We start from the raw sequence: 139,779 nt of genomic DNA, 5'->3' as shown, positions 1-139,779 counted from the left end.
TTGGACCATCTGTTTTTTCCATTACTTATTTGGATCCTGTGTTTTGACAAATTAACTTTTGGACCCTATGTTTTGTAAAATAGTTAAAATAGAACCATAAACCCAATTTTGGTCAATGTTTTCTCAACTAAAATCACAATTAATTTATCAAACTAACAATCCAGAACAAAAATAAAATCATTATGCTTATAAAATGTGTTGTTATATTCAATTTTTTTTTCATCAAAATTGAGTATAGGGTTTTATTTTAACCATTTTACTAAACATAGAGTCCAAAAAGTAATTTGTCAAAACATAGGGTCCAAACAAGTAATGAGACAAAACACAGGGTCCAAAAAATTATAAACCCTAAGAAAAATAATATACCCAAATAGACTATAATATTATTAAATATAACAAATTTTATATTCACGACAAATATCTCTTATAATTAATTCATATTCTAAATTATTCATTATTAATAACACATTCCTAAAATATTTAACACACATCAAAATAATTATTAAATATAATAAAATATTCCTTATTAATCATTTTAAAGTGGAAATACGTTATCACATTATAAAATATATAATCTAATTATATCTTATAGTATGATATTATGTAGTTTTTGATTGCATATTATACACAATAACAAGTTATTTAAGAGATTCCAATTAGTTCTGAATTGCATATGACACCAATAGATATTATATTGTATGTCAACTCATAAAAAAATATTTTGGATACCAATTAGTACCGAATTGCATAAGATACCAACAAATATCATATTGTATACTAGTTGATCATAACAAGTTATTTTGGATACCAACTAGTATATATACCAAAGTGCATAACAATTAATATACAATTACATATGATACCAATAAGTATATTGCATATTAGCTCATAACAAGTTATTTTGGATACCAATTAGTACCAAATTACATATGATATCAACAAATATCCGGTTGTATATACTAGCTTGTATAGGATATCTCCAATAAGTAGTTAAATATGATAGCATATATTATTAGATAAGATACTAAATAGTAAATGTTTTATAAGATACAAACAATAAGATTCTATAGGATACTAAATAGTATTGTTTTATTAATTATGTAGTAGTATACTACAACACAAGGTGGATGGAGAAATAGAATAATAATGATTATAAAGTAACTATTATTTTGATAATATTTGGTGGTTTATGTGAATTTTTTAGGAGCTAAACTAATAAATGATAACAAAATAAAATATATTGAAGTAAACATAGAACATTGTTAATTTAATATAAAAATTTACTACTTATAAATTGTTTAAAAAAACATAGAACTCGAAAATGAAGGATTAAAAACTCAGTTGTAAAAAGCAAAGAAAGTAAGGAAAAAAATGATTTAGTCATAATTAGCAAAACAATTAATTAAGGAAATGCAATAAATTTATATTTCCAATTGGGTATATTATTATACACATAATTGAATTAATAAAATAGTTTATATTAAAAAAGTAGTGGGTATACTAAATAAGTAAATAAAACTTGAATGTTTGTTATTTAAGTTAATAAATAATATAATATAGGTATATTAAAATATCAATACCAAATTAGTAATTATTTACAATATATGTGTGAGTGTAAATCTTCACGATAAAATAGGCTTATTTGTACCGGAGCCTTCATGGACTAATTTCAAAGTGGACCCAAATGATCTAAAATGAGGGGAAAAATCATTGGGCTAAGGCCCGTTTGTTGGCCCATTGCTGAAATCCAAGTCAATATGATAAATGTACATATTTTCAGTATTTTTCTTTATAGAATTTAGATAAATGTACATCATTTACATCCTTTACACTATTGAACTGTTTCTTTTTCTCATGCTTATCTCTTCAAGCAAGTCCAATGGCACTTCAAAATACCAAAATAGTACTAATATCACATCATATTATAATAAAACCGAAATGCATTTGTCCTACTATTATGTTGTCAAGCTACAGTACTCCACTAAAATATCACATCATATTATAATACGACCGAACTGCATTTGTCATACTATTATGTTGTCAAACATCAATACTCCATTATATTTAGTGGAGTACTGTAGCAACGGCAAAAATAATTTCTTTACTTTTTTGCTTTTTATATTAATACTTAATAATAAATACATATGTATATTATTTTATATATAAGATAAAATAATATAGAATATATTTTTTAGTGTAAATTTTAATGTTGTGATTGTAATGAAAAAAATTATGGTGCTAAACTTGTACCATTTAGATGTTGGTTCAATACCAAAATACATTTTATGGTTGGAGTTGGCCTAATCACTTTAGAAAGGTGTGACTGTTTATTTTTATTTTTTATAATTAGTTAATTTATTTAAATGTGTTGAATTTGTTTGTTGAACATGTTAGGCAGGAATTTATATTGTCTAATCAATAAATATTTAAAGAAACTACTTTTTGTAAAAATAAATAAATATTATAATTTTGTATGGAAATCACTTTTATTTTTAGTAACATAAAAAATCATTACTTTAGGCTGAAATCTTTAATATAAATTATTTTACGTATAAACTAAAAATATATTTGCTTAAAATATATAGAACTTTCACCTTTTTATTAAAAAAACTTATCTCATATTTTGTGCTTTTTTTTTCATCCTTAGTCATCAAAATTTAACACCTAATCTATTGATGTTCATGAGCACATCAAAATCAAAATTTGATGTCATGCATGCCTAAAAAGAAATTTATATTTTCAAGGGATAATAAATGAAGGTCTATCTGATAAATACCATATTGGTGGATTACATGATGCCCTAACCGATGTGTTGAAAGTTAAAACTCTTGTAAATGAAATAAATTCATATTTTTTAGGGGATGATAAATGAATGTTTCTCTGATAAATACCATATTCGTGGATTAAATGCTTTACCCAATGTGTTAAAAGTTAAAACTCGTTTAAATAAAAAGAAATTCCTATTTCTAGGGGATGATAAATGGATGTCTCTCTGAGAAATACTAAATTCATGGATTAGATGATGCCCTACCCGATGTGTTGAAAGTTAAAACTCCTATAAATAAAAAAAATTCCTATTTTTAGGAAATGATAAATGGAGATCTCTCTGATAAATACCATATTCGTAGATTAGATGATTTTTTGCTCGAACTACATTAAAAAAATTTGTGTAGGAACTCATAATTACCCTCCATCAATAATATCAAACATTTCAATTTCCATATTGAGCAGAATTCATTTTTCATTGGAAAAGAAAAATGAATATCAACATTGCTATATTCTCTCCACTCCAAGATGCATGGCTTAAATTTGATAAGAGGAATTAGCTAGCATGGTCAAGCATACAATAATGAATGAACACTTTAATCAAAATCATATCATCCACTTATCAATTCCCCTTTGGACTTCTTAGTTTCATTATCATGAAAGCACATGTGTAGTGTAACATCTAGACCAACCATTCATTGTCCAAATTATTATCATTGTTACAAGGGTTTATACATTTTTGGACCCTGTATTTTTTCTCATTATCTGTTTGGACCATGTGTTTTGACAAATTATTTTTTGGACCCTATGTTTTATAAAATGGTTAAAATAGAACCCTAAACCCGATTTTGATCAATGTTTTCTCAACTAAAATCACAAATAATTTACCAAACTACCAATTCAGAATAAAAATAAAATCATTCTACTTAAAAACTGTGTTGTTATATTCAATTTTTTCTTCATTAAAATTGAGTTTAGGGTTATATTTTAACAATTTTACAAAACATAGGGTCAAAAAAGTAATTTATCAAAACACAGGGTCCAAACAGATAATGGAAAAAAACACAGAGTCAAAAAATGTATAAACTCTTGTTATAATTATTATCAGAGTGTGACTATTTGATACCTTAAGGTGTCCAACACTACATGAGGTGGCACACCCCATGATTGGTTAGTGATACCATATATTACTTATTAAATTTAAATAAGTCGAACCTGATATTAGATTGCATCAATAACGATATTTCACCTACTTGTGGTGGTGGACGCCAATACTGTCCATTACCAATTATCTTATTATTAATCTTACTCTTGTTTTGTTTCTATCATAATATAATGAGATGATAAAGTTGACAATAGAGTAGTCACTTTGGCTATACATCATCCACTATATATTATATTATTTTAATATACACAACCTACATTTATGTAACAAGTATATTGATAGTGAAATGTATTTTTAAAAAATAGAAATAAAAACAAAAAAGAAAAAGCCAGAGAAGCATGTGAAGTCATCTACATTGGATAAGTAGGGATCATATACTAGTGGTCAACAAAATATTAAACCAACAAAAAACTAGTCTTTCTTTGTGTTTTTAATTAAATACACCTTTGATAAAACTCAACCATTGGATATAAGCTATTGTTATTTTAATATAGTTGAGTTCAATAATAGCCTCAACTGCCACCAATCTTTAAATTAAAAAATAAATAAAAAAAATGGCACATAAGAAGCCAAAATTTGGTGCATATCATAAAATTATTATTTGTGTTGGTAACTATTAGCTTGTTTAGGCACAAAACAAAATTGAAGTTTCGAAAGAAATGTTATACTCACATTGGGAAATATTGTACACCAATTTATTATATTAACACTTGAATTTGCGTACACAACACTTCATTCACTATTAAATTATAAGAACTCATAAAAAAGCATATATATATTTAGGGGTATTTTCGGCGTAAATACTTAATGTTTTACTCTTGTTATAGTTAGATACATAATATTTTTATGGTAAAAATACTCAATATTCAATGTATGTTAAAGATAAATTCATAATTTTTTTATTTATAGCAAAAATAACTAAAGTTGCTGAAACATTACTTTTGTCAGTACACCATGTGTTAGAACTGTTAAGCATATTGACTAAGCAAATATTTTTTACTATGTAATTGGTCAATTTCATATATATATTTTTTTTTAAAAATTTAAATTAGAAAAATGAATTGGAAAGATATTTTAAATTAATACAAATTTAAAACATACATATTTTGATAACAAAAATACATAAATTATAGAGTGATACATATCTAGTGAGTCAACACTTCACAGCTCCAACAGATGAGTTATTGAAAAAAGTAATGTTTTAAAAACTAATTAACTACAAACAAATTAACTGAGTCATAAATCGCTTTCTGCTAAGCCATAAATTGCATCTTGTTGCACACTCTGTAACTCATTTTCTAACTGAAATAATCTATATGATACACATTTGATAAGTTTGAAGTAGGGCTGAGCATAAAATCCGAAAAACCGAAAAATCCGTGTACACCGACCTACCGAACACCGAAAAAACCAAAACCGTTTAAACCGAAAACCGAAAAAATCGCTGACGATGCAAACCGCCACTGTTCGGTCGGTTTTGAAATTTTGGGTGAACCGACCAATAAAACCGAAACCGACCGAACATAATAAAATAATAATATAATATTATATAATTATTAATTATTAAAATTTTTAAATTTTGTACTTTTAATTATGGACTTTTAATTATGTTTCAAACTTTAAAATTTGTAAATGTAATTATGTTCTATATATTTATGTTTTAAAAATGCACAAAAATGAATTCTAACAATCCAAAATTTTTAATTTTTTAACTAAAACTTAAAAAAATAAATAATAATCAATTCGGTTTGGTCGGTTTAACCGACCAAATCGCGGTCCAAAACGGTCGGTTTTTTTTAAACTGGTTTGGTTCGGTCGGTTTAACCGACCAAATCGCGGTCCAAAACGGTCGGTTTTTTTTAAACTGGTTTGGTTCGGTCGGTTTTTGGATTGCACCAATCCAGACCGAAAACTGAATTCTGGATTTTTTGTTGTGAAAAAACCGCTCAAACCGAACGATACTCACCCCTAGTTTGAAGACCTAAGTGATATAAAACAAAATTTAAAGAATCACGAGATACATTTCAAAAAAAATTAGTGACATCTAGTGATATAAACCCCTAAAAATTCAAAGGCGAGAAACTAAAAAGAATAATAAAGTAAATTTACAATTCCAAAAATTCTATGAACCCGAAGACAAAGGGAACCAAAAACTCAAAGGGGACCCTTAATTTGTTTTCCCACAAGACTCGTTCTTCCACTCACTACTCAAACCCATCTTCATTTCTCTCTCACATTCCGAACCCCAAAAAACACCAAAGAAAGTCTCTTCACACACAAACAAAAAAATACATACAAACAAACAAAAAGAGAGATCGAAACAAACAAACAAAGAAAAGAAAAATATATATACATATACATATATATATATAAGAAGAAGAAGAAGAAGAAGAAGAAGAAGACCCACCTTTATCCACCTCCACCACCCATTATTGGACTTGGATTAGCTCTGACCTTTTGGTGAACACCTGGGCTTCATTGTCTTCTTCTATTTTCTCTTCTTTTTTTTTTTCTAATTTAATTTAAAATATATGTAAAAAAAAAAAAAAAAGAAATTGTTCCGACAAGAGAATGATTAGTTTTGTTTTGTTTTTTTTAATTTTTTTTTTCTATTTTTGTTCATCTCTGAAATTAAATTAGGAAGAAGACTGAGTAATAATTGAGGTCCCAAAGCTCAGTAACTGCCCCAGCAGGTAAGGTATCCGATGCCTTTTTTATTTCTTAAAAAGAAAAATTAATTAAAATAAATAAATAATAATAATAATATGGATTCGCTTTTGAATGTGTACTTTTCTTTTTTCCATTTGTCTTTGCATTTTGGCAGATCTGAATTTTTTTTTATAAATAATTACGTTTTATTTTTTTATTTTTTAATTACAAAAATTGTGTGTATATATATAGAGAGAGTGAGAGCTCGTAATATTTTTGGTTTGGTGAGCCCCAAGTCTTAGTGGGGTCGAGAGAGAACTAAGCTACGGCTCTCATTTTCCCGAGAAATCTGAATCGCGGAAACCAAGCATAGATGTTTCCGTTCTCTTGAATTTTTACTGACTGACTCAAATCTTTCGATGTTTCTTTCTTCTCCGTTCTCCATTTCCATGGATTCTTAGTTATAATTTTCTCGGGATTCGTTTTCTGTTGAATTTTTTTATATATTGAGTTTTATTAACTGAGAGATTTTAATGGAAGGTGGTGGAGGAGGCGGTGGTTTCAGGGCCGGGTGTGGTGGTCGCCCAAGAATTACTCTGTTTGATCAGATGTCAGCCGTAGCGGACGGCCGAGATTTGACGGGATTGACTCTGGACGATATCTTAGCCGTTGAAAAGAGAGCCGTACACAACTCATCATCATCACCGCGGCAGCCTCACGCGCCACCCATTCCCGCTGTTCGGACTCTTTTGGATATTATCCGAGACGAAGATCCTAAGTCCAGTTCTTGTAAGGGATTCGCTGCTAGTAGAGATAAGAAGTCCTGGAAATCCTTCAAGGACCGCCTCCGACTCAAGCGTTCCGGCTCCGGCGCCGCCTGGACCTCCTCCGTCCACACTCCAACCTCTGATATTCTCATCCCTAATTCCCGATCACAGGTTTTCCGTCACAACTCGGCCAGAGAACGAAGCCTTGCCGACTCAGCTCACGACATGAATCAACTCGACGGGGTGTCAGCCGATACCGGCGGCCACTTCAACAGGCCGCAGATTTCGCGCCGGAGCTCGACTCGTTTCGGAGCTGCAAACATCGCGTCGTTTAGGTACGACGGAGCTCCGAACGACGAAGAGAGCGAAGAACCGCGCGTTCCGAGTCTCCGGCACACAATGTCCCGACGGCACTCCACGCGCTACTCTTCGGCAATGGTGGAGGACAGCAGTCCAATCGCCGATCCGACAGAGCCGTCTCCGCGCGAGGGCTCACGTCGGCTCTCGGTGATTTTGGCAGAGGAGCGATCGCTTTCGGCGCGGGAAGCTGTGGCAGCGCAAGAGGCAGCGGAGGCCGAAGCTGCCGCCGCAGCAGCCGCAGCCGGCGATGAGGCGGAAACAACAGGCACCGTTGAAGAAGACACGGCACCGGAAGCGGATTCCGACCAGCCGGTGAGAATGTCATTGATGGACCTATTGGAAGAGACGGACCGTCAGATGGGGTTTGTGGGATCGAGGTACATGATCGGAGATGAGGACGAGGAAGGATTGGAAGAAGAAGAAGACGACGACGACGAAGAGGTGGAGGAAGTGAAAAACGGCGGCGTTGTTGCCGGAGGAGTAGAGAAGAACTGCTGCGTGTGCATGGTAAGGCATAAAGGCGCGGCTTTTATCCCCTGCGGCCATACTTTCTGTAGGCTCTGTTCTAGGGAGCTTTGGGTTAGTAGAGGGAATTGTCCACTATGCAATGGTTTCATTTTGGAGATTCTTGACATCTTCTGAAAATTAATCAAAATATTATGATGATGTTTTTTTTTCAATTTTAATTTTTTTACTAAACATTTTTGTAATTTCATTTTGGGGTTGGAATTTAATCTGTTCAGTAAAGTATATATTTTATAAGATTGTAATAGGTTGAATTTCAACTTGAAATGTATTTTACAGGTATTATCAATGCCAAAGTTTTTTTTTCTTTTTTGTATGGGTTTATAATTTTTTTGAAATTGTGTTTTCTCTAATTATTTGTTTGTACTATGTATTTTGATAAATTATTTTTTGGACCCTATGTTTTATAAAATAGTTAAAATAAAATCTTAAACTCAATTTTGATGAAGAAAAATTGAATATAACAACACAGTTTTTAAGCAGAATGATATTATTTTTGTTCTGAATTGTTAGTTTGGTAAATTATTTATAATTTTAGTTGAGAAAACATTGACAAAAATCGAGTTTAGGTTTCTATTTTAATAATTTTACAAAACATATGATCCAAAAAAATAATTTGTCAAAATATAAGATCCAAACTGAAAAAAAATATAAGATCCAAAAATGTATAAACCATTTTTATATTAATATTTGGATTTGAATCACATATATTTTTTTTCATGACATGAATAAGTTAGTTATGGTTTTTCTCGATAAAATAAATAAATACATAAATATTGGTATGGTATTTAAAGGGTTGGCATTTTTTTTTTTGGTACTTTAAAGTTGGTTGGCATGGGTTTGGAAGTACTTCTAAATGTTACTTGAAAAAGTTACCATAGAAAATATTTGGGTAGTTTTTTTCAAAAGTGTTTTTGAGTGTGGAAGTACTTCTTCTTCACGTATTTCTTTTGAAGAAATATGGAAAAATGTTCTTTCATAAGATAAGATGTGTGATATTGGATTATATAAAATGCATTTTGAGTTTGTGGACAAAAATCATTTTACAAAATCATGTTAAAATAATATTTTACCCTTAGTAAACCCTTAGTAATTTGTAATCGGGTTGTGTGTATTTTTTAATAGACCCTTAAAAAAATCTCTCGTTCTTCATTGTTTATGTTACTAGTATCATAAATATATTCTAATTTCATATAAAATTTACTATAAAGTTATCAACTAAATATAATTTTAGACATTGAATTATATATATATATATTTTTAAGTCACATCAACCATATTATTCCAACATGTTCACATAACTGGAAATACCAAATTAAAAGCATGATATAAAAGATTCTAATAATACTCATATTTTGACACTTGACCAAAAATTAGTTCCCACAATGAAGATCTTAGGACTAAAGAATTTTCCTAAAAAATTTAAAAATTTCCCATTTTTAAAAATTTTCTATATAATAAATCTTATTATTATAATAATAAAAAAATTACATTAAAATATATTTTTGTCATTAGAAAAACTTTTCTATTGACTACCCATAAGAACACTCATAATGAATTAAGTAAAATAAATATATCTCAAACTATATTAAAAAAAAGTTCAATAGAAGTTCTAATTTCTCATCTTCTTCTTTTTTCCAATGTAATATAAAAGTTACATATAGATAATAATAAAAAAAAAGCAATGATATAATGAGTGAGTGATTAGACGACCAACAAATTTTTATAATAACAATTATACTAATATATACATACGAAATAATATAGACGTATAATTTGTTTTCTCTCTAATTTTGAGCTAATCTCAATTTATACATTTAATTACAATAATTTTCATTTAAAAATATATATATCATACAAAAATATAGAAATAAATTGGAAAGGCCACGATTATCCTCACTCTCTCGAATTCTATTGGATATAATTTAAAGTTTTTTCTTTGATAATGAGTAAATTAAAGAATTAAAATTCAAAATTATTGTAAAAAATATACCAAATTAGTCAATCCAAATTTGACCTCATTCAAAATGATTGGGTCCATATAATTACCACACCATGTTCATGCTATGCTAGAAAGTCAGCTATTTCAAAGACTTTATAATCATTTTTGCTATTCTTATGGGACCAACTTGCAATTAATTAAATTGTCTAGTATTTATGTTAATTGATTAAACAGACCAACCAAAAAGATGATGCCCCATACCATGTTTTATCCTCAAAAAGAAAATTTTACATTTTCTTTATATTATTATTATTTAAAAATAAAAGACAAAAAAATAGATGATAAACACCTAACCAAATAGGATTTATATGGGGATTATATTTTTTTGGACCCTGTATTTTGACAAATTACTTTTTGGACCTTATATTTTGTAAAATAGTTAAAATAGAACCCTAAACTCAATTTTGATGAAGAAAAAATTGAATATAACAACACAGTTTTTAAGCAGAATGATTTTATTTTTGTTCTGAATTGTTAGTTTGGTAAATTATTTGTGATTTTAGTTGAGAAAACATTGACCAAAATCAGGTTTAGAGTTCTATTTTAACCATTTTACAAAACATAGGGTCCAAAAAGTAATTTATCAAAACACAGGGTCCAAACAAGTATTGAGAAAAAACACAGGGTCCAAAAAGATATAAACCCGATCCATATGTGATATTTCTATACAACCACATTCTAGTTAATAGCAACTACATTTTTTTTTTGGATATAAAGATTATTTTTTTGTCAAACTTGTCATTATTTCACTTTTATTGGAAATTAAAACTAAAACTATTTCAAAACTAAAACTATTTCAAAAAAAATCCTGCTATTTTTTAGTTTTTATTCCGAAATAATTTTTTGTGTGATTTATTCTATGATTGTGTATATTGTTGTTATTTAGATCATCATGTAAATTTTTAAAAAATTCTAACTAATTTATAGTGTCGAAAATTAGTTTAAAAACAAGTTGTTGCACTTGTGACCAATTTTTTTATGCGCGTGGAAAACAATATGTTTGAACATAGTTTTCTGCACTGTAAATTATTCGAAATTTTCTGAAAATTTACAGAATGTTCTAAATAACTACAATATACACGGTCATAAAAAAAATCGCGCAAAAAACTATTCACATATAAAAAATACAAAAAAAGCTCACCGGTGGGTTCCTTTTAAATCCCCTACCATATAATCCTCCAAAACTATTAATAGGGACATGAATGGTTAATTCATCTTATGAGGTTGTGCATTTTTGTTAATATTTTAATCACTAAAATATACTAAAATTAACAAAAAAATTCTGAAATTAAATAGTTTTACAAGTATTTAGAGCTACTACTTATTACAATTTGGTCTTCAAAATTTAATGTGAGAAATTAAAGTTCTTAAACTTTTAATTGTCTAGCAATTAAGTCATTTTTAATAAAAAAAAATAAAGAAAAAACACGTGCACCTCATTTGTTATATATGAACTAAATGAGTTCTACAATTTTTTTCTTTTTAATATGCTTAATTTTTTCTAATTTATTCGGATAAAAAATTAAATTCTATCAATAAAAATGATTTAATTACTAAGAAATTAAATATTTAGGATCAAATCTACCAAAAAAATTGAAGCCAAATTAATCGAGGTTGTATAATTCTTACAACGTTAGAAATTAAATGGGTGCTCTTTATTTTTGTATGCAAAAGAGTGATATAAATTTGGTATTTCAAATTTAAAGTTATACTTTTAGCATTTAAATCCTACAAAATCACAGGACAATTCTCCTATAGGAGCTCCACTTTAAACTCTACTGGTAGAACTCTCAGTGTTCTCAACCTTTGAACAGTTTTCAGTGCGATTTTTTTTATAACCGTGTATATTGTAGCTATTTAGAGCATCAGCGCGATTTTTAGAAAATTCTAAATAGTTTACAGTACCGAAAACTAGGTTCAAACATTTTGTTGCACGCGTGACTAATTTTTTTTATGCGCGTGGAAAACAACATGTTTGAACCTAGTTTTCGGTATTGTAAACTATTCGGAATTTTCTGAAAATTTGCAGGATGTTTTAAACAATTACAATATACACGGTCATAAAAAAAATCGTACCGAAAACTATTCACAAGTCGAAAACCTTGAAGAGCCCTACCGATAGGGCTTAAAGTGAAGCTCCTATAAAAGAATTCTCCCAAAATCATATTAGTTAATGAAAATTTTCTTAAGTCAGATATAAATTACAAATTCTAATTAATTAACATTAATAGTGCATCAATAAGAATTGCTTCGAAAATTTCATGAAACTTTAATTTTTATGATAAAATAAAATGGAATAATGAGCTGTAGATTTTTGTGTTTCTTAATTTACTAAATTTTTTAATGATATTTTTTAACAAAGTTTAAACTGTACAAAGGGTTACTTCAGATAATATTGCTACAATTATTTGAATTAGAGAATTTGGACTAATAAATATGTTTAAGAAGTTTCTTTGAAAATAATTTTATTATCATGGTTCTAAAATACTACATTTGCTCCTATTTCAAACATAAAAATAATTGTTAATGTGACTTTAATTATTTGAGTTGAAGTGATTTTACCCAAATTATTTGATTTTCCAAGTTTTTTCGATCATTAATCTAATATTATCTTTATACACTAAAAAGACCTAAGCAAAAGACAAAAACATATTTGATACTTTTATAAAAAAAAATATGTAATCATATTTACACACAATATATTATAGACAATCTTGTCTTTAAAAAAGTTGTCATATAATATTTAGTACACTTACTTTTACTAAAACAAAATCAACAAAAAACACAAGTGTCCTTCTATTTTTGTTTTGTTTTTTCAAATAGGCATAACATAAGTGTTTTAATTTACTTTAGGATTAAAATACAATATATATATATATATATGGGACACTCTTAATGATTAGTACCATGAATACTTACTTTAATATTAACCATTATATTAAGATCAATACTTCATATTTATAGTTGTTAATTAATATTTCTAACAATAAATTTTGATTTTTTTTAAATTTTTTGAAAAGACTATCTCATTACATGGAGGTCACATATTTATTAAATTAAAGAATTAAAAAAAATCTTACTTAAGCATTTTTATATGAAAATTCGAAATTAATGTAGATTGGTGACTTGCTATACCAAGTCACTATGTTGCTACATCATCATAATTGTTAGTACTCATCTGTGAGTAGTAAGTAGTAACCATTAAGAAGTATTCCATATATATATATTGAGGGAAGAATCATTATCCAAAGAATGAACGAGCAATAACAACAACAGAAACCTATTTGATCGAGTATCAAGTACCAACATAATGTAAATAATTTATGTTAAACATTGTCGTAATTTTCGATAAGAAATCCAAATTGGCACTGCCAACATGAACTAAAAAAAAACAGAAAAAACTAACTTAAATTATAACCAATATTATTTTGGTGATCCAATTGAGACAGTCGTCTAAAAGCAGCTAAATGGGTTGGACTAACACATTGTCTAGTACTCTAATTGGACTAACCATCATTTTACTTATCAAAATTTGTATGTGTAATTGTTCGAATATGAGAACGAGTGGGTGTGACAAAAACCCTTTTTGGTAATGAAAGATGGCCAAAAGAGTCGATAAATGGTTCATACCAATTCCTTTGTGAAATCAGAAAAATATAATTTTCCAATTTGTTCAACAACTTGATTTTAAAATCGTTGTACTAGTATCCCATCTAAATTTCCATTACTGAAACTAAGGACACATAATTATTAGGCCTAAGTAATAGTCTTAGTACACACACATATATATATATATATATATATATATGCATAAAGATTTCTAGAGAGACCACTTAGGCACACTAACCATGTCATGTAAAACCTAATATAAAACCTAATCTATATTGGGAAATTCACATATTTACCTAAGATTAAAAAAAAATACTAAAATTATGGAATCGGTCAAAAATTACAAAAATACAGAGTGACATAATCGTAAATACTAAATTTTTTTTGTAACCATATGTTACAATAAATTGTTACAAATTGTTATCCGTATTTTTTGTAAAATTTCATATTTTTCAATTTTAAATAAGATCAAGGATCGTTCAAACTTCTAATCTGAAGAGTTGATACTTTTATATGGTAGATTCAATTATTATAATGTTTTTAATAAAGTCAAATATATTGATTGTTTAGTCATTACTATAGCTTAAAATGATTTGAATCAACATTACAAAATTGTACCATAAATTTATCCTAATATCAACCCTTTGTACATTAGCTGATGCTTGTTCCAATCAATACAATACAAAATCACTCGACCCTCCAATAATCTGTAATATGACTACTCTTACAACAACAACATACAATACAAATCAGTATACATTAATCACAGTGTTCAAGTTTAACCATGTATCAATCTATAACCATTTTGAACTTCCTTGCACTCCATCCCCGAAAAGTTGAACACAATTCATAAAAGGGTTCTTCAAGAGAGGTCTCAAGAAGTCAATTGTAATATTTTGATTGAAGAAGTCAGAGTCGTTTAGTCGGTTTAGTCGGCTTTCACGTGTCTGCATACCCTCGGTTGCGTCCCTCCTGTTGGCCAAGGCAAATATGAGGTTGCCTCACTATGTAAATTTGATCTCCCTCTTCTTTTTGAGTGTCCTGATTGCGGTACCATGTCCACAGAGCCCAACTCTCATTCTTCACCTGCAAGTAAAAATTTTAGTTATAGCTGCTAGCAGTGTGGTTGTGAGTTTTGAGCTGTGCTTGGTGTATAGCATTGCTATTAGACCAACAAACTAGTTCATCTAAACTATTTCATCGCCAACAGTGGGGTGGTGAGTTTTGAGCTGTGCTTGGTGTATAGCAGTGGGGTGGTGAGTTTTGAGCTGCGCTTGGTATATTTCATCTAAACTATCATATACTTGGTACATCAAACTAGTTCTTCAATCAACTTATCCAAAACAACATTGTAAATGCATGTGGAGCATAAATTTCATATCAAAGCTGCAGAAGAATTGAAATTATACCTCAAGGATTCCATGGCCAAAGCTGCTTTCTCTAAAAGCACTGTAATCAGGTTGTCTGTCCCAACAGAATTTTCCTGCTGCTGGGCCAGAAGTAAAGTTTGTTGCACAAAAGCCACCCATGAATGGATCAGGAGTAGTTGATGGCTCGGGGCAGTTACCCGGTTCATCAACATACTCAGTCGCCATTTTTTCTCGGTTACCTCCATCGCCAACAGTTATGTACACAGGACCACATGGATCTAATGTATAGTTATAAACACGATTTGACCGTTCATAGGCATGAACCTGTTAAATTTAAATTTTTGGGTAATATAGCAGAACTCAGTATGCTCAAAAGCAATAAAGTAAAGAAAAAAGGAAAAAGGAAACTGCAAACATTAAAGATGAATGCATGCATGTCATAAAAAGAGAATGAGACTTTTTTTTCCTTGAAGCAGTGTGCTTGCATTTATTTTAAGTAGGTCATATATATAAATGCCACCCAATTATTCTGTTTATCAAATTTATTAGACTTTGAATTCATATGTTTCATTTCTTTTTAACCATGATTGATATCTACTAAGTCCTACCCTCCTTTGTGTGTAGTACAGGCTTTTTTATGATGACAAGAAAACATTTCAAGGATGTCATTCTGTTGTCTAGATTATCATGACTTACATGTCCATTGAACACTATGTCAACACCGTAGGAGTAAAGTAGTTCTTCCATTTCCACTCTCATGCACTCTGCTTCTCTGTAATGGGCTTTATAGCTAGAGTACCAAGGAGGATGCCAAGTAGCTACCAACCATGGAGTTGTAGATCGGTCCACATTAGCCAGATCTTGCTCCAGCCACTTGTACTGGTTCGCTGGAACATAAAGGAAACAAGAAAAGGATAAATATGACCATTAGCTATCTGCTCAATTGGAGAAGAAATATGTATTCTTACTTCACACTTGTAAGTTCTAACAGAAATGTAGACTTTCATTAAGAGTTGATAGTTAACTTCTCTATATTGAGAAGCACATGCGTGTGAAAATCAGGTCAGACTCAGAGTCGCATGTGAATAGTGTGCAAGGAAAAAAGGATAAACAAAAACTGGGCTTATGTATTACCAGCGCTATCATAGGCAATGTAAGCCCCAAGCATGATAAAATGGATTCCCCCTGCATTAAAGGAGTAGTAGAACGTAGATGAAGATCCACTTTCTTCAGATGGGAATGCAAACCGAGAACTGTAAGCCACAAAACTCTGGTTTCCGGCTTGTTCTTCTATTTCATGGTTACCTTCTATAACCATTAGGGGAATTTTAGAAACTAATTTCTGCATAAACCTGAAAAGAAATATCATAGCCAGAAACCAAAACTATTTCTAATAAGCATGTGTTATGAAAACGAAAGCCATAGCAAGTAATAGAAATGGAATGGAAACTCGTTTTCACCTTCCCCAGTAATCCCAGCGAGGTTGATAGGTCTCATGAATTGGAGTATCTGAGAAAGAGCAAGAATAGCAGTCCGAGCCAGTTCCATTTGTAAGGTACAAATTTGCATAAGTTACATCCCCGATCAAAAGAACAAGATCGGGATTACTACTAATCAGGTGACTGATAGTGGTAGATGTATTGTAAGTAAGACCAAGATCTCCCACGATAGCTATCCTGCTCGGATAGCTCCGGGGACCAGACACTGGCATAGTCTTGAAATGGTATTTTTGACTCATGGCTGGTATAGAGGGATCTCCACATCGGTAATAATACTTTGTACTTGGTTTCAATCCTATATGTGCAGAGTCAGAGTAATAAGTAATTTTTCAATAAAGGGTTATTTTTTTCTTTCAAAAACAAGATTCATATTCTAAGAAAAAACTAAAACCTGTTAGGCGAACATGATGAATAATCCCAGAAGTGTAATTTTGCAGGCCTTGAAAAGGATAGAGCTGACTATAAACGAGAGAATATCCTTCTGCTTCATGGGACAATGGATATCTTAGCTTCCCATAATGAACAATACTGGATACCCTTTTAGGGTCTAATGGGTTTATGTCGAAACCAATTTGGTATTCCCCTAAAAAGAGAAAAGAAAAAAACTCTAAAAATCAATAAACCAAGAACAGAGCAACACAGTTTAATAAGCCAAATTTGCCTAAACTAATAAATAATGACTATTATCAGAAAAACTAAAGCATATAAAACAATCCCACGAAGTAACAGAAAAACGAGCCTATGACAAGTTAGCACTAAGATGTATGATTCCGCTACTCCAATCCTTTTACAACCAATGATCAAACAGTATGACTACACAACCAAATCAACAAACCTAGAAAAGTACAAAACAAAATGAAATATTTATATATATATATATGCATATATGTATATAAGTAAAAACAAAAGCAGTGACGACAAAGATCGATAAACGAAATGAAAACCTGTGATCCATGAAATCCAAACGGAATCGTAATCAGAAGAAAGGGAGACTGAAATCTGCTCAGGCTCGAAACCCTTTACCCGGCGACGAAGGCTGGGGTGAGAGTCAGGCAAATCGACGGCGTTGCCGCGTAGATTGGCGTCGAAAGGAGCGGTGACGGGGTCGAAGGGACCGTCCAAGGTGGTGGGGATGGCAGCCCGAACGGCGAGCAGACCAAACCCAAACCCAAAACAGAGGAGGCCAGAGAGTAGAGAACAGCACCGCCTGAGAGCCATGGCTAGGGTTTGTCCATCGGATTGGATGGAACAGTTAGCTTTAAGATATGGCAGAAATTGAGGAATGTCGAGATGGAACAAAGGAATATTCCGAACGTAAGCTTTGCCAAAATATGCAAAGATAAGACAGAGTTTCAAACTTTTTAAATATAAATATATGATTGTGTACTGTCTGACACGTGGCGAGTTTTTACAGCATTGGGTAGTTAGAAGCCGTTGCGCGCTTTTTTTTAAATATATTTATTAAAGACAACGGTTTATCTTATGTGATTGATTGCAAGTTTTTATTTCAACCGTTTTTTAATGTTTTTTTTTTTAGAAAACCGTTGTCTAATAATATATATATATATATTAAGGTATCCCATTGATTAGAAAAATTAATTTTTAAAATCATTTGTAATACTATTTCTCAATAATTTTTTTGACATCTTTTAATTTTTTTTAATTTCAATAATTTATTTATCTTGTTTTTTGGAAATAATGTATAATTTATTAGAAAATAATTCTTACTTTAATAAGTTTTTTTTTAATTTGACCAAATTCGGATTTAGGTCCAAATTAATCTATTTTGTAAAATATAGGGTTCAAAATATTATTTAATAAAACAGAGGGACTGATCGAGTATGAGACAAAATACAAGGACGAAACTGGTGTTTTCGCTTTGTCAAATTAAGCAAATTATCTAGCTATTTTTTAGTTTTCTTCATATAGTCTGAAATGTCATTTAATAAAACAAAGGGACTGATCAAGTATAAGGCAAAATACAAGGGTCAAATTGGTGTTTTTACTTTGTCAAATTAAGCAAATTATCTAACTACTTTTGAGTTCTCTTCATATACTTCTTCTCCTTCCACTCTCGACAAAAAAAAAAAAAAAATCACGACAGTGACCTTGTTAAAAATCCAGTGGATAACCAAAAGAAGTGAATGTAAGCTATTTTTTTTCAAGGTTTGGTGGCTTGTCGAACATTTTGACAAACTCACACCATCCATTTCAAATAAGATTTGTCCGGTAGACACACAAACAATCCAATTCATTAGATTTTCTTTTCTTTTTTTCATTCTTACTTATGTAGGTTTCCCGAAAATAGAGTTAGAGATTCAAATGGTAGGTTTTATGACATGAAACAACTCAATAATCATTGTTGTTGATTTGTGTTACTGAGATTAATGAATATAACATCAAGTACATTTTTTTGTGTCATAATTTTGTTACTGAAAATGATAAATAAAATAGAATAGTAACTCTTCTGATTTAAATTGCTAAAGTTGATACAAATATCAACCATGCTAAAACTGATATACATAACAAAACAAACTTGTACTCTTTGCTTTTTGGTTAGGTAGTTGAAAATAATAAATATATATATAATATAACAATAGATAATCTTTGTTTATGGTTTTGTTGCTGAAATTAATATATAAAATCAACTTGTAATATCTGGTTTTGGTTGTTGTAGTTGATGTAAATAACACATATTTTCTTTAAGAAAATAGTTTAGGTTGTAATATAAATAAATAATAATAAGAGCAACATTTTTACATAATTTTCATGTTATAATTAGTAAATAAAATGAATCAATAACCTTTGTTGATGGTTTGAATTGTAAAAATACAGTTGAACATTGCTTTTTTTTTTTAAGAATATAATTGGTAACTACTCTGTAACCTAAAGAACCAAAGTGTAATCCAAAAATTATAAAGAGTTTATACTTTTTTGGACCATGTGTTTTTTTATTACTTGTTTGGACCTTGTGTTTTAAAAAATTCATTTTTAGACCCTATATTTTGTAAAATAGTTCAAATAGACCCTTGAACTCAATTTTAATAAAGACAAAATTGAATATAACAACACAGTTTTTAAGCAGAATGATTTTATTTTTGTTCTGAAGTGTTAATTTGATGAATTATTTGTGATTTCAGTTGAGAAAACTTTGACTAAAATCGGGTTTAGGGTTTTATTTGAACCATTTTACAAAACATAGAGTCCAAAAAGTAATTTTTTAAAATACAGGGTCCAAACAGGTAATGGAACAAAATATAGGGTCCAAAAAAATATAAACTCAATTATAAATAAAATAAAATTAGTAACTAATTAAGTTTGGGTAGAAGTTAACGTATTTGGTTATTCCATTTTGTGACCTGAAAAACTAAAATGTAGCCCAAAAATTGTAAAAACAAAATCATGACCAATTCATTTTGAGAAGAAACTTGGCAACGTAGATGCCTTTAAATCTCTAAAAACCACCATGTAACTAGAAAACATTAATAATAATAATAATAATAATAATAATAAATAACTTTGAAAAAATTAATTTGTTTAGTATTCTTAGTTATTTGTGTGGGAATCAATGCCAAAGAACCCAATAAGAAATTCAATCTTGGCTTTCTTTTTTCAAAGATTTGAACGAGGATTAGAAGCTATAGACACAGCCCGGCCCTAGGCACAGGCAGTCCAGCCTGTGTCTAGGGCCTCACATAATGAGACTCAATTTTTTATAAAAATATTTTTTTTAACATGTACAAAGGTCTCCAAAAATTAAAAATATATCATTTTATATAAAAAAAATTATAAATTTTGTATAAGGCTTTTTTTAGTACAATATATTGGATTAATGTTTCTTTTGAGTAAAATAATGTATAAATAAGGTCTTTTTGATGCAAATAATGGAAGATTTAAGGGTTGCCAAAAGAAATGGATGGGAGATACTTTTACCGTCAAAGAAAGTGAATGAAAGGTATTTTTACTACCAAAATTTAGAATATGACATTTTTTTAGTACAATAATGCATAAATAAGATCTTTTTCCCGCAAATTTCCCAATAATTTTATATTTGATTTTTTTCCATCCACATTTCTCATATGTATGATTCGTCTCTTCTTCTTTTTTTCTCATCCATTTTATACTAAAAGCTATTTGGAAATCATATCAAAGTGCAAGTGATTATATGATTAAAATTTTGACAAATTTTTTTATATAGAATTTTATTTGTGGATTCAATCACCAAAATTTTCAAATATTTTATTTGAGAATAGTTAATCAAATTTAAAAGATAATTTTGGTGACAAAAAAAGTATAAGAAATATTGTTGATTTCATGAATTTAATATTAGGATTCAATATATATAAATACATTATGTTTTAGAGAGATTGTAAAAAATATATAATTAAGGATAAATATATAAATTTATATAATTGTTGCATTTAAGTATCTAATTTCTAGGTATTAACACCACAAAAATTTTAAGCTAGAATTTAAGTGCAATAATTGCATAGACTTAGATATTTATGTCATAAATATCCCATTTTAAAAGCAAAACTAATAAAATACTAAATTGCACGACAACAACTAACTATATGTACCTAAGATGCAACTAAAAGTGGACGAAATGTATTTATGTCGCCAAAATAAAAAAATCTACCTAAGATGCAACTAAAAGTAGACAAAATATATTAATGTCGCCAACATAAAAAATCTACCTAAAATGCAACTAAAAGTGGACAAAATGTATTTATGTCGCCAACATAAAAAATCAAGTGTTTAAATGTAATATAGATATAAATATTATACGGCCTCTAAAGAAATTGATTTAAGAGTGTGGCTGACATAGCTTTTCAAAACACTTACACACAGTGATGTGACAATTTAGTCTAGTCAATCACATTTATTAAAACTAGGACCCACTATTTTAGAAGCAGTGACATATCACTGTGTGTAATGTTTTGGTGCATATTTTGAGTGCACATATCATTACTCTTAGTTTTTTTAAGCTATTTTTGGAGAAGCTGAAAAATATGACTTATTGGGAAAGTGTTTTTTGACAGGCTAAAGCTAGAAGCTTAAGCTTAGACAAACAATGCTTAAATATGTTAAGATTCATTTACCCTTATTTTTCTTATAAATTCCAATATTTGGAGACCTTGATATAGTTTGGAAAAGTTAGGAATTTAACCATTAAAAATTAATTTTTGGGATCTAAGTGATACAATTTAGAAAATATGATAACCAAATTGATAAAAGTTCAAGTTTTAAGACCTAATGGGAGTAATAAAAAAGGAGTGGGAAACAAATATGAATGGAATAATATTTACAATTAATAAAAAAAATTGATAATGCATTGGGATGACCCTTCATTTTTTCTTTGAAGTGATAGTCATTCCACTAAAATATTGAAAAAGCTGATTTAGTGGAATGACATTCCAACACTTTACCTCTTTTATTGGAATGAAAACTCCTTTCATTTTGGGGCCAAGTGTTGAAAATTGTAAAGAAGAATGTTGAGAGTAGTTGAAAAAAAAAATCTAACAAGACCTTTTTCAACCATCTAAATCTAGGCATTGAAAGTAGGATAAGCATGTGAAGTAGATAGCACATAATGACACCACAATCTTTTGCTTTAATTTTAAAGGCTGCCACAAAATCAAGCATGCCCTGGAACTTTGTTACCATTCCCTAGGACAAGGTGGGACTAAGACTACACAACACTGCACAGCAAGGTCTCCAAGGCAAACTGTCTGGTATAGCAACAAAAAAGGAGAATGACTTATCCAAGTATAGTATCTTCCTAGTGAGCTTTTTCTTTATAAGCAATATCAAGAATTGGAAAGTGTATTATCATGGTATCATACTATTGAGCTTGTTCTATAACCATTTTCAATGTTATCTCAACATCAGGGATTCTTATGAAGGTAATGACTTTTCACTTTCAAACTTACTGAGTAAAAAGAGATATCATGATCAAATCATAAGCAACCAGTTGATGATCATATTAATCCCATTGGGATCTGGGCCTGTGCAAAAATCATGTACATTATACTGTTATGTGTTTACTAATGAGATCAGCCCCCTAATTAACAAGTTGGGTAAAAGTGATTAGTTTTCAGCCAAGTGAAATGTACATGAAGAGAGTTTCAGGAAAACTACACCAAAACATATGCATGTAAAATCATATCTATTTTGCAGTTTCAATCTCATCTAAAGTACAATTTTTCATATACATAACTCCAATACATAAGGATTATATTTAGGAATTAAGGGCAAGGGCCGGGGGCCGGGAGAGCGCACGGTATCAATGTTCTTTTTACAAACCAGAGCAAATAGGATCTACCAGGCATAGAGATTCTTGGCTACTCAAAAGTCAACATGTAAAAAATAACAGCTACTTAGACACCTAATACACCACTTAGATGCATAAACAGAGTGGTATGTTTATGCATTCCAAAAACATCCTCCAACAAAAAAATGCACTAGAAACTCCTATACCTGACTGCCCTGGAATATTACAGGAAAAACTCAACCCCAATAAATTAGTGGAGGGGTAAGGCAAAGGTGCCGCAAAAAGGAAGTTAAGAAAAACTTATCTACCTGCTTAGCCTTTTGTTCTCATAATTGTGATGCTACCTCTCCCTCCTTCGGTACGAATTTTAGTTTTTCCAACAACCGGCTTCCCAGAAAAGGCTGAAGTGGGGTAAGGAATGCTTGGATCTTCGGTCGCTTTCTTTGACTTCAAAGGTGGTGGAGTGCGGATTCTCTGGTTTATATCCTTCAGAGTTACGTCTCCATGGGCCCCTGAGGGTTTAATAAAGGCAAACGGGTATGCCACTGAAGTAGCCAGCTTAGTGGGAGTCCGAATGAAAGACTTCCTACCTATGACACATGACAACAAACCATCTAAAAATAGTTCCTTCTATTTGCAACACGTAAGAAATCTTCTTGTTCTAACCATCTCAAGGACAAAGAGATCACATCTTAAATTATGTCATGACCTATTTGATACTTAGTGAAAACTTTCCAGATTTTAATTACAGAAAAAGAAAACAAAGAAATATCAAGAATAAGGAAGTACCTTTGAAAACTATCTTCTGTGGAGTAGAAACACGTTGTTGTGGCAAATTATTTTCATGCTCGGGTGCAATCTCGCAAAACTCTACACCACCAAACAAAGTATACATGAGATGAGAGCGATCGAGGAGATAAATGTAGACCAGAAAACAATAGTAAAAGAAAAAAGGTACACGTTGCAAGAGAAGACAAAGTTTCGTGTACCTGCGATATCAATTTGAAAATCAGATGTGCCAGAAGTATTCCTGATTTTCACATAACACGGCAGTCATTATACTTAGAAGTAGTTGAGAACCATCCAAACAAGATTTCAGCCAAGGAAAAAATAAACATCCAAACGAGAACCAAATTAAATATGCATACATAGTATCAGAGCTGAAATGCATCTCATTATCATTAAGGCAATCAGTAATCCATTCGTCCGAATGATCCAGGGTCTCATATCCAGAGGCAGACGCAGATGTATCTTCTGAAACAAGTTACACTAGATATGTTGAAAATCCAAACATTTTGTACATATCATATTGGAATGCTTTCAAAAAGAAAAGAAAAAGACCTGTAAATCCAGAGATCCAATCAGATGCAGAAGGTAAAGCCTCCTCAAGTGAATCAACCTCCTATAGAGCAGAAAAATATGAGACATGCAGTTTGGGTACTAAAATCTCATCTAACAAATAAAATGTATAATTTTCACGAAAATCTTGAAACTTGACTTGTTCGACATAATAGAAACGCAGGGCATTATATACCCACAGATAAACCCGTAGGAAAACTGTAAATCACCAGTGACAACACCTACATCAGTTCGACATAAAAATTAATGGATCCATGAAGACTAGAGTTACAGATTCTGAAGCTTTTTCAATACAAATGAAGAAAACAATGAATTTAATTCAATTTATACGTTCAAGATCAAATGGCTCCAATGTGTAGCAACTCATGTTTTATAAAGTTCATTCTATTTCACATATAGCCTTCAAACATTATAAAATGCTTTCAGTATGACAATCCAACGTAGAGGGATATTGCAAACGAACATTTGATTTAAGAAAGACGGATGAAATCTCATCACAGAGAAGGGAGTTATCAAAGTCATCATTGGTAAACTGTAGCATCCGGCGCCTCTTCATTTGTGAAAAGGACTCCCTACATTCTTCAACTTCCTTGTTCATAGTATCTGAAACCCACTTAACAACATTAAAAAGAGCATACATAGAGCATTAAGTTGCAATTCTAGAAAGTTTGAAAAAATGTCAATATACATTGTGGAAGAGAAGCAGGAAAAAAAGAACATATATTAACCTTTATGGTCAACATGGTATTCCAAATCCATGCAGGCCTTAACTGGGGTTGTTTCCTCATCAAACATATAAGAAATATCTTCTTCATTTTGAGCCACTCCATTCCAAAGACCTTCAGACATGACTGCTCATCAGTCATACCATGAAATAGTTAAATACCAAATCAGATATCTTCCAAGTATGTCGACAGTTAGTAATTTTTTGAGCCACATTGTGGAACATACCGTAATTTGGATCCTTTTGGAAATAACTATCCTTTTGCCAACCCCATTGCGCACTTCTGCCCATTTTATATCATAACATGAGAAAACAACAAGTTCAATTAAAAAAACATAGATGAACAAAGTAAATAAAAGCCATGGTCAAGTAAAAGGACAAGGCAAGTGCATAAAACAAAGCTCAGAACCTAAATTACAAATATAGCTAATTGAATTGAGCTACTGCATTTCTTTTCTATTCTATATACCTTTAGCTGGAGAATCTTACAGAAATGAAAAGGGCTGAATTCAACATCAAACCAATCAGCAAAACCATGACCATCACCAAAATAGATAACCATTCAGTGGTGAAGGACCAATCAACTCATTCAATACCTTCCATTCACGTAACTGAAGCACACCAATATATCATTTGAAGAGATTATATATATATATATATATATATTACACACAAGCACACACACACAAAAAAAAGACAAAAAGTAGCAGTGGAAATTGGATCCAGTACTAGCATTCCAAAATGAAGAAGGAAAATAAAAAATCAGTAAAAATAAAAGGACAATGCTACAAAAAATGCTTACTAAAAGGGTATCATAATCCAAACATATACCATTAGATTTAAGTGATAAAAGGGCAAAATAAAAGGCAAAAGCAAAATGACCCAACAACCAAATCACATAGTCCATTCACTCATTTCCACTCATTCTCCTTAAATCTGCAGATTAAGTCATATCATCTCCACACATTTAACTAAAATAAAAAAAATCTTAAATACAAACCGAACCATAGATATCAAGAAACCAAGAATCAAGTATAGTAACCACAACCAAGAACAAACTAAAAAAAAAAATGCAATTCGGAGCAAAACCCAGATACGAAAACCGATCACAGATATCAAAAAATTAAAAAAAAAAAAAAAGGAAAGAAAGAAAGAGGGATTTACTTGTCGTTATCGCAGTCCATTCGCTGAAGCAAAACAAAGCGATGAACAAGTCCTTCCTCACCACAAAACCAGAGAGAGTCAGGTCAATCTTGAGGTCTCCTCCTGCTCTGACCGTATGAGAAGAAAAAAGTAGCCGTTACGGAGAAGGAGAAGCCGTCTTGGTGAGAATTTATAATCGCATTTTCTCTTCTTCTCTTTCTGCTACTTCTGGCTTGAGATGTGTGCTAGTCTCAACAATAGACCATTAAAAAGGGCAGAGGCAGACCCTTTCCTCACTCACTCACTCACTCTTTTTTTTTTTTTTTAATTTATATATAATTGAATTAATTAATTTTAATTGAATGAGATTGACATATAAATAAATATTTTTTGTTTTTATTTTAGGCACGAAATTTCGTATATCCCAAAGCAAAGCAAAGGAAGATGGAAATAAAATATCAAAAGGTTAAACAATGAAGTCCATGGCCATGGCCATGGCAGAGAGGGACCCATCTCTCTCTGCTCCCCCTCCTTCCTCCTCTTTTGCTTATATATTATCCATTTTTTTTTAGGGTACATTATTTTGCAAAGTATAATAATAATATTTATTTGGTAATTAATATTTTGAAATCGTACTTATTTGATATTATGTATTTTAAAACCATATATATTTAGTACCCTAAATTTAAATTTAATTACTTAATTACATATAACTAATGACATATAAAATCTGAGTCTAGGGTATTAAATATGTATAATTTTAAAATGCAGGGTACCATATGAGCATTATTGAAAACAGAGGGTACCAAAGTTTGCAAAAATATAGGGTACCAAATGAGTAAATTTCATTTTTTTATAAGTAATTTTTACATTATTAAACAATACTGATACATCTTTTTCTATTTTCGGCATTTGTATAGATATAATCCTAAATTTTTTTTATATGATGGTGTACATTGTACTTATTTAGAACATTTCGCAAATTTTCAAGAAATTCTTAATAGTTTACGAAATCGAAAATAGAGTTATAACTGTCAAATTTTACACGTGTATACAAATAAATAGGCTCGCGTGAAACATATAGTTTAAGACATGTTTTTGGTACCATAATTTATTTATAATTTCTTTAAAATTTGTAGGGTTCTGGATAGCTACAATGTACACCGTTATATAAAAAAAAATTAGATTATATCTATTCAGGTGCCGAAAATAGAAAAATAATGCACCGGTGTTGTAAAAAAAGTAGATCTGTTGTAATCGCTCTATATATATATATATATTAAATTTCGAGTATGCATCATGTTCACTCAATAGTTGAATTAATAATTAGATTAATTGGACGGTTACTAATGACTAGAAGCCTAAAAATATCAAACTAAACATAAAATACATAATGTAATCAAATTTGTATTACTTAACATATGCATTAAGCTTTTTAAAAAAAAAGAAATAATAATAATAAAATCCAAAGAATGTATATAAGTTTGTAAGTATATATATTTATAGGAAGGTTCTTAAGTTTGCTTATGTTGTATGAGCATTTTCTATTTTTGGTACTTAGAAAAATTATAATCCAATTTTTTTTTGTATGATGGCTTGCATTATAAGTATAACAGACATCCTGCTAATTTTTAAGAAATTTTGAATAATTTATGGTGCTAAAATCAAAGTTTAAATAGTTTGTTTTCCACACGTATAAAAAAAATCAGACACTCATACAACTTACTATTTAAACTTTGATTTTAATATCATAAATTATTTGAAATTTTTAAAAAATTACCACGATGTCTGCTATAGCTATAAAAAATTGAGTTAGACCGTTACTAATAGCTAAAAACCTAAAAACATCAAGCTAAGCATGAAATACATTAACGAATGTATTTGGCTTTTCACAAAAAGATATCAAATTTGTATATAAGTTTGTAAGTATATACATTTATAATTTTTTTTACTATTTTTAAGAATAATTGATAAAAATAAATAAAAAAAAAAAGAAAATAGACATAGACAAAATTTGGTATGTCTTTATTACATTAATTGTTTTTAATATTTTTAAAAACAAACAACTAATTAATTTTTTTTAATGTGTCCTAAATGGTTAATACAAATCAATCCTTAATGTTTTTTTAATGATAGGAATATTTTGTAATACATAATAAATTATTATAAAATTTAGTTGTGTAGCTCATAATTAATACCTACTCTACCATTACTATTAGTATACCATGTACTTTTTTTGTCTTTGAAGATTTTGAATGTACAGACGTTTTTCTTAAAAAAAAAAAACAAAAATAATAAATGTTTTGAGAAAACAAATTTATTACGTCATAATTATTTTTTTTTACTTTCCACAATATTTTATTAGAGTTTAGTACATGCCTTACTTTCTCTTAATCTATTTAAAGTACAAGACTTTGTGTTAGATTTCAATCTCATTTTGGCCGTGAAATTTGACTTTATAGTGTTAGAAAAAACTATCATTCTTTTTTTTTTTTTTTTTTTAACATTTGAAACCTGTCATTCAACAAGCTAATATTATATGACTTTTGGTACATTGTTTAAAATATAAATTTTGAATGACTATGAAATAAAGTTCACACTTCACATAATAAAATAATTAATATGAGAAAAAAATGGTGAGAATGGCGTAATATTAAAAATAATAGTAGTGGTGTGCTAGACACACAATGAAATTATAGGCTATTGCTACGGGTATGCATCGGTGCATACATTTTGTGACTTTTAGTGTTTTTTGGTTCGTAAACAGTTTTCGGTGCGAGTTTTTTTATAACTGTATTTGTTGTAGTTATTTAGAGCATCCTGTAAATTTTCATGAAATTCCGAATAATTTACAATGCCGAAAACTAGGTTCAAACAGGTTGTTGCACGTGTGATTAATTTTTTTTATACGCGTGGAAAATAGTCTGTTTGAACCTAGTTTTCGGTATTGTAAATTATTCTGAATTTTCTGAAAATTTGCAAAATGCTCTAAATAGCTATAATAAACACAGTCATAAAAAAAAAATCACGCCGAAAACTGTTCACAAGCCGAGAAACATAAAAAGTTACAAAAGGTATGCACCACAGAATTATCTTGAAATTATATATATTTTTTACTAGTAATGATATGTATTAAATAAGAGTGTTTACTGGTCGGTGTGATCATATTAGAACATATTTTAACCCATCTAATTAAGTAAAAAAAAATTAATCCGTCTAATATTTTAGATAGTTTTGACGGGTCAACACGGTCAAATTAATCTTAGGTTTATTTTTAAAAAAATATTTAAACAATTAGATTCAAAATATATGTATGTATAAATGAAAAAAAAATCTAGTAATCAGTTTATTCGAGTTATATTGGGTAGGTAGGTAACATTTTCAAACTGCCAGTTTGAATTTTTGTCGGTTTGGTTTGAACGGTTTGGAAAAACCTTTGTACAACCCTAGCGTTAAATTTTAAGTAAGGATCACATCACTTTTGATTGTGTAGTCGGTTGAGAATAATTTCACATCGATCTATGTAAATAGCGTGTATAATTTGAGTGTGTCCCGATCACTACTTAAACAATAAATCAAAAATAATGATGTGTATCTAAAATATGTAGCTAGACATTACATACAGTAATGTGGCAGTTTAGTCTAACCAATTATATTTATTAAAATTATGATTCATTATTTCAAAAAGGGTAGGTAATCATTTGGTACTCTGTGTTTTTACAAAGTATCATTTTGGTACCCTCTATTTTCAATAATGCTCATATGATACCATGTATTTTAAAATCGTACATATTTGGTACTCTAAACTCAAATTTAATTAATAAAAATTTATCAATTTAATCAAACTGTTGTCAATTATGTAAGTTCTAAATTTAAATTTAGTTACTTAATTATATATAACTTATGACAGTTTGATCATATTGACAAAATTTTATTTATCAAATCTGAGTCTAGAGTATCAAATATGTATAATTTTAAAATACAGGATACCATATGACTATTATTGAAAATAGAGGATACAAAAATGATACTTTGCAAAAACATAGGGTACCTAATGAATAAATTTCATTTTAAAAATCAAAGGTTTATACTTTTTTGGACCCTGTGTTTTTTCTCATTACCTGTTTAGACCCTGTATTTTGACAAATTACTTTTTGGACCCTATGTTTTGTAAAATGGTTAAAATAGAACCCTAAACCTGATTTTGGTCAATGTTTTTTCAACTAAAATCACAAATAATTTACCAAACTAACAATTCAGAACAAAAATAAAATCATTCTGCTTAAAAACTGTGTTGTTATATTCAATTTTTTCTTCATCAAAATTGAGTTTAAGATTCTATTTTAACTATTTTACAAAATATAGGGTCCAAAAAATAATTTGTCAAAACACAGAGTCCAAACAGATAATGGAAAAGACACAGAGTCCAAACAAATATCAACCCCAAATAATCAATAACACATCACTTCGATGTGTATAATATTTACGTCATTTGTGTACACGTGTCATTACTCCTAAATAAATGGTATTTGAGAAGTGAATTTAATTATGAGAAAAATCACGTGGGGCATTAGGTGCATGATTTGACGGTGCAGTTAGAAAGGACGGAAGACGCTCCATGTGGTCCCCACTACCGGTTACTCTCTTTATCCACTTTCTCATGTTATATTAACTTGCGCTGCTGACGTGGCTCCCAGTGGTGGTGGTGGTGGAGAATGGAACCATTATCATCATCGTGGGCTGGATAATTAGATTCTAGTTTATTTTATATGGGCTTCCTGGCCCAACTCTTTTGTCCTTATTGTTTGGAATGTGAAAATTAAACCTAGTACCCAATTTAAGTTAACCTCTCTAATTTTTACCCATTTTTTAAAACTCTTTAATTAATACCCAAATTATTAATGACTCTACCCATTATACAGTGGTCTAGTGGAACTCACAGTGGAATATTATTTAAAGAGAAAAGTAAATGACACGACAGAGGCAAATATTGAGATTTTTATATTAGACTTTTAGTGGTGTTTTAAGGATAATATGGGAAATGTGCTTAAAAAAGTGAGTAATATTCAACTAAATATTATTAGTAGCTATTTTTAGTTAACTAATCCTAAAACTGAGTATTTTTCAAATTATCCCGTTTGGAATCCCTCCATTTCATCCACGTGTACCGAAATAAAAAAGTGGAAATTACACGCCGTGCCCAATATTTATTTGATATTACAAATTATACCCTTCAAAACTTACGGGAATTATATGTTTTTAAGCAAGTGAATTATGGAAAATGTCTTTTATAATAATGAGAGTAAAATTGAACTGAATTTATTTAATAGTTAATTTTAGTTAATTAATCCTAAAAATAATATTTATCTAGTTATCCCAAAATCAAAAATGAAAAATATATAATTTTCTTCTAAGTTGTTTGATAAGCAAGATGGAAAGAAAAATTTGAAGTATGAAAATTACTATTTTATTTACTTAATGTTAATTTTAGTAATTATTAGTTAGATTAATTTAGTAATTTATTAAAGTATTTTTTTATCTATTCTATATTCTCTCCACTTTTTTGAAAGATTGATTTAAGGGTCCGCCATCATTTTTTTTCCCTACACCTTTTTATTCCATTCATTTTTTCACACAAACAAATTTTTATCTTTCTCTTTTAGATTTTTTTATATTCCATTAGAATGATATTCCAATAAGTTTTACTTACACATAATCGAAATGACTTGCAATCGAATTATGAATTTGAATCAAAATAAGTTGTTTATTTTATTAGGTGGAATCGAAATAATATTTAACATTATTCTCATTGATGTGTTTACTTCACTTTGGACTCGTAATAAGTAAATTATGAAACTCTCCTTAAATAAAATTAATATAAAAGATTTAAAATTTTAACTTTTATAATAAAGACAAATTTGTTAATGCATTATTTAAGAAGGAATGGGATTGACAATCCCCCAACCTCATGAGATGGGACTCTTAATCTCAATCCTCATTTCCATTCCCTAATTTATTAAACATAGCATGAGAATCATTTTGTGTGGTAATGATTTTCGTTCACATGCTTACTAAAATAAAAAAAAATGAGAGAACTTTGTGAGAAAATAGAGAAAATAATAAGAATGCTTCTATCTCTACTAATCTAAGGAATCTAATGAATGCCATTAAGGGTATTGACTTTCATTTTTATTATTTTATTTTTTATAAATAAAAAATTAAAAGACAGTTTTGTTCTTTGAAAATATATCTCACAATGTAACTATTTTTATTATTTTTTAATCAAAAGACAATTCTGATTATTTTATATTTTATTTTTATTCATTTCTCTATTTATTTATTCCGATTACGCTTTAATAAACGTGTCATAAATTGAATGAAAAATGATTATTTTCCTTTCTATTCTATTCCATTCCATTCCATTTTATTATCATCATCCAAACATAGTGCAAACCAAATTTAAAATCCAAAAATCAATTAAAAATATTTTTCTCACATCTTCTTATTAAATAACAATTTTATTTATTTATATCATTTTACACTTTGAGATTTAGTAAGACATAAGATATAAATTTTTGATGTTTTTTTTTTTAATTTGACAATAGCTATTATGATTGCCAAAATGAATAGAAATAACATTTGACTTTGTTCTAGTGAATTTATTTTTACAAGATTTTTATAAAAATTTAGAACTACTCTATCATTAAATTATAACTAAATGATGTTATATATTTATATTTAAATTTTCAATCTTAGTATTAGTTTTCTAATTTCAAAAATATTTTAATTTTGTTTGATTTTAATAGTTGATTAATATGATTTAACTAAGGTATTTTGGATTTTTTATTGAAATATTATCAACAAGTTTACTATAATAAATTTAAAAATTATATTGGATTTCAATTAAAAGGTATTTTGGGATTTTCATACTACACTAGGTCAAATTTTATTTCTAATTTATTTTGAAAATTACCAAGTCAGCTGTAAAATATTTAATAACACAATATTTTATTTAATATTTAGTTAAAATGAGAGTATAAAATTGTATTTTTTTTAATATATATTAAGTACATATACATATGTGGCTGCTTTCCCGTGTTCCAAGCTTTTTTTTTTTTGGAAAAAAGAAACATGTTTTTTATTTAATAATTTTTATTGAAACTAAAAACCACTCAAAATTGTAAGTTAATAGAACAGCACGACACCACTAACAAATAAGTTATTATTATTATTATTCTTTTTAGTTAATTAAGGATTAAAGAAATCTAACCGTTTATGTGTTATAAAATGGGGAATTTAAATATGAGTAAAATTGTACTTAGTGAATGTGTTGGATTGTTTGAACTATTTTTTCGTTATAATAAATTATTCATAATTTTTTGAAAACGTGTGAAAGAACTTCATTATATCAAAATTGAGTAATAATACGTGTACTCAAAATATGTACATAAATATTACATAAAATAATAAGATAGTTTATTATAGTAAATCACATTTATTAAAATGAGATTTACTATTTTAAAACTATTAGATTGAATAAAAAAGTATAATAGTTTCCAGGGCCGGCCCTGGGTATAGGCGGGCTAGGCCCGTGCCTAGGGCCCACCCCTACCCAGGGCCCAAAAATATCATGTAAACTCTTAAGTGTGTTTAAAGAAAAAAAAAATTAAATAAGGCCCGCCTAACAGTCTTTCCCCTTCTCAGCTGGTGTTAAAGAAAAAAAAAATTAAATAAGGCCCAGCAGCCTTTCCTTCCCAGCCGGCCCAATTAGTTTAAATAAATATAAATTAATGAATTATTGGTTTGGAATGTATTTATATTACTAAATATTAGTTTAATTTTATTTAAAATTACATAAAAAAATTACATATACAAAAGGGTCCATTTTTTCAAATTTATTAAAACCGTCTTAGGCCCACTTTTTTTTCAGGGTCGACCCTGATAGTTTCAATAGGTTTGTAGATTATCTCCAACCAACTATATATTTGTTCAACAAAAGTATAAACTTAACTAATGTGAAAAAACAATGTAAGTTACATCGCACATTAACATAAGTGTGATGAATAATTTAAGAATTAGTAAATTCAAATTTTTTTAAAAACAAATTCTCATGTGTAATATCACATAATTATATTATAATTTATATTTATCTAAATTTATAAGATAAACTAAAATATCAATTAATCTAAAAAAATTACAAATAAAAAATTTTATTATTCTCAAAATATATTTTGGGAGTATTCATTATAAATATTTAAATATAATATAATATTTTGAAGATAGAGAAAGGGATGAGAAGTGAAAAATTAATAAAATATTGTTTTGAATGGTGAATAGTAGACATTAGATATTACGTTGTACTTTAAATTTATTTTAAAATATTTGTAAAAGGAATTATCCATTGTATGTCTTTTTTAATTAGTTTTAGCTATTTTTTTAGTTTAGGGTAACATACCTCACCCATTGAAAGCACTCTTAGTATATTTACAACATCTTATTTTAAAATTAAGGAATATTTGCGGTGAAAATATCTAAATTATTACGTTTGTAGCACTTAAGTACCCAAGTTATTTTTTTGTTAGTGAAAGTACATTCCGTCTATATTTTGTTGTAGTTGTTTATTTTGCCGTTAAGTCTACCACGTGATATCAAATTTATTTATAATCTGTGTACTTTTACTGCAAATATCTCATAACTTAGGTACTTTTACCACACATATTTATTAAATTAGGTACTTTCACCACAAATATTCATTTAATTTTGTATTTTCACCAACATATCATAAACACATTTAGCGGTTGGAACTGACAACTGTAACAAAACATGAACGGAATGTACTTTCGCCAGCAAAAATATAATTTTGGTACTTAAATGCTACAAACATAATAATTTAGATATTTTTGTCGCAAATATCCCTAAAATTAACAACAATACTCAACATTCCTATCTATCTAAAAACTTAAAAAAAAAAAAAACAAAATCAAAAGCTCAATATTAGCTAAATGAATAAGTCAAACTGTCAAAGTTCCATTTCTTCAAGAGTGAAAAAACCAAGTCATTATCTATGTTTTTGTTTGTATTATGAAAATAAAAATACGAAAAATATAAACTGTTGTATTATTAAATATTTGTAAAAAAAAAAAATTGAATATAAAAAATTAAAATACCAAAAAAAATTACAAATATATATTAATATTGTTCAAGCCGTAAGCATATTCTCTCTCTCTCTGTTTTTTTGTAGAAATAATATAATTAAAAAATAACCTTTTATGTCTTTTTTTTTATTATCATTTATTAGTAATTACCTTTATTTACTTTCTATATTCAGAGTAATTACTAGTTTTGAATTAGTTTCTTAATATATTATACTTGTAAACCATATATATATGTGACGTTATTCAATAACAAAATTGTGTAATTTCATAATTCTCTCCAATAATTCTCATTAAAATCTTGTAATTATGTTTAATTTTAATACAAGTAAATTTGCTTTGGTTGTGGTCTTTGTGATTGTAGTTATGAATCTCAAAATTGAGTCGATTGAAGGCAGTAGTAGAATTTTGATTGTAAAAGAAGTAGATCCAGCTGCATCACAGAGGATTATTATCGTATGTGCAAATTCTTCCCCTGTGCCCAACCCTACAGATCATTACCGTAGTCCTTTTTCAACAACTACAACTAAAATAATAGGTTTGGTGATTCTCGGCATCGTCGCCGTCACCGTCGTCATCTTCGTTGTCATGCTCTTCATCATTTGCCTTGGTAGTATGCCCTAAGCCAAAAGTGTTGAAGATTTTCAAGAAATATCACTATGATATTTACATGTATTTTTTTTTTAAATTTAAATTTAAATTTTATTTCAGTGTGATATAGCTTTGTTTGTGGAATCAACTCTTTTTTCTTTTTCTTTTTTAATTTGTTCTAGGCTTCTTGAAATGAATTAATGAATGTGTTATTTTTCTCGTAGATAAATTTTATAATAGAGAGTTTTATCGGTAGGGTATGTCTGTTTTTGGCATGTTGAGAAATTATAACACAAATTTATTCAAATGGTCAATTGTTCACGTGTTTTTTATATGTGTGCATATACAAATCTATCAACTTTGATAGTGTGCGGCCAAATTTGACATATGCTAAATTCTAATAAATATTTATTTTTTGTCATTATTTATTATTTTTTGTAGCTTATTTATTATTTGTATTAGATATTTATTTATTTTTGCTATTACTTATTATTATTTGGTATCTTATTTATTATTAGAATTCAATGTAGATTTTTTTTATCATTTGCTAAATATGTCATTTATTAAATTTATCATTATTTTTTTGAATTTTTTAAAAATTGGTGGTGATTATTATAACTATAATAATATACTCATGCCATAAACAATCTGATGTTTTATTACTGGGTAATATATATGAATATGAAAATCAATTCTGATGATTATGATAATTACTTTTATGAATCTATTTTTCAATTGTAATAAATATTAATAAAAATTAAAATTTTGTTTTTTTATGGATAAAGAAAACAAAATCCAATTGAATCGACTCCATATATATATATATAGAGAGAAAAAAAAAATATTGCAACAACATATTATTCATTAAAACAAGTGTTAATATAAACAAATTTATTTTTAATTTCTAAAAGTAAATAGTGTCAACCTCCCGACTTGGCAAAAAAATAAAATTCAATATATTTTTATTAAAAGTAAAAACCACTCAAAATTGTAAGTTAATAGAACTCCACAACACCACTAACAAATAAGTTATCATTTAAATTTGGGAATTTAAATAAGAGTAAAAATGTAGTTAGAAAATAATAATTATGACGCCCCACGTTACTATGGCTGCTTATTGGAATGACGACTGGCCCTATAAACCAACATGAGTCTTTCCAGCGTGTTTTGTCCTCAATCTTGAGACTATTCCAGCGGTAGTACTCATTAATCTATTTAAGCCTTCTTCAACTGTGTAGTCTCATACCTACACAGTTTTAGAATCATCACACTTGACCTTCCCCAGGTAATGTGAAATTGCACAATTTTACCTAATTTTTTTTCATTTGGATCACGAGACTCTACTTCTCACGGGATTCATTTGGATCACGGGATTCTCATTTGTCCTCAATCTTGAGACTATTCCAGCGGTAGTACCCATCAATCTATTTAAGCATTCTTCAACTGTGTAGTCACATACCTACACAGTCTTAGAATCATCATACTTGACCTTCCCCAGATAATGTGAGATTGCACAATTTTACCTAATTTTTTTTCATTTGGATCACGAGATTCTCACTGTTACAATAATAATATGTGTACTTAAAATAGGAAAGAAATTTCTTATCCCAATTATTTTTTATCTCTCTCTCAGCCTAATCAAAACTTCTCCACCTCAATTAAAATGCTACTTCCTCACTTAAGAAGATTATTATGTGATCGTTTTCTTCAATTACATATTCTAATAAAAAATATTATATACTCAACCCAATAATTTCATAATATACTATTTAATTTAAATAATATTCCATAAAATTTGTAATAGTAATATTAAGAGTTACCTCTTTTATTTTAGATTTTTTTTAAAAAAAATTTAATATATTTTTTCTTTAAGAAATATTCTTCAGTTAACTAAAAAATATTTTAATTTTTTTTTTTATTTAGAAAATTTATTCCGTAAATACCATAATTTTTTTAATTTTATTAGAGAGATTTTATTAACTTTCCTTTACTAAACTCAATCAATAAAATATTTTTTCTTTTCTTATCTCAAAATGTTATCTTTTATTATATTGCCACATATTGGTTTTTATATGAAATTTGATATTTTTAAAAATAATAAACTCTAATAAAAAAATCTGAAATAAAAAGCAGTAGCAAAAAAATAAATGCGTTACCTTTTTTATGAAATAATTTTTTTAAATTTAATAATATATTATAAAATTATTGAGTTGAGTGTATAATATTTTTTAATAGAATATGTAATTGAAGAAAACGGTCAAATAATACTGTTAAGTGTACAAGCTCTGTCAAGTAAGGAAGTAACATTTTAATTGACGTGGAGAAGTTTGATTGGGCTGGGACAGAGGGACAAATAGTAATTAGGACAGGAGATTTTTTTTCTCCAAAATATACTCTCAACATTACACATTAAAGAAATGTTTCCGTTTAGTCTAATAAATCACATTTATTAAAATTGAAATTTATTATTTTAAAAAATAATAACATATATATATATATATATGAGAATTCTCTTATAGGGACTTCACTTTAAATCCTACCGGTACAACCCGTGAACAGTTTTTGGTGCAATTTTTTTTATGACTGTGTATATTGTAGCTATTTATAACATCCTGCAAATTTTCAGAAAATTTCGAATAATTTACAGTACCGAAAACTAGGTTCAAATATGTTGTACGCGTGACTAATTTTTTTTATATGCGTAGAAAACAACATGTTTGAACCTAGTTTTCAGTACTGTAAATTATTCGAAATTTTCTAAAAAATTTGCAGGATGCTCTAAATAGCTACAATATACACTGTCATAAAAAATTCGCACCGAAAACTATTCATGGGTTATAAACACTGAAAGCCCTACCCGTAGGGTCAAGATGAAGCATAGAATTCCCCTTCCTGTATATATAATATTTAGAACATATATTAATTGCAAATATCATTATTCCTTAGAAAAAAAGCCACCTTTTCATGTGGTGTCTTTTATTTTTTTTAAGTGTTTTTTAATATGAGACATAGAATATGCCAAATGGTGGCTTGGCTTGGCTTCCTTAAATTGCCGACATAAACAAACTATGATGTTTCTCTCTCCCTTACAAATATTGTGAAATTTATTTCAATTTATTCATATGGAAAATATTTATTATAAAACTCTTCCTTTTTATTTATTTATTCATTGCACATATCACGTGATATGTAAATTTATTCACAAGGAAACTATTAATGCTACAAATCTCCTTATTTATTTATTTATTTGATATGTCACGTTATATATTTATAATGGTAGCTCTACCCATCTTCAAAATATATACATATTTTATTTTGAAAAATAAAGAAAATATTCATTTATAGGTCAATCGTACATAATCTATGACAAAAAGATAATGCTCATAGAACAAAATCAACCAACGCATGCATACCGAGCCATTTACTTCTTCAAAATATATTTAGACACTCCATTTTATAAATGGTTTATACATTTTTAGATATTGTGTTTTGTTTAATTATCTGTTTATACCCTGTGTTTTGATAAATGACTTTTTGGACCTGTGTTTTGTAAATAGTTCAAATAGAATCCTAACTTAATTTTGGTCAAAATTTTCTGTGCTAAAATTACAAATAATTCACAAAACTAACAATTTAAAATAAAAACAAAATCATTTTGCCTAACACGTGTGATGTTATATTTATTTTTTTTCATCAAAATTGGGTGTAGATGTCCATTTGAATTATTTTACAAAACATAGAGTCCAAAAAAATATTTGTCAAAACACAGAATTCAAACAAATAATATGACAAAATACATTACCAAAAAATGAATAAACTCTTTTATAAAATATATGTCAAATTCAATTATTTTTTAATTTTTTTAACATATTTTTATTTATTTTACTTTTAAACTAGAATATTGAATTAAATAATTCACCTTGCTAGCTTACTTCCAAATCATCCAAACAAATATTTTGTTTCTCATTGTTGAGAGGAGGGGAAATAGACTACTCAACATCAAATGAGAAAACAACAATCAATCAAAGAGTCACAAGAGCCACATGATGTTTTCATGTGGTTCCATTTCAATGAAGAAATAGAGTTTCAAATCCATATGTGAACCTACAAAGAATAATAGTACAAAATTTATTAATTTTTTCTGGCTCTGCCTCCAAACCCAAACCTAGCTTCCCCTCTCACTCCCTTCTCTTATCTCTCAATATTTCTCATCTCATTATCTCTTTCTTTCTTCATATATCCATCTTTCTCTCATACATCAATTTTGTTAAATGCAGATGATAGACGAGCTTTGACACTTGACTTTGCGAGCGACAGACGAGCTTTGACACTGGGCTTTTTGGGCAACTAACGACCAATAATCTGTTTTTTTGTTTCACATCTATTCAACTTTGATTTTCGGATTACAAACTGTGTTAAGTTTTCGGATTAATGGCGTCTTGTAAGAAAAGTATTGAAAAGTAAGGTTACTATAACTTATAAGATAAAAAAAATAAAAATAAAAAAATTAGCTACAGTCTTTATTTTTTATATTTTATAATAGTAAGGTCACGATAGTTGATTTTGTATCAGTTAGGTCCCTAAATATTATTTTTACTTTCAAAATACATAAATAAAATATAAAAAGATGGTGAATCATTCTTAAAAAAAAAACTAGACTACTAAATTTATGACAATAACAAACATGACCTTGAAAAAAAAAATATTTTCATGACATTTTTAAAAAAATTACTTGTTTTACAAATTAAATTAATTTTTCATTGAAACAAATTCATACCTATATATTTTTTTAATATTAATAACTGAACTATCACGAGATTATCAATATTTATCATGTAGATATTTAATTTTATTTTGTAAATTTTTTCTGTAATACAACTTATAACTAATCATATATATATATATGCACATAAATAAATTTACATACACTATTAAGTGTTCAAAATATGTATGAAATAAATAAGCATAAACATAATAAAAATTGATAATATCAAAATAATTGAGATGATATAATTATTAATTTTAATTATATAACAACAATTTAGGTAAGAATATTTTTTTAATGAAACATTAATTTAATTATAAAAATATTAAATATATTTAAAAAATGCCATGATATTTTTTCATGTCATGTTTGTTACGCCGTTTTTCGTCAACTTAATTACGTGTTCCCGCAGATTCGGGTTCAGCTGGTTAAACTACCCCCCATTATGGTTCAAGTGTTCTTGAAGATCAGGATAATCATTCGGGTAGTTCTCGTAATGTCTAGGCTTAATGTTATAAACACTCACCAACCTGCTATAATCTTGACTTCCGTCAAGGAAGCTGACATTTCTCTTTGGATGCTGTTGTTGTGGGGCTTGATTACGAGGTGGTCGTGTGTCCTTACCCCGGTTGTTCGTGACCTTAACATATAACTCCCTGATGGCTGGGGTTGTCTATGTTCCTGATGTGCCCCCCGTGAGGCCTCACGTTCACCCCTATGCTCGGGTCGATCTCGCTGGCTCCTGTCCTAACTTCCACTTCGTGAAGGCCTTTTAGGTGCCCTCTCCCCTGCTCGATTTCCACTGGGGGCTTAATGTGGTACACCCCGTGCTGGAGAGGGATGCCTGATTGGTGAGGGTGGTGGTCTAACAGACTCAGGGTTATTTTTGGCAGGTTTTGGATTATCATTTTGGGCTACTGAGGAGCTCGGTTATTCCCAAGATCTGCGGGAGCATCCCCAATCGAGTTGTTCCTAGTAGTGTTCCGAGATGACCCTCTGGGCCTGTTTTTTCTAGTATTTTACCTAGGCCTCAGTTGTGTCTATTGGGTCCTATGTTCGGCCATTCTAATAGTTGTACTCCCTCGAGGTCACCCCCTGGTCCTCTGCGGGGGTACCTGGACTTCAGTAGCTTGTCTTGCCATCTTTTCATTTAGCCGTGTAGCTTCGACTAACTGTTCACGCAACCTATGATTTTCAAGCTCAACTACTGACACATATCTTTTGGGATTATAATAATCATACTCATTAGGTCTAGAACTTTGATCGGGCCATTCTCTAGGAGACGATGAGGCGCTCTCCTCATTGGGACTCTGGTACACCATTGGTTGTTTACCAGGCCTTCGAGGATGCTCCTCGGTTCGTGGAGTACAGTCCCCAGGGATTGAAGTAGTGGTCGCCCACTGGTTCCAGGAATGTTCAAGGTAGTCATTGTTGCTAAGCGGGAAGCTTTACGCTAAACGGTAGGAAGAATTGCTTAATGCTCTCAATGAAAGCACAAAATTATTGATGCTGTTTTTTCGTCAACTTAATTATGTAGAACAATTAAACAATTAGGAAGGAAGAAAACAATAGAAAGAGATTTTTAACATGGTTCACCTATTAAAATCTGCCTACGTCTACAAATCACTTTTATTATAGTTTGCGTTAAAGCTTCAAGAAAAAAAAATTCCACAAAATGTTTCTTAGTGCCCAATTGCACCTATCTACAAATGACTAAATTCAAGCTATTTATAGATTTAGTTACAAGAATATATTCCCACAAATTTAAGGAAGTTCAACACATATTTAAATTTAAATTCAAATGAATAATAATAATAATAATACAACTTAAATGCATTATTTAAATAAAGATCTTATAAAAATTGGGATTCATTACACTATTTTAACTAATCTCAAAGAAATAAAAATTTCATAATAACTTTCTCGTATATATATTAACGCATATTCGAGCTTGAACACTACTTAACATATTCTCGAGCTCACCACTCCAGTTATCGCCACCTCGTTGCTTGATCAGTTTGTCGAACTCATCTCTTGAATGAGACTAATACCTTCGAGCCTGCAAATCATGCTCAGACGCTGATGACGTAGCTCTAAAATTTCGTGACAGTTTGTGCAAGTATAATGCCAATACTTGTTAACCTCGAGCTTATATTTTAGGAACCTACATTTTACGGCTATTTATTCATTATCGAAATTTAAGTGTAACAGTTATTGTCATAAATTAAATGTCCAAATATTTTAAGAATAATTCACTATTTATTTTGTATTTAGTTACAATTTTAAAAAGTTGATAAACTAACTAATACAAATAAACTTCTTGAACCTAAATGTTAGAAAGAGTGAATAATGAGAATGCAAAAAACCTTAAAAAAAATGTTTATTTTGTTTTTTAAATCAAAATATAATATTAATTCTCTCTCCATTGCGAAAAGGAATAAAAAACTCGAGTGCTCTTCTCGGCAAGATCTACTATTCTAGTTAGTTTCTCCAAAGTTCTAGAGAGAGAGAGAGATTTGATTATTTTATAGTATTTCTCTTTTTGTTTTTTTTGTTATACACGAATAAATTTTTTGAAAGAATTCGATTCCGGGTTTGTTTAATTAGCATTCAAATTCAATAAACTAGCGGGTCAACCAGATCCGAAGAGAGCGAGCTTGATCGGAGTGGAGATCTGACCCCATTCCAATCGGAGAAGATGAATATATTCAGATTCGCCGGTGATATGACCCACCTGGCCAGCGTCCTCGTCTTGCTTCTCAAGATCCACACTATCAAATCCTGTGCTGGTACGTAATCCAATTCCTTTCTCATTGTATCTTTCACCTTTTTTCGCTGTAATATCTCCCAATGTGTCTGTGATGTTTATGTTTTAATGGGTTATTCAACCGTTTTTAGGCATTATGTGTAATAACCCCCTTCGATATGGAAGATTAAGTTAGGTTTTTGCTTTAGATTTGCTTTTACTCCAGCTGAATGTGGAATTGAGTTCAGAATCGCAATCTGGGTATCTATGAAAAGTCTCATTTTTAACTTAATTTGTTTGGAAAGAAAAAAAAAAAACTAAGAAAGCTGAAATAAGAGGAGGGCATTTGAGAAATGAGATTCAATCTGAAACTTAAATGTACAATTTTGTGAATTGGGTTAACTTGGTTCGAATTTTTTAATGCAGGTGTTTCTTTGAAAACTCAAGAACTGTATGCCATTGTATTCGCGACTCGTTACTTGGATATCTTTACGGATTTCATATCTCTATACAATACCTTCATGAAATTGGTATTCTTGGGGAGCTCATTTTCGATTGTTTGGTACATGAGGAGCCACAAGATTGTTCGTAGGTCCTATGATAAAGACCAAGACACATTTCGCCATTACTTTCTCATAGTGCCATGCCTACTCTTGGCCATGATCATCAATGAGAAATTCACCTTTAAAGAGGTTCGATCTTGTAGTTGTTTAGTTGGCCATGTTTCATTTTTACTATTATATCGTCTTTCTTATATGCTCCGCATTATGGTTCAGGTCATGTGGAGTTTTTCATTGTACCTAGAAGCTGTTGCTATTCTTCCTCAACTCGTGTTGTTACAGAGAACAAGAAATATTGACAACTTAACTGGCCAATATATATTTCTTCTTGGGTATGCTAACATTTCCAATGTACTTTTGGAGAATACTACTATACACTGTTAGAGTTTTGGTTCTGCTATGTCTGCTTAATAGCTACTAGTGTTTTCTTTTGTTTACCATCTGTCGGTCTTGATTCTTGATGCAGGGCATACCGAGCATTCTACATTTTCAACTGGATTTACCGCTACTTCACTGAGCCACACTATGTTCATTGGATTCGTATGATCTCTCTCGCTTACTCTTTTTCACAAACACACACCCTCTGTCTAAAATAATGAATTTATTGTTATATTTGTCCACATTTGTCCTACTTTAATGACCACAACTATTGATAGAAGATTTGATGTTGTAAGACATCATTTACACTTTTGGTTTTGGAAAGAGAGTGATTTCTATTTGTTTGTGTGCCAATTTTCGTAATAGTCTTTAGATAGATCGACTTCAACTGCCCTCAGGCCTGACTTGTACTGGATTATATGATGCTAAAACTCACCACTACTAATTTTTCAAGATTAATTATCGGTTTTAGACACTATGGTCCTCCATGTCTTCCAATTTTTTTTTTTTTAAGTCAGCAAGCTCTCAGCTTCATTAACCAACCTTGTTTCTTTGATTTTTCTTCCTTGCAGCTTGGATTGCAGGGCTCCTCCAAACGCTGCTATATGGCGATTTCTTCTATTACTATTTCCACAGGTGAATAGCATACTATTGTCCTAGAGTTGAACTCATATCAGAGTCATGGTTTAGGATTTGTATTCTTGAAGTTTTCTGATCCGTCTATATTTTTATCACAGCTGGAAGAACAATAAAAAGCTTCAGTTACCAGCTTGAGTTCGATTCAACCTTTCTTAGTCCGGTCGAAGGTGGAGTGCACAGCTTAATGTGGAGGATTTTATCCAATGCTTGTGGCAAAAATGCATTATCTCTTGCACCCTTTTTGGTAGTGTCTCTTTTTCGCCTGTTTCACATGCCTTCTTCTCAAGGTAGCGACTGTTATATGTTACTTGGGGAGTGTATATGACCCGAATGTGAAACTGTTCCAGTCATGGATTTCCAGTACAATTAGGTGATAAGATATCATTTTTTGAAACCTATACACTGCAAGTGTTGCTTGCCTAAAGATTTATTCTTTTAATTTTTTGTGATAATACTTTGAATTAAAATTTGTATCTGAACCAAAATACCCTTTATTCACTTTCATCTCGAGTTGGAAGAGGGAAATCATGGCTCCAAGTCCTTTTGAAAAATATAGTAAATGTTAAAGAAACCAAAGACCACCAAAGCATTGCAAACCCAATAACAAAATCCCTACTAGAAGCTATGTTGCTTTCACTTTTCTAATGAAATGGGCCTATTTTGTCACGAGTTGTTGCTTAGAAAAATGGCACCAATTGATTAATGTGTGTCTCTTACGTTTGGAGATTGACTTTTTTTAATCCAAGTTTTAATGATTTTTGTCTAGTTATCTCTTTCTTTCTTATCACGCAACAAAAATTCTAAGAATAGCTCATGTGTTTTTGTATTCTTTTATCCTATTTGGGTGAAAATTTGTTGATATGACTGCACATGGTATAGGTGGTTGTTCTGCCTCTGAAGTCGAAGTTGAATTAGGTCGTACCATAGTTGCTATCTTACAAAATCTAATTATTTTTAGTATCAAATTATCATCATTCTTCGGTCACCACTTGGTGTTTTTTTAGATACCTCTCTTTGATCTTTAGAGATTATAATTAAGCTTTCCTATTTTAGTTTTTTCGATAAGATTTTAGAATTAGATGCTCATTCTCTGTTTGCTTTTGCTTGTGTAAAAAATAAGAGTAATGATATGTTAAAGTTTTCCAATTGGGAACCAGTTAAAATACAAATAAGCAAAACAACACAAGTCACAACAAATATAGATCGATACAATAATTGAGTGTTCTATCTTAAAATTAATTGATGATGAGTGTGTTAACATATGATTTTATGTATAGTTGAATGTACCTACATATTTTCCATGTGAGATATTTTAGCTCTTTGACTCTATTAGCCGATCAAAAGTGACTCTTTGGCTCTTTTTGGACCGATTTTAGATTTAGATCGTGTATACTCGTTGTATGGTAAGAAGTATAGGGTTCCATTTAAAAACCAATTAGTGATGAGTGATGTAACATATGTTCTTATAAATTGTTGAATGTACCTGCACACTTTCAATATGAGATATTTTATCTAACAAACGGCCAATAATTAATGGTAAACAAGGCATTATATAAACCATTATAGTCATAATCTACAATTAAAAACCTCAAAATCTAGTTTAGACCATGATACCAGAACAAACAAGTGAGCCCAATATCCATATTCAATGGTAGAAAACACTGTCATACACTTTCAAATTCAATTTTACACAAGTAACGGTACCACTAATAGTGTTAAAACTAACTATCCATTCAGTGTAATGATGATTTAAACAAGTCCAATAACAAGAGATTCAACTCTTAAGGCTAGGCAACTAATGTTAGTTTAATATGATGATAAGCACAAGAGACAGTCAAATCTAATCACCAAACATCAACTACATCATAATGTTTCTATATCAAATAGCATGGTTCAAAGTAGAAACTAACCTCTTGTAGCACATATGGAGATGATATAGGCTTCCTTAGTAATATGCAGAGTGAAATGTAACAAGAACAAGAGGAATAACATGGAGACTCCCCTCATCAACACACTCTCACCCTTTCTCATACCTAGTGATGCACATGGGGCGGAGAATTGGCGGGGAGTGCTCTCTCTGTTCCCGTCCCCATTTATATTTCTAATCCCCGTCCCCGCCCCATCCCAGCTTATTCCTCGTCGGGGACGGAGTGGGGAATCCCCTATTGGGGCGAGGAATCCCCACGGGAAAAACATTTATTTAAAAAATAAATTTTAAAATAAAAATCATAAATTATATGTAAATTAAAATACTGCACAATATTTATTATTTAAAATATTAAACATTACCTAAATAAAATTTAAAATATTAAAAATGTTAATACTATACTACAAAAACACATAAAGAAAAATATAAAATACATATAAAATATTACAAATATATATAAAAATTTAAATGGGCCCCGTTGGGGCAGGAAGTGCTATCCTCGTCCCCGCCCCATTTGACATTTGGGGATTGAAAATTATCCCCACGGGGCCCATCCCCATGGAGAAAATATGCATCCCTACTCATACTTATATGGCAGCCAACAAGTTTATCTTAGATAGACTTCACAAAATGTGCATTATATAGACGAAGTGTTCTCCAAAATCTAATCACTCCTTCTCCTCCATGCCCATCAACTGAGTGAGACCCATCGAGAGAAAATATTAGTCTGTGGAAGACCATAAACCCATAGTCTGTTCTCGCATCCAACATCATGAAATCATGTATGTTATATTATTGGTTCATTGAGTAGCCTTTATAATCTGACACAAGTGTAAGATCTGTGTACATTTAGAATCAATCCTAAAATTTTGGTCTAAGTGTGGAGCCTAACCCAAGTTGTTGGTTAGTGATCAAGATGAGGGCATTCGAGTGTAGTTAGTTATATTGACCATCCTATTATGATCTTAATTATACCGTACACATTATACCATGCATACAAATATACAATCGTCTTTATATGTTAATAACGACACTGCATGAATTACACTTAATAAAAATTCTAACTACTGATTCATTCGTGACGTTTACCTCATTACCATCCTAAGATTTGAAACAAAACAAGCAAGTTAGCTAAGGACCAATAAAAAAAAAGCACAATCTTACTACTCCTCTACCAATCATAGCCTAAACAAATCCATAAATCATGGAAAACTCATCTCATTTCATCTCTAATTAGGATAATTGAATCATAGTTATCCAATTGCCACGTAGACATTCTATATTTAATTTGACTCATTAACTAATTAGCTCTTAATCTTATAGAAAGCTAGTAATACTAAGAATATATATATATATGTGTGTGTGTATAGCTATATATCCGTTACATATAGTGTTTCATATACTTATAAATTACCAAATAAAAGGAATGAAACATATAGTATTATACAACCACACCTAGTAATGGGTTTGGAAAATGACAAATCATTTCTTCTAAATATTACAAATATATATTCATTGGTCTTAAAAACATACCAAATATCTTCATTAGCAACAAAAATACAGCTAAATTATAACATGTTACAGCTATATCCACTTCAAATTGTGAAAATTCCCTTTAAAAGAACCAAATTGGATGTTAATCTCTAACACACACACTAACTATCCATGTATATATATATATGTGAGTATATCATAAGTTTCAACCAAGGACACGATTAAGTATTTTAGTCTCTTTCCCAACTCATAATTTATCTTAAAAAATAGTTATGAAGATTATTTCTCTACTCTCGAGTCTCTTGGTGTCCATAGTTTTCATTATTGTATATGAATGTGAGGCCATAAACAACGTTATTAAAAGCTTCGACGATAACTATTTCACTACATATGGATACGATCATCTCTTGAGACTCAACCAAGGACAAGAAGTTCAGCTTACAATGGATACTACTTCAGGTTCATTCATTCATTCATATCATTTTTCTCTTCTCTTCAATATTATAAGTACATTGATAATATTCATATATATATATATATATAATGATAATATATGTATATATGTGTGTATATATAGGAACTGGATTCATTTCGAAGAAAGGTTATGGTTCCGGGTACTTCGAGATGAAGATTAAGACACCTCAAAGCCAGTCACCAGCAATTGTCACTACTTTCTATGTAAATATTTTCTTTCATTTTTCCACCTTATATATTAGAGAAAGATTGTTACATTTTATATATTATGTTTGGTTAGCGATAACTCGTAATACTTATTAAATTTAAATGTGTGAAACGCGATATTGGATAACGGTATGCTAACTCATTCATTCTGGTGTTGGGCACCAGTAATACTTTTTAGCATTTCTCTTAGAGAAATGATAAAAAAACGAGCCTAACACCCTATATATATCATGTCCGGGGCATGCCTAAAATGGATGAAGCCCAGGGCAGATAGAGAAAAAAAATATTATTTTTTCAATTTTTATACATAAAATGATATTTTTCTAAAATTTGAGAGATTTTTTGTACGTAAAAATTGATATTTTTTTTTAAAATTGGGAGTCTTTTAGAATTGGGGCCCTAAGGGCCTAACCCGTCTATATTCAAACACTCGACACATCTTAGGGTGTTGAGCACGTTAGGCCACCTTATAATAATATAAGAATATGATTTATATATATATATATATATTATATTTGTATCCATTTTTTTTAATTGCGTGTATATACAATTATTAGTGTTGGTTTCGATGGATTAATGCTTCTTATCATTTGTTTGTAGGAGATAAGAGTGCATATTATTATGTCTTAACTAATCATTAAATAAGATCTTTAGTCAAATTGTATTAATTATCTGGTTTTATAAGATTGAACAAGTTGATATATATTACATTATATAATCTTATATAACCTATATAAATGGTTAAAAATATACTTCTCTAAGTAATGTTTGAGTGTAATTATATACTTTTAAATTAGCTTTAGCCCAATTAATGTAATTTTTTTTAAGGGAACTTAAGCCTCTAAATTGCTATTTGACTCTCTTAAATACATTTTGTTGTTTACTCTTTTTTTGTTTAATGTATAAATCATATCAAGTTGTACTAGACACACAAATATTATACGAGTTGATATTAAATATTCTTTTTATAGAAAATTACATAAAATATTATTTTTGCTAAAATAAATTACGTTTTTATGGTCAAATATTTTTTTTTTAAATTTTACGGTTTTTAGGAAATTTTTACATTTTTACGGTTTTGTTTTTTTATGTTATTTTTTAAAAAAAAATTGTGTTTTCACATTATTTTTAGGTCTTTTTGTTAATGTTTAGGTAGTCCAGTCATTTGTTTTCAAGTTTTTTTTTTTTAATTTTATTTTCCTAATTATAAAATTTAGAAAATTATATTTTTGAAAAAAAAATAAAAACCGTAAAAAATTAAAATAAAATGTACACTTAAGAAAAAATCTCTATTTTTTATTATTATTTATTTTGAATTTTGAACTGCTTACATTTAATGTTTGTATAGAAATTTTATTAATATGCAAATTATTAAAATTAATTGGTTTGAAATTGGATATGACAGTTGGCAAATAAATGTGGTGAATCATCCAACTGTGCCCATAGTGAATTGGACTTTGAATTCTTGACCACACAAGGGCCTCCTTTCAATTTACAGACAAATGTTTACTCAAACGATGATGGAGGCAGAGAGCAAATGATTCATCTTTGGTTTGACCCAAGTCAAGATTTTCATTCTTATGGAATTCTTTGGAACCAACATCAAATAGTGTAATTATCTATCAATTTTTTTTTTTTTATAGGGTTTATATATTTTTAGAATTGTGTCTCGTTATCTGTTTGGACCGTATGTTTTGACAAATTATTTTTTGTATCGTGTATTTTCTAAAATACTTCAAATAGACCCCTAAACCCGATTTTGATCAAAGTTTTTTGAACTAAAATTACAAATAATTTATCAAACTAACAACTCAGAACAAAAATACAGTCATTCTGCCTAAGAACTGTGTTGTTATACTCAATTTTTTCTTCATTAAAATCAGGTTTAGGGGCCTATTTGAACTATTTTACAAAACACAGGGTCTAAAAAATAATTTATCAAAACACAGGGTCTAAAAAAATATAAACCATTTTTTATATTATATACATTTTTTACTTATTGGGTATTTTTGGTACACAGATAAATTACATAAGAGATTTCCTATAAATTTTCAGAAAATTCCGAACAATTTAAGATGTTGTGCGCGTGCTTATTTCAAAATTTATACGCGCGTGCAATATGCTATTTGAATCATAATTTCAGAATCTTAAATTATTTGAAATTTCCTGAAAATTTGTGGGAGACGCCTTGTAACTGTATTATACACCGTCGTGTAAAAAAAATAGGGTTTCAACTTATCTATCTAATAATTTTATTTACTTATTTATGATATTTATTTTATTTTTTCAGATTTTTTGTGGACAATACCCCCATAAGGGTGTATAAGAACTGGACTAGTTCAGGTGTAAATTATCCAGGAAATGAAATGTTTGTAACAGGAAGTATATGGGAGGGAGTATGGGCCTCAAATGGAACTGGGGCAGATTGGGCCAAGGCTCCCTTTCAGGCCCATTATGAAGAGTTTGAGATTAATGGCTGTGAATATGGAACAGCTGACTGCTCTACTCAAAGTGATCAATTTTGGTGGAACAAGAGTGACAAATGGGTTTTAAACCCAAAACAAGAGAGTGATTATGAGAATGTTAAGGCTAAGTATCTCTATTATGATTATTGTCAAGACAAAAGAAGTGCCTATAAGGAATGTCAACTTAATTAGTCATTCATTATCTACTTGATTGGCTCATTTTTTCAAATGTTCATTGATTTTTTTATTTCTTTATTTTAATTTTGGGGTGGGACACAATTGTTCCCTTTGCCTTTGTATCAATTTTTTGATTATGCATTTGTAGCTTGTTTTCATTTTGATTTATTTTGTTAATGAAAGTGGGTCAATTCTTTTCTTTTCAACAAGGAATGTCGCTATGATTTATTTCGGGCACGGGGTAGTATGGGCAATGTGAGCGCTCGAGTCCCACCTCATTTTTTTTATTTTAAATTTTAATTAAATATTTTAACTTAATTATAGAAAATAACATAAAAATCCTTACTAAAATTCTAAATCTATCGAAAGCACTACTTTGTGTCAAAGTTTGTGGTAAAATATGAAAAGGAACTATATTACATAGCTCACTTGAAAGCACAAGTTAAATGTGGGTTTTTGAGTCTATTGCCACTTAAGAACAAAAAGAAAATAAAGAAAAGAAAAATCATCATTTTTACTAAATCATTATACTCAGCAGCAACCCACACCAAAATAGATATCATTTCATTATAAATTATTAGGGTTTTTTCTTTGAAATATATACTTTGGATAGAGTATGATTTTGACATTTCAACAATGACCATGACATAATGTGTGTATATCTCTTCTATATAATAAATGTGTAGATAACAGAAATTCTTGGTTTTAACAGTTTTTTATTTTTTTAAGGTTAACTTTAACGGAATATTCTTATATTTAACAAAATATTCTTATATTTAACAGTAGTTTCTAAATAATTAAACTTAAATAAAATAAAATAAATAATTAAAAAAATTAAAAAATAATATTTTTGAGATATTTTACAATGATAATTATTTAAAAATAATTAATAATTAAATAAATTAAAAATAAGATATTTTACAATAATAATTATTTTTAAATAATAAATAATTAAACAAATTAAAATATGATATTTTTGAGATGTTTTACAATGCTAATTATTTAAAAATAATAAAATCATATGCTTTATAACTTAAATAAACATTTAATTAAACTTAAACTCACTTATTAGAATAATATCATATTAAATATATAATATAATCTACTGTGAATTAGCAACAAATTATTTAAAAAAAAAAACTAGAAAGAAACTTAAATTTAAAATCCACCTATAATATTTAATATTACATTAAACATATAATATATAATCTTTTGTTGTCACTCTCAAATTCGTAAATTAGAACAAACATAAACTTAAACAAAAATAAATAAATTATTTAATTAAAATAAGATATTTATTTCAAAATTTATATGACATTAATATAAATTTAATAAAAATAATTAATAAATCCTATAAATAAAACTAAACAAACGTAGATATTACACGTTGCTTGTATCTAGTATATATATATAATAGAATGTAGATAAAATTAATGGGCCCCATACCCTTTTAGCCTAATAAAACATGTGAAACAGCCCAATCCAGAGAGAACATGATGTCAAGCCCATAATATGGCCTGGCTCAGCCTCCATACCTTCATTATCATTATTTAGTCAAAAGCTTCAAATTCATCTCCTTTGCTTTCGTTACAAGTTTCCACAGTCACCCAAATCAAGTTTATCATTCTTTTGTTGGACTAAGGCCTAGTTTTGGTACTCACCTTAAATTCACAATAATTGCAAATAAAATAGGAGTTTCTTTCTTGCACTCCATTAACACATTTTTTAATGAGAATTGCTAAGGGTTAATGTTGGTGTCCAACATAACAAGGATGTGACATACTACTATTGGTGCAATCTAATATCAGGTCCCAATTATTTGAATTTAATAAGTATTATGAGTAGGGATGGACAGGGCTCCGCGGGGACCCGCCCCTAATGGGGCGAGAAATCCTTGTCTAAATGGGGAACGGGGATAACTTTCAATCCCCGAATATTAAATGGGGCGAGGACGGAAATAGCACTCCCCGCCCCGATGGGGTCCAGTTTAATTTTTAATATATTTTTGTAATATTTTGTATGTATTTTATATATTTTTTTATGTGTTTTTGTAGCATAGTAGTAAATTTTTTAATATTTTAAATTTTATTTAGGATAGTGTTTAATATTTTAAATAATAGTAATATTTTTATTTACATATAATTTACGATTTTTATTTTAAAATTTATTTTTTAAATAAATGGGTTCCCCGTAGGGATTTCCCGCCCCAATAGGGGATTCCCCACCCCATCCTCGACGGGGAATAAGCGTGAATGGGGTCGGGATGGGAACGGGGGAGCACTCCCAGCCAATTCCCCGCCCCGTGTACATCACTAATTATGAGGTATAACTAACCAATTATAGGATGACACCTCGTATGGTGTTAAACACCTCAAGCTGCCAAATAGCAACACTTTTCCATTACACACATATCATATCTACTTAAATATATATATATTGTATTATATTATATATAGATATGATTAAATTTGGTCTAATTTGGCAGCCAATTTCTATTGTAGCTAGTTTCCTCCAAACTGAGTTTATATGTAGTTAGTTATGGTGGATAGAATTCTCAAGCATGGGGCCAAACATATCAATAACGTGTGGGTTTTGTAAACCAAGAAAAAAAAAAAAGTTGGCTCAAAACCCTTTTGGCCTTGTATATATATGTAGGGTTTTCAAATATTTAAGATATAAATTTTCAGTTTCGATTAGATTACTAATAATAATTATTAGAATGGCTTTTTCAGTGTTGGGTTTCTTTGTGTTCGTCTTTTTAGGTTTTGAAGGATTGGTTAGGATTAGGAGTGAAAAAAGTGATGATAATACTAGCTTTGATGAAAATTATAAAGTTACTTGGGGTTTTGATCATGTTTTGTCTTTGAATCAAGGAACACAAATTCAGCTCTCAATGGATAAGTCTTCGGGTTATTATCTAATCTTTCTTCTTATTCAATATATTTATCGTTAAATAAGATTTAGTTTCTGAATATTACTATGTTTTGTACGTAATTATTATCAGGGTCGGGCTTGAGTGATAGGGGTTCTATACAAAATTTGTTAATTTTAAAAATATATATAATAGTATTTTTTAAAATTTTGAAAGTATTTATTAATGTAAAAAAAATAGTATTTTTTAAAATAATTGAACTCCATTATATGGAGATCCTAGGCACATGTCTGTCCCACCTCTAACCGAGCCTGATTATTATATGTATACATATTTATACCTTACACTTAGGTATATATTTATGCATGTTATATATAAACATGACTACATATTGTGATTCATAAATATAAAATTAGTACTTGTATGTATATAATGGTGAATTTGATTGTGTATTTCAGTTAGATTCAACCAATTAGCAAACTAAATGGACATAATTAATGGATTGCTACTATTCAATAATCCATGCTTTTGGCATTGTTTCTATTTTTCATATATATATATATATCTTTTATGTCTCCAACTCATTTAAAATAATAATTAATTAATACTTATGTTAATCATGCATTTTAAATGAATTGGGCAAGTGGTGGTGGCACATGAAAAATGGAACATAAAATTTGGTTCCATTTCAGTTAGCCTCATATATATAGGATAATTTTAGAGTGCATACATTTTTTATTTCTCGATTCGATGAATATTTTTCAGTGCGATTTTTGTATGATTGCATACATTGTAGTTATTTGATCGTATATATTGTAGTTATTTAGAGCATCTGTAAATTTTTAGGAAATTCCGAATAATTTACAGTGCCGAAAATTAGGTTCAAACAGACTTTTTTCCAACTGCATAAAAAAATTAGTCACGAATGCAACAACTTGTTTGAATCTAGTTTTTAGAACTGTAAATTATTCGAAATTTCTTAAAAAATTTCACGATGCTCTAAATGACTATAAAAAAACACGGTCATAAAAAAAAATCGCGCCGAAAACGGTTTGTATAAATGTATATATGAAGTGTATCATATAAATGTATGAAGTGTTTGTTGAATTAATATATTATTACTATGATTTGAGTGACTTCATGCAAGGAATTTGGGTTTTTGTACAATCATAAAAAGCACAACAAACATATTATATATAAGACAAGATCAACATGATATATAATAAAATATAGAATATTTAAGATTTAATTTAACTTATTTTATTTATGTATTATTATTGATGAACTTATATGATTGACCTAAAGCTAGCTCCATCTTTCTTTCATTTTTATTTGTACTAATAATTTATTGTATTGAAATATTGCAGGAGCTGGTTTTGCATCGAAAGAAAGCTACTTTTCTGGGTTCATTAATTTGAGGATCAAATTGCCAGATAGAGATTCTGCTGGAGTTGTCACTGCTTTTTATGTACTTAATTTATTTATTTATTCATAATTACTACATTTTAACACTTTATTCATTATATATATATATATATATATTTAGGGATTCGGGGCTTCAAAAAGAGCCGGGCTCTCAGTGTTTCTCGACCCGTGAACAGTTTTTGGTGCAATTTTTTTTTTATGACCGTGTATATTGTAGCTATTTAGAGCATTAGTGCGATTTTCAGAAAATTTTAAATAGTTTACAGTACCGAAAACTTGGTTCAAACATGCTGTTTCCACGAGTATAAAAAAAATTAGTCACGCGTGCAACATGTTTGAACAAAGTTTTCGGTACTGTAAACTATTCGGAATTTTATGAAACTTTGCAGGATGCTCTAAATAGCTACAATATATACGGTTATAAAAAAATTCGCGCCAAAAACTGTTCACAGATCGAGAAACACTGAGAGCCCTACGGTATGACTCTTTTTGATTCCCCTACATGAGAAATTCCCTATATATATAGTGAAATTCTATATTAGGGGTGCCACTTTAGCTCCTATCGGTAGGGCTGTTTCTGTTTTCGACATGTACAGAAATTATAATCCATTTTTTTTATTCTCACCAGTTTTTGAGAAATTCTAAATAATTTACGATGCTTAAAACATGATTCAAACTGTCAATTACACGTGTGTCTGTTTTTTTTATAAGCGTGCAACTAACTATTTTAAACTTTAATTTGCAGCTAAGTTCAGAAGGCGATAAGCATGACGAATTGGACTTTGAGTTCTTGGGGAATAGAGAAGGAAAACCCATTACTTTACAAACCAATGTCTTTGCAAATGGGCAAGGCAACCGTGAACAAAGAACTCTCTTGTGGTTTGATCCCTCTGCTGATTTTCACACTTATTCCCTTCTTTGGAACCCTCACCAAATTGTGTATGTTATTAGTTACTCCTCTTGTTGTTTCGCAAAATAACTTTCTTTTTATAGTCATTTTACATAATAGATATATTTTGATAATTTTTTATAAAACAGTCTTTCGGACATTCTAACATCATTTTACAACCCTGTTAGAAGTGTTAGAAATTCATACAATATCATAACGATATATTGCATATAACTTAGAATACAATGAGTAATTGAATGATATAGACGACATATTTGATTGATCAATTGAGATAGTATAGATTGGTAGTTCAATATTAAGTCTTCTTCCTTAGATTTATATTTCTAAAACAAATTATCAGACCGTACAATTGTGATGTGACAATACTATTTATAAAGTTAGGGAGGGAACTTAGATACAAAACCCTAGTTGGACCGGGCCACTTTATCAAATGTTTCGGTTAATTAGAAAATTCACACTTCTACTTCGATTAGACTTCTATTGATGTTAAGCTCATTAATCTTATATCACTTAATAAACTCACATTTAATTAATAAAACAATCTAAAATATTAAAAGTAGAAAATTTTAGACATCTCATCTAGATTCTAAACTATTTGGTCAATTTATAAAATTTTCACCAATGTCACAATTTACTTAACACATGTTATACTTTCTCAGCAAAAGTTTAATACATAATTTTGATGTTTTAATTCCAAATTTGGGGATTTCAGATTCTTTGTGGACGATACTCCAATTAGGGTGTTCAAGAACAAAACAAAAAAAGGAGTAGATTACCCAACAAAGCCCATGAAAATCGAAGCTAGCTTATGGGATGGAGAAGATTGGGCCACAGATGGAGGCCAGACCAAGACTAATTGGGCCTTTGCCCCATTCAAAGCCCACTTCCAAGGGTTCCACGTCGATGGATGTTCCAACATGAACACCAATTGTTACTCTGAAAATAATAAGTATTTTTGGAACAAGAAGAAATATCATAATTTGGATTCGGATCAAAAAATAGCTTATGAGAAAGTGAGAAAGAGTTATATGAACTATGATTATTGCACTGATAGTTCTAGATATCCCACTCCTCCACCTGAGTGCCTTGATCAACCATAGTAATAGTATTATTATTTTCTATGAATATTGATATGTGTATTAAAATATTATACCAACTAATGTGTTACTATTTTTTAAAACAATGAGTCTTATCTAAAATAAATGTGATTTGTAATATTTTTGTGTATAATTTTGGATCACATGTTATTACTCATTTTCAATTAAGGCCCAAAATTAAGTATTAAAACAAATAATAAATAAGATTTTGTTAATTAGTGGAATAAACTTAGCCTAGTATTTATATTGATGGTTATTGAGTGTGGCTATTTGGCACCTTAAGGTGTTCAACACCACATGAGGTGACACCCCATAATTGGTTAGCGATACCCCATAATATTTATTAAATTCAAATAAATGAGACCTGATATTGAATTGCACCAATAGCAGTATGCCACATCCTTGTAGTGTTGGGCACCAATGGTGCCCCTTAGCAATTCTCTTTATATATATATATATATATCTATTCTATATAATAAGTGTGTAGATAACGAAAATTCTTAGTTTTAACGGTTTTTTATTTTTTTAATATTAACTTTAACGGAATACTCTTATATTTAACAGAATATTATTATATTTAACGGTAGTTTGTAAATACTTAAAACTTAAATAAAATAAAATAAATAATTAAAAAATATAAATGATATTTTTGAGATATTTTACAATGATAATTATTTTAAAATAATAAATAATTAAATAAATTAAAATATAATATTTTTGAGATATTTTACAATGATAATTATTTTAAAATAATAAATAATTAAATAAATTAAAATATAATATTTTTGAGATATTTTACAATAATAATTATTTAAAAATAATAAAATCATATGTTTTATAATTTAAATAAAATTTAATTAAACTTAAACTCATTTATTAGAATAATATCATATTAAACATATAATATAATCTACATTCAATTAGTAACAAATTCTTTTTTTTTAAATAGCAAGAAACTTAAATTTAAAATATACGTATAATATTTAATATTATATTAAACATATAATATATAATCTCTTGTTGTCACTCCTAAATTCAAAAACTAGATTAAGCATAAACTTAAACAAAAATAAATAAATTATTTAATTAAAGTATGATATTTATTTGAAATTTATATGACATTAATATAAATTTAATAAAAATAATTAATAAATTCTATAAATAAAACTAAGTAAATGTGTATATTGCACGTTGTTTGTATCTAGTATTTATATATATATAGAGAGAGAGACCGAAGTTGCACAATACGTAGAATTCTGATATGAATACTTAAATTAACCCTACAAAAACTTAATGTTAAGATTACTACAATTAAGCCTTTAAAACTATGAAAGATGCCTATATTTAGAAAGTGATTAATTTTGTTAAAATTTGATCACAATTATATATTGTACCTTATGATGTATTGACGGTGTTTTTCGAGAATTTTGACTTGGGTAAATTTTGGCATGATCTTTCAATTAGTTCAATTTATTTACGGTTGTGAATTTTTTAATGGTGTCGCCGATTCAGTTATGAGTATCGTCGCTTGTTTATATTATTTTAAAAAACGATTCAATATAATGTATATCTATGTGGAAGACTTTTAACCTAATTTTTATGTATTGATGTGTCTCCTTTTAGTTTTGATGTTTTTTAGGTTTTTTTTTTTAGATTATTATCAGATCTATAGAACTCTCGTCCATTTAAAAAGTTTATTTCCCTTAGTAAATAAATATCTAGATAAAATATGTACTACTCCAAAATATTTTTAGTCTCCGAAAAATAAAAAGGACTTGGTGCAAACTTATATTTAACGGTGTGTGAAAATAAGTAAATGTTCATATTTTTAATTTTGTAGTAAAATAGCATACCACTTTTTTAATATTATATATTACTAAATATGTCATTTAATAAATTACTATTTTATCATAAATATTTTAACATTATGATTTATGCATATTCATTTTGTTTAATTATTTTTTTATTTTGAAGTTATTTTTATTTATTTTTATTTTTTATGAGTTGTTGAATGATATAACATAACACAAAATATATATACTGAGTTGAAAAATAATATAACAACAAAACTTACAAAATTATTACTAAAAAAATATATATATTATACTAACAAAATTATATACTACCATTAAAATATATATATCATGATACAAAATTATATACTATTATGTATAATAAGATAGAAACTAAATATAAAATATATATATATATACCATACCACAAAAAATATATACACTAGCTAGAAAATAATATACCAAAACCCTATAAAAAACTTAAAAAATCAATATAACTTTAAAGTAAAAACTAATTAAACAAAACTAATATATATATACCACTATACACTCCCAAATAAATAAATGATAGAAAATGATAATTTAGTTAATTAACTTATTGATGTCATTATTTTAAGTCATTTACTATAATTTCTCAAAATAAAAAAACCCACACAACTCTAAAATTTGCCATTATTGCACTTAAACTCATAATGCTTTAATTTCGCAATAATTTATTTGTAAATAACGAAATATATTTCTAAATTTATAGCTTTAACTTGAAAAAAATAACGACTATTTGTGAATTTAATTTTTGTAGAGAGTAACAAGATTAAACCATGATATATACTTAACATTGTTAGGGTTTTATGTCCTAATTAAAACTCAAATTATTTGTAATCTTATTTTATTATCAATAAAATAATAGAAATTATTTTTTGACTTGGTCAATCACTTTGCTCACATGTTTTATTTTTATGATTATTTGTTTAATATAAAATTCTATTAAATCCCGAGCATATAGCTAATCTTATTTATAGTGACGTAATCACAGTGAAATATAAATATGACTATATGTTCAAAATAAGTTAGTGCTAAGATTAGTCAGTGCACAGGATTTACATTGACTTGCCAATCTACGATATGATCTACTTACACATTACAATGTTATGTTATTTCCAGAACATTAGCAAAGTAGATAAGATCGGATGTATTTGTTACATCGGACATGACCGATATTGACAGTTGATAAGATAAGTAAACATACCGTTATTATTTATTCTAGTCATATCATATAGTTGACCATAGGTCAATTTAATCTCAATTCTTAGTGGTTAGTATTCTAACTGATTGTATTATTTTAGTTTTTTGACTTGTTCGTTATCAGCTTACCCTACGGACTAGCCCATACTTACATCTTGGGAACTCGGCAGTATAATTGAGTGGGAATGTTAATCATAGATATGAACATCTATAGCTTCTGATGCATAAGTGAAACGAGGGGTAAAACGGTATTTTAGTCATATCTCATTGTAGACCATCTATAGATGATTAAGTCACAATTATGGTTGTAACAATGGATAATTAATAGCGTATTTATATTTGTTATAGAACGTTCTATGAATTCAAGAGTGCAATTCCGAGTCTATAGTGGAGTCACGAGGAATTAATAAGTTAGTAAATTTATTTGTTAGATTTATGATAACTTATTGGAGGATTTCATAGGCCCATGGTCCCCATTGTACTTTGGATAAAATCATCTAGATTGTCTCAATTAATTGATTTAATCATCAATTAGAATTATCAAAGTTGACAAGGTCAATTTTGGATAGTTTCACAGAGTTGTGTAATTTTGAGAAGAAAAGAGAAATTATGGAAAATTTATTAATTAAGATAAATTGGTATCTAAATTAATAAATAAATTTAAATCAAAGTTCAAATTATAAATAATTAATTTGATAAAAGATTTAAATAATTATTTAATTAATTAAATTAATAGAAAATAATGCAGGCCTTGATTTTAAGTCCAATGGGCTTATAATCAAATAGAATATTTCACGGGCCTATAGCCCATGATAATTTTGACCTAGGACTTTAAAATGACTATTATTTTATTGATTTTTTAATTAAATTAAATGGCCTAATTGAATATATAAAATGAGTGCTTAGAGAGAAGTCAAAATAGAAGTCATAAGTCAGATTTTCTGATAGATTTAGATTATCTCTAAACACAAGTCTTTTTCTAAGTCTCTTTGCTATTTTCACTTCTTCTCTCTATATCTATCTCATGTGTTGAGAATTGCCCACATTAGTCTAGGTGGTTCTAAGGATACATTAAACGATTGTGAAGAAAATATCCTTGGTGTATGATTTTCTTGGAGAAGCTATGCCCCCCAGTATGATCTCCACAGAACCCTTCGTGAATTTCTTCGATGATCCTCTTGGCTTCGGGTGGGGTTACGCACCGTAGTAATGGCATGGAATACCCCATTCTGTATAACTTTCCATCCATCATGGTGTATCATGGAAGCTGATACATTAACTTTCGAGCCTGGTTTTGGTATTTTGGAAGGATGCCGGTCTCGAGATACTCTACTATCGGGGTCATCCACGTAGGCTCGGATTCAATCATACATACGTCTTCTTCTTCTGGATCATTAATGCTAGGTGCCGAAAGGTGTTCTATGGGCACGACGTTCAGTTCTTCATTTTCAGCGGATGTGGCTAGCCGAGCTAAGGCATCTGCATTTGAGTTCCGCTCGCGAGGAACCTGTTCGATTGTGTAAAATTCGAAACACTCCAATACGGATTTTGCCTTCTCCAAATAAGCTGCTATTCTCGTGCCGCGGGCCTGGTATTCTCCCAAGATTTGATTAAGCACGAGCTGGGAGTCACTGTAGTAATGTATAACACTAGCTTTGAGCTCCTTTGCTATACGAAGTCCCGCGAGTAAAGCCTCGTATTCGGCCTCATTATTTGACGCTTTGAAGCCAAATCTTAAGGCATAATGAAATCTGCTCCCTGCGGGGGTAACCAAAATGACCCCTGCCCCCGCTCCATTTTCATTTGATGAGCCGTCGACGTAAAGTTTCCACAGCTCGTGGGCCGGGGTTATTACCTCGTCGTCGGCTATGCCAGTACATTCCACTATAAAGTCTGCCAACGCCTGTGCCTTAATGGTCGCTCTCGGGTGGTAGGTGATCTCGAACTGTTCGAGCTCAACAGCCCATTTAAGAAGTCGACCTGAAGCTTCTGGTTTAGACAAAACTTGCCTGAGTGGTTGATCAGTCAGCACATGGATGGGATGCGCCTGAAAGTAGGGGCGGAGTTTACGAGACGAATGAATCAAACTGATTGCAAGTTTCTCCATCAACGGATATCTTGACTCTGCCCCCAGTAATCTTTTGCTGATGTAATAGACGGGTTTTTGCACCTTCTCGTCTTCTCGAATGAGCACTGCGCTTATTGCATGTTCGGTGGTTGAGAGGTATAGGTACAGTATTTCTCTCGTTTCAGGTTTTGACAGGATGGGTGGTTCTGCAAGGTGCTTTTTGAGCTCCTGAAAGGCCAGCTCGCATTCCTCCGTCCATTCGAATTTCTTACCTCCTCTCAATAAGTTGAAAAATGGAAGACCACGGTCCGTAGATTTCGAGATGAATCTGCTTAGGGCTGCCATCCTGCCAGTCAAACTTTGGACATCTTTGTGCCTTCGAGGTGAGGGCATGTCGAACAAGGCCTTGATCTTGTCGGAGTTAGCCTCGATTCCCCGAGAGTTCACAATAAAGCCCATAAATTTTCCTGAAGTTACCCCAAAAGTGCACTTCTTGGGATTTAGCTTCATGTTAAACTTTCGGAGCACGCCGAAGCACTCTTCGAGGTCATCAACATGGTTCTTGTTGAGTTGAGACTTGACAAGCATGTCATCAACATAAACCTCCATGTTGTTCCCTATTTGTTCTGAAAACATCATGTTCACGAGCCGCTGGTATGTGGCCCCAGCATTCTTGAGCCCGAATGGCATGACATTATAGCAGTATAGCCCCTTATCCGTGATGAAGCTCGTATGTTCTTGGTCGGGGGCATGCATGGGAATCTGGTTGTATCCAGAATAGGCATCCATGAAGGACATCAGGCCATGCCCCGCCGTGGCATCCACGAGCTGGTCAATCCTTGGCAACGGAAAACAGTCTTTCGGGCAAGCTTTGTTGAGATCTGAGTAGTCAATACAGGTTCGCCACGTCCCATTGGGCTTTGGGACCAACACCGGATTGGCTACCCAGTCAGGATAAAAGGCATCCCTAATGAATCGATTTGCCTTTAACCTGTCAACCTCCTCCTTTAGTGCTTTCTTTCTGTCTTCGTCCAGCTGTCTTCGTTTTTGTTGCTTCGGGGGGAAGCTTCTGTCTATATTCAGTGTGTGGCTTGCTATATTCGGGCTTATCCTCACCATGTCCGAGTGCGACCACGCGAAGACATCCTGGTTTTTCTTCAAAAAGCAAATTAATTGTTATTTTGTCTCATCTTGGAGGTGTTTTTCGACCTTCACCTTTTTAAAGGGATCGGCTTCCTCGAGCTGAATTTCTTCGAGCTCCTCTAATGGTTCGAGGTCAACTTTCTCCTCAATTCTTGGATCAATCTCTCCATCAATCTCTAAGACCGTTCCGTCTTTGTGTTTGAATGATGACGAGTGCTTGTGCGCTCGTCTGTTTTTTTCCTCTTAAGGAGATGCTGTAGCATTCCCTCCCTGCTAATTGGTCTCCTTTCAATGTTCCGACCCCACTAGGGGTCGGAAACTTAAGGGCCAGATGCCTTACTGATGAAACTGCCCCCAGCTCGACCAGGGCGGGTCTCCCGAGCAGTACATTGTAGGCTGATGGTAAGTCTACTACCACGAACTCCATCATCTTGGTTGCCGAGACTGGGTAGTCTCCCAAGGTCACAGGGAGCTTGATAGATCCCATGCAGGCGGTTCCTTCTCCTGAAAAGCCGTACAAAGTAGTTGCACACGCTTTCAAGTCGCGAAGGGAGAGTCCCATCTTTTCGAGGGTAGCTTTATAGAGAATGTTGACTGAGCTCCCATTGTCTATAAGAACTCAGTGGACCCTTTTATTGGTCAGCTGGAGGGTGATGACCAGTGGGTCATGGTGAGGAAACTGGACATGGGACGCGTCTTCCTCAGTGAAGGTTATTGGTTGTGTTTCAATCTTCTGGCTTTTTGGAGCCCTAGGTTCAGGTTCATAAGGAGATCCATCCCCAAATTTCAGCTCGTTAACGTATCTCTTTTGGGCATTCCTGCCTACTCCTGCGGGATGAGGCCCTCCCGAGATGGTTATTACATCCTCTCCATCTATCAGCGGGGGCCTGTCTTCTTCCCGAGCTCGAGAATTATTGTTTTGTGCCGTCAGAGGCGCGGCTACTCTCTGGCTCGCGGCTACCTGACTAGTACTCTGGTTTTTGACATATTGCCGAAAGTAACCTCTCGAGATCAATCCTTCGATCTCGTCCTTCAATTGTCGACATTCATCGGTTGTATGCCCGGTGTCTCTGTGAAATCGGCAATACTTACTAGAGTCCCTCTTGGATTTTTGATTTCTCATCGGGTCCGGACGCCTAAAGGGGACCTGGTTTTCATTAGCCAGGTATATGTTCTCCCGAGACTCATTGAGCTCGGTGTATACTCTATACACGGAGAAATATCTCTCCCCCTTCTTTTTCTTTCCTCCCTCGGCTTCGGGGTTACTCCCTTCGTTCTTTTTCCTCTTGGAGGGGTTTTCCGCGACAGGCTTTGGAGCTGCTGGGTTCGCCGAGGTTGAGGCAGAGTTGACGTTTATCGTTGTAGTTTCGGGCTGGGAAGTCGCATTAAGCGTCGACCTCGTCTCCTCTACATTGACAAACCTCTGTGCTCGTCTGTAAACTCGGTTATGGATCTTACTGGTTTTCTTTGCATGTCTTCCCAAAGGGCACTTCCCAGCATTACGCCGGCTCGGACAGCCATTAGGTGCCCACTGTCATCCATGTCCCGAGCTCGGGCGACTTCCAGATTAAACCTTGTTAAGTAACTTTTTAGTGTTTCGCCCGGCTATTGTCGAACGTTAGTTAAGGTTTATGCCTCTGGTCTGACCCCCATCATTGCTCTGAACTGCTTCTTAAAGTCTTTAAACAACTGCTCTCAAGAAGTTATTGAGTGTCTCTTATATTTTTCGAACCAACTTTTGGCAGGTTCTGTCAATGATGCTGGAAACAACATGCATCTGAGATCGTAACCCACGTTACTGGCTCTCATTATGGTGTTAAACGTGCTCAGATGACTACACGGGTCGGTATTTTCTTCAAACGTCGGGACGTGAGGGATCCGAAACCCTTGAGGAAATGGAGTATTGGAAATATGGGGAGCAAACGGTTCGAGTTCCTCGTCAGAGTCTTCATATCGATCATTCCTTTGCTCGTTTTTCAGAAGCCTAAAAGCCTTTTCAAGCTGGTCGATTCTTTCTTGGACTGGGTCCGCAAGAGGCACTGTCTAGAATCGGTTGTCATCGATCATAATCCCAGGCTCGCGTCTCCGCAAGGGATCTCTATGCCTATTCAAGCGATCCCTCAGGTCCGGTTTTATTGGGTCATCATTACCTTGACTTTGGTTCAGGTGCTCTCGCAGGTCAGGACGATTTCTGCGGTTTCCAGTATTCTTACGACCTCGGTCATGCTTGCTGACCGACCTGGTATCTTCAGATTCATCACTGGTAAAACTCGTCGCCTGGTTATTTCGTGGATTCTTTCCATGTCGCCTCGTCTCCGCCGTGCGAGACCGAGATGTTTGACTTTTTCAGATGGGGCGCCTCTCCGCTCCTGGAAAGCCTTCCCGTTTCCTCGTCCTCCTCCCGCATACTTTTCGCCCTGATCTCGAAAGGGTTGAGCATTCCTGCGGGGAGGCGAAGGATATCTTATAGGCGATGGAGGGAACCGTATGGGCGACGGTGGCTGCCACCCATTTCTCGCCCTAGATGGTCCGGAGTTTGCCCGAGATGGGTCGGTCGCATTTGGTGCGCTCCCAGGTATCTGAGTCCGAGCCTCTGCAGGGGTTCGGTTGTTCTCAGCTCCTGCAGGTACTTCCACAGGCGGGTTAGCCGGGGCCCGAGCCCGAGTACTCCTCTGGGGCCTCGGTGGAGCAGATGGCTCTGCTGGCGCCGGAGGTTGAGCCGGCCTCCTTGTGGCAGCATCTTTTCGTGGACGCCCACGGGGTCTACGGGGAGGAACATGTACGTCTCTCGGAGGAGGGGCTTGGTTTTCGCGCAGAGGCGGGGGCTGAGCCACCTGCGCCTCTGCGGCTATCCTTGCCAACTCCTCATTCCGTTTGTTGGCCTCTGCCAACTGCTGGTTTTCAAGTTCCACAATGGGTACATACCGCTCAGGATTGTAATACATATCCTCATCCCTTGGTGGAGCAGGTGGTCCCCGGGAATCGGAAGATCAACTTCTTTCTTCAACATCCGGGTTTTCCATTGGCTGTTTCCCAGGACGTCTTGGATAATTCTCTTTAGGTGTATTCTGATTATTAGTGGCCATGACTTACTCAGGGATGAATGCTTAAGGCTCTCAATAACAGCACCAAACTGTTGACGCCGTTTTTCGTCAACCGTGAAAGAAGAGCACGTAAACAATAATGAATAATGGCCAATGAAAATATAATAATACAAAACACGATTTTTACGTGGTTCAGCAGTTAAATCTGCCTAGTCCACGAGTCTTTGCTATTAAACTCAAGATGATCTCTGAAAATTCTTCAAGCATGAATTCTTCAGAGATTTCTCCCAAGATTCAGAATATCGGTCCCCTTACAATGGTGCATGATTTCTCTATTTATAGAGAAAAATGCAGAATACTATCCCACATATTTGGGGTAGTTACTCTTTTTTGTAAATAAATCAAATGGCCTTAAATGCCTGTAATCCGATGTAAAAGGAAACGTTCCCTGAAGACCAGGGAGCGTATAACTAATCAAATAATATCCCATGATTTTAGGGGATTTACATTAATAAATGTTGACCACGTCTCTTATGGACAACACTTGAAGATGTTCAAGGTTATTATCACATATCTCCAAGGCCTTATTCTCCCAGGTCTCACATCTACTTTCGAGTTAATGACATCTCCCGAGGTCACATGGCTTTCGAGATCGTACTCGCATCAGGCTCGGAACCCCTGATACGAGGTTATCCCTGAGGATAGATGCATCTCGGGTGCTACCCTTCGAGATCGTGTGGATTTCGAGGCCATCATATTCGAAGTCGTCTCAGCTTTGCAGGCTCGACGTCTAGCCTTGGAACATACTTCAGACTACGAGTTCATTCGCTGCGAATCCAGCTTTCGAGGTCACACTTCTCATGGCTCGAAATCTGGGTATAACATTTTCTATCTTTAAAAACAAAAAACAAAAATAGTTACCAAACATATTTTTATTTTTAAAAACTAAAGAAATTAAAATAATATTTCAATTTTTGTGTTTAAAAAATTCAAAAACAAAAATTTTACCAAACACAACCAATATAAGAGATACATTTATAATTTAGGACTATTCTATGGTAGGGGCTTCAAAAATAGCTCCACTGGTGGGACTCTTTTGTATTTATGACTCGCGAACAATTTTTAGCGCGATTTTTTAATGATCGTATATATTGTAGTTATTTAGAGCATCCTGAAATTTTTTCAGAAAATTCTGAATAATTTACAGTGCTGAAAACTAGGTTTAAACATGTTATTTTCCACGCGCATAAAAAAATTAATCACGCGTGCAACAACATTTTTTTAAACTAGTTTTCGGTACTGTAAATTATTCGGAATTTTCTGAAAATTTGCAAGATGCTCTAAATAACTACAATATACATGGTCATAAAAAAATTGCACCAAAAACTGTTCACGGGTTGAGAACATAAAAAAGTAGGGCTAGGGGTGTTCATGGTGTGGGTGGTGCGGTTTTTCTCTAATTTTTTTTACCGCACCGCATATGCGATTTGAACAATTTTCCAAACCGCAACCCGCACCGCATAGACCTCAAACCGCATCGCAAAAATGCGGTGTGGGCGGTTTATATCTATCGCCAAATAATTTAACAATTAAATATTATAATTAAGAAAGATTCATAATAAATCTTGAAACCATAGCCTGTTTAACAAAATAATTAATTGTACAACAAGCTAATATACTTTAAGCAAAACAATAAATATATAACAAACTAATAACAAATAAAAAATGTAATATAAAACTAAATATTATTTTAATTAAGGAGAAATATATTTAGATTGAAGTAGAATATGTGTTAGCTTCTTATGAAACATTATATTTTTTTCTAGATATTTTGTATATTATATTATACTATATAAATATTTATGCATTAACTTTAAATGTAGTAAAATTGAAAAAAATAATATAAATAAGTTAATATATATAATGATGCGGTGCAGTGTAGTTTGAACCGTATTTATAAAATTTAAAACCGCAAACCACATAGTGTGGTTTGACAAAAATACAAATTATAATAGCACCGCTAAGAGTTCTAAATTGCAAATTGCAGTACAATGTGGTGCGGTGTAAGCGGTTTGTACGGCGTGTACGGTTTTATGAACCCCTCAAAGTAGGACTATTTTACCAAAGAAATTTCCTATAATTTATAATAGTTGAAGGTTAATTTTTACAAAATTTTCTATTTATAAAAATGAGTGGAAATGAAACTTATATTAGCAGCATAGACTGCGTTTGGGCGTTTGGGAATTGAGATTTGCCATAAAACGCAGACAACTCTGCTCTACTCTCATGGCGGACGCCGAGTTCTCCATCCACATCCTATAGGCACAGCCAGCCATACTCCTAATCGACATCCAACTCAGAGCATGGCTACTCTTCCTCTCAAACAGTTTCTCTTTCTGTATCTAATACTCTTTTTTCGATTCTTGTATGCCAATGCGGCCCTCCGATCCATCTTCGGGGAAGAAGAATTCTCTGAGGAGTTGCTGCTGAGACCTTTACCAGATCGAAAGGTTCTTGCCCACTTCCATTTCGAGAGCAGAGCTCCGCCAACCAGCTCCAATGGCCGCCACCACCATCTTTTCCCCAAAGCCATCTCTCAGCTGGTATGAGCTTGCCCTCTTCTTCTGTGTTTTATTTTTTAGGGAAATTTTTTTTGGAGAGTAGAAATTCTATAACAGGAACTTTAACTCTTAGATCTTGTAAATTTTCTATTTTTGGTTTCTGGGTCTAACAAATGTTGTCTAATTTGAGATTATTCAAGTCCCTAATTCCACTTCAATTAGAATGAATCTTTTGAAAGTCCTGATCGATTCAATCACGTTCTTAAACACCATATATTTCACTTCAGGAACAAACCCATGTGTATATAGTTTAGTATAATCATGAGAACTAGTAAGTGTTTGTAAAAACTTAATAATTTACAGGATAGTGTTCCATGGACAGGTTCAGAAATTTCGAATTAAGGAAATGGAATTGTCTTTCACACAAGGTCGTTGGAACTATGAACGTTGGGGTGGTTTTGACCCCATACCAAGCAACAACGCCAAACCTCCTGGAGTGGAGTTATGGGCTGTCTTTGATGCCCCTCAGCGTCAAGTTGATGCTTTATGGAAGAATCTAACTCATGCTCTTTCTGGAATGTTTTGTGCTTCCATTAACTTTCTAGAATCTTCAACCTCTTATTCTGCTCCTAAATGGGGCTTTCGCTCAGGTTCAGGCAGTCTGAGATATGGTACTTTGCCAAGGGAGGCTGTTTGTACTGAGAATCTAACTCCTTGGCTCAAGCTTCTTCCTTGTCGAGACAAAGCTGGGCTTGCCGCATTAATGGATAGACCATCTATCTACAAAGGATTTTATCATTCACAGCGGTTGCATTTGACCTCAACTGGATTTGATTCGGATGGTGTAGATTCAGGCATCCTACTTGAGCAAACACTTACAGTTGTTCTGCAGCCTTATGAAAGTAGAATCATTTCAACTTCCCAGGAAACAAAATCGCAACCAAGTTGGTCTTTGACTTCAATTTTTGAGAGGGAAGTCAATGGAAGATGTGTTCTTGCCAAGTCCAGTAATGTATATCTTCAACTTGATGGGGGTCTAGTTGCTGAACTAGATAATCTGCCGAAAGAAAATGAAATGTCTGTTGCTGATGATATAGTTTATGAAGGTTTGAGGAGTAGTCCTGGGTTTCAATTGTCTGTCAAGCCTGACAAGGTACTGGAGGAAGTGAATGGCTCCTATAAGAGAAATCCTTCACTTCTGTACGTATATTCACTTGAGAAGTATAGCGAATCAGAGCCATTTGATTTGGGCCTAACATGGAAGCTTCCTATAGTTTGGTCATGTCAGCAAGCACCATTACATGCTAGTAGATTCTTGATGGGAAGTGGGAATGAAAGGGGCGCTATTGCTATATCCTTTAAATCCACAGGATTGAGTGAGGAGTTATTGCATTTGGATACAACGGAAGAGAGTTGCAAGTTGCAGGTTAAGATTTTCCAAGTTGTTCCTTGGTACATTAAGGTGTATTATCATACACTACAAGTATTTGTAGATGAAAAACCACAAGCAGTTTCAGATGCTGTTGAGAAGATGCATGTTTCGCCTTCTGAAGACAAGGTGTCACCCGGGTCAATGGAAGTGTTACTAAAGCTTCCTTGTGGCATGATATCAGCTGTTGTAACTCTAGAATTTGATAAGGTATGTTTTGTATTTTCTGCTTTCGTCTAAATCTGATTTAATCACATTGGCTGAACTGAAAATTTTATAAATGCCTCTAATTTCTTTCCTTATCAATATACTGTTGATTTTCTCAATAACTAAATTGGTGCATTTTTGTAGGGATTTTTGCATATTGATGAATATCCACCAGATGCTAACCAGGGATTTGATATCCCATCAGCAATAATAAGCTATCCCAATTTCCAAGCAAGCATACAGTACATGGAAGATAAATCTTTGGAGACTTTACCTATTTTGGCAAAATTTCAGGTAGCTCAAAACTGTTATGTTGGTTATAAATATGTTCTATTTTGGATTACATTTCTATTTACTTTATTTTATGGATTTGTGATGTAGGAAAACAGTTCTGTTCTGTCTTACACTGAAGTATTACTTGTCCCTTTAACCACTCCTGATTTTAGCATGCCATACAATGTCATCACTATTACTTGCACAGTATTCGCATTATATTTTGGATCTTTACTAAATGTGCTTAGGCGTCGTGTTGCTGAAGAAGAGAGATTTTTAAAGAACAAAGGTCAAATCATCCCCTTCTTATGTTTATGGAACAAATACTAATCAAATCAAAAAAAATTCTTGTTTCTGTAATTCACTAACTTGTTCTTCTTGGTTTCAGATGCGAAAAACGCCAGTCCTATATCGAAGTTCCTATCAAAGATTGCAGGAAGATCATTGGAAACATCTGAGTCGCCTTCAACAAAATCGTCCTTCTTCAGTTTAAAGCTCATACTCAAAGTTACATTAGTGACTGGAATTGCTGTTGTCTGGAAATTCTATTTGGAATAATCACAAGTAAACCTATGTACATTTTGGACCAGCTAATTTTACAAGTACGTTACACACTCAGATTCCAAATTCATTTTGAAAGAATTGTATTTTACTTGTTTCAGTTTTGACAATCTCAAATCTCAAGAGAAATTTCAATTTTCATTCTACTCATCTTAGAGAACTCAACTGTCATTCACCAAAGTGCTTTGTATAAAGTTATTACACAAAATTTTACAAATTTTCGTTTTCAGGACTCTAGTATGGAAATCTCACCATTTGCAAGTGGAGATTTAAAAAAAAAAAAAAAAACTAGAGAAAAAAAAAAGGAGCAGCCACCACAATAGCTTCTTCTACATCATTTTCCCTTGTTAGCTTCATATTTGGATTCATGGAACTGCATCTAAGACGGTTGATTGAAATGCTTTTGGAGAAGTCATTACCCTTTTCTGGTATATCTGAAACAAACCCCATTAATATCAGCTATGCTATGAGGAACAAAACAAAAACAAAGATTGAAACTGATACAGACCAGTCTAATCTAATTTACCTGATCTGTATAGGTTTCATTGATCCTTAGCTTTTTGAGTAGGTTTAAGTCTTCAAGTAATTGCTTTCTCTTAAAACCAAGCCCCTTGGATAACATGGGCATTCCACAAAAATCCCCATATTTACCTGAAACAAAATGAACCAAACCAATTCATTCTGATGATTCTTCCATTCTTTGAATACTATATATTTATCCCTAAGACAATTATTCTATAGGACCTCACTTTAAGCTATGTCAACAGAATTTTTCACTGTTTTCGATTAGTGAATAATTTTTAGTAATTTATAGTACAAAAAACTAAATATTGCTGGCATGACTAAATGCACTTGTAAATCGATATGTTTGAAACTAATTTTTACTCTAAATGCGTCAAAAACTAAAAACACCCCGATAGAACACACACTCAAAGTAAAGCCCCATAAATAAATATATATATATATATATATATTTATAGACCTGAATTAGCTTCTCTCATCTTCTTATTAGCGTTTGTTAAAACGGTATCTTCCAGCTCTGGCCTTCCACCATTGCCAATCCCATTCACAGCATCATCCTGAGGATCATGCGCTCCTACAATAAGAAAGAACAAGAATGATATACATGATCATCAGCTGCAGCTACTGATGAGTTTTACAGTCAAGTCACCCAAAACCCACATGAAAAAAAGAAACAAGTTTTCTCAGAAACCAAACAAAGAAGTGGGAAAGTGAGGTTACTCTTGGTTCCAACTCTGCAGAGCTTGCCATGGACAATTAAGGCGTCAGCACAGTGTTTACCAGTGGAGAGTCGTTTAGCAGAGAAGAAAGATAGGAGAGAGTTCCAAGTAAGATAGGAGGAGATGAGGTCGAGCCCTCTACCGATAAAGTGGCCATTGATTCTGAGGGTTGATGGGTCCAAACCAAACGCTGTGGCTATGTACCCCAAGTCTATCCTCTGGTCCACGCAAACGGCCATGGGAAGTAGCTTCGAGAGTGAGGGACAATAGAGTGTGACCCTTCTGGATTTACCCTCTGACATGTTCGTTGCTCTGGTAGTAGTAATGGTAGAGATTGATATGGAAGTTGTTTCTCTGTGATCGGTGATCGGTGATCACTACCACCGCTACTCTCAGTATTACAGTCTCTTCTTCTCTTCTAGTTTTAGTTCCAACGTTTTCTCGAAGAGTCTTCTTTCTGTAGAGGGGAGCTAGTCTTTTGCGGGCTTCAATATTGGGCCGTAATTGGGCCTCAACTAAAATTAGGTTAATGAATGGTAAATGTCCAAAAATAAGGTCGAAATTACACCGGTTGTCCAATTTTAGAGATGTAATTTAATTTTTAGTCATTTTAAAAAAAATTAATTTTATACATAATATTTATTTGAATTTACCAATTATACCCTTCAGTTATACTTAAGTTATATGTGTACAAGCAATGATATTATGGAAAATATCATTATAATAATGAATAAAATTTTACTTAATTTATTTAATGATTAATTTTAGTTAACTAATCCTAAAACTGGGTACTTATCAAGTAATCTAAAAAATAAGAGTAATTTATGATCCAAAAAAGAGTGATTAAAATTATGGGATTTTTCATAAATATGACTTTTATGCTATTACTTTGCAAAAATGTGGGGATTATACTTTTACTAATTTGTATGAGAAAATTTATTAAAGAAAAAAAATAAAGTATGGGAACACAATTGCTTGCTAACTAACTAAATCTGAGAAATTTGATTAAGAGTGAAACTATGACATAAACTACCTTTTATACAAAAATATAGAAAATCTAAATCCATAAAAGTGAAAATTCTTAAAAGAAGTCGTAGAATAATTTTTTTTTTTGAAAAAAAATCATATTTTTGCAAACTTTATTAAAAAAACTCATATAAAATGTAATTTCCTCTCAAAATTAACATCTTGGAGTATTTTGGTTATATTTAAAAAAAGATTGAATAAAATTAGGCTTAAGATATTATTTTCTTCAATTAAGTAAAGTACATGGTTAATTTCGTAGGGATCCCATCGATAATTTTTACACGACACAAAGCCAAAATGGTATTTAATTTTTTCTCTCTTTATTTCTTAGATCTTTCATATAAATATTGAAAGGGTTTTTTCTTCTACATTATATTAAGAACACATATTTTTCACCCCAATTTTTCTCATTATTTTGTTTTACCATATCTTCGTGCCTCCGGAAAATTCGTGTCATTGTTGTACTGGGCCCATATATAAATGTGGATGGTATCGTGCCGGCCCACTTTTAAAAGTATAGGCCCGGCATGACCTATAGGCACAGCTCATTCGTGTCATACCTCGTGTCGGGCCGGGCCCAAGGTCTGGTCGACACATTTTACTTATTCGAGCCTACTTTCATGCCCATGTTTGAGTCCATTTTATTATTTCTAAAAAATAACTAGGGTAGAGGGTCCACATTCTTTTTAAGAATTATTAATCATTAAGCTAAATGCATTTCTTAGTTTAAATTATATTTTTAATTATTTTTATATATTTTTCAACAATACTTTACACACATGTACAAATATATTTTGGATATTTATTAATTAATATAATTTGAATACATATTAATAAATACTTAAACTTTTAACTTATAAATCATAAAATATATAAATAAAGTTCTAATTATAGAATTAAAAAAAATTATGATTATTTAATTTACATATAATTGACAAATAAAAATTCAGTAGTATTGTTGATGTCAAATTATCGGGCATTTTACCGTGTTGTGCCTTCGGGCTAATCTATTAGTACTTTTTGTGTCGTGCCTTCAGGCTTATCGTGTCATATCGTCCTTAGGCCCATGTCGTGCTAATTTCAACATCATGTTGTGCCGATCCCAAACCCATATTTTTTCATGTCGTGTCTTCCAGGCTCGCATCGTGTCAAAAAGCCCAACCCGTATTTACAGCTCTGGCCACAAGCTTTTCGAGTGGACCCAATTATAATTCAGATCATAAATCAAAGAATAAATAAAAGATTACATCAACTAAAAAGTAATGTGCTACTTAGGGCTAACTCAAGTGGTTGGGATTGTGAGTGTAATTGGAAGGGAGAGAAATTAAAATCCCAATATATATAGGACAATTCTTCTATAGGGGCTTCATTTTAAGCCCTATTGGTGAGGCTCTCAGTGTTTTCGACCTGTGAAAAACAACATGTTTGAACCTAGTTTTCGGTATTATAAACTATTCAGAATTTTCTGAAAATTTGCAGGATGCTCTAAAAAGCTATAATATACACGGTCATAAAAAAAATCGCGTCGAAAACTGTTCATGGGTCGAGAATACTGAGAGCCCCATTGGTATGGCTTAAAGTGAAGCCCCTATAAGAGAATTCCCCTATATATATAAATTAGGGTTTATACATTTTTAGACCCTTTGTTTTTTCTCATTACCTGTTTGGACCCTATGTTTTGACAAATTACTTTTTGGACCCTATGTTTTGTAAAATGGTTAAAATAGAACCATAAACTCAATTTTGGTCAATAATTTTTCAACTAAAATCACAAATAATTTACCAAACTAACAATTCAGAACAAAAATAAAATAATTCGGCTTAAAAAAATGTGTTGTTATATTCAATTTTTTCTTCATCAAAATTGAGTTTATGGTTCTATTTTAACTATTTTACAAAACATAGGGTCTAAAAAGTAATTTGTCAAAATACAGGGTCCAAACAAGTAATGAGAAAAAATACAGGGTCCAAAAATGTATAAACCCTATAAATTAATATATTAAGTACTTAACATAAATTAAAAACCTCATATCACTTCATAAATCAACTAATATCTTCTAAACATATAAAAAAAATATACTAGCATATACTTAATTGCAACTCTAACCAAATAATAAGATGAGTTAGAAGTTCATTTCATCATATTGTTCCACTTAAAATGACTAACTCTAATATCTATCAAAAATAATTCTGAAAAAAGAGATTTTGACCATTTTTGAAAGAAAAAAACATTTAGATACTTCCTTTCTTAGAGTGATAGAGAACCGAAAGGTATAAATAAATAATTATAAGAGACATTAGTGAGAGAGAATCAAGGAATTAATCAGATGAAGCAACAAAAAGAACAACACAAGAAAGAGGTAAAGAATAAGCAAATACCAGAAATATCTCACTTCTCTTGGCTCAACTCAACATATTGAAAATCATTGAATCAAAAATACCCAATATGGAAAACCCTCTCAATCTTTTCAAACACTTGATATTTAATAACTTTCATATATCCAAGAGACCCTTTTTATGTATATTTGTTTTGATAGCAATACTATTGGATTTTTCATCATAGTCTGAAAAAGGTATATTTTCTGATAATAAAAATGGCTGTTCCTAAAGTAAATGAGAGTTTTCTTGGAGAACTTGAAGCAATGGGATTCCCTTTGGCTCAGGCAACAAGAGCACTTCATTATTCTGGTGAGAGTCATCTTTGGTTAATTTATTTGGTCATTTTGGACCCCAAAAAAGCTTGTGTTTGATTTTTTTTTTTAATTTTCATTGTTTTTTCTTATTTTTAAGGTAATAGTAGTATAGAAGATGCTGTAAATTGGATAGTTGATCATGAAAATGACCCAGACATTGATCAAATGCCCTTGGTATGAACATAGTTCTTTCTTTATTTCTTATTATTCAATATTTTGAGTTATATATAATTCTTTCATAGGTTACTTTTATGGGTTTATACGTTTTTGATCATGTGTTTTTTCCGATTACCTGTTTGGACCATGTGTTTTAAAAAATTCATTTTTTGGACCTTATATTTTGTAAAATAGTTCAAATAGACCCATAAACTCAATTCTGGTAGAGAAATAATTGAATATAACAACAGAGTTTTTAAGCAGAATTATTTTATTTTTGTTATGAATTGTTAGTTTGGTGAAGTATTTGTGATTTCAGTTGAGAAAACTTTGACCAAATCCGGGTTTAGGGTTCTATTTGAATAATTTTACAAAACATAGGGTTCACAAAGTAATTTGTCAAAATACAGGATCCAAGCAGGTATCGGGTTAAAACACGGGGTCCAAAAATATATAAACTCTATTTTATTAATTAATTAAATATATCTCAAGTATTATTTATCAATAAAATTATATTTCTTTAACACATTCTTAACACGCTCAAGCAAGTATAATATACAATTAAAACAATCAGAGATCATACAATTATTTATTTTTCTATTATGGGAATGTATGAATTTTTTTTAGTATTTTAATAAAATACGGGTGTAGAAAGATTTTGATTTTTCAAACTTTCTTTATAAAGGGTAATTTTGCACTAAATGAAAATGTGTAAAAAATAAAGTGTGTTCGATAAAAATTTTGGTGTTTGGTAACAATTAAAAAAATAATTTTTTATTTAATTAATTAAAAATTTGACAATTAAACATAAAATGTGTTTGGTAACTCTATTTTTAATTATTATTTTTTTAAATTTTAATTAAAATTTTAAAAATAGAATTTTTTCACTTTCAAATTTTTTTTAAACAGTTTTAAATTTTTTTTTCTTTTTCTTCTTCAAATCAACATATCATATTGTTAAACAAAAAATAATAATAAAAGTTAACAAAAAATAATAAATGTGTTTGATAATTTTTAATTTTATTTTTTATTTAACAATACAAAATGAGATATTGATTTGAATAAAAGAATAAAAAAAACCAAAATTTGAAAACGGTTTAAAAAAATTTTGAGAGTGAAAAAATTCTATTTTAAAAATTTAATAAATTTTAATTAAAATTTTTTAAAATAATAAATAAAAATAAAGTTACCAAATACAATTTTATGATTAATTGTCAAATTTTTAATTAATTAAATAAAAATTTTTTTTTTTTTAAGTGTTACCAGTAAAAAAACACATTTCTTCACATCATCAAATATTGCCCAAATCATTGTATTGTGTACTCAAATTTGTTACAGATATCAGCTGATATTGATATTGGTATCGATTCAACTGAGCAATTCAATTTGACAGAAGAAATGAAAAGAAAAGCTCAAGAATTAAGGTTACAAGTTTCACTGATTCCTTATATATATATATATATATTTATATATATGTTGCCTAATATTTTCTTGATGATATTATGTTTCAGGGATCGAGCAAGGAAGAACAATGAAGAAGAAGAAAAGAGATTGAAGAGAGAAGGAGAAAAGGTATCACACAACAAACAACATATGATTTTTCTTTCTTCTTTGAAATCTTCTTCATCGTATTCTTATTTTTATTTTTAGTTTTGATTTAATGATTATAAATTTTCTTTAATAGTAGAATTTCTTGTTCTGATTCAGGAGAGGATTCGTTCAGGCAAAGAACTCATGGAAGCAAAACGAGCTTTGGAAGAAAACGAAAGAAAACGGTTTGATTCAACTTTCAATCCAATTTTTCATTTCATACTATGAATATATTTGTTGGGAAATTCTATTGTAGGGGTTGAAAAAGAGGCTCTCGGGTGTATTTTTGACTCGTGAATAAATTTCGGCACGATTTTTTGTTTATAACGGTGTATTTTGGAGTTATTTAGAGTATGCTGTAAATTTTCAGAAAATTTCGAATAATTTATAGTACCGAAAAATAGGTTCAAATATGTTTTTTTCCACGCGCATAAAAAAATTAGTCACACGTGCAATAACCTATTTTGAACCTAGTTTTCGGCATTGTAAATTATTCGGAATTTTATGAAAATTTGGAGGATGCTTTGAATAATTATAATATACACGAAAACAGTCAACGGGTTGGGAATACACAAAAACACTTCCGGTGGGTCTCTTTTTGAAGCCCTATAGCAGAATCTCACTATATTTGTTATCAATTTGAGTGAAATAAGTAGTACTTTATGTCTCAGTTACTTGGCTTTAAAACAATCAGAGAAAGAGGAAGAAAAAAAAGCAAAAGAGAAAATTCGCTGGAAACTTGAACAAGATAAGGTGTGCTTTTTTTAAAAAAAAATCCTTCAATTTTTATTTTCTGTTGCCTTCTAATTAGTAATTACTCTATACAATTATATATATTTATATAGGGAGTGACTATGGTGTTGACAGTGTTTTGTGTGTTGACAAAAATTAGTTTTGGCATGTGGATAATTATAAATTTTAATTTTTCAATATCACAGTGTATATTGTAGTCATTTAGAATATCCCACAAATTTTCAAAAAATTCCGAATAACTTACGATGTTGAAAATAAGGTTTAAACAATCGAATTTTCCACGCGTGCCTGTTTTTTAGTGCACGCGTGCAACGAACTGCTTGAATCTTATTTTCGACACTATAAATTATTTATAATTTCTTAAAAATTTGTGAAATATTTTAAATGGCTACAATATACACTGTAATATTGAAAAGTTAGAATTTATAACTATCCACGTGCCGAAATCAAATTTTGTCAACACTAATATTGACAAAACGCTGTCATCACCGTAATCTTACCCTACCTATATATATATATATATATATATATATATAAACACTCATTTGTATGTGGTTTTAGTTGGAAAGAAGTAGTAAGCTTCAAATGCCACTAAAGAGCCCAACAAAACATTCTATACCTGTGGTACAACAAAAACAGGTATATCACTAGTTTTAACATTTAATTTCAAATAACATAATGAAAAATGTTAAACCATAATTGATGGATTTTGAAATCTTCTTTGAGATTCAGATTATTTCAGTTCCTGCTGTGTCTGTTTCAAGGGCTGAGCTCATGAGTGAGTGTTTAAGGTCTCTCAAGCACAACCACATGGTATATCTTTTTATAGCATTAATTTTCAAACTATGATAGAAAACATTACACAATGGTAATGGTGTTATAATTGAATTTTGTTGGGTCTATTTGTGTAGAATAATGAAGCCAAAGTTAGAAAAGCCTTCCAAACTTTGTTGACTTATGTTGGAAATGTTGCAAGGAATCCTGACCAAGAAAAGTTCAGGAAGATAAGAATGAGTAACCCTATATTCAAGGTAAATCAATCTACCACATAAAAGATGTTATTATTATTATTATTATTGAATATTAGGTCCATTGGCAAAATGGTCCGTTTTTTAAAGTAATTTTACACTTTGGTCTAGTTTTGATAATGTTTTGCAAAATGGTATTTGACACTCGTGACACGTGATTGAAATTTTTAGACAGGTGATCGAAATTTTAGACAGAGATCATTTTGCAAAAAAATATCAAAACTGGGTCAAAGTGCAAAATAATTATAAAATATGTTATTATCATTGAATATTGGTCTCTTGGCAAGATGACATATTTTTTGAAGTCATTTTGCACTTTGACCTAGTTTTGATAATGTTTTGCTAAATGACCTCCGACACTCGAGACACGTGGTCGAAATTTTCAGACAGCTAGTCGAAATTTTTAGACAGCTGGTCGAAATTTTAGACAGAGGTCATTTTGTAAAAAATTATCGAAACTAGGTCAAAGTGCAAAATAACTCCAAAAAATAGATTATTTTCACCGATTACTCTAAAATATCTGCATTGATTTTCATGTGGGTTTGTAATAATTATTTGTTCGAGCAGGAGAGAGTTGGGAGTGTGAAAGGTGGTGTCGAGTTTCTTGAGCTGTGTGGATTTGAGAGAAGAGAAGAAGGAGAGGAGTTTTTGTATCTTCCTAGAGAAAATGTGAACATGGCAGTGTTGAACTCAGCTGGCTCTGAATTGAAGTCTGCCATTACCAACCCCTTCTTTGGTGTCTTTAGCCTCCCAAAAGAGGAGAAGATTGTCTTAGGTTGAGACTGTGATGAGAGTAGGTTCTAAGTGAATTGAGTACTCAAAGATGTGTAAGGATTGTGATTAATGTTCATGACTTTAACATTTTCTATAGAATGCCAATATTATTATGTATATTGCTTAATTTCCAATCATAATTAATCGCTTATTTATTTTAAAATCAAACTTTTAGGAGAAGATAATTTTTTTTCTTCTGAATATTTTAGATGAATTGGAGGCTGTCATGTGTCTTATAGATTAATTTTAACAATTGACTTAACGGCAGGGGTTAAGTACAAGAAAATCTACTACTTAAACAATTTTGCTGTAAAAAAATTTATATGGGTATTTAACAGCAAGAATTGTAATTGACTACTTTAGTAGTTTTACTGTCAAAATTTTTATATATAAGAATTTAACTGCAAGATTTGTATCTTCTTGATTAGTTTTACGATCATTATCTCTAATTTTAATTCTAAACAAGGAAAAATAAAGAACAATCAATACTCAAAGAGATGACAACTACTCCTGCTGAGGTAATTGGCCAAAACAATGGGAAGGAAGGTAGTAATGGTCATGTGAAAATATTTGATTTTGCTATGCTACTTTAGACTTTTCTACTCAAAATCAAATTGGCCAAGGGTGGTTTTGTTCCTGTCTTTAAGGCAACCAAAAATTTATATAAATATATATATATATGTTTTTTTATCATAATTTTTTATAATTTCTAATAATATTAATGACGGAGGGAGGTGGAGGCATGTGGGGGCATGTTCTTATAATTTTTTTTTTTATTAAAGTGGGATTTGAACCCATTTTAAAACATACACAAAAATTATAGTGGGTCAAATAAACAATTTTGTATACTTTGCATATAAATTAATTTTTTATATATATGTACAATACATATATGTAAGTATTTTGATTTTTGGTATACAAACAAAAACTTTATAAACTAATATTGTTATATGTTGGTATAAAATTAAATTATGAGACAGTTCAAAATAAAAAACAAAATATCACATAATTTTGTTGTTTCTTCTTATTTAGTGCTTCTTCATTTTTAATATTTATTTACATTTAATTTCTAATGACTTATTTTTTTAGGAAATAATTATACTAAATTTATAAATTTTTTTTTTTTTTTTGAAAAGTTTGAATTATTTATGGTGTCGAAATTACAGTTCAAATATTTTGTTGCACTCGTGTATAAAAAAAAAACACATGTGTTAACATAAATGTTTGAAACTTGTTTCCAGTACCTTAAATTATTCATAATTTTTCGAAAATTTGTGTAATGTATGTTATAACTACAATATATACAATCATATAAAAACAATTAAAATTCTAACTATCTACATACTAAAAGCACAAATAGTACACCAGTAACCCCTTTTATAAGAGAATTTCTTAATATTTTTTATAACATCAATTTTTTTTTTTTGTCCCTATTGTACTTTGTCGCTGGCTGAGTGAATAGGCTTCAAATGTTTGTTTAGGGAACTTTAGGTGATGGTCAAGAAATTGATGTGAAAAGGATTTCAAAGAGTTCCAAACAAGGAGTGGAAGAGTTAAAAAATGAGCTTAAACTAATAGCTAAGCTTAAAGAAAGGATAGTTCTCTGAAACACTCCAAAAAAAAGCATATTGGTGTATCTCTTTCTAGATTTTGGCTCGAGAAGGATTTTCGATATAAATTTTTTTTATAATGAGGTATATTGTAGTTATTTAAATATTTTCAACATGATTTTTTTAAGGTCGTGCATATTATAGGGATCTAAAGCATTATGCAAATTTTTGAGAAATTTAGAATAATTTACAGTGTAAAAAACACAGTTCAAATAGTTTATTACACACGTGACTTTTTTTTTATGCGAGTAAAAAATAATTTGTTTGAACCTTATTTTCGTCACTGTAATTATTAAGAATTTTCTAAAAATTTACAATATATTCTAAATAACAACAATGTACACAATCTTAAAAAAAAAAAAAATTCGATAGTGTCCACAAAGAAATTCTAATAAATAATCCTTTTAAAAACTATTCCTAATAAATAATAACTTCTTAACTAATTAATTAATTTTCATGTGAAATAACGGCGCGTGAAAACTACACCGTTTTACTTCCGAAGATACATTAGAAAAAGTAAAGGCGCGCTTAATCTTCTACTTCGACCAATACGGTGCGTTTCGTCTTTTTATCAACTTTGAGAGAGAGAAAGAGAGAGAGAGAGATCCCACATATCTCTGCCTATTTCCACCTTCGTCATCTCTCTCTCTCTCCTCGTTCTTTCTCTCTCTAAAATCTCATAGCAGAAGAAGGTGGGTTCTCCACTCCTCATTGCAAACCAGAAGCCTCTTCTATCAGCTTAGCAGTACATCAGCGCAGTTGGGTTCCTTCCTCTTTCTCTTTCTTTGCATAGTTCTTTCAGTGATTTCAAAATTAGGGTTTTTGATTTTCAATCTTTTGCTGCTGCGAATTACCAAGTTCCGCACCCCCAGAACGATTGGTTTTCTGATATTTTTTTCCCTCACTTGATCTTTTGGAATTAGGGTTTTTGGGGGTTTGGGTGTTTCGTTAGATATTAATTGAGATGTATGCTGATCGAGAGGACGCTGAGAACAGGAGATCGATAAAGGACCGTCTTAATGGTAGCTTTAGAGATGACTTTACTCGACGCCGTCAAGTCACCGGTAAAAGGTAGGGTTTTCTGTCCGAGCAAATGACACTAGATTTCAAGTTAATATAATTTTTACACAAAAACATAAGAAAAAGTTGTATCATTATGATAATGCTGTTAATTTTACACTAGATTTCATATCAAATTGTTCTATTCGAGCCAATTAGACCGTGAATATCGGAGTCCTAATTGCCTTGAAATGCTTGTTTATTTGCATTTGATATTTTGCTGAGTTTTATTTTGTACTCTTGGCTATTGGATAGTGGGGTTTCAGTAGAACTTTTGGAAAAATTCCCAGTTGTTAATGTTTAGCTATTTTAGGTATTGAGTTTTGGAAGTATATTCTAACTGAGTATAATGTTATTCTCTTTCCAGGCAGAGGCAAGATGACAAATGGGAACATGATCTTTATGATGATAATGAACCTCAAGTTTCAAGTATGGGCTAAAATACCATCACATGCTACTGAAAACTAATTACTGTCTATTGTTGGTTTTCAGTATGTATCTTATGTTGTTTTGAGTTTGACTATGTGTTAATGGCTTGTGAAGATAACAAAATTGATTCCCGAGATCTTCGTTTGAAGCTCCAAAGGAAAAATCAACAAGCTTCTGTAAGTGGAAGAGGGTCTCATTCAGGCGTGAGAGATCTCCGTGAAAGGCTATCCGGTAGTATGCATCCACAACCTGTGAATTATGATCCACCTAAGCCTAGACTGGAGTCCGCCAAGCCAGCCAGGAAAAGTGTCACCATCGTTCAAGCATCTGCACCGGAGAATAGAAAGGTTGCCAATTCAGCTGCTAAGAAGAAGGCGCCACAAAAGGCATGGATCAATTCTTTTTTACTATGTATAGTTTTAGCTTAGTTTATTGACAAGCAGTAATCACAATACAACATAGTCTCGTTATATGCTAAATAGACTACTATAAAAAAATTGATAAATGAACAAAGTAATGATCCAAAACACAACATAACTGACTGTAATTATTATTTCTGATTGATTACTCATTTGGTCCAGGGAAGTACATCAGTGGATGAGTTTCTGCACTCCTTAGGTCTTGAGAAATATTCCATTACATTTCAAGCAGAGGAAGTATGTCTAGACTAATCTTTCATTTTACATCACGGCTTTGATGAAAATTCTATGTTTATCATTTAATTGGTGTTGTTTATGTAGGTTGATATGACAGCTCTTACACACATGACTGATGAAGACCTAAAGGCCATAGGAATACCAATGGTAAATTAACTGAAACTTCCAGCTCTAATATGCCTTATTGAATTTTTACTTTTATTTTTATATTTAAGAAAGTACTATGTTCACGTTGCTTTGGGTTATTTCCTGTGTGGGTTGAAAGATCATATGATATGTATTGTGTCCTGAACATAAAAACAATTGAGTCCATATAGATTGGAAAGCATACCATGCTTATACTTGTAAACTCATCTTCGTTTAGTGTTTCTAACCCCAATGTGAAGTAGTAACGATTTTTTGCTCTGGTTTTATATGAACTTATCTTCGAGTTGTTGTAAAGCAAACCATTAACTAATGTCCGGTCTTAGTTAATGCTTTATTGTGTTCTATTGACCTGTCAGTACTTTGTGTCTTTATTCCAAGTTTAGTTTTATTTCTTTTGCCTATAACACACTTGTTTGTACAACAGGGCCCAAGAAAGAAGATACTTCTAGCTTTGGAATCAAGAGGATGACTTTTGGAAGTGGTATATGTTTTGTAGCTCGATCTTGTCATGGATTTTTTATATGGCAGATGCACTTGAGATGTTTGTGTTTGTATTGATTAAGATCAGCTTTCAGTTTAGCTTCTTTTCTTCTTCAGCAGACCTTGGTTGTATTGATTAAATTGGCTCTTAGGAGTTCGTAATTGGCATCAAACCCCAATGGTCGTTACAATTTAGTACATTGGAATGAGTAGAAATATTAATTTTGTCACTTTATTTGTGTCATATATTATTGTCTTTGCCTGTGTATACCCTTTTCCTCGTATTCAGCATATCAAAATATTATTATGAAGGGTCCCAGGCAAAATGATCTATTTTTATACCTTGTGTTATATCTTATTACTAACAAATTATTTATTGGATCTTATGTTTTGTAAAATGGTTCTCAATTAAAATTATAAATAATTTACTAAACTGATATTTCAGAAACAAAATAAAATCATGAATAGAACTGTGTTATATTTAATTTTTTATTTATTAAAATTGAGTTTGGAGATTTATTTAAATTATTTTACAAAATATAGTGTTTATAAATGAATTTGTTAAAATATGAGTCATAATTTAGAGAGCTAGTTGGCAATTTAGACAATTAGTCTAATTTTAAATTTAGATAATTTTACAAAAAAAAATATATATTAAAAGTAGGCTTGGGCAAAATAAAAAATCAATTATGAGAAAATATATTATACTACCCTCATTGATAATAGTTAAAAATATCAGTAGAAGAATGGTTGAAGGATTTAAAAGATTGGAAAAGAAAAATGCTTTTAAATACACTTATAAAGGTATTCAATTAGCAGAAAATAAATTTCCATAAAACTGGTTAATAGATAGCGTTCAATAAAAGATCCTATTAGAATGGTTGAAGGATTTAAAAGATTGGAAAAGAGAAATGCTTGTTAAATGCACTTATAACAATATTCAATTAGCAGAAAATAAATTTCCATAAAACTGGTTAATAGATAGCATTCAGATAAAGATCCTATTAGAATGGTTGAATGATTTAAAAGATTGGAAGAAAGAAACGCTTGTTAAATGCACTTATAATGACATTCAATTAGCATAAAATAAATTTCCATAAATTGGTTAATAGATAGTATTCAGATAAAAATCCTATTTCTTTTTCGTCTGAAACCTTGGTACAAAGCTAAGCTTAATGACAAGAAACTTATAATAATTCAATGAAAATGAAATAACAAACAAATGAATTGTGTTTTTTAATAATTTCGAGGATGGAAACCGAACTTAAAAAGTATTAAAAGTAGGTTAAATGCAAAATCACTTGAGAAAAATAGTTCTCACCGAATTCTCTATATGCAAACTCGTGAAGCAAACATGAAATCGCAAATCTTGTGCTTTGATTCATATTAGACAAATTATTGGTTTACTCAAAATCCCAAATACGTATAAAATGAATGCTGGCTCGTAACTAACAAATCAATTGGCACAATTGTGAAGTTAGCATTCTCTTCTAATCTACACAAACATAAGTATCAAAATTCTAAAGGGAATCTAATGAATGAAATATTACATTAATTCATCATTTGGGCTAAAATGCCTTTGGAGACGAAGAGTCAAGAAGAATAAATTGAGGCCATTTAAGATGCTTTGTTTACTTTGATTTGTTCTTCCATGCCAAGTACTTCTTGCTTTCTTGCTTGTATCTTCTCCACTCTCTTAAAGCCGCCAAGAGAACATGCATTGCAACTGGCAGAAAAAAAGGCTGTGCATATGGAAGAAGAATACGAATGAGAATACTCGGTGGTTTGATTTTCATACTTGTATCATGAAATAAAAAGTTTATATATTTTTGGATCCTGTGTTTTGACAAATTACTTTTTGGATCCTATGTTTTGTAAAATATTTAAAATAAAACCCTAAACCCGATTTCGGTCAATGTTTCCTATCTAAAATCACAAATAAATTACCAAACTAACAATTCAGAACAAAAATAAAACGATTCTGCTTAAAAACTGTGATGCTATATTGAATTTTTTCTTAATCAAAATTGAGTTTAATGTTCTATTTTAAACATTTTACAAAACATAAAGTCTAAAAAATAATTTATCAAAACACAGGATCCAGACAGGTAATGAGACAAAACACAGGTCCAAAAAAGTATAAACCTTCAAATAAAAGATGTTTTTTCAGCAAACTAACCGAGTAGACAGCAAAACAGTGCTCAAATGAGTAGTAGCTAACGGACATGATTGATGGGTGAAAGAAGGCGTCCTCCGCCAGAGCTCTTGCTTGCCCAGATGCCACTGATAACGAAAGAAATTAACTATTTTTCAGCTTGGAATCAATGTATGGACGGTAAATTCTTCAATCCATGACACAAGTATACCACTTAACGGTTAAGAAGTCAAGGCACATACCAGCAGAAGCATCGTAAACTCCAAGAGAAGCATTATTTTGAGCCAGTTTTGCTGCCTCCAGAGAATAGGCTACCTGCTCGTGGAGATGAACTGAGACCTATCAGTGTCGGAAAGACGCAAAAAGCTAGACTTGGGTCCAAGCTAACAACATAGAATGTTCATTTTCCTCGCTTTGTATTATTTTTAAGGAGCAATAAGTAATAGATTTCAATATAGAACAGTGTAGTTAAAATTAGACATGTAACTTGAGAATAGTCATTGGAGAGCAGTAGATAAATGACCTGTTTTCCAATCTCATCCATAATAATCATCCTAGGAAGTGACTGAACCTGCGTGAAGAAATGTTTTATTCTTGTTACAAAGATCTGTCGACGGATAACCAATTCAAATACTGAACAGATTCCAGATATACCAATCTGGAAAGAGATCCAAGGGTGGTAGCACATGATCGAAGGTTAAAACAGGCATGTTGTCGCGACAAGACATCCAGTTCCCTACAAAATGAATAGATGGAATATCTAAATTAAAGCAAACAATACCATTATATGATTCCAACAGGAGAAGTCATTGATAAAACACATCAAGGTTACTGATTGTTTTCTACCTTGAAATTCAAGTAAATTACTGGATTTCAAGGAAGTGATCTACTATTAACAAACATGTTAACAAGGGGATCTGGAAGTAACCTACTATAGGCTTTAGCAAAATATAGTCAGCTTCCTTGATATATTAAAATAATGATGCATTCAAATTCGTAGTGAATGTTTTTTGGTTCATGACATTTTAATTTGAAAGTAGAGCAATTATCTTACCACACTGTGAAGCCTCTTTCACTAGCTAAAAGGTTGGATATGCCAGAAGAGCCAACAAAAAGCTTATCAGATTTAAGACCAAAGAGTTGCCGGAACTGCCCCATGAAAACTTCGATAACATTCTGAAGATCCTGTTTCAGATATGTTTGCATCAATTTTGAGAAAATTAACAGAAGCCATCCACAATAATAGGACAGAGTTCAAGTAATTGCACGAGTACAAATAATTTTCTCTTTAATCAAAATTATAAGGTAATAAATGATCTGTTCTGTTTCTAACTCCATGCCTCTCAGCACTTGGGAGAATAATTATCTATAAAGGTTAAACATGTACCAGAAACCAAAATAATGTATACTAATACCAAAAAAAACTTCTTTACTCCAATATCATTTTAGGCACTTGACATTAAAATCAAGGCATCTTGAATAGAAGATTAAAAGCATAGAAAAACATCTAACCTGTTGTGAAATTGTATGCCTGACTGGACGCTTACTTTTCAAAATTTTCCCACATCCTTCAGGGTTCCAAACAGTGACTCCTCCCCACATCTTCAGTGCAGTTATCATTGAGATATAAAAATTTGGATAAGTTTGAATACAAAATTCATTAAAGAATGCTTGGTATATGACATGTTAACTGACCGGGGATATAAAGCCATTTGTCTTAGAAATCTCTCCATCTTCAAGCTGTAGGAGAAGAGGGGACTCCTTTGCTGAAGGAACATATCTGACAACAAATACAGAAAATAATTATTGGCGTTGAGTTATATATAGAATTCTGTCTGACAAAACTAGAGTCAGCACATGCACCCCAACAACTGGAGTCCTTGACTCAGGAACATCACAAATGCACATATAGCAGATGGAAAAGACAGAATCAAATGAATAAAAGTTTCCCCATAGCATAACATATTTAATGTAATAGAAAAAAAATATTGTAAAATAGTGCCTCTCATTGGATACATATCTACAGCACTAAATTTTGAAAAGGATTTACATATTGAAAAGCGCATACCGCACAATTGTTGTAATATCAGAGTTATCTTAGTTGAAGATCATGAATAAATTGATATGTATACTGCTTCAAATCAATTAAATCATAATCCAACCTTATAATAAGCATATTTATATAAGTAAAATAATTAGAAGAATGATTTGAGTTGAAGAATATACACCACAAAGTGTAATATCTTTGATCTCCCACCAGCTGCAATGGAAGTATCCAAGTGCCACTCATTTGAATTCACCTGTACAACATAATTAGAAAGGATCAAAGATTTTGAATTAAAAAAATATTCAAATAACCAAAGTTTAAGTACGCCTATATGAATACATGCATGGACATATATACTATGCACATAACTTTTAGAGTTTTATTTAACTATCCAAGGAATCAAACGAAAATTAGCAAGTAGTATAATTCTTCCTAGTCAACTATCAAATCATGAAAAGACACAGGCTTAGCATACAAAGAAAGGAAGATCCTTGGTACTAAAAATGAAACTGCTCCACTTGTCATCCCAGTAAGAAAATGAGGACTTTGGTGTGTGGTATAAAACCTGAAATGCAGAAATTCAGACAAAACAAAATTAAAATGACAATCTATATGAAAAACTTACCAAAATAATAAAATCAACGAAAGAAATATTACTTGACTTTCTACACTTATGTTTGCAATAGGCCTTAATGCCTCGATTACAGGGGCTAAGAGAATCTCTTCTACACTTTGAAAATCCCTGCAGGTACAAGAAAAGGCATCAAGAGAAATGTGAAGATGACTACGAGTACTTTCTAAATAGGTGTTCCGCCATAATAGACATTTTCTATACTTTATCAGCATAGTAAAAAGATCTACTACTGTAGATACATAGATAAGACAAATAAAGAAGCCTCAACGTGTTAACACTCTGTTAGATATACTTTCCTAGACTTATTTCACAATATTGATCGTTCCATGAATTTTGCCGAGCGAGCTAACGTTAATGGCTAAGTTACAATAGTTAACTCATGTAAACTACGCTGCTCCTTCTACTTAAGCTAATTATACAAATTCATCAACATTATTTTTTTCAAGTTGAAGTTCATAACAATTTTCAATCATAACACCATGAAAAGTCATATATATCAGAATGAAAGAACACCATACCAATCATAAACTCCGTCTCTCGGATCAGAATTTAGCAAATTGAACGAAAGCACAATCTTTCCATCAGCACCAACAGGCATAAACTCCCCATGAATCGAACCTTCTTCTTTTCCACCATTAACAAACACTTTGACAAAAATCTCTGCCACCCTCGACAACGCCTCCGTCTCGGAAACCTTCCCCAAAATCCAAGCGTGCCGATACTTCCCAACAACAGCTCTAACATCCTCATTTCTATTCACCAACACCACAGTATAGACCTTCCCGCCAGAGGCAAGCTCAGAACAACCACCCAACGCAGACTCTAATGACTCATCAATAGCCCCATCATCACCATCAAAATCAACGTTACTTAAGGAGCCACACTTCCATGGACACGATGATTCACTGGTTGGAGATTGGAGACAGCGGGAATCAGAGTCAACAACCACTGAGACGGTATAGTTGGTGCCACACGAACCGCACTCTGCAGTTTGGGAACCCAATTTGGTCATTCGATTGAGAAGTGAGGACTCTAGGTCCTCTGAGGTGGCGCTAATGGAAGATTCGGAGTTGAACCCAATGAATACTGCTTGAAAGTGACAGGGAAATCGTAATGGAGTGGAATCGAGCTGAGCCGAGAGGTGGTCGATTTCGCGAAACGGTAGAGGTGCACGGTAGATTTCCACTGATTTCCATAGCAATGGGAAACCTGTAACCAGAATAAGAAAATGAATTAGAATTAAAAATCTATAAAACCAATTGTCAAGGAGAGAAAGAATAAGGATTGTTGGACCTAGGACGAAGGAGAAGAGCACTGAAATGGTGAGGACTAGGCGCTTAAGCCCAGGCTTAGTCTTTCGCATCGATTTTGGATCGAAGCTCGATTCTGGATCATGTGGTTCAGACACTTCTGAGTTCGTAATTTCAGAGACTTCCGCCATTGATGAAGCTCCGATTCACTGAAACTTCTGGTCGGGTTTTCTCTTTTAATTTCCTTTTTGAATTTAATGAAATGAGAAATAATTATTTTTCAAAAATAAAATTTAAATGATTAACTCAAAGCCGTCTTAGCTCAGCTGGTAGAGCGCATGGCTTTTAACCATGTGGTCGTGGGTTCGATTCCCACAGACGGCGTTTTCGTATTTTCTTATTTATAAACTTGGTTTTAGGGAACAAATTTATGGAAATTTCTAATTCTAATTTTGTGTTCTTAATCCGTAAATACTTTTCGTAATAATTTTTGTGTATGATAGTATATATTATAATTATTTAGAAATTTTTGTATATTTTCAAAAAATTTTAAATAATTAGAGTGCCGAAAACTAGTTTAAAATTAAGTCGTTGCACGCGTGACTAATTTTTTTATGTTCGTGAAAAATAACATGTTTGAACCTAATTTTCGATAATGTAAATTATTCTAAAGTTTCTGAAAATTTGCAGGATAGTCTAAACAACTACAATATACACAATCATAAAAAAAATCACACCAAAAACTGCTCACAAGTAAGAAATACAAAAAAGTCTCACCAGTCCCATAGAATCATCCCAAATTTATAACTATGAAAAGTATTTCACTATGATTTCTCTTTCTTTCTAATTTTATGATTTAGAGGGCTCGAGTAACTTTTGATTTGGACGTAACTTAACTTAACTCGAACTGACCCTTATTAAAAGATAACTCAAAATTTAATGTTGGAGTCTCTTTGAGTCGTTTATAATATCTATATATTAAATAATATAATTTATAGGATTAGGCCAGCAAACTAGTTAGGAAGAAATAACTAAAATAGTATGTGAATTTCTTGCTCGCTGAAAGACGATCAAACAATTCTCAATCATAGTCCTTGAGAATCAGGTCATCTATATAATATACAAAAAGAAACTCCAGATATTTGATATCTTTTTCTTTGAATGAGATATGTTTCTATTTTAACGACGAATAGGTAGGCGTACAAATGGGATAGTCCGATCAATATCTTCTTAGCCTAGTTTGGTTTAGTGCCCATACACCATCTTTCTGAAAATTTTACTAGTTTTGTAACCCCAAACATGTGATATGAACTAACAATAGAAGAATGTACCAATTCTTTGTAATAAAGTGGATTATTATTATATATACATATATGCATTTAAACTCAATTTTTATTACACAATAATTGTTTTGGCCAATTTCTTAGCCATTTTATTAGCTTCATCAGCTTCAATCCTTTCAGCTTGGTTTCCAGCAAATTTCTTCCTAAACAACTCCACATCTTCATCTTTCTATACAACAAAAATAACACAAGACATGAATTAGTCCAGAGAAATTTACAAAACAAAATTGAGTAAAATGTTAGAATGTGAAAAGTGGTGCATGATAAGAAGTATGAGGTTCCATCTCAAAATCAATTGGTGATGAGTGGAGTAACTCATTCTCTTATAAATTATTGAATATTGCCACACATTTTTCACGTGGGATATTTTCTCTAAAATCCCCTCAAGATGGTGGCTATTTTTGCTCACCAATTTTAGACGACTCGATCGCAAGTGGCTCATTGACCACACTTTCCATGTGAGATATTTTCTCAAACATAAAAATGGTTAAAAGGTAACATAATTTATATACCAATTCCTTAAATAAAGGTTCTGGTGTCCCAATTTCATGGCCAGCAGGTATAAGCTCCCAAGGTTTTCTAGCCCTTTCAACATCTTCATTGCTAAGTGAAAGTTGATTTTCAGGGGAGATTCCAAGCTGCTTCAGTACCTTAATAAAAGAGTGTCAATGGATTTAATACTGAGTTTACTACATTAAAACCGATCTTTTGTACATGCGAAACGCGCCATAGAACGACGAAATACCTTGAGTGAAAAAGAAGGCATGAACGGTTCTAACAAGCATGATAGAAGATAGACCAACCCAACTGAAGTTCTCATAACAATGTTGCAGGAATCTTGGTCTTGCTTGTAAAGTTTCCAGAATTGGCTCTCCTGTAAAGTATGATTTATCCATTTAGAATAAGTTTATGGATTACTATGCAAGCTTATATTGTGATCTTACTTGTAGGTATGCATTGCCTTCACTAGAGATGCTCATTCCAATTTTCAGGGCTTGCTTTAGTTTGACCTGAATCAAATAAAATGTGGAAAGTTCTTTTAAAAGAAGTGCAGAGTAGTTTAATTGATATGTTTCATTGAACTACAATGTTCACATAATCACCTTTTCCATTGCTTCAATGTATTGGTCCAAAAACTTGCTAATCTTTTCTGCTAATGTTTGTGTTAAGGAATGTGATTCGGCCCCCGGTGAATCAGAAATGATGGATCCGTATCCTGTTCTTGTAGCAGATCATATCATAGAAGAAATAAGAGAAAGCAAAGTTAAGGCAATGAGATAATCATAGAAGGTGGTCAGTGTTAGAGAAAATATCCCACATGGAAAGTGTATGGGTATATTCAACAATTTATAAGGATATGAGTTACTCCACTCATCACCAATTGGTTTTGAGATGGAACCCATACTTCTTACTATGCACTACATTCTACTTCTTAATCACTTTCCACATTATAATATGGTATCAAGAGCCAAAAGAAAAATCTAACGAATATGTATCCGATCCAAATCCAAAAACCGGTCCAAAAAGAGAGCCAAAAGAGCCCATTGTGATTAAGAGATAATGAGCCAAAAAAGCCAACGAGCCACTTGTGATAGAGCCGTCAAAGATTGGTGAGCAAAAATAGTCACCATCTTAAAGGGATGTTAGAGAAAATATCCCACATGGAAAGTGTATGGGTATATTCAACAATTTATAAAAGAAATTCAATTAACCGACCTTGAGGTTTGGCAATGAAGCTCAAAACTCGGTTGATGAAATTTCCCAGATTATTAAGCAACTCGGTATTTAGCTTCGCTTGCAAATCTACCCATGTAAACAATGTATCTGAGACCTAAAAAACACTCGTACAAAAACAATGGCGTTAGAAATTGGAAAATATAATGTGACATTGGTAAAGCAGAAGTTTAATACAACATACTTCTGGTCTGTTAGTTAGCAAGTAATATCGCCACACTTCTGAGGGGATATTTGTATCTTTTGCGTCGTTACCAAAAACTCCGATGCCTTTACTCTTGGAGAACTTACCTGCACCAAGAAAATTTAGAATTAATAACAAAGTATCCAAGAAATAATAAAGCATTGAACTCTCATGAACATGTACCTGCTTCATAGTTTAGATATTCAGTGACACTAATGCTCTTCATCAATGTCCAGTTTTCACCAGTTCCAATAAGTGTAGATGGAAACATAACCTGAAAAGTGTAACAAGCAAAATATTAGGAAAAAAACTTATAAGAATAATGGTAAAATATCACAATTGCACTGAAGTACTGACTGAATATAATAGCCTAGGCAAAAAAAAAAACATTCTTTTGATCTTATGATAGACCCCATATAGTAATAGCATATAAATAGTAGAAGGGTTTATGAATCAATATAGTGAAATATACTATAATTGAGTTATTTCTCTTGGGAGAGTGAGGTCATTGTGCTAGTTTGTGCTTTATCTTTCTGTTCATTCAATATCAAATCTCAGATTAGCCTATTCCAACATCTTAATATTGTTATTAGAATGTGTTTGAGTTATTTCTCTTGGGAGAGTGAGGTCATTGTACTAGTTTGTACTTATCTTCTGTTCATTCAATATCAATTCTCAGATTAGCCTATTCCAACATCTTAATATTGTTATTAGAATGTGTATGAAATGGTCTTACTGTGTGGAAGGGCACATTGTCTTTGCCCATGAACTGATACAACTCCACATTTTCAGGGTTCTTCCACCACTGCTCCCAATCAGATGTGTAATATGAAGTGATCGAGACATAACCAATAGGCGCATCAAACCACACATAGAAGACCTGAGCAAAGTGATTTCACAAGAAAATCAACAATCTTAGATCTTACAAGAGCAGACAGAACAGATTCCTATGCACAACTAAACACAGAAAGTGATATTTCCAGGAATCACAGATAAGATTACAGTGCACAACCAAACACAATGATGTAAGTTTCCAGACTATCAGATTACCCTTTTCAACTTTCCCAATAATATGAAAACTGTGAACTCCTCGTACCAAACAGCCCCTTAGATCTTACAAGAGCAGACATAAGGAAAAAAAGACCGGTACATAGAATTTATCACACACCAACCTTATCCTTGTACTTTTCGAGTGGTACTGGAACGCCCCACTTAAGATCCCTGGTTATACACCGAGGTTTAAGCCCTTCTTTCAACCATGCATGTGTAGCTTGAATGGCGTTCTGGCTCCAAGACCCTGAAACTGACATGCTATTGATGTATTCTTCCAACTTTTCCTTCAACAATGGGAGTTCTAAAAATAAGTGATCTGTGTCGCGAATATGTGGAGTTGTGTGGCATACCTGTTGTTCATTGCAAGTTAATCCAACTGAAATTTCACCAATACAAGAACTGAAAAACTCAGAATTGTAACTCAGGCGAAAGAAAATGCATACTTTACACTTGGGATCCTTGAGTTCAGTTGGATTCAGTAGCTTCCCACACTTCTCACATTGATCGCCACGAGCAGAATCATAGTTACAATCCAGCATTGGACAGGTTCCTTCAACAAGCCGATCAGCCAAGAATCGGTTGCATTTTTCGCAATAAAGCTGAACAGTCGTCCCATTTTAAAGTCGTTAATGAGAAAAGACAAGCGAAATGTACGAGCACAGAAAACAGATGGCATACCTGCTGCATTGTGTTATCAGAAAGCCAATTGTTCTCAATCAGTTTAGTGAAAATCGCTTGGCATATTTCGGTTTGTTGAGGAGTCGATGTTCGTCCGAATTCATCAAAACTTATGTTAAACCAATCATAGACCTCCTTATGAATTGCATGATATCTATTAGCAGTAGAGAAGTATCACAAAATCAAGAGTAAAATAGAGAATAAAGATGAACAAGAGAGAATCTTGAATCTGTGTTATTCTTAAAGATACAAGATCAGCTTATATATATAGAAAAGAACACAATTACATTCCTTTCCTTTCCAAATTCCAAGACCAATGTTATTGATATATATATAGAAAATTCACCTTGATACTACTGAAAGTAGAATGTTTTTTCTTATCATTGCTAAGTGAAACAAGCCACTAGGGACATAATATATGTCATTTATCAATGATGGATCATAATAGGAATAGACATCAGAAAAGGTTTTTCCCACTTTTTTTGTATTCATGTATTTACAAGCAAAAATGACTCAATTTTTCATTTTCTTCAACAACAAAAAAAATTCTATGGATCAGTAAACATTTCTTAATTATGGTAGGTGAAATTTTAGGGCCTAACTGGTTCGCGATTGAAAAATTGCATTTTCAAAAAGTGTGTTTATGAAATAAAAATCTGAATTTATAGTCTGAAAATATGTTTTTGAAAATGTGATTGGTTCAGTATTTGAAAATTGTTTTTGAGTTTTAAAAAACTGAATATGTGATTGGTAGGGAATCTGAAAATATAAAAAGTGATAGATTTGTAGGATTTTAAGATATACAATGATTCGAAATCAGAAAAAACGTGATATTTTTGTTTTTGATTTTAGAACACTGATTAGAATTTTATTTTCCAAACTATCTTCTTGTATCTTGTAGGTTCTATTGTTTTCAAGTTTTTAAAAATGATAAAATAGGGCAGAATGTACCAATCACACCCTTAGCTTCTATTAAATCTCCTCGAAGAGGACTTATTGCAATTAATTCTAGGGTTTATACATTTTTAGATTCTGTGTTTTATCTCATTACCTGTTTGGACTTTGTATTTTGACAAATTACTTTTTGGACCCTATGTTTTCTAAAATAATTCAAATAGACCCCTAAACCCGATGTTGATCAAAGTTTTTTGAACTAAAATCACAAATAATTCATCAAACTAACAACTCAGAACAAAAATACAGTCATTCTGCCTAAAAACTGTGTTGGTATACTTAATTTTTTGTTCATCAAAATCAGATTTATGAGCCTATTTGAACTATTTTACAAAATATATAATCTAAAAAAATAATTTATCACGATACAAACAGATAATGAGTCAAAAACACATTTATTAAAAATTTATAAACCCTTAATTATATGATAGACAAACTAGGAAAAAAGTAGTCTCTACGGATAAAATGTCATATGTTTTTAAGTAGCTATTGGTCAAAAAGCATAAAACAGCAACAAATTTTTCTAAAAAGTCAAAATAAAACAGCAATTTTCAATAACCACATAAAAAAAATCAGGTCGACCAGCTTACTTGTCACAAATCTGGTTCGGAGTACAATTCTCCTCGATGGCTTTCGTCTCCGTGGCCGTACCATACTCATCAGTGCCACAAATGTAAACAACGTTGTACCCACGAAGACGACAATATCGAGCAAAAACATCAGCACTCAAAACACCTGATTCACACATAAAAAAACACCCATATCAAAATCCACTTAACACCCTTTATAGAACTGAAGCTGTCTGAGAAAACCCATATCCCATAATCTAATTTCACATGATTATTCAGCAACAAAAGCTAGCAAAATCAGAAGAGTTTACAGCCAATGATGTTGCCCAGGTGAGGAACGTTGTTGACATAAGGCAAAGCGCTTGTGATTAGTACGTTCCTCTTTCCTGGTATTGGTAGTTTTGGAGCTTTCACTCCTCTCCCACTTGAAAGATCTCCCATGCTTAGAAATTTGAGAAAGAAAATGAACTACAAAAAAAGAGAGTTTTTTTGTGTAATCGTTTTGAGAGTAAAGTTGACTTTTTTGGACTATAGTGATGAGAATAAGAAAAAGTGGTTATATGTGCAAGTGTTGGAAGAATAAAAGTACGTAGTTAAATACTATTGTGCTTGGTTTTTACGCGCCGTGACAATGATCAAAGCACATATATATATACACCTCACTATTATTCACTATCATGGATCGATCGAATCTAATTGGGGTTTTTTGCCTTGAATTTGAGATTTTAATGAATGTTCTTTTAGAAAATGTAAGTAATACATGCATGTAATAAGTGCAAATTGTTTGCTGTATGTGGGGTTTGATATAGCCAAGTATGGTGTTGAATATTGTAGTGAGTCAGCAACAACAAGAAGTCAACAACTCTATTAGTCCAAAAGTCTTCATTGTCGCCTTGTAATGTTTCTTGGGCAGCAAGTCTACGTAGCTTGGGGAGCAAAGCAAGCTTATTCTTATTGGACATTCATTAACATTTTTTTTAGTACAACCCGACCCAGTCCACACCTCATCACGAGAGAAAGCGAAAACCACAGCAGCACGACCAACTTGGGACTAATACCACCATTTTCGGAGACAAATACCTACCACCTCCACAGGGCCGGCTCTGAAAAAAAGTGAGCCTAAGACGGTTTTAATAAATTTAAAAAAAATGAGCTCTTTTGTATATGTAATTTTTTTATGTAATTTTAAATAAAATTAAACTAATATTTAGTAATATAAAATTAAACTAATTTTAAATAAAATGGGCCCTGGGTAGGGGTGAGCCCTAGGCACGGGCCTAGCCCGCCTATGCCCAGGACCGGCCCTGCCTCCACCCAAGGGTAGGGGTGCACACGGGTCGGAATTTTGAGTTTCGGGTTCATTGGGTTCGGGTTTTGCGGGTTTCGGGTGGAGAAAAATGGTACTGAAACCGATCCGAATTTTTTCGTGTTTTTTCGGGTTGTGTTCGAGTTGAGCTGGGCCTGCTGGGTTTTGGGCCGAAAAATCCAATTTTGCAAAAATACCATATTTTTTTCAAAAATACAATTTTTTTAGATTTTTTTGTAAATTTTGGTCGGGTTTGGGTTACACCCGAACTCGAAAATTAGTGCATTTTAAAACCCGACCCGACATATTTTGGGTTTGGGTCAGATTAAGCCCGAAATGAACGGATTTTTCGAAAATTCGGGTTCTCGGGATTCGGGTTTTCGGGTTTTGCGGGTCAAATGTTCACCCCTACCCAAGAGTGATAGGCTATTAACATTTTTTATTTCTTATGCATTTATACCATATTCATTCATAATGTTTAATACCACATTCTTATGTTGAATGGGGCATTTTAGTATTGGTTTTTATATATTAAATTTTAAATTAAATCATATAAAACTTAATATTATATTATACCAATAAAAGTATATTATGTAAGTTGGTGTTGGATACTTGTACCATTAGCATTAAATAATCTTTCTATAAGGAGTACTATAAAATCTCAAATTCAAGAAGAAAAAAAAGTATATATATAGTGTTATAGTAGTTAATAAATAGAAATAATGGTATATAAAATATATTATTTATATTAGAAATTAATATTACATGTAATGTTTTGATATATATAGATATGCAGTTAAATTTATTTTTCTTTTGAGAGTATTATTTATTGGGAATAAATCTAATAATTAAATATATAATTACAGAGGTAGTAACTAGATTATAAAAATTAATTAAATCCTAAAAAGAAAATTAATTATTTTAAGTGTATTCTAATTTGTCTTTATTACAATTTGTCATTGAATTTTCCACTCCTATTTTTGAGTTCAAGTCCTCCTATGGATTTTGCTAATGATTTGCCTTGCAAGTGAGGTCTTTTTAAAAGGTTTAAAAACCTATATTTTGATTGATTGGACAGAAGCTTTTTCTAACACATGCATAGAAAATGTTAATGTTTCACTTTCATCAATGCTATTGACTCACTTACACGGATGGCAATTCAAAAATATGACCACAAAATTTAATAAAACATATGATAAAAATAAAATAAATATTTTTATTAAAAAAATTAATTATATTTATATATAAAATAAAAATATATAATTTTTATTAAATAAGTTATAAGTTGTTAACTCGAAAATAACAAAATTATAATTAAGTGAACACGACTCACACAAATTGTTTCCTTCCTTGGTTTGTGACTTGCTTATTCTTATGTTTGGTAAAGGGGAAAAGAGAGAGGAAAGAAAATTTTAGTGAGAAAGAAAAAAATTATTTATTTGATACGAGAGAAAAGAGATTGGAAAAAAATAAAGTAGGCCCCACTATTTTTTTTTTCTCTCCGAATTGGGATGAGTGGAAATTTTTTTCAAATAGAAGATATTATTAAATTATACTTTTATTTTATTAATTTTATATTAACAATTTTAAGGATATTTATATTAATTGAAAATATCACATTATAATTAAATAAAAAATAATAATTATCTGAAATTATTAATTAATAATACTCAATTTTCTCATAATTTTATATTTGACCAGAAATAATTTTTCTTTACCTATCTCATATTTTTATTTTGAACCTATAATTTTGAGGTCCAATAAATTAAATTCTGTAATCAAATAAATATTTATTAATCTTAATATTATTCTACTAAAAATATGAGATTACACTCTTAAAACTATAAAATAACTTATTGAGTACTTTCTAGTAATCCATTGATATAATCACTACTTGCAGTTCAACCCTCCTATAAATGGTCCATAGTTAGAGTCGGGTTAAAGTACTGTTTTAAGTATCATTAGTTCTCTAATAAATAGTCATTTATAATTCATATTATAAATTTGAGTTCAAAACCACGTACTTTGAGAATTAACAAATATTATTCAATATTCGTATGAAAAAGACTTGGATTTTAATTATGTAAACTATGTCATCAACCATCTACAACAATGAACTTCTAAAACAAAAGTCCTAAGCCTATTTTACAAACAAACTACGATGGGTGAATTCAGAGATTTGTTTGATATAAACAAGAGTTCACGATCACTCATGATTGAAGCCAATCTGCATATGTTCATCGATTGATATGATTATAACTCTTTATGGTAAACTATATTTAATAAAGATCTAAATACATATCAGTCCAGTTCTATATGATTTTATTATATAAAGGACATCCACTAATATATATATATATGGGAAAATACAATTTTGGCCCCTATATTTTTTTTAATACGTGATTGGCCATTGTGTTTTATTAAATGACAATTTGGACTCTGTGTTTTACAGAATGGATCAAAATAGTACCCTAGACCTAATTTTTGTTAAAATATTTTCAATTATAAGATCAATTATTGGGTCGTTGAAGAGAAGATGTGTTCACAGTAGCAGGGAAGGTGGTCGATGAGCAGAGAATGACAGATTACATTTAAAAATATATTGACCAAAATCGAGTGTAGGGTACTATTTTGATCCATTTTGTAAAACACAGGACCAAAATTATCATTTAACAAAACACAGTGGTCGATCGCGTATTCGAGAAAAATATAAGGACCAAAATAGTATTTTCCATATATATATATATAAACATGCATTAGTGATTCAGATCTAAATCATGTGTATTCATAATACTAGTAAGGATTAATTAAACATTTCATAACTTTAATGTACTGCAAACTATTTAATTTATTAACTATAATCTTAACTATCTCATACTTATATAAGATTGTAATTGTTGACTGCGTTTTTAGCCAACGACGTGAGAACGTCAAATACGACAAGCCTTCAAGAGAAATAAAAACGACACAGACGGTTTTAAACAAGAAAAGTAAATAACACAGGAGATTTTTATAGTGGTTCAGCCCCGATTGTCGGTAATAGCCTAATCCACTTAGAGTTGTGATTTATAGATCCGTACTCAAGATCAGATGGACTGAGCCAACTGAGTTTCTTCAGTACAGATTGCAAAAATACAAGAATTCTCTCTTATTTCAGCACTTTCTCTCTCTAGAATACTCAGACCCAATTTTCTCTCTCTAGAAAGAAGAAGCAGAAGAAGCCCCTCTCTCATCCCCTAAGCCCTCTATTTATAGGCCTGGGATACTCAACTGATATCCCCTTTAGATAGGGATATTTTATTATTCATCTTATATTTATATTACAAGAAATATTCAAAATTCGAAATGTAACAAACCTCCCATTTGTGGGAAGAATGAGAGATTCCCGTGTATGTTGTTGAAGCTGTCTTTGGGAATCTTGACTTAGTCTCCTCTAGCTAGTTGATCCACCTCCTACTGACCACCCATGCAAGTGCTGGTCGAACGTGCATGGTGGTAGGACTTGTGCATGGTGGACATGCACTTCTCTCCTCTAACATGGCACTCTCCTCTAGCATGCCATGTTTCTCCTCGGACCAATCCTTGGGGTCTCCTCGGACCAAGGTGGTAGGACATGCACTTCTCTCCTCTAACATGGCACTCTCCTCTAGTATGCCATGTTTCTCCTCGAACCAATCTCCTTGGCTTCTCCTCGGACCAAGGTGGTCCGAGGCAACCTCCTTGGCATCTCACCCTTGGGGTCTCCTAGGATCACTCTCTTGGGGTCTCTTAGGACCACATCCTCCTTGGGGTCTCCTAGGACTACTTTCTTGAGTTCTCCTCGATGCAACCTCCTTAGCTCTCCTAGGATCACTCTCCTTAGCCTCCTAGGACCAAGGTGCACTTGGCTTGGTTATGACATCTTTGAAGTAGTCCAAATTCTTCGTCAGTCTACCGGGTCACTTTATCACAACTCTGAGGAGTCAATGTATTTATTGACTATTAACGTGTCTTTTACTGACCATGCACTGCTACTTGTCACATTTATTGCCACGTCCTTGATCTCCAATTTTCGGGTATAACAGTAATGACATTAAGAAATTAAGAATTTTTTTATATTTAAATAGTATTCAACTAATAATATAATAATTAATCATATACAAAATCATTTCTTTTATTTATTTCATTTAAACAATATTTAAAATGTATCAAGGCACTATGCCCAACACTATGCAACTCATGACTATCATGGCCCCAGCCATAGGACTGAGCAAGGAATATCCTGCCTAGACAACTTTGGAGGTACAAGCTAATGTGTAATCTTAGTCCCTTTTGATTCTCTTGAAGCTTTCTTTTTATTTCTCCTAGTGTTCTAATGGATCATTTTCTTCATCCTTTCCATTTCTCTAAAAGAATATTGGTTGATGACGATGAAAATTTAGTCAACGACAAAATTCTTATAGGAATAAGGATAGTAATTTGGAATTTGAGAAAATCGAGTAATGAAGAAGAATAAAATAACTATAATGGTTCGACCCTAAATAAGTTGTCCTACGTACACTTGAGTGTTTATAGTAGTTCGACCCTAAATAAGTTGTGATTTGTGCAACATTTTGACAAGCGCTACTCGCGAAATCACTCAAGCATATACTATTTAACCAGCAAATAATTTATTCATTAATTTAATATTAAAATTAGAACAAACAAATAGTTTTAACTTCAATTAAGAGTATTTGTGTAGCAAATAATTTATCATGATTCTAAAATGAAGTAAACAGATCATTCTAATATCAATTCATTAAATAATTTAGCAAGAATACACACCATGCACCACTAAAGTATCTAAACTTCTAGTACCTTAAAAATCAATGGTTGATTTCAAACTACTGATCCACATGACTTGGGAGTTTATGCTCTGATCTCAATCTTCTATGCCAATAAAACATTGAAATACACCAACAATCAAGAACATAACTGACCACAGTGCTATGAAGAAAACACAAAACTCCAATATTCTTTTGGTAGATCATAGCATATCAGCAACATAATGTTGTTCCACTTGTCTGGATAAGTTGAAAAATGAGATGAAATCATAGAATATGTGACAGATTGATCAATTTCAATTGCATATATAATAGTCTATAAGTAACCAAATCCAAGAAAGAATGTTGTCATGATTTTGTTCTTTTAGCATTGTAAGTGAACAAAACACTACAGAATCTTGGTTGTGTGAGGAGGCATCAAGCAAAGTTGGACAAAATATTGAAGATTTACTCACAAAGATAGTTTAGATTGCTTAAAGTTGAAAGGTCTCTATATCAGTAAAAAGAAATACAGAGTAATTATGTAAGACAATGCTGAAAAGAAAGGAATTTCTTGGCACAAAAAAAGTTGATTATTAGTTCATTGAGCTACAATTTTTGGAGAAGTCATGCTTTCACTTGCATTACCACAAGTATAAGCATATGAAATCTCAAAGCTAACAATGAATCTGTGAAAGAGCTTAGCATAATGAGCACTAGGCAAAACAAAGTAAAAGATTGATGATGATGATGATGATGTACACTAAATCAGTTTGTTCTAATGACAAATGATATCATGTTCACCAAAAATTAAACTAAAACAAGCATAATAATGTACAAATCATGTGTGCGGCGGCTGCCACGCTTCCATTTGCAGAGAAAACTCCTTCGCCATTCCGTTCGCAAAAGGGACATCAGAGTAGTGAAAAGAAGAAGGAGCAACATCATGCCAATTCAGGGACTGACACCCTTCTAAGTACAAAGCCTCTAAGATGTAGTTATCTTCCTCTGCAGAACAAACATCCTTGTCAAAATTTAAGGACAAGAGTACTGAACCAAAATGTGGCGACCTTGTACCAACAAAAACTGTATCCAAGTATGAATGGAAAGCCAAGGGCCTGCAGAAACTATTCTCCATAGCATATTTTTCATCAATTTTCGAGAGCTTAATTCGCAGAGACCATTCATAGGTATCAGTAAGAACCCAGATGCATAAACTCAGTTCCTTGTCAAATGCCATGAAGTTTATACGATCATTGCTCAGCCCAAGGCAATAACATCCATAGCTGTTTGGAGAGAGTTTGGCAGCCTCAAAATTAGGCAGGTCAATTGCTTGTGCTTGATCCTTGATTGAAGAGGCTTCTTTGTCAATCACAAACCTCAACAAATGGCCAGACGTGGATAGTCTATGCAGTGCTCCTTGGAAAAACACAGTCTGCTTAAGCCACTTGGATTTGTAAGTACTAACACGATTGGGAAGACGATATCTCAGCTTCTTCCAAGTCCTGGTCTCTGAATAGTACACGTCCAAACATCGAAACCCCTGAAACTGGACAACTCTATAGAAGGTAGATTCAGAAGGGTTGTAAGCCAATGCAGCATACATGGTGCTTTTAGCAGCAACAGAAGGCTTGTTAACCACATAATCAAAATCGACCCACTGATTGGTCAAAGGGTTGAAAACAATATATGAATAGTTATAGGTCCTCTTGGACTCGTTACAACGGGAAAACAAAAGCAACCCATTACAGCAATTCATCACAATTTTTCGAGAAGTGATGAGACTAAAGGGATAGTGTCTGACACGTTCAATGTTGTCAGGCAACACTGAAGCTGACTCCGAATCCTCAAAAGTCTCGATCAACATGGTAGTATTGGGACGTGAGTCATGGCTACCAATGAGGACAACGCCGATAAAAGGAAGCTTTGGGTTGGTCTTGGGTAAGACCTTGGTTGTGATCAACCAAAGCCATGACTTGGAAACCAGTGCAAGTGTGGCAGCCTTCTTTGTTGGCAATCTGCATAAAATGTCTATCTTCAACTCTTCTGGCAAATTCTCAAACAAGTTGGGTGCACTTTCAGTATAATTATCTCTCCTCCTCCTCCTCTGGAACATTATCTTGCACATCGTGATCTCGTTACGATGAATCATTTGGGTTTGATGGATGATCACTTTCACTGGTTTGTGGATTCTAAAATCTTTGGGTAAAACCCTAGATTTTTTGTGAGGAGAATTGGGAATTGAGATGATCTGAATCTCAATTCCAGAGGAAGAGTAAGGGTTAAAGAATGCTAATACTAATGGGGTTTATATATGTATTTTCTCAAAAATATTTCTTTGAAGAATGAATATTAAATTCTTGAAAAATACATATTTTTTTAGAATACATTCTTGTAACATATAGACATTCAATTTTTTTTTTTTGTTGAATCAATCAAATTTATTTAAAATAATAACTAAAAAGTGTTACTATGTATGATATCTTTGTGCATATTTTGTGTACAAATATCATTACTCGTTTTTCATGACTTTAGACGTGTTTGAAAATAATTGTGTAGTGACACTATTTTAAAATATATATAATATCAAATAGTAATTACTTATGAATTGATAGTATTTAGTAATTACATAGTGTAATTATACCAAATTCTTATAGATTAGAGAGTATAATTAGAACATTTTAATTATTTCTAATTACATGATTAGAAAGTAATTAACTGGTTAAACAAACATGTTAAACTTAGTATATATATTAAGTGTGCGTTTGGAAAGTCACTCTAAAATTGGAATTGGATGTAATTATGAGTAATTAATTGATTTGGCGTGCTTGTTTGATTATGTTATTACACAGTAACTATGTAATTTGAGGTAATTGAGGGGTCTCAACTACACTTTCTAATTCTCATAGTCTCATGAGAATTTGGTGTAATTACTAAATACTATCAATTTTAAATAGTATTTATTACATAATATTATTTTTCAGTGTAATTACTAACTATTTTGTCAAACATAACAATAGAAATTCATAAGTAATTACTACTTAAGATTGAAACAGACATTGTATTTTATAAGATAATGTAATTACTAGCACCCTAGTAATTACACAGTTACTTCCAAACACACCCTAAATTACACTTAATTTCAATTACAAAGTGACTTTCTAATCACACCCTTAACGAGAAATCCTCATATTTTAAATTTAGTATGTATATTTTGTGTGAAATATAAAAATTCATTATAATTCTATCTCGTTTTTACTTTCCATATTTTAGCAGTGCAATATGAAAATCTATTACGAGTCTATCTCGTTTTTACTTTCCCTTAGAGTAAATATTCGAGCATATCTTAAACAACAAAATTGACACTATTTTATTTAAAAGTAAATCATTATTATTTTTTCAGAATTCATATTAAAAAATGTTTTTATTTTATTTAGAAATTAAAATTTCTTAGTATGAATTTACCATTTATGTTTTTAATAATTCTATCATTAAATATCATAAATTATTTCATTTTTAATAATAATTTACTTTTCTTAAGAATTTGATGAACAAATATTGGCTTTTTAATGGACCGCTGAAAGTGCAAATTATTATTATTTTACTTCAATTGTTCTTTCTCAAAAGGGATTTTTTTTATAAATATACTTATTTTTTTGTTTTTTTTACCTTTTAACAGTTTTTAATTTTTTTTCTTCAAAAATACTATTTTAAGTTTTCAAAAATACCAACAAAAACATGGTATCAAAAAAGTAACTAAAAAATAATAATTGGACAACAACTAGACATTAAAAAACAACAATTGGACAACAACTAGAAGTCAACAAATTGCATACTAACACGTTTTATTTTAAATTCAAAATATATCTGAAAACAACTGAACATCAATTAGACATCAACACAATAATAGAACAATTATACATAAACTTAAACAACTAAAAAACAACATGAAAACAATTATACATAAACCTAAACAACTAAAAAACAACACAAAGTACGAAAAACAAACAAAACCGTAAAAATATAAAAAATTTCCTTAAAATCGTAAAATTGAAAAAAAAAATTGTCAGTCTGTAAAAATATAATTTTTTTTAGCCAAATTAAATGTATTTTGTAAATTTCCCTTCTTAAAAAACCGAAACTATGAATTTCACCAAGAATCTCGACTCACCAAAATTGAAAATAATTAATATTTGACCTATATAGCTAATTATTAGAATACAAAACCATGAATTTCACCCATAAATCTTGACTTTCCGAAATTGAAAATTATTAGTATTTTCCTTTTATCGTGGAACCTCATAAAACTAAAGAAAATTTATCATGTTGTCCTATATATTAACCTATGCCAATATGAATAAAATAATAATAATAATAAGCACATAGAAATTTATGAAATTATTTTAAAATTTGGTCTATAATTTTTTTTTATTACTTATTTTGTTTGTCTTGAAAATACTTTTACAGTGTTTAAATGTCCAACATCTTGATAACAAGATGATGGACGCGCCAAGCAAAAGCGAGCACGACTTAGAGGTACAATGAAATTAATTGTATTGTGTTATCCAAGAATCAACATTTGTGGTAGTTGAGCACTGTCATAAATGCAAAGGTATTTGCGTCAATAGTAACACTGACGCTGTTAATTGACGAAGTTTGTGTCAGTGGCGTACTAACGTTGTTAACGTTACTATTTGTGTTAGTGCAAAACTGACGGTAACGACTTGTTTGCGTCAGTGCAAAACTGACGGTAACGACTTGTTTGCGTCAGTGCCCAACTGACGCAAACAAGTTGTTACCGTCATTTTTGCACTGACAACTTACGCAAACGGTCCGCCCAGTAATAACTCCCAGCCATCATCCCCGAGCCTTCATTCTCCCAAATTCGAAAACTTAGGTTTTCTCCCAACAACCAGTGGCAGCTCCAGCGATTTCCAACTTTAAGGCGAGTTTTCCTTCATTTTTTTTTCAATTTTAAGGTTAAATTTATGAATATAACATGTTTATGAACCTTATATCTAGTTTTTTTTTTTTTTTTGTAGTTTTTTTAATTCTTGAAGACTATTGCTTGAAAACTCATAAACTTTCTTAGTTTTTTGGGGTTTTCTACTTCAAGAACCCACATTACTCAATTACCACATGTAAGTGCAATTTTATTAATTTTTATGAATTAAATTTAATTTTTGTGATTTTTTTATTTTTATGAAATTGCTATATTTCATATTTTTTTAAATTTTTTGGATAGTTTTATATTGATGATTATGCAATTATTTTAGGTTTAAACTTTGCATTTTAATATTTTATTTTTTAGAATTTTTTTTTATTTTTTGTTAACTTTTTCTAATTTTTTTTATTAAATTTAATTTTGGGTTTAATTATGTAAATGAGCATATATATTAATGTATATATTTTCTATAAATTCCACTTTATTAGTTATTTAGTTTGAATATTTTTAGTAAAATTTTCTTTATATTTTGTTAATTTTTTTTTAAAAAAAATTGGGTTTAATTGTTTAAATATGTATATATATATATTAAATTGTTTATTTTTTTTAGGTTCCATTTTATTATTTATCTAGTTAGAATATTTATAGTATATTTTTGTTCATGTTTTGTTAACTTTTTTTAAAAATATTATTTAATTTTGGGTTTAAGTATTTAAATGGGTATGTATAATAAATTATGTGTTTTCTTTAAGTTTTACTTTATTGTTTATTTAGTTAGAAGAGTTTTAGTATATTTTTCTTTATATTTTGTTAACTTTTTCTTTTTCCTTTTTGTTGTTTTTTGGTATATTTGAATAGGTTTTTTTGTTGATGACTTTGTTGGTGAGATCAAGCTTTGGAAGATTTTATATTGGAGGTAATATTTTTGACATTAATATATAATTAAAATATTAAACTTAGTGGAATGTAGAAATTATAAATTAGTAAAGATAGATTTTGGAATTGTGTGCTGCGGTGATATAAGGCTGAAATTATGCATGTTTGATTGATTAATTGGTTTGTTGTATTTATGTGACGAATATATGTTCATTTAAATTTGGGAAATGTGATAGAAATAAGGGAAATGCTGCCCAATTTTTTTTTAGATTTTTTAATATGAGAATTATGCATGTGTTGATTGATGTGTTGAGTATTTTTGTGTATATTATGTGTTGTATACATGTACGTTTTAAATTTGAGAAATGTGATAGAAATATGTAAAATGTTGCCCAATTTTTTTTGGACATATTGTTTCTTTTATTTACTTGTCAATTAGGTAATTCACGAACCTAATTGTAAATGTTTGTTGCTTTTTTTGTTTGGTTTTTTTTTTTGAAGTTTGACAATGGATAGAGATTGGATGTCAGCGGATAGGTTATCAGTGAAATATATGAATGAAGTTGAGTTTTTCTTGCAATTTTGTGCAAGGAATACTCAATATCTTAATAATATTCCTTGTCCTTGTGTTAAGTGTGGTAACGCTGTCAATATGACAATTGTTAAAATAAAAGATCACTTATTTAGGAACGGAATAGACAAAAGTTATAAAGAGTGTTTTTTATATGGAGAAAGAATGAAAGTCACTGATGAGGGACCATCTAAGAATAATAAGTATTTTGATGTGGATTATGAAGTTGATGATATTGCTTAAATGATTGATGATGCACAATATGAATTACATGTGGATCCAGTTAAATTTCAGTCCATCTTAGAAGATGCTGAGAAACCCATTTTCCCTGATTGTATAAGGTTCACCAAATTATTAGCACTTCTTAGGTTGAACATGAGTGGAGTGATAAGGGAATGACATAGTTGTTATCATTTTTAGGAGATTTATTACCAAAAGGTAATGAAATGTCATCTTCATTTTATAAGACAAATAAGTCATTGTGTTCATTAGGCATGCAATATGAAAAAAATACATGCTTGTCCTAACGATTGCATCTTATATCGAAAGAGATTTGTTGATGCAATTGCATGTCCGACATGTGGCGAGTCTAGATGAAAAAAGAAAAAAATTAAGATGCGGTTAGAAAAGGTTTCCCCGCAAAGGTTTTATGGTATCTATCACCAATACCTCGTTTGGTTCGATTGTACCTGTAACGCCCTACTACCTTAGAGCCATTACTAAGTGAGTTTAAAATGTGCATTTAACTTGCTAACAAAGCATTTAGCTCAAAAATGTAACTAAATAGTATTAAAATCACATAATTTTAAAATGTAATCATTCATTGAAAATTATAAGTGTTTTACATTAGGGATCCCAAAAATACTGTTTATAAATATTTACAACTCAAAATGTGTTTAAAGTCGACTATACGACAAAATAAGATTCAGTACAAAACAACTCCCAAAAATACCCCTGGTCGTGGTAGCCAGACATACCATACATGTACGCATCGCCTCACGCTCTCCGTACTCATAGTTGGCCAATCTTCCCCTTGCCCTTACCTGCACCACAGAGCACCCGTGAGCCGAAGCCCAGCAAGAAAACTCCACACAAATAGATAACATATGCATATCAATCACACAACATAAAGCAAATCCGCCAACAGGCTAAACACACATACGGCCGTGTCGTCCCAGGCGCTTTACCAGGCCCTGGGTTCGCGGTCCATACCGTAAGGATATCTCAGGTATCCTTTAGGGTCTTACCCTGGCAACTCGCACTCCGCGTGCTAAACACTACTCTCGGCCCCCTTGCCGTTCTCGGCCTTCACCGTTCCTGGCTCTTGCTGATCATCCACATAATTGCATACATAACATAACTAATCAAACACTTAAACATGTATTAACATAATCAATGGGCTATGCCCTGCATATAATTATATAAGGTTGTGTCCTACAACACAACTACGGGACTCGCCCTGCTCTATGGATATAGCAGTTTTCTTACCTGTGTCCCGAGCTTCTTGAGCACCGAAATCTCGAGCACGATCCTCTAACCCGAGCCTCGCTAAAAACCTAGTCACAACACATAGCATTATCATTACTAACCAATTTATAATCATCTCCCGGAACCGATCCCGAGCTCTCGGGACCTCCCGTTTCCCTCCACAAGGTAGTAGAAGCATCCCCCGAGCCCCTTGAGCCAAAACCCCAAAAACACATTTTTCCCCTACCCAGAAATTGGCCTAGCGTTGCGGCACCACCCTATAGGGGCCGCGGCGCCCAGAATGGTGCCCTTCCCCTGATGCATCCTAGCGCCGCGGCACAGAAGAATAGGGTCGCGGCGCCCATACGCGAACCCAGAAATCTGGGTTTTTCCCAACATTTTTCCCAGGCCAAAACACTTCCAAATCAATACCAACACATACCTAAGTCCCAAATTCAGTCCAAAACCCCAAATAGACCACATGGCAACCCGAAAACATCAATAACAAGCCCAAACACACATTCAAACCCATGATTCAAAAATTGGTTAAAAACTTCATAAAACTTAAACCAGAACTTACAAAACTTAAACCACCCTTCAGAAATCTCAAACCACACCAGCAATCAACCTCAAAGATGCACGAAATTCTTACCTCAAACTGAAATTCGACTCTGAGCTTCCTCCAATTCCAACTCCAAGCTAAACCGCTTTGATTCCCAAGCTGAATTCTCACAATAACAAGCCACAAATCCAACTTTCAACTTCCATTCTCAAACTCTCAAAAACATGCTTGGAAACTTAAAGAAAAACAAAGATGAATTCCTTACCTCTGTGTTAATCACACCCTTGAGCTAATTCCCCTAGCCACAGCAAGCAAAATCCTTCAATTTCTTAGTCTAAAATCCTCAAGACTCTTCAAGCTCTCAACCACTAAGGAGAGGGAAGAGGGAACCGAATATGAGAGAGAGAGAGTTGAGAAATTTTGGTTTCTTTTTTTTCCTTCCTTTGTTTTTGCCAAAAGGTTCTAGTATATCCCAGCCCCTTAACTAAGTGTAACCAGCTGCCAAATGACCCAATCGCCCCTTAAGCTAACCTAAGTCCTCACATGCCACCAAGGGCGATTTAGTCTTTTAACATATCCCGCCAAATCCTCAAGTATACCTAAAAATCCCTGTTTAATCCTGACACGTCTAAACCATTACTAAATTACTTACCGCCACTCAATAATTCCTGAACACTTTATAATATACCCAAAATACCCCTAAGCTCCTCCCAAGCCAAGTATTTGACCCTGTTGTGACTTTCTAGCTAAACAGCTCCCTAGGACTATCTCGGATCGTGCACTGCAATTATATCACCACCCACACGTGGTATCAATCACAATACACATAAATATAACATTTATGCCCCCAACGGGCTAAAATTATAAATATGCCCCTAACAGCCAAATGGGGCCCACATGCATATTTAGTCACCTAAACATGCACTCTAATCACATATTCATTAAATTCACATATTAATACAATATAACAACTATTGCCCTCCAAGCACGCTAATCAGGGCCCCAAGCCTTATTAGCGAATTTGGGTCACTATAGTACCGAAATGATGATCATACTAAAAACTTAATTTGACATGCCAAAGATAGAGTAAATGATGGTAAGCTGAGACATCCAGCTGACTCGCCAGCTTGGAAAACAGTGGATGTGAAATGACCTGAATTTGGCAATGAACCGAGGAATATTCGTTTTGATCTTTCTGCTAACGTAATTAATCCACACACTTCTCTTAGTAGTAAATATAATTGTTGGTCTGTAATGCTAGTAATCTATAATTTAATCGCCATGGTTGTGTATGAAGAGGAAGTTTACCATGTTGACCTTGTTGATATCTGGTCCTAAACAATCTGGAAATGATATTGATGTATACCTAGCTCCTTTAATGTGGTATGAAAGGGGTTAATGCTGACCATGCTTATAAGAAAGAAAATTTCAATATTAAATCATTGTTGTTGTGAACCATTAATGATTTTTCATCCTTAGGTAATCTTTCTAGATTTAGTACTATGTGGCGCTAATTTGGCGTAATTCAAAAGTTCAGATAGAAAATATATGCATAAATAGTGATCTAATGACAAAATATGATAATATTTATCACATTTTTTGTGGTATTTAATCCTCCTAAATATTAACTGTAACGCCCCAACTCCAGGGACCATTACGGTGTGCCTTGTAAACAGTGCTAAACTCGCTAATCGAGTTATTTGGCCAAAATCGTGTACTAAGTATGATTAGCGGTTTAGTGTAGAGTCCCAGAATTTACTTAGCTAGTTAGATAGTAGTAGTAGTAGTAGTAGTAGTAGTAGTAGTAATAGCTAGTATTAGTTCTAGTATGTTCATTACTGTGGATTTTGGTTCAAGCCGGGACTTAGTTGGAAACTCCTAGCAATAGTTATGGATTTTATAAGTTTAACCTATAGTTTAAGAATATTAATTATAACATAAGGTTTGATTAATATTGCTGGTTATTAATATGATGATTATTATAACCTAAGGTTTAGATAGAGCCAATATGATTATTACACTTGTCATATGCATGATTATTAAGGAGTCATTATTTTAATAAGGGAAATATAAGATTTAGTTTTCACCAGAATCTGTTAGGAGCATGATATTTATTTAGATATTTAGACTCCATATTTTATTTATTTGTGATTTAGATATTTTATTTATTTGTGATTTAGATAATTAAATAGATTTTTCGTAACTTTAGGGTACTATAACTTCCGACCTATTTTTGACCCAGTTATGTTATGAATTTCGAAAAATAGTATTTCTAAAAAGTTGTAGATAATTTAATTAGCTTTCTAAAGGTATAAAGGTATTCTAAATCGGAGTCTCACAGCTCTAGATATATTGATTTTACTGTAGGTTAGTTTAGAGTTACGAGATTTAGAAAGTTAGAAGATTTTTATTCCTTAGGATTCTATTTTAAATTTGAATTTAAATTTGGATTATAATTAGAAGATTTTTATTCCTAGAACTCTATAAATAGGACCTAGCACCAAGCATTTTTCATTCATTCATCAAGCTAAGTTCAGAGGCTGCAAGTTGCTAGGTTATGGTGAGAGTATAAACACTTGGGTTGGGGATTATAAGCTTAATCATTTTTAAGCTTACCAAACACTTGGGAAGTAAGGTTTATAACACATTTCGGTTCAAGGTTTAGATTGGTCATAAAGCATTCAAGGTATTCCAAAACTCTAGTTCATTTGGTATTATTTTCTTCAAGTTCTTTTAGTTTTCTACTCAGCCCCTAATTTTATTCTTTATTCTTGGATAGGAAATCTAAGTTCTTGAACATAAGGTTTTTGGTAAGTATATTATTAATGGTATAGTTCTTCCATTCTTTTCATCTCATTCTCTTTAGTATACTCACCCTTCCATTTATGGTTTTTAGGAGTGTTCCAAAGTCCCAAAACTGTTCTCATATCCCGGTATTTTGGTAAGGAAAATAGGATAGTTTTATATGCTTATATGTTATGTTGATATGTTATGATAAGTTATGCTATAGTATGTTATGTTATGTTTTCTTATGTTTCATGGTTATGATTTACCCTACCTCAGATATTAGACAGGGGACGTAAATGGGTTATCATAAACCTAACATGTGATCTAACCTACCTCAGATATTAGAAAGGGGACGTATGGTTTGTCACATGTTTTTAATGGCCATTAATAGTATAGTCTTATATGATGTACGTTTTTATAGATATATGTTATATGCTTATAGTTATGTGTATGTGTATGTGTATGTTTCATGCTTGTAGTAGATTTTCCTTGTTGGGCATTAGGCTCATTCCTTTATGTTTTATATGTGCAGGAAAATAGTTATGGCGGCGGAAAGATTCTTGGCAGCTTGGGGATGTGTATTGAGGCAGGATGAAATCGGTGGATTGCGCGTTCGATTCGAGGATGAAGTTTTTAAGTCTTTTAGTTATGATTTCTATGTATTATTTTTCCGCACTTAATTTTGTAACCAAGTTATTTAAGTTATGTTTTGTTTTCAAAACAATGAGATCCCATATCCTAAATGAATTTTTATGTATTTAACATTTACTTTACAATTTTTAAATAAAGTTATAATTATTTCATATGTACGTTTTCTTAAGATTAGTATAGTAGTCATTAATGGTCCAAAGTCTAGAATAGTTGGGTCGTTACATTTAGGGATTAAAAATCTTGGTTAAGATGTAATGTTTCATTAGAACGTTTAATATATATATGTTGGGATCCCAAAATTATAATTTCAGAGTCTATTACAAGAAAATATTTACAACAAGCCGTTCTATGCGGAAAAACAGGGTTTAACCCTAGTTCTCCTTCAAACCTCGACCGTGGTGGATGAGCAGCTGCATATGTACACATCATCACCTAAGCTCTCCAACTCAAGGATGGTCCAACTTTCTTTTGCCTTTACCTGCACCACATAGCACCCGTGAGCCGAAGCCCAGCAAGAAAACTTAATATGCTCATGAACAGTAATAACATGTCATCAAATCATAAGGCACACGCCTAGCAGATATAGCCCTATTTCAGCAGGCAAATGAGTTCTTACAGCGTTGAGTATAACACATCAACCAATGATCATAATAATCATCCAGGACCCTCAGTCCCAATATAAATAGGTGACAAGTCGCAGCAGTCACAAAAGTGGGTACAACCCCCTATAGCCATGTGACGTTAGGGTCACTCGGGCTTAACTGATAAGAGAATCTTTCATAAGTTTGAACAGGATAGGTGTATGGTGAATAGCCACCAACATAACCCTCCCCATGACCATAGAGTCATAACCTTGGAACAGCGTTCCCTAGCCATGTGACAAACAGTCACCTGGCCATATGCTCTGGCTCTGAGTGCTAGTCTTAGACTAGTCAAGCGCTTATAAGTTCATCGACCTTAGGGTCGGTTTAGCATTAATGCCATAGAGCCATTCAATGCTGAAATCGATTAGATCTAATCTTCATTTGGCTCGGAATTCATGACGCTATGCCATTTCTGACTCTTTAGGTCAGTGAAACACGACCAGTGTTCAACCCATTGTGAACTTGACTAGTAAATCACAGCTCACACATGGATCTAACACCATTGCCGATTCTAGCTAACAAGTCAGTGCCACACACAAGTAAGCCATGCCACCAAACATATATCACATATCCAATATCCATAAACAAGGTATTCAACATGCTTACTTAACATGTACTAGTACAATTAGGACTATGCACGAACACAGAGGCTCAAGCTTGAACAATATCATACTCAATATGTAAAGCATGCACTAATCACATGTTTCTCGTGCATCATATGCATTATATTTAACAGTCCAACATGCACCAATAATAGCCATGCATGTCACATATACACAGGGTGCAGTTTTCTTACCTTAGGTTCGAGCAAGAATTAGTAAAAGAACGACCCTTGAGAACGATCAACCCTTTGATCCTTTAGCGGTCACCTAGTCATAACCAAATATGGAATCCCATCAATAAAATAAATCATAAAAAGGTTTATAATCTAAAACCACACTCCCGGGATCCATCCCGCACTCTCGGGAATCTTAATATACTCAAACGGGGCAAAGGAACCAAACCCCAATCCTTAAAAGTCATTCTGAGCCCTAAAATAGGCTTGTTGAAAAATGGACCAGCGCTGCAGCCCTATTAAATGGCGTTGCTGCGCTATTTCCAAGTCAGAGAGCCCTGCTCTCTGCCCTGCCTAGCGCTGCTGCGCCCTGAATGGCGCTGCTGCGCCAATTACAGACCATAAACTTTCTAGTTCTTCTTCCTTGCGATTTCTCTTAAAACCAACCCTCCAAATCAATCCCAAACATCCAATTCAACCCCAAATCATCATCTATATCACACCCTCATCAAAACCCACTCAAACTTACACAAAAACTTCCATGAATTCCCACCACTATCAAATTCTCAACTGAAAACCATAAGGAAAAACAGAGTATTGCTTATATTCAAGGATGAAATCTTACCTTAAGCTGGTTTTGGGTCCTCTTCAATGGACGAACTAAGTTCCTAAGCTCCCACTGTTGATCTCCTAGCTTGGTTCTTCAATTTGAGGTCAAAAATCAGAGAAGAGAAAGAAAGGTACGGGAGAGAAAGAGATGAGGATGATGATGCTCTGTTTTTATTACACTTTCTACAGCTTTCTAAGCCTTAATGACTGAAACAAATCCTTAAGGTCAAAAGACCATAATGCCCCTAGGCCAATTAAATCCCTCTAAAGACTTCCAAGGGTAAAACTGTCATTTCCCGCCTATCTCGTTAATTATAATTAACACCCTCTAATTCCCACTACTCTCAATATTATCAAATACCAATAATTCATATCTCGTTACCCTTTAATTCCCGGCAACGTTCTAATCACCAAATTACCCCGAGACTCACTCCGAGCCCCGAACTTAAACCCGTTATGACTAGACCGAAAACTTGCCTTTCCATGATTGTCTCATGCCGAATGGCTCGAACCAATCCACATATAATGTGGTATTATTTATAATTCACCCACATGCATGAAAATACACAATCACGCCCTCAACGGGCCAAATTACCAAAATGCCCTTATAATTAAAATTGAACCCATATGCATGCATTTACCATCATATAATAATATAATTCACATAAACATGCATATAATCATAAAATATCATAATAAATAAATTATGGCCCTCCCGGCCTCCTAATCAAGGTCCTAAACCTTATTAGGAAATTTGGGGCATTACATTAACTGTATCAACTAACTCCCTTGCTGGAACAGAGAGTTAGTTAGGATCGGTTACAACAACTTTGTAACAACTATGTGCTATAAATAGCTTAAGTTCCTTTCTTTTCAGTTTGCAACTTGTAATTAAATCTCTGAGAGAGAGAGAGAGAAAGAGAGAGAGAGAGAGAGAGAGAGAGAGCTAGAGATAAAGAGAGAAAGTTCTTTGAGATTAAGAACTTGGGTGTACTCGGGGCTAGGGGAAGAGCTGAGATTGTTCTTTCATGTTCGAGTGTTATATGCTCTCTCTATCATTAATGTTTGTACAAGTTCAGATTGATCATAGTGGATTCGAGATATGATGCTCAGCTGGAGTATGGCCAGGGATCATATTGATCTCTAGGATCGGAACTAGGATAAATTCTTTAGTCTTTTTCTGTTCTTAGTCATTAATTGTTGCTGATACATTAGTTTGTGTTTTATGATTGTTCCTTTTGATGTGTTTGATCTATTTATATCTTAGGTGAGTCTGGTTGTTGATTGAGAATTTCCAACAAATCAGAGCTAGGTTCGTGATCCGCAAGAAGGGACCAAGATGTTAGAGAATATATTTTTATACTCAATGGAAATATGGAAAAACCCAAAATACAACTCTATGCGAAAAATACAATAGACAAGGTAATTGATTAAATAAACATTACAACTCAATTGCTCAGTATACAAGTAAATAGAAAGATGTTGAAGAAGAAGAATACAAACTCAATACTATAATAATACAAGTAAATAAGAAGAACAATAAGAACAAGAAGAACAAAAGAATGAAAAAACAATGAAAACACAAACTCTCACACAACCAAAGTGTAGAGTAGTGGGGATCACCAACTTGAACAAGGTTCAAAACCTTTGTCCAAAAGCTTATTTCCCCCTATTCTCTAAGCACTAAGGGATCTCTCTAGGAAATAGCTATCTGGAATTATCAAGCCTTTTTGGTGTATTTTTCAGCCAAGTGCTTTGTGGATGGAAAATGGTGTGTCTTACAAGTGAGCATTAGACTCCTATTTATAGAGTGTTGAGACACCCTTTGAATTTCAAATTCCACCAACCCCATGGCTGTTACCAATGATTAATTGGATGTTTATGGAATTAAAATAGAGATTTGGGAGTTACTTGGCTGTTGGAAACGTTCAAAATTGGATAAAACTTAAGTTTATAAAATGTTGTCAGTCGCTCAGGACATGGCCTGAAAAACACGAGCCGCGGCCCACGGTGTGTTTTTGTCTATTTTTGCCTCTTGGGTCTGCCTGAAAAACATAGGCAGCAGCCCAAGTCGTTTTTTCACCAACCAATTTTCCAAATTTGCCAAAACGTTCCAAATTCATTCCCACTTGATTTTGTAACTTCCATACACATTATGGGAGTTAAAATCACATCTCTAACAGCCATATTTCACATATGGCTTTAAGAAATTCAAATCAAAATGTGTAATATCAAATCTACACATTATTGGGTAATATTTGGGAGTTACAAATATCATATTTGGGCACATACATGTGTCCAATTTTGTGACTCTCAATAATATGTTACAAGGTGTGATAAATCACATTATGTCACATTATTTAATTTAACATTATATTATTTAAAATAATATAACATTCCCCCACTTAGATTAAATAATCACCTTTTGTAATACTTATTTAATCAATCAAATATTATATTAAAATATAATATTCTCCCACTTGATTAAATAATAACTCTCTATAGAAACATTTGCATTGGTGCATAAAGTCAAATGTCTTTCAACTTGAATTTTACCTTAGTGTAGTTATCACAAAGTTTGTTGAAATTTTGGTTGACGAACCATTGAACCACTATCCCTTGATAACAAACCGGTGATAACACACACACATTTGCTATGTTCACTTGAGACCTCAATGTCTCGCTTTTGCACTGTTAATGGCCATGTGCACATTCCATTCATAGACTTTTCTTGAGAATGACTCCCAATTCTCATGAGGGGCGGCACCACCCCTAGGTCTATATAGGTATAACTCTTACAGTATTTTGTTACCCTAAAATACTTGTCTTTCCAAGACTGAGTTCTATTAAAAAACCTTTCGGTTTTAACCCTCATTTTGGTAACACTCTAGTACTCATATCTCAGATGGGACAAAATTTTGAGTACTACTACTATTCACTTGATTGACTTGTTATTACCTATTGAACCTAATACTAGTTTGGTTACTAGTATTAAGATAGGTTACTGTAACGCCCTGCTAATTAGGGTCCATTACCAGGTGTATTTTGAAACCAATCTTGACTTACTAACAAGTCATTTGGACTAAACATGTGATTAAGCCACTAAGGTTTGGGTATTAAAAAATTTTGGTCATCTCATAAACATTTTCATTAAGTTCAAAACAAGTTCTTTACATGGGATCCCCAAAAACATCAGTTTAAAACTAATTATACTCAGATTACATAATAAGTCGTCCTAAGCGGCAAAAGATGGGTTTAACCCTAGTTCTCCTGAGCATCTCGGCCGTGGCGGTCGAGTGAACTGCATATGTACATACCACTACTAATGCCCTCCGACTCATGGCTGGTTGAGCTTCTCTTTACCTTTACTTGCACCACAAAGCACCTATGAGCCAGAAGACTCAGCAAGAAAACATATTCAACAACTTACAGAATAAAATGATTATCAAACAGTAATAACTGTAACTGTTGCATTCATTAAATCAAACTGGAGACCATAGAGTCACACAAGTGCATGTTGCACTTTCTTTCAAATTATTGGCATTCGAGCCAGTCAAGTGCATGTTGCACTGCCAGGGTGGCCCAGCCATGGTGGCCTGCACTCCACGTGCATTACGTCAATCTTAGCTTATAAACGAAGTTCTTTATACCCTTGACTTATAAGTCAAGCCACCACGTGTCTCCAACTTATAAGTTGAAGCCTTGAGACTCTAAACTTATGAGGCGAGTCTCCCAGAATTCATCATATTCTCAACTAATAAGTTGATCCTCACTTAATACCCTAATAATACTCCAGTTTATAAACTAAGCTTCACAATCACAACAAACAGTCACATGTTTCATATAACATACTTATCAACAATCACAATGCATTATAGTACATTCACATAGCAGTTATAAGCATAATCATAATTATGCACCTTACAATGTACCTAATATGATATTCACAAACATAATTATAACCATGTTCATCACCTTGACTAAGCTCTAATCATGCATTCACATAGCAGGTGCAGTTTTCTTACCTTCGGTCCGTATTCGAGTTATTAGCGACAACCCTTTGAGTACAATCCCCGATTCAAGCCTTTAGCGTAAACCTAGTCATAACCGTAATAAGGAAGTGCCATCAACAACAGGTAAATAAAAGCTTCTAGACCAAATCTTAGCCTCCGGGACATCGAATTCCACTTAACAAGGAAGTAGGATCGATCCCGAGCCCAAATGGTTAAGCTCCCAATCTAAAAATCCCATTTAAGCCAATTTTCCCCTTAAGGGTCGCGGCCCCTCACACCCGAGCCGCGGCCCGCCTCTAAATTCAAATGCTCGGCCTCCCTGGAATCCAATGCGCATCGCGGCACGCCCCTGAGGCGCCGCGGCCCGCCCTTGCATCTGAGCCCTACTGGCTCCAAAATCTTCTTCGCAGGCCGCGGCTCATCACCACGAACCCAGAAATTTCTGGGTTTTTCTTCAGCCAAACCCAACTAAAACTTAACCAAATTCATCCCACACCTCCAATTCGATTCCCACAACTTATACACTCATTCTCACCAATAAAACTCAACTAATTATCACAGTAAAACTCATCAAACTTACCAAACCCATCCTCCCAATTATCAAGCATGCATAAACATCTTTACTCTAAATATTCAACAAAGCTAAACAAACAAACTTCAGTTCAGAAATCTTACCTTAGCTGTGATGAAACTCTTGAACCTAGCCTCTGATTTACCCCAAGCCTAATACCTTAATTCTCCAAGCTTTACTCTTCAATTTTTCCAAAAAATCAATCAAACCTTCATGAAGCACAAAGAGAACGTGAGGGAGAGAAAGAGAGAACTGCTACTGTTTTCCTTTAATTCCTTAGCCTTCTCAAACATTTCCAGCTTATTCTACATTACACCTAAAGAGAAAATGACCACTTTTCCCCCTTGCCTTAGCTTATACCCCAAATGTTCACAAGGGCAATTTTGTCATTTGCCTTAAATCTCGCTATCTACAATTTGCACCCTATAATTCCCGCTACTCCCAATATTCTCACACGGTTACCAATAAATTCCCACTACCCACTAATTCCTGGTAATGTACTAAATTACTAAAATACCCCTAAGATCACCCCGAGCCGGGTATTTAGACCCTGTTGTGACTTTTCCTCTAACTTGCTCATCGGGATCGCCTCTCACCAAGTAACCCAAATATTTCCACATAGTAATGTGGTCTCAATTACACAAACACATATTTAATAACTCTAACATACAAGCATGATTATATTATAATATAATTCACATAATAACTCAATTATTGCCTCCCGGACTCCTAATCCAGGCACTAAGCCCTATTAGGAAATTTGGGATGTTACAGTTACCATTAACTGTGAATCTCTTTAGGGAGTCTAAGTCTCATCCCTTGAGATGTAGAAATGATTCCATTTTAATCATTTATTTTCTCATGTATGCATACTTAGACACTCTCATTATTTTAGTCAAACTTTGTTGCTAGCCACAGTTTGATTAAAATAGTTATCTCTTTAAAATAGTGATTTTGACCATAGTCAACACCCCCACTATTTATAGTTTAATATCCAAGTTAAACATTTGAATATTAATTCTAGAAACCTATTTGTTTCATGAGTATTCCTTTATGTTCCTTCTTGAATCAAAATATTACAAAACAATAACTTTAGACACCAAGCATGTCTAGATTTGTTCATTATATACACATATAGCCAATATGATTTAGAATGTGGAATTCCAAATCACCTATTGATAAGATGACCAAATTAATCAATTATTATCAACAAAATAAATTGATTAACTTTGGAGCATCACCCCCACATTTCTCCCATAGTGATAATAAAATATATATTTTTTTAAATAGAAACCTCTTCATTTCTATTAAGTCCCTTATCCTCCAAGATAAATCTAGACTTATAATTGTCAAAGTTCATCATGAGTACTCTAAGACACATGATAAACTCTCAATAGATCAAGATAAAAACCTCAATTTTTATCTTGATTTATTTACTTGCTAAAGCAAGACACACTTCTTTGAAAATAACTTTCACTTTGTTGCTTTCTTTTATATATTTCACAAAATAAAATATGTGAACACAAATGTCATGTGAAAATTTCTCAAACAAATAATCACTAATTTTCACTTTAAGTTGTCTAAATAATCTCAAAATCACTTAAACATCTTTTGTGTATTTCTTAAGAGTCTCTTTGAGATTCTTTTGAAAACACCAATTTTACATCCATTGATTTTCTCATCAAAATCAATTTGAAGATGTCAATTTTTTAAACATTTTAAATCAAAGAAAATAAACCCTCATGATTTATTTAAACACTTTAATCCTCTTTGAGATTAATTTAAACATATCACCATCTTTAACCAAAATGAATAAAGTTTACTTTAATCTATTCACTATTGGTGTAAAGATTCAAAATTGTTTCTCCAATTTTACAATGTCTCCTCATTGATACATTGAATATTTAAGAATTATTGTCACTAAATAATTCTCAAATATATTTCATTTGACCACACTCTAGACTTCAAGTTTATTGAGTCAATATGTCATTCCACAATTTTTTAATCCACCTTGATCCATTTTTCTTACAATAGCAAGACACAACCATTAAAAGATGTAACCCCCTTAGGTTCATCTTTTCTTATCTCATAAAATGAGATGCTCATCTTTTAAATGAGAAAATTTTAAATTCTCAAATAATCATTTTATTCACAAATCACATACTAACAATAATATAGGATAAAACCTATTAACATCTAACAAATATTTTCATGATTATATTTCAATATAATTTCACATAATTGTCAACACATATGACTTATATCATACTAACATGGATCTTTCTAAATATGTAAACATAAATTACAAATACACACGCATATGATTTCATATTTTTATTGATTCACAAAATCAATATATTTATGCATGTCATATAAAACTCATAAAATTGTCATTCTAATAATTTATCATTATCACATAATAAGACAATTCTATAACATGCTATCATATTACCCAATAATCTACTAGATTATTTACACATATAACAAAAACTCGAGATATTAAATTATCTTCTAATCTAACCACTATATTTGAAAAAACAAAGGAGATTAGAAAACAATGAACCTCATTTATAAAAAAATTCTTCTTCTCATTTCTATCACTATATGAAAACCATTAGATCTTCTAAGAAAACAAAAGAAGAACATTACCTTATCTTACCATATTTTCAAAGTTGGATCCTCACAAGATCTCTATGGTTTCTCCTTCCATTGAAAAGGAAATTAAGCTTTTGATTGTTAGAGAATATATTTTTATACTCAATGGAAATATAGAAAAACCCAAAATACAACTCAATGCGAAAAATACAGTAGACAAGATAATTGATTAAATAAACATTACAACTCAATTGCTCAAAATACAAGTAAATAGAAAGATGTTGAAGAAGACGATTACAAACTCAATACTATAATAATACAAGTAAATAAGAAGAACAAGAATAACAAAAGAATGAAAAAACAATGAAAACACAAACTCTCACACAACCAAAGTGTAGAGTAGTGGGGATCACCAACTTGAACAAGATTCAAAACCTTTGTCCAAAAGCTTATTTCCCCCAATTCTCTAAGTACTAAGGGATCTCTCTAGGAAATAGCTCTCTGGAATTATCAAGCATTTTTGGTGTATTTTCCAGCCAAGTGCTTTGTGGATGGAAAATGGTGTGTCTTACAAGTGAGCATTAGGCTCCTCTTTATAGAGTTTTGAGACACCCTTTGAATTTCAAATTCCACCAACCCCATGACTGTTACCAATGATTAATTGGATGTTTATGGAATTAAAATAGAGATTTGGGAGTTACTTGGTTGTTGGAAACGTTCAAAATTGGATAAAACTTAAGTTTATAAAATGTTGTCAGTCGCTCAGGACATGGCCTAAAAAACACGAGCCGGGGCCCACGGTGTGTTTTTCCTATTTTTGCCTCTTGGGTCTGCCTGAAAAACATAGGCAGTAGCCTAAGTCGTTTTTTCAGCAACCAATTTTCCAAATTTGCCAAAACGTTCCAAATTCATTCCCACTTGATTTTGTAACTTCCATACACATTATGAGAGTTAAAATCACATCTCTAACAGCAATATTTAAAATATGGCTTTAAGAAATTCAAATCAAAATGTGTAATATCAAATCTACACATTATTGGGTAATATTTGGGAGTTACAAGTTTGTAACTCCAAAATATATCACATTTGGGCACATACATGTGTCTAATTTTGTAACTCTCAATAATATATTACAAGGTGTGACAAATCACATTATGTCACCTTATTTAATCTAACATTATATTATTTAAAATAATATAACACAAGATTCATCCAAGATTAATCATCATTCAAAGATGAGTACATCAGCTAGATTCGAACTTGAGAAGTTCGATGGAACATGAGACTTTGGTCTGTGGAGGGAAAGCTTGAAATGAATTCTTGTTCACCAGAAAGTTGCCAAAGCACTCAAGCCAAAGGAGGAACTTTCTGAGAAATTGAAGAAAGAAGAGATTGAGGATATGGAAGAGCTGGCCTATTACACCATCATAATGTACCTGTCCAACATAGTGAGAAGAAAGGTTCAAAGCTTGAAGACAGCCAGGGAGTTGTGGGATAAACTCAAGGAAATCTATATGAAGCCCTCTTTAACTAACAAAATAAATTTGCTAGAATCATTATATGGCTTTAAAATGATTTCAAATCTGTCTTTATATGATAATCTCGATGCTTTTATCAAATTATAATTGGTTTGGCTAACCTGAAATACACTGTAGATGAAGAAAGCCAAGTTGTCATTCTACTTCGATCTCTACTAGCAGCTTACCAGGAACTAAAGGCAGTGATCAAGTATGGAAGGGACACACTCACTATGACAGTCAGAATCCCGTGATCCGTAAGGGGAAAGACCGGGTAAAGCTGTGCAATCCCACACCACCTAGGGAAGGTCAAGTGTGATGATTCTAAGGTTGTGTAGGTATGGGACTACACAGTTGTAGAGTGCTTAAATGGATTTATGGGTACTACCTATATCAACAAGATGCATCTTCTTTTCGGTAGTATATCACTTGAGAACTCCAAAGTTAAGCGTGCTTAACCTAGAGTAATCTCAAGATGGGTGACCTCCTAGGAAGTTTTCCCAGGAAGCGTGCGAGTGAGGACAAAGCACACTGGAAAGACTCGTGTTGGTTTGTAGGACCAGATGTCATTCCAGGAAGCAGTCATAGTGACGTGGGGCGTTACACTCACCCTTGATGATGTTCTTGGAGCATTTAAATCAAAAGAACAGGAATTAAACAAAGAGAAGGACAAGATGAAAGATGAAGTTTTCCTGGCCAGAGGACGAGATCAAGCTAGAGGAAAAAATCAAAACTAGGGGTGGCAATTTGGGTCACGACATGACACGATTAAGGTAAACACGAACACGACACGTTTAACAATTGTGTCGTGTTTGTGTTTGAGTTTTTGACATGTTTAATAATCGTGTCGTGTTCATGTTTACCTTAATCATGTCGTATCATAATCGTGTTGACCAGTTTAATAATCGTGTCGTGTCATAATCGTGTTAGACACGATAACACGAATAATTTGCATAGGTTTTATGATTTTTTTCATATAGTTATGATTAATCGTGTCATAATCGTGTTATCGTGTTCATGTCGTGTTGACTCGTTTAATAATCGTGTCGTGTTCGTATTTACCTTAATCATGTCGTGTCATAATCGTGTCGACACGAATCTGACACGTCTAGACGAATTGCCGGCCCTAATCAAAACAAAAGAGATCTTTCCAGAGGGCATCACATATCTCAATCGAGATCAAAATCAAAGGGGAAATATCACAAACAAAGGAGGTGTTATTTCTGTGGCAAAATTGGCCACATCAGAAGGTTCTGCAATGAGTTTAAAAACAAACTCAAAGAAGACAAAGAGAAGAAGCAAGATTTTGTGTCTATGGCAGAAGATACAGACCAATGTTCATCTGATGGTGATCTATACATGGTTTCATATCAAAGATTCACTAAAGAGTGGATTCTTGATTCTGGTTGCACATTTCATATGTGTCCAGTTCTTGAAAATTTTATTGATTACCAAAAGGTTAATTATGGCACTGTACTAATGGGTAATGACAATGCTTGCAGAGTCATTGGCATAGGAAAAGTGGCTATCAAACACTTTGATGGAACTGTTCGAATATTAAACAATGTCAGACACATTCCAGAACTAAGAAGAAATCTTGTGTCACTTGGTGTCCTGGAGGATGAAGGTTGCAGTTACAAATCCATGAATGGCCAGATGAAGATTTCAAAAGGGTCCCTCACCATAATGAAAGGAGAGAAGAAAAATGGATTGTACATTCTGTAAGGTGAAACCATTCGGTCTTCAGAAGCAGATATTGTAAAACATCAAGAATCATAAATGGAAGTGTGGCACAAGAGAATGGGACACATGGGTGAACAAGGAGTTGAACAAACAGGGCTTATTGGGAAAATTCAAATCAAGTTCACTTCCATTCTGTGAGGCATGTATATTAGGAAAGCACCACGGGTTAAAATTCGCTACAGCTATACATGAGTCAAAAAGACCTCTGGAATATCTACATGCTGATCTATGGGGGTCTCACAAAGTTGGAACTCATTCAGATAAACATTATTTTTTTGTCAATAATAGATGATTTTAGCAGACATGTTTGGGTGTATTTGTTAGAAAAAATAGTTTTGCCTCAATGAAATAGGTAAGAATATTATAAATCTAGGCAATATATTACAAATAAATATAGATTGATTAAATAAGGTTACAACTCTATAGCTGAATGTACAAAGAAGCAAAAGAAGAAGAAGAAGAAGAAAAGAAGAATAGAATAGTGAAAAATACAACTCTATTTATAGTGTATCTTACAAGTGAGCATTATGCTCCTATTTATAGAGTTTTGAGACACCCTTTGAATTTCAAATTCCACCAACCCCCATGGATATTACCAGTGATTAATTGGATGTTTTATAGAATTAAAATAGAGATTTGGGAGTTATTTGGCTATTGGAAACGTTCAAAATTAGATAAAACTGAAAATTGGAATATGCTGCCAGCCACTTGGGCCGCGACCCTTAGAGCGTTTCTTCCTCTTGGGCCGCGGCCTGACAATCAGGCGCCGCGACCCTAGGCCTTTTCCAGCAACCAATTTTCAATTTTTCCAAAAACGTTCCAAATTTATTCTCAATTGATTTTGTAACTTCCATACACAATATGAGAGTTAAAATCACATCTCTATCAGTCATTTCTCATATGACTTTAAGAAATTCATCTCAATATTGTGTAACAACAAATCTACACAATAATGTGTGATATTTGGAAGTTACAAATTTGTAACACCAAATATGTTACATATTTGGATATATCCCATATATCTAAATAGGCTATTTAGGATTTTTACCCCCCGAACTATTACATATGCATTATCGTGCCCCTCGATTTTTTCAGGCCGTTAAAAAATCCCCCCGATCTATTCACGGTCATGTAACTTAGGACTTCCGTCCAATTCCGTTTATTTTTTGTAACAGGAGGATGATGTGGCCTTTTTTTACATGATTTGGGATGACACATGTGACTCTAAAGTGTGAGTTGGATATTATAGCCTGCTGACATGGAAATTTAATTTTAGCCCAAATGAATTATGAAAATAGAAAATAAAGTAAATAATAAAAATAAGGATTTTCAATTTGGGGTCGGGTCAATTAGGATTTTAGGGTTGACTAACATAGAGATCTGGATTGTGCCATTTTCCCCTTCCTGTAAGAGTAATCCCTACATACCTCTCTTTTCCACTGTATCATATCAAGAGCTGCCCGACCCGACGACGGCCATGGCTTCCTCCTCCATTGCTGGCCACCTTCCACCTTCCATAGCCATGACTTCCTCCTCCATTGCTGGCCACCTTCCACGGCCATGGCGTCCACCTCCATTGTTGGTCACCTTCCACCTTCCACAACCATGACTTCCTCCTCCATTGCTGGCCACCTTCCACGGCCATGACGTCCACCTCCATTGTTGGCCACCTTCCACCTTCCACGACCATGACTTCCTCCTCCATTGCTGGCCAATTGGTGGAAAGTAACAAAATGAAAAAATCTCATATGAACTTAAAAAAGAGAAATATATATTAACCTTATTTATCTTAAAAAATATATAATATAATATTATATTATAAAAAAGAGAAATATAAAAAAATAAGGAAAAAAAATATTAATATTATTTTGGCAAATTTTGTATGGAAAAGTTGTTGACATTTATTTATATACACATTAAATATATTTATTTGTTTAAATATCTTTTCCATTTTATAATTTTATAAAAAAAAATCTTTATTTTATTTTGATGGTCTGTCTTTTAAAACGTTAAAAAGAAAAACATCTAAAGAAAAAAACTGCAGCACATTTTTTGTATGACAAAAATTCCTACCTACCACTAATTACACGTGCATGTATCCTATATAAGAATATATAAAAATTCCTACCAACCACTAATTACAAGTACATGTATCCTACATAAATTACACATGCATGTATCATATATAAGAATATATAAAAATTCCTACCTACCTCTCTTTTCTACTGTATCCTAATAAGATTTGCCCGACCCGACGACGACCGTGGCTTCCTTCTCCATTGCTGGCCACCTTCCACCTTCCATGGCCATGGCTTCCTCCTCCATTGCTGGCCACCTTCCACGACCATGGCTTCCTCCTTCATTGTTGGCCACCCTCCACCTTCCACGGCCATGACTTCCTCCTCCATTGCTGGCCACCCTCCACCTTCCACGGCCATGGCTTCCTCTTCCTCCTCCATTGTTGGTCACCTTCCACGGCCATGACTTCCTCCCCCATTGTTTCCTCCTCCTTTGTTGGTCACCTTCCACCTTCCACGGCCATGACTTCCTCATCCATTGCTGCCAAATTGGTAGAAAGTAACAAAATGAAAAATCTCTTATAAACTTAAAAAAGAGAAATATATATTAACCTAATTTAACTTACAAAATATATAATATAATATTATATTATAAAAAAGAGAAATATAAAAAAGTAAGGAAATAAAATATTATATAATATAATACAATGTTATATTATAAAAAAGAGAAATATTATTCTGGCAAATTTTGTATGGAAAAGTTGTTGACATTTATTTATATACACATTAAAAATATTTATTTGTTTAAATATCTTTTTCATTTTTATAATTTAATAAAAAAAACTCTTTATTTTATTTTGATGGTCTATCTTTAAAAACGTTAAAAAGAAAAACATTCATATGTTAGCATATGTTAGTGAAGAAAAAAACAGCAGCCCTTTTTTTGTATGAAAAAAATTCCTCCCAACCACTAATTACACGTCCATGTATCCTAAATAAATTACACTTGCATGTATCCTATATAAGAATATATAAAAATTCCTACCAACCACTAATTACAAGTACATGTATCCTATATAAATTACACGTGCATGTATCATATATAAGAATATATAAAAATTCCTACCTACCTCTCTTTTCGACTGTATCCTATCAAGAGCTGTCTGACCCGACGACAGTCGTGGCTTCCTCCTCCATTGCTGGCCACCTTCCACGGCCATGGCTTCCCCCTCCATTGTTGGCCAATAGTTAGAAAGTAACAAAATGAAAAAATCTCATATGAACTTAAAAAAGATAAAATATATATTAACCTTATTTATCTTAAAAAATATAAAATATTATATTATATTATAAAAAAGAGAAATATAAAAAAATAAGGAAAAAAATATAAAATAATATAATACAATGTTATATTATAAAAAGAAAAATATTACTCTGGAAAATTTTGTATGGAAAAGTTGTTAACATTTATTTATATACACATTAAAAATATTTATTTGTTTAAATATCTTTTTAAATTTTATAATTTTATCAAAAAACTCTTTATTTTATTTTGATGGTCTGTCTTTTAAAACGTTAAAAAGAAAAACATCCATATTTTAGCATATGTTAGTAAATAAAAAAACAGCAGCAGGTTTTTTGTATGACAAAATTCCTACCTACTACAAATTACACGTGCATGTATCCTATATAAGAATATATAAAAATTCCTACAAATCACTAATTACAAATACATGTATCCTACATAAATTACACATGCATGTATCATATATAAGAATATATAAAAATTCCTACATACCTCTCTTTTCCACTATATCCTATCAAGAGGTGCTCGACCCGACGACGGACATGGCTTCCTCTTCCATTGCTGGCCACCTTCCACCTTCCACAGCCATGGCTTCCTCCTCCATTGCTGGCCACCTTCCACGGCCATGGCTTCCCGTCCATTGCTTTCTCCTCCATTGTTGGTCACCTTCCACTTTCCACGGCCATGACTTCCTCTTCCATTGCTGGCCAATTGGTAGAAAGTAACAAAATGAAAAAAATCTCATATGAACTTAAAAAAGATAAAATATATATTAACCTTATTTATCTTAAAAAATATATAACATTATATTATATTATAAAAAAGAGAAATATAAAAAAATAAGAAAAAAAATATAATATAATATAATACAATGTTATATTATAAAAAAGAGAAATATTATTCTAGCAAATTTTGTATGGAAAAGTTGTTGACATTTATTTATATACACATTAAAAATATTTATTTGTTTCAATATCTTTTTCATTTTTATAATTTTATCAAAAAACTCTTTATTTTATTTTCATGGTCTGTCTTTTAAAACGTTAAAAAGTAAAACATCCATATGTTAGCATATGTTAGTAAAGAAAAAAACAGCAACACATTTTTTGTATGAAAAAAATTCCTACATACACTAATTACACGTGCATGTATCCTATATAAGAATATATAAAAATTTCTACCAACCACTAATTACAAATACATGTATCCTACATAAATTACACGTGCATTTATCATATATAAGAATATATAAAAATTCCTACTTACCTCTCTTTTTCACTGTATCCTATCAAGAGCTGCCCGACCCGACGACGGCCATGGCTTCCTCCTCTATTGCTGGCCACCTTCCACGGCCATGGCTTCCTCTTCCTCCTTCACTGTTGGTCACCTTCCACCTTCCACGGCCATGACTTCCTCCCCTATTGCTTCCTCCTCCTTTGTTGGTCACCTTCCACCTTCCACGGCCACGACTTCCTCCTCTATTGCAGGCCAATTGGTAGAAAGTAACAAAATGAAAAAAATCTCATATCAACTTAAAAAAGAGAAATATATATTAACCTTATTTAACTTAAAAATTTTATAATATAATGTTATATTATAAAAAAGAGAAATATTATTCTGGCAAATTTTGTATGGAAAAGTTGTTGACATTTATTTATATACACATTAAAAATATTTATTTGTTTAAATATCTTTTTCATTTTTATAATTTAATAAAAAAACTCTTTATTTTATTTTGATGGTCTATCTTTTAAAAAAAAACAACCATATGTTAGCATATGTTAGTAAAGAAAAAAACAACAGCACGTTTTTTGTATAACAAAAATTCCTACCTACTACTAATTACACGTCCATGCATCCTATATAAATTACACGTGCATGTATCCTATCTAAGAATATATAAAAATTCCTACCAACCACTAATTACAAGTACATGTATCCTACATAAATTACACGTGCATGTATCATATATAAGAATATATAAAAATTCCTACCAACCTCTATTTTCTACTGTATCCTATCAAGATTTGTCCGACCCGACGACGGCCGTGGCTTCCTCTTCCATTGCTGGCCACCTTCCACGGCCATGGCTTCCTCCTCCATTGCTGGCCACCTTCCACGGCCATGGCTTCCTCCTCCATTGTTGACCACATTCCACCTTCCACGACCATGACTTTCTCATCCATTGCTGGCCACCTTCCACGGCCATGGCTTCCTCTTCCTCCTCCATTGCTTCCTCCTCCATTGTTGGTCACCTTCCACGGCCATGATTTCCTCCCCCATTGCTTCCCCTCCTTTGTCGGTCACCTTCTACCTTCCACGGCCATGACTTCCTCAACCATTGCTGGCCAATTGGTAGAAAGTAACAAAATGAAAAAATCTCATATCAACTTAAAAAACAGAAATATATATTAACCTTATTTATCTTAAAAAATATATAATATAATGTTATATTATAAAAAAGTAAGGAAAAAAATATTATATAATATAATATAAGGTTATATTATAAAAAAAGAGATATTATTTTGACAAATTTTGTATGGAAAAGTTGTTGACATTTATTTATATACACATTAAAAATATTTATTTGTTTAAATATCTTTTTCATTTTTATAATTTTATCAAAAAACTATTTATTTTATTTTGATGGTCTGTCTTTTAAAACGTTAAAAAGAAAAACATCCATATGTTAGCATATGTGAGTAAAGAAAAAAACAGCAGCACGTTTTTTGTATGACAAAAATTCCTAACTACCACTAATTACACGTGCATGTATCCTATATAAGAAAGAGGGTGAGGGAGAGGGTATCGGGTTGGGGTATTTCTTAAATACAAAAACAAACGTAACAAAACACTACACCACTGCAGAAACACTATGCATGCATAGGCGTGTGTCACCAGCATCATTGAACCACTGCACCCCTATACGTATGTACCTTTATTTTGATCGTCCACTACACTACGTACAATGCACCCTATGTGTACGTACCTTTTTTTTGAACGTCCACTACACTACGTACAATGCATCTCTATACGTACGTACCTTTGTTTTGAGCGTCCACTACACTACGTACAATGCACCCTATGTGTACGTACATTTGCTTTAAGCGTCCACTACACTACGTAAAATGCACAATGCACCCCTATGCGTACGTACTTTTGTTTTAAACGTCCACTACACTACGTACAATGCACCCTATGTGTACGTACCTTTGTTTTGAGCGTCCACTTCACTACGTACAATGCATCCCTATGCGACGTATATTTGTTTTGAGCGTCCACTATACTACGTACAATGCACCCTATGCGTAAGTACCTTTGCTTTGAGCGTCCACTACACTACATACAATGCACAATGCACCCCTATGCGTACGTACTTTTGTTTGAGAGCCCACTACACTACGCACAATGCACCCTATGCATACGTACCTTTGCTTTGAGCGTCCACTACACTACGTACAATGCACAATGCACCCCTATGCGTACATACTTTTGTTTTGAGCGTCCACTACACTACTTATAATGCACCCTATGCGTACGTGCCTTTGTTTTGAACGTCCACTACACAACGTACGTACACTGCATCTAGTCCTAAGCATGCGTTCATGTCTTTTCCTCCTTAATATATATATAATAGTTTTGTGCATGCATGTATGTATATATTATATATAAATGAAAATAAGTCTACCTACGATTATTGTTGGACTTTTGGTTGGTTGGTTGTTGGAGTTTTGGATGATATTTTTCTTGGTTGATGGTTTGGTGGTGGTGGTGGTGGTTGGGTTATTTGTGTTGCGGAGGTGGAATCGCATCTGGTGGTGGAGCGCACTAAGGGCTCTCAGATTTGGCTTGGGTGCGCTTAGGCTCGGTTTAGGCTGTGCAACAGGTATGGGTCTTTTGGGCTTGGCTCGATTTAGGGTGACTGGAAGAGTGGCTCTGAAAGAATCGCGCCTAGGTTCTTCGAATCGTGGAGCGAGTTCGCAGGTTCGGCCTGAGGTTGCGTAACAGGCCTGGGATCTTGAGGATGGAGATGGTGGTTTTCGCTGATGATGGTGATGGCGGGAGGATGATTGTGGTTATGGGTAGTGGCAGCTAAGGCTGGGGATGCAAGAGACAAGAAGGAGGGTGAGTGAGAGGGTATCGGGTTGGGGTATTTCTTAAACAGAAGAAAAAACGCAACAAAACACTGCACCACTGCAGAAACACTACGTATGCATAGGCGTGTTCCACCAGCATCACTTCACCACTGCACCCCTATACGTATGTACCTTTGTTTTGAGCATCCACTACACTACGTACAATGCACCCCTATGCGTACGTACCTTTGTTTTGAGCGTCCAGTACACTACGTAATGCACCCTTATGCGTACGTACCTTTGTTTTGTGCATCCACTACACTACGTACAATGCACTCCTATGCAAACGTACCTTTGTTTTGAGTGTCCACTACACTACGTACAATGCACCCCTATGTGTATGTACCTTTATTTTGAGCGCCTATTACACTACATACAATGCACAATTCACCCCTATGCGTACGTACTTTTGTTTTGAGTGTCCACTACACTACGTACAATGCACCCTATACGTACGTGCCTTTGTTTTGAACGTCCTCTACACTACGAACATACATTGCAGCTAGTCCTAAGCATGCGTTCATGTCTTTTCCTCCTTAATATATATAAAATAGTTTTGTGCATGCATGTATGTATATATTATATATAAATGAAAATAAATCTACCTACGATTGTTGTTGGACTTTTGGTTGATTGGTTGTTGGACTTTTGGATGATATTTTTCTTGGTTGATGGTTTGATAGTGGTGGTGGTGGTTAGGTTATTTGTGTTGCGCAGGTGGAGTTGCGCCTAGTGGTGGAGCGCACTAGGGGCTCACAGATTTGGCTTGGGTGCACTTGGGCTCGGTTTAGGCTGTATAACACGTATAGGTCTTTTGGACTTGGCTCGATTTAGGATGACGGGAAGAATGGCGCTGAAAGAATCGCACCTGGGTTCTTCGAATCGTGGAACGAGGTCGGAGGTTCGGCGTGGGGTCTTGGGGATGGAGATGGTGGTTTTCACTGATAGTGGTGATGGGGGAAGGATGATGGTGGTTGTGGGTAGTGGTAACTAGGGCTGGGGATGTAAGAGACAAGAAGGAGGGTATCGGGTTGGGGTATTTCTTAAACATAAAAGCAAACGTAACAAAACACTACACTGCAGAAACACTACGCATACATAGGCGTGTTCCACTAGCATCACTGCACCCCTATAAGTACATATATTTGTTTTGAGCATCCATTACACTACGTACAATGCACCCCTATGCATACGTACCTTTGTTTTGAGCGTCTAGTACACTACGTACAATGCACCCCTATGCGTACGTACCTTTGTTTTATGCGTCCACTACACTACGTACAATGCACCCTTATGCGTACGTACCTTTACTTTGGGCGTCCACTACACTACGTACAATGCACCCTTATGCGTACGTACCTTTACTTTGGGCGTCCACTACACTACGTACAATGCATAATGTACCCCTATACGTACGTACTTTTGTTTTGAGTGTCTACTACACTACATACAATGCACCCTATGCGTACCTACCTTTGTTGTGAACATCCACTACACTATGTACGTACACTGCACCTAGTCCTAAGCATGCGTTCATGTCTTTTCCTCCTTAATATATATATATATAATAGTTTTGTGCATGCATGTATGCATATATTATATATAAATGAAAATAAATCAACCTACGATTGTTGTTGGACTTTTGGTTGGTTGGTTGTGTTGACTTTTGGATGATATTTTTCTTGGTTGATGGTTTGGTGGTGGTGTTGGTTGTGTTATTTGTGTTGCGTAGGTGTAATCGCGCTTGGTGGTGGAGCACACTAGGGGCTCTTAGATTTGCCTTGCGTGCGCGTGGGCTCAGTTTAGGCTGTGCAACAGGTATGGTACTTTTGGGCTTGGCTCGATTTAGGGTGACTGGAAGAGTGACCTTGAAAGAATCGCGCCTGGGTTCTTCGAATCGTGGTGCGAGTTTGCAGGTACGGCCTGAGGTTACATAACAGGCCTAGGGACTTGAGGATGGAGATGGTGGTTTTCGCTGATGGTGGTAATGGGGGAAGGATGATCGTGGTTATGGGTAGTGGCAGCTAGGGCTGGGGATGCAAGAGACAAGAAGGAGGGTGAGTGAGAGGGTATCGGGTTGGGTTATTTCTTAAATAGAAGAAAAAACGTAAAAAACACTGCACCACTGCAGAAACACTACGCATGCATAGGCGTGTTCCCCCAGCATCACTGCACAACTGCACCCCTATACGTACGCACCTTTGTTTTGAGCGTCCACTACACTACGTACAATGCCCCCTATGTTTACGTACCTTTGTTTTGAGCATCCCATACACTACGTACAATGCATCCCTATGCGTACGTATTTTTGTTTTGAGCGTCCACTACACTACGTACAATGCACCCTATGCGTATGTACCTTTGCTTTGAGCGTCCACTACACTACGTACAATGCACCCTATGCGCACATACCTTTGCTTTGAGCATCCACTACACAACGTACAATGCACAATGCACCCCTATGCGTACGTACTTTTGTTTTGAGCGTCCACTACACTACGTACAATGCACCCTATGCGTACGTGCCTTTGTTTTGAACGTCCACTACACTACGTACGTACACTGCACCTAGTCCTAAGCATGCGTTCATGTCTTTTCCTCCATAATATATATATAATAGTTTTGTGCATGCATGTATGTATATATTATATATAAATGAACATAAATCTACCTACGATTATTGTTGGATTTTTTGTTGGTTGGTTGTTGGACTTTTGGATGATAATTTTCTTGGTTGGTGGTTTGATGGTGGTGGTGGTGGTTGGGTTATTTGTGTTGCGGAGGTGGTATCACGCCTGGTGGTGGAGCGCACTAGGGGCTCACAGATTTGGCTTGGGTGCGCCTGGGCTTGGTTTAGGCTGTGCAATTGGTATGGGTCTTTTGGGCTTGGCTCGATTTATGGTGACGAGAAGAGTGGCGCTGAAAGAATCGCGCCTGGGTTCTTCGAATCGTGGAACGAGGTCGGAGGTTCGGCCTATGGTTGCGTAACAGGCCTGGGGTCTTGGGGATGGAGATGGTGGTTTTCGCTGATGGTGGTGATTGGGGAAGGATGATGGTGGTTGTGGGTAGTGGCAGCTAAGGCTGGGGATGTAAGAGACAAGAAGGAGGGTGAGTGAGAGGGTATCGGGTTGGGGTAATTCTTAAACACAAAAACAAATGTAACAAAACACTACACCACTACAGAAATACTACGCATACATAAGCGTGTTCCACCAGCATCACTGCACCACTGTACCCCTATAAGTACATAA

General features: G+C 32.2%; 13 protein-coding genes and 1 non-coding gene across 26 annotated transcripts; 8 read left to right on the top strand and 6 right to left on the bottom strand.

Annotated features, from left to right (window-relative positions):
* The first annotated feature begins 6,142 nt into the window (after positions 1-6,142).
* On the top strand, positions 6,143-8,544 carry LOC133782845 (uncharacterized). 2 transcript variants are annotated; one of them, XM_062222268.1, is made up of 3 exons: positions 6,143-6,391; positions 6,572-6,624; positions 7,121-8,544. In XM_062222268.1, the coding sequence occupies exon 3, from the start codon at positions 7,189-7,191 to the stop codon at positions 8,347-8,349; it is 1,161 nt and encodes a 386-aa protein (XP_062078252.1). In that variant the 5' UTR covers positions 6,143-6,391; positions 6,572-6,624; positions 7,121-7,188; the 3' UTR covers positions 8,350-8,544. The 2 variants fall into 2 exon arrangements, with proteins under 2 accessions (XP_062078252.1, XP_062078244.1); XM_062222260.1 differs by lacking the exons at positions 6,143-6,391; positions 6,572-6,624 and having other exon boundaries at positions 6,727-8,544.
* A 5,923-nt stretch (positions 8,545-14,467) lies between these two features.
* Positions 14,468-18,054, bottom strand: LOC133782836 (purple acid phosphatase 15). Its single transcript, XM_062222248.1, has 7 exons — positions 17,657-18,054; positions 17,104-17,295; positions 16,674-17,007; positions 16,348-16,565; positions 15,910-16,100; positions 15,253-15,537; positions 14,468-14,929 (listed from the first exon to the last, which is right to left on the bottom strand). The coding sequence occupies exons 1-7, from the start codon at positions 17,928-17,930 to the stop codon at positions 14,783-14,785; spliced, it is 1,641 nt and encodes a 546-aa protein (XP_062078232.1). The 5' UTR covers positions 17,931-18,054; the 3' UTR covers positions 14,468-14,782.
* A 4,808-nt stretch (positions 18,055-22,862) lies between these two features.
* Positions 22,863-26,534, bottom strand: LOC133782814 (protein XRI1). Of its 5 annotated transcripts, none has more exons than XM_062222238.1 (9): positions 26,234-26,534; positions 25,297-25,349; positions 25,074-25,184; positions 24,809-24,948; positions 24,328-24,388; positions 24,135-24,240; positions 23,976-24,016; positions 23,776-23,856; positions 22,863-23,576 (listed from the first exon to the last, which is right to left on the bottom strand). In XM_062222238.1, exons 1-9 carry the CDS (start codon positions 26,251-26,253, stop codon positions 23,299-23,301), a joined length of 891 nt encoding a protein of 296 aa, XP_062078222.1. In that variant the 5' UTR covers positions 26,254-26,534; the 3' UTR covers positions 22,863-23,298. The 5 variants fall into 5 exon arrangements, with proteins under 5 accessions (XP_062078222.1, XP_062078213.1, XP_062078205.1 ...); XM_062222229.1 differs by having other exon boundaries at positions 25,297-25,352; positions 26,234-26,532; XM_062222221.1 differs by having other exon boundaries at positions 24,135-24,237; positions 25,074-25,196; positions 25,297-25,352; positions 26,234-26,528.
* Positions 26,535-43,138: 16,604 nt separating this feature from the next.
* Positions 43,139-45,568, top strand: LOC133782805 (ER lumen protein-retaining receptor). Its single transcript, XM_062222200.1, has 6 exons — positions 43,139-43,509; positions 43,893-44,158; positions 44,243-44,358; positions 44,493-44,566; positions 44,977-45,040; positions 45,142-45,568. The coding sequence occupies exons 1-6, from the start codon at positions 43,419-43,421 to the stop codon at positions 45,176-45,178; spliced, it is 648 nt and encodes a 215-aa protein (XP_062078184.1). The 5' UTR covers positions 43,139-43,418; the 3' UTR covers positions 45,179-45,568.
* A 3,129-nt stretch (positions 45,569-48,697) lies between these two features.
* Positions 48,698-51,820, top strand: LOC133789543 (xyloglucan endotransglucosylase/hydrolase protein 2-like). Its single transcript, XM_062227569.1, has 4 exons — positions 48,698-48,923; positions 49,042-49,175; positions 50,581-50,756; positions 51,436-51,820. Exons 1-4 carry the CDS (start codon positions 48,737-48,739, stop codon positions 51,800-51,802), a joined length of 864 nt encoding a protein of 287 aa, XP_062083553.1. The 5' UTR covers positions 48,698-48,736; the 3' UTR covers positions 51,803-51,820.
* A 2,642-nt stretch (positions 51,821-54,462) lies between these two features.
* Positions 54,463-58,471, top strand: LOC133782797 (xyloglucan endotransglucosylase/hydrolase protein 2-like). Its single transcript, XM_062222190.1, has 4 exons — positions 54,463-54,696; positions 56,027-56,127; positions 56,830-57,023; positions 57,707-58,471. The coding sequence occupies exons 1-4, from the start codon at positions 54,507-54,509 to the stop codon at positions 58,092-58,094; spliced, it is 873 nt and encodes a 290-aa protein (XP_062078174.1). The 5' UTR covers positions 54,463-54,506; the 3' UTR covers positions 58,095-58,471.
* Positions 58,472-69,593: 11,122 nt separating this feature from the next.
* LOC133782765 (GPI transamidase component PIG-T homolog) lies at positions 69,594-74,208 on the top strand. 6 transcript variants are annotated; one of them, XR_009870716.1, is made up of 7 exons: positions 69,594-69,984; positions 70,325-71,581; positions 71,723-71,872; positions 71,960-72,140; positions 72,240-72,453; positions 72,643-72,840; positions 73,450-74,208. XR_009870716.1 is itself a non-coding variant. In XM_062222157.1 (6 exons), exons 1-5 carry the CDS (start codon positions 69,745-69,747, stop codon positions 72,407-72,409), a joined length of 1,998 nt encoding a protein of 665 aa, XP_062078141.1. In that variant the 5' UTR covers positions 69,594-69,744; the 3' UTR covers positions 72,410-72,453; positions 73,450-74,208. The 6 variants fall into 6 exon arrangements, 4 of the variants coding, with proteins under 4 accessions (XP_062078141.1, XP_062078131.1, XP_062078123.1 ...); XR_009870709.1 differs by having other exon boundaries at positions 73,425-74,208; XM_062222157.1 differs by lacking the exon at positions 72,643-72,840.
* LOC133782791 (uncharacterized) lies at positions 72,532-73,955 on the bottom strand. Its single transcript, XM_062222178.1, has 4 exons — positions 73,655-73,955; positions 73,395-73,508; positions 72,939-73,063; positions 72,532-72,846 (listed from the first exon to the last, which is right to left on the bottom strand). Exons 1-4 carry the CDS (start codon positions 73,953-73,955, stop codon positions 72,778-72,780), a joined length of 609 nt encoding a protein of 202 aa, XP_062078162.1. The 3' UTR covers positions 72,532-72,777.
* A 2,892-nt stretch (positions 74,209-77,100) lies between the features above and the next one.
* Positions 77,101-81,829, top strand: LOC133782759 (uncharacterized). The gene is made up of 10 exons (XM_062222129.1): positions 77,101-77,367; positions 77,470-77,546; positions 78,867-78,952; positions 79,040-79,100; positions 79,236-79,303; positions 79,790-79,871; positions 80,433-80,510; positions 80,604-80,684; positions 80,783-80,902; positions 81,467-81,829. The coding sequence occupies exons 1-10, from the start codon at positions 77,274-77,276 to the stop codon at positions 81,677-81,679; spliced, it is 960 nt and encodes a 319-aa protein (XP_062078113.1). The 5' UTR covers positions 77,101-77,273; the 3' UTR covers positions 81,680-81,829.
* A 2,027-nt stretch (positions 81,830-83,856) lies between these two features.
* Positions 83,857-86,284, top strand: LOC133782744 (uncharacterized). Of its 2 annotated transcripts, XM_062222116.1 has the most exons (7): positions 83,858-84,041; positions 84,207-84,354; positions 84,710-84,771; positions 84,886-85,157; positions 85,353-85,427; positions 85,512-85,574; positions 85,999-86,284. In XM_062222116.1, the coding sequence occupies exons 2-7, from the start codon at positions 84,248-84,250 to the stop codon at positions 86,041-86,043; spliced, it is 624 nt and encodes a 207-aa protein (XP_062078100.1). In that variant the 5' UTR covers positions 83,858-84,041; positions 84,207-84,247; the 3' UTR covers positions 86,044-86,284. The 2 variants fall into 2 exon arrangements, with proteins under 2 accessions (XP_062078106.1, XP_062078100.1); XM_062222122.1 differs by having other exon boundaries at positions 83,857-84,354.
* A 1,125-nt stretch (positions 86,285-87,409) lies between these two features.
* On the bottom strand, positions 87,410-92,377 carry LOC133782734 (uncharacterized). The gene is made up of 13 exons (XM_062222107.1): positions 92,184-92,377; positions 91,409-92,099; positions 90,914-90,998; positions 90,732-90,821; positions 90,436-90,509; positions 89,905-89,989; positions 89,722-89,811; positions 89,264-89,394; positions 88,864-88,945; positions 88,733-88,780; positions 88,452-88,524; positions 88,234-88,337; positions 87,410-87,796 (listed from the first exon to the last, which is right to left on the bottom strand). Exons 1-13 carry the CDS (start codon positions 92,329-92,331, stop codon positions 87,686-87,688), a joined length of 1,812 nt encoding a protein of 603 aa, XP_062078091.1. The 5' UTR covers positions 92,332-92,377; the 3' UTR covers positions 87,410-87,685.
* Positions 92,378-92,451: 74 nt separating this feature from the next.
* On the top strand, positions 92,452-92,524 carry TRNAK-UUU (transfer RNA lysine (anticodon UUU)). The gene has a single exon. It is a non-coding gene; the product is annotated as a tRNA-Lys (tRNA).
* A 928-nt stretch (positions 92,525-93,452) lies between these two features.
* LOC133782722 (probable methionine--tRNA ligase) lies at positions 93,453-99,318 on the bottom strand. 2 transcript variants are annotated; one of them, XM_062222088.1, is made up of 14 exons: positions 98,967-99,318; positions 98,677-98,821; positions 97,133-97,286; positions 96,898-97,053; positions 96,574-96,804; positions 96,138-96,281; positions 95,585-95,675; positions 95,402-95,508; positions 95,200-95,314; positions 94,587-94,699; positions 94,428-94,493; positions 94,229-94,357; positions 93,996-94,133; positions 93,453-93,652 (listed from the first exon to the last, which is right to left on the bottom strand). In XM_062222088.1, the coding sequence occupies exons 1-14, from the start codon at positions 99,094-99,096 to the stop codon at positions 93,536-93,538; spliced, it is 1,836 nt and encodes a 611-aa protein (XP_062078072.1). In that variant the 5' UTR covers positions 99,097-99,318; the 3' UTR covers positions 93,453-93,535. The 2 variants fall into 2 exon arrangements, with proteins under 2 accessions (XP_062078072.1, XP_062078080.1); XM_062222096.1 differs by having other exon boundaries at positions 93,996-94,124.
* A 6,265-nt stretch (positions 99,319-105,583) lies between these two features.
* LOC133812991 (uncharacterized) lies at positions 105,584-106,870 on the bottom strand. Its single transcript, XM_062246843.1, has one exon. The coding sequence runs from the start codon at positions 106,868-106,870 to the stop codon at positions 105,584-105,586; it is 1,287 nt and encodes a 428-aa protein (XP_062102827.1).
* Positions 106,871-139,779: the final 32,909 nt, after the last annotated feature.

This window comes from Humulus lupulus, chromosome 1, assembly GCF_963169125.1.
Source record: "Humulus lupulus chromosome 1, drHumLupu1.1, whole genome shotgun sequence".
In the NCBI taxonomy this organism is placed as follows: Eukaryota; Viridiplantae; Streptophyta; class Magnoliopsida; order Rosales; family Cannabaceae; genus Humulus; species Humulus lupulus.
This window is presented reverse-complemented; position numbering and strand designations above follow the sequence as displayed.

Excerpts from the sequence above, each read along its gene's own strand:
- LOC133789543 (XM_062227569.1), top strand. The coding sequence starts at position 48,737 with ATGAAGATTATTTCTCTACTCTCGAGTCTCTTGGTGTCCATAGTTTTC. Across the intron at positions 48,924-49,041 it reads TACAATGGATACTACTTCAG|GAACTGGATTCATTTCGAAG; the intron begins GTTCATTCATTC and ends GTGTATATATAG. Across the intron at positions 50,757-51,435 it reads TGGAACCAACATCAAATAGT|ATTTTTTGTGGACAATACCC; the intron begins GTAATTATCTAT and ends TTATTTTTTCAG.
- LOC133782845 (XM_062222260.1), top strand. The coding sequence starts at position 7,114 with ATGGAAGGTGGTGGAGGAGGCGGTGGTTTCAGGGCCGGGTGTGGTGGT.
- LOC133782814 (XM_062222211.1), bottom strand. The coding sequence starts at position 26,253 with ATGGACTGCGATAACGACAA. Across the intron at positions 24,949-25,073 it reads ATACCATGTTGACCATAAAG|ATACTATGAACAAGGAAGTT; the intron begins GTTAATATATGT and ends AGTGGGTTTCAG. Across the intron at positions 23,577-23,775 it reads ACAGAAGATAGTTTTCAAAG|GTAGGAAGTCTTTCATTCGG; the intron begins GTACTTCCTTAT and ends CATGTGTCATAG.
- LOC133782722 (XM_062222088.1), bottom strand. The coding sequence starts at position 99,096 with ATGGGAGATCTTTCAAGTGGGAGAGGAGTGAAAGCTCCAAAACTACCA. Across the intron at positions 95,315-95,401 it reads TGCTAACTAACAGACCAGAA|GTCTCAGATACATTGTTTAC; the intron begins GTATGTTGTATT and ends AGTGTTTTTTAG. Across the intron at positions 94,358-94,427 it reads AAGGCAATGCATACCTACAA|GAGAGCCAATTCTGGAAACT; the intron begins GTAAGATCACAA and ends CATACTTTACAG.
- LOC133782797 (XM_062222190.1), top strand. The coding sequence starts at position 54,507 with ATGGCTTTTTCAGTGTTGGGTTTCTTTGTGTTCGTCTTTTTAGGTTTT. Across the intron at positions 54,697-56,026 it reads CTCAATGGATAAGTCTTCGG|GAGCTGGTTTTGCATCGAAA; the intron begins GTTATTATCTAA and ends GAAATATTGCAG. Across the intron at positions 56,128-56,829 it reads GAGTTGTCACTGCTTTTTAT|CTAAGTTCAGAAGGCGATAA; the intron begins GTACTTAATTTA and ends TTTAATTTGCAG.
- LOC133782765 (XM_062222157.1), top strand. The coding sequence starts at position 69,745 with ATGGCTACTCTTCCTCTCAAACAGTTTCTCTTTCTGTATCTAATACTC. Across the intron at positions 71,582-71,722 it reads TAACTCTAGAATTTGATAAG|GGATTTTTGCATATTGATGA; the intron begins GTATGTTTTGTA and ends GCATTTTTGTAG. Across the intron at positions 72,141-72,239 it reads GAGATTTTTAAAGAACAAAG|ATGCGAAAAACGCCAGTCCT; the intron begins GTCAAATCATCC and ends TCTTGGTTTCAG.
- LOC133782791 (XM_062222178.1), bottom strand. The coding sequence starts at position 73,955 with ATGTCAGAGGGTAAATCCAGAAGGGTCACACTCTATTGTCCCTCACTC. Across the intron at positions 73,509-73,654 it reads CTGCAGAGTTGGAACCAAGA|GAGCGCATGATCCTCAGGAT; the intron begins GTAACCTCACTT and ends TTCTTATTGTAG. Across the intron at positions 73,064-73,394 it reads GATGAGAGAAGCTAATTCAG|GTAAATATGGGGATTTTTGT; the intron begins GTCTATAAATAT and ends ATTTTGTTTCAG.
- LOC133782805 (XM_062222200.1), top strand. The coding sequence starts at position 43,419 with ATGAATATATTCAGATTCGCCGGTGATATGACCCACCTGGCCAGCGTC. Across the intron at positions 44,159-44,242 it reads AGAAATTCACCTTTAAAGAG|GTCATGTGGAGTTTTTCATT; the intron begins GTTCGATCTTGT and ends ATTATGGTTCAG. Across the intron at positions 45,041-45,141 it reads TTCTATTACTATTTCCACAG|CTGGAAGAACAATAAAAAGC; the intron begins GTGAATAGCATA and ends TTTTTATCACAG.
- LOC133782744 (XM_062222122.1), top strand. The coding sequence starts at position 84,248 with ATGTATGCTGATCGAGAGGACGCTGAGAACAGGAGATCGATAAAGGAC. Across the intron at positions 85,158-85,352 it reads AGAAGAAGGCGCCACAAAAG|GGAAGTACATCAGTGGATGA; the intron begins GCATGGATCAAT and ends CATTTGGTCCAG. Across the intron at positions 85,428-85,511 it reads TTACATTTCAAGCAGAGGAA|GTTGATATGACAGCTCTTAC; the intron begins GTATGTCTAGAC and ends TTGTTTATGTAG.
- LOC133782836 (XM_062222248.1), bottom strand. The coding sequence starts at position 17,930 with ATGGCTCTCAGGCGGTGCTGTTCTCTACTCTCTGGCCTCCTCTGTTTT. Across the intron at positions 16,566-16,673 it reads CGCTGGGATTACTGGGGAAG|GTTTATGCAGAAATTAGTTT; the intron begins GTGAAAACGAGT and ends ATTTCTTTTCAG. Across the intron at positions 14,930-15,252 it reads TTGGCCATGGAATCCTTGAG|GTGAAGAATGAGAGTTGGGC; the intron begins GTATAATTTCAA and ends TTTTACTTGCAG.
- LOC133782734 (XM_062222107.1), bottom strand. The coding sequence starts at position 92,331 with ATGGCGGAAGTCTCTGAAATTACGAACTCAGAAGTGTCTGAACCACAT. Across the intron at positions 88,781-88,863 it reads TTGGATCTCTTTCCAGATTG|GTTCAGTCACTTCCTAGGAT; the intron begins GTATATCTGGAA and ends TTCTTCACGCAG. Across the intron at positions 88,525-88,732 it reads TGGATGAGATTGGAAAACAG|GTAGCCTATTCTCTGGAGGC; the intron begins GTCATTTATCTA and ends CTCCACGAGCAG.
- LOC133782759 (XM_062222129.1), top strand. The coding sequence starts at position 77,274 with ATGGCTGTTCCTAAAGTAAATGAGAGTTTTCTTGGAGAACTTGAAGCA. Across the intron at positions 79,101-79,235 it reads TGAAGAGAGAAGGAGAAAAG|GAGAGGATTCGTTCAGGCAA; the intron begins GTATCACACAAC and ends GTTCTGATTCAG. Across the intron at positions 79,872-80,432 it reads GGAAACTTGAACAAGATAAG|TTGGAAAGAAGTAGTAAGCT; the intron begins GTGTGCTTTTTT and ends ATGTGGTTTTAG.
- LOC133812991 (XM_062246843.1), bottom strand. The coding sequence starts at position 106,870 with ATGTGCAAGATAATGTTCCAGAGGAGGAGGAGGAGAGATAATTATACT.